The 121896-nt window shown below is 42.7% G+C and overlaps 2 protein-coding genes across 2 annotated transcripts; one reads left to right on the top strand and one right to left on the bottom strand.

The window, feature by feature from the left end:
• Window positions 1-40553: 40553 nt before the first annotated feature.
• On the bottom strand, window positions 40554-106840 carry mdn1 (midasin AAA ATPase 1). Its single transcript, XM_073492339.1, has 101 exons — window positions 106593-106840; window positions 106058-106284; window positions 104174-104398; window positions 103573-103680; window positions 103052-103244; window positions 102762-102971; window positions 100983-101114; window positions 100676-100779; window positions 100442-100556; window positions 100052-100236; window positions 98466-98547; window positions 97833-97928; window positions 96825-96937; window positions 93752-93900; window positions 93508-93568; window positions 93093-93304; window positions 92896-92999; window positions 92610-92754; window positions 92149-92245; window positions 91764-91877; window positions 91043-91190; window positions 90666-90773; window positions 89950-90101; window positions 88662-88840; window positions 88178-88386; window positions 85680-85826; window positions 85427-85568; window positions 85208-85342; window positions 84880-85018; window positions 83930-84062; window positions 83525-83655; window positions 82721-82859; window positions 82332-82446; window positions 80901-81161; window positions 80622-80819; window positions 79384-79592; window positions 79170-79292; window positions 78834-79031; window positions 78579-78686; window positions 78219-78407; window positions 77103-77192; window positions 76738-77001; window positions 76382-76646; window positions 76116-76275; window positions 75442-75558; window positions 75157-75365; window positions 74919-75067; window positions 74341-74540; window positions 73874-74097; window positions 73498-73611; window positions 72942-73071; window positions 71982-72088; window positions 71763-71896; window positions 71478-71644; window positions 71139-71259; window positions 70704-70917; window positions 70315-70555; window positions 70092-70215; window positions 69598-69762; window positions 69293-69507; window positions 68827-69214; window positions 68504-68616; window positions 67340-68015; window positions 67063-67224; window positions 65944-66229; window positions 65570-65808; window positions 63684-63779; window positions 63346-63440; window positions 63096-63220; window positions 61010-61162; window positions 59610-59719; window positions 59425-59498; window positions 59013-59341; window positions 57783-57929; window positions 57567-57693; window positions 56917-57022; window positions 56605-56720; window positions 55232-55639; window positions 54924-55150; window positions 54596-54733; window positions 53650-53846; window positions 53249-53410; window positions 53002-53139; window positions 52450-52585; window positions 51573-51748; window positions 51255-51386; window positions 50887-51037; window positions 50462-50775; window positions 50210-50368; window positions 48887-48988; window positions 48598-48796; window positions 48280-48453; window positions 47954-48111; window positions 47645-47734; window positions 46192-46307; window positions 45927-46101; window positions 45757-45830; window positions 45436-45550; window positions 44566-44632; window positions 41801-41943; window positions 40554-41719 (listed from the first exon to the last, which is right to left on the bottom strand). Exons 1-101 carry the CDS (start codon window positions 106686-106688, stop codon window positions 41534-41536), a joined length of 16620 nt encoding a protein of 5539 aa, XP_073348440.1. The 5' UTR covers window positions 106689-106840; the 3' UTR covers window positions 40554-41533.
• A 156-nt stretch (window positions 106841-106996) lies between these two features.
• Window positions 106997-121107, top strand: casp8ap2 (caspase 8 associated protein 2). Its single transcript, XM_073493464.1, has 10 exons — window positions 106997-107278; window positions 109211-109283; window positions 109609-109683; window positions 109863-109963; window positions 110319-110393; window positions 110960-111075; window positions 111665-114123; window positions 114733-117514; window positions 119760-119859; window positions 119959-121107. The coding sequence occupies exons 2-10, from the start codon at window positions 109250-109252 to the stop codon at window positions 120019-120021; spliced, it is 5805 nt and encodes a 1934-aa protein (XP_073349565.1). The 5' UTR covers window positions 106997-107278; window positions 109211-109249; the 3' UTR covers window positions 120022-121107.
• The last annotated feature ends 789 nt before the right edge of the window (window positions 121108-121896 follow it).

Below are 121896 nucleotides of genomic sequence, written 5' to 3' on the forward strand. Positions count from 1 at the left end.
AAAGAGGTATGTGGAGCAAGGCTCCTGTCCCCATGGCGCTGAACAGAGCGCACTCACCGCTGGCACTGTTAGACTGTTAAAACAATACAAGAGGCTCTGTGTCCATGAAGGAGTTCTGTGTCGCAGATTCATTGACCCTAATACCCATGAGCAAATGTTGCAGATTGTCTGCCCAGGTCCCAAGCGTCAAGAGGTGTGGAGACAACACCACGAGGCCGCAGCGCATGCTGGGGCAGGGAGGACGTTGACCACCGCGAGACGCCGCTTCTTCTGGGTCGACATGGAGAAAGAGGTGCGGGACTTCCAGTCTCGGTGCGTTGTTTGCAGCTTGCAGAAGGACAGAGCAGAACCAAGAGCTCCCTTAAAGCCATTCGCTGTTACGTACCCTCTAGAGGTAATAGCCCTCGACTTCCTCTCTCTCAGTAGACCCAACGACTTGTATCAAAATATTCTGGTCGTGACAGACATGTTCACTCGCGATGTCTGGGCTATGCCCACTCGTGATCATACAGCCAAGACCACAGTACGCGCCATCTGGTCCCAGATAATTCAGATTTTTGGCTGCCCTGCTCGATTTCATTCTGATCAGGGCCCCAATTTTGAGTCAGATTTAATGAAACAGCTCTGTGATCTGTATGGGGTTTCTAAAAGCAGGACTACTCCGTATCACCCCGCAGGTAATGGAAGAGTAGAGAGGATGAATCAAACCCTGCGATGGTCCTCTAGACCGAATCGGGGAGTGCCACCAGCACGCTACAGACTGTAAAACTGTTGCAGAGACTGCCAACGTTTAGTTATGGGGGGATGTGACGGGGTCAGTTTGTAGGATTTGCATGTTGTGTTCATTTGTTTATTTTACTGTGTTTGTTACATTTATGAAATGTTGCATGTGACCTTGTTTGCAGTATTTTGATTATTTAGGTTGGAGTTTATGTTGAACTGCATGCAGAGTTTTCATTTCCGAACTGCAATCAGCGCAACGAGCCACAGGTGGTGGCAAGCGCAGGGGATAGATTCCTTTTTGAGCAGCAGGAAAGCAGCTTGCAGCAGGGAGAAAGAAGGTAGGGGACCCCAGCGAAGAGCCGGACGGCGTGAGGAGACCACCACCACAGGAGAACAACCACACGCCTGAAGCACAGCAGCCTGTGTCCGTTTGGCCTCACAACTCCAGCCTGGGCGAACAGCGGGACGCTATTCCCCAGGAACAAAACATCCAGTGGTGGACCGCGGGACCGGAGGGTGGACAGCACGTGAAGGGAGGTCAGTTGAGGGGAAGTAAAGTGGAGAAGCAGAGGGGTGTAATCACGATGCACCCCTCTTGCAGCTAAATACCCTTTCTGCCTATTTTAAACCATTTTAATCAGGATTTTAACTAGCATTTTAGGTCTTAGGGATTTCCCTTTTTAATTGTTGAACAATTTTAGTTTGCCTACTTATCCCGGGATTTTCTTTCTCTTAAGTGTCTCCAACCGACAAATGACTGCTTGCCCGTCGTCACCTTTCAAGGCCTGGGGTCTGCCACCTTCAGGTTTTAGAGTGAGACCAGTACAAAGGACGATTGGACTGCCGGAAGAGACATTGGGCTGGGGTTTATATTTTATTTTATCACTTTTATTATAATAAATCTTGTATTTAACTTATTTGGATTTGTGGTTTTTAACTCTGCTCAACCCTGATTTTAAATAAGACCTGTGTTGCCTTTTTAAAATTGGAGTCCCAGGCTCTTTTAACCTAGGTGGCGTTGTCAGCCTTTTACTAATACATCTTATTTAAGAATTCATTTTCAATAGATTTTTCCAACCTCGCCACAGACTTTTTTCTGGCGTTGTTGGCAGGATCAGGCGCCTGAGCAGAGTTGAAACCTTTTTGTTTTCTATTTTATTTTCATCTGGTGTTCTTATTTTTTTTAATTGAGTTTTAAAAATGATGTATGATGATGCCTGTTTTTCCAGGGGCACCATGGGTGCCAAAGTTTGGGGGCCCAAATTCAGAACTCAAATATGGAGACTGGAAAGGACAATTACAAGGGCTGGTGCAATATGCTGGGCAGACAGAACAGCAGAGAGTGGGTGTTTTAATGGGGGCATTAACAGGCGAGGCTAAGAGGCAAATCAATGTGTTAGAGGAGGAGGAACGTAACACAACTGCAAAAATCTTTGCAGCACTTGATGGCCTTTTATTGGAGGCGAGCCTCGGTGTCAGTGGTCAGAGGACAGTATTATGGATGCCGGCAGAAGCCAGATGAACCTGTGCAATCTTATGTTCTCAGGTCAAGGGAGCTCCATTGCAGGCTGCAGCAACTCAGCCCGGACGGAGCCCCCACCCACGACCACCTGAAAGAACAGTTTCTGCTCGGGTTGGAGGAAGGACCTTTTAACCCAGACCTTGACAAGATATGCCCGACAGCATCCAGATAGGACTTTCGATGCCCTTCGACGTGAGGCTTTGCTACTAGAAGAGGATGGATGTGGACACAAATGGCCCGAGGTAACATGCACAGCTGTTTGGGGGGGAGGGGGGGAACAATCCTCATTCTCACCCACAAAAAGCAGATTGGAAAGCAGAGCTTAAACAGGAAATCATGACGGAGCTGAGAGACTGGACACAAGAACTTCTCAGACAGCGGCAAGAGCCAGAACGACAGCGTGGAGTACCTGCACCTTCAAACTTGTGGTCAGCAGATGGTAAAGCCTATTTGCAGATGCTGCCGCCAAGTAGGTCACATTGCTCACTTCTGCAGGGACCATAGCCAGCCAACATCACCTTTAAACTAACTTGCCCCACTACTGAGGCTCGGGCAGTGGGCTTAGGTCAGGAGGAGGGATTACGAGAGCCAGCTGAAGCATTGATTGGACAGTGCCCACATGTTGAGGTGGAGATGGGTGGAGTTGCAATGACAGGACTGTTAGACACAGGCTCACAGACCACCTTGCTACGACAGTGTTTTTACGCAGCACTTCCCTGAATATGTGGTTGAAGAACTTCCAGCCATGATTAAATTGATAGCTGCCAATGGTCTTCGTATCCCCCGTCTGGGCGATGTCACAATGGACTTTGTCACTGAGGGCCACAAAATAAACCAGCGAGGGATTTTTACTGTAGAAGACAAGTTCTCCTCTAACCCCCTCATTATAGGCATGAATGTGGTGTGAGCATGCTGGGATGCTGTGTTCAATAACCCAAATGGCCCAGTGTCCTTCTCCTGTCAGAACCCAAGATTTCAGAACACCTGGAGGTCAGCCTTCACTGTGTGCCGCAGGACTGTGGTGACCTCGGGGGATGGTTTCCTGGGCTACATCTGGCCAGCCCTTCACCGAGGAGTCACTGTACCAGCCAGAAGCGAAGTGGTAGTCTGGGGCCGTGCCAAAGCTGGGCCACAGGGGCGTGATTATCATGGGCTGGTAGAAGCACTCTGCGCGGACAATAGCTGTGGTAAGACAAGGCCAACTCCCCATCCGCAATTTGCATGATTTCCCTGCCTCCATAGGGCACTAACAGAAGCTGGGTAGGCTGTTTCAGGTAGATGAAGCTGACTTCCATGGAGCCTGTGATGTCAGCCTGACGCCTGGTGCTGATGGAGTGGTGGATGTCTGTGACGAGGCGGAGAAAGACCAAGTGTTCAAAGTGTTGATGTTGGCTGATCGGCCCGACCTGGCTCAGGAGGAGCAAGGTCAGTTAGCAGCGCTGCTGCAAAGGTGGGAGCAAGTTTTCTCCACACATGAGGAAGACTTTGGGAGGACAGACGCAGTGAAGCACTCCATCCCTACAGGCGGTGCAGCCCCTATAAGAGAACGCTTCCGACACTTGCCACCCCTGCTGTATATAGACATGAATTAGAGGCAGGTCGGCCATCTTTTGTTTCATTGCAGTACCATGCCATCGCCTGCAGAGTACACAATCACGGGTTATCTTTCTTGCAGCCGATTTGGCTTTGATGAGGTTCAAGAGTAGTGTTGAGAAGTGGTTGTCATTGGGCAGAATGGCTGGATGTTTGAGTAAGTTGGCAATGCCAGAGGAGACCAGTCTGCCTCCAACTCTCAGGGTTCCATTCTAGAGGATAGGGTCTAGTTTGTTTCACAGATCGACCCTTTTGTAAAGAAGTCACCTTGTCTTGGAAGGAATGCTGTTGGATGTAGGACATGAGCGATTTCTCAGCTTCTGCAAGATCCTCCACAGACAGTTTTTGTCCGACAAGGTCTGATTTAAAAGATGTGTCCAGAGAGTGACTTGCTTTCTTCTGTAGGCTCAAATGTCTCAGACTTTCTTTGAATTTCAAAGGGCATTGATTCTGTAGAGCAGTTGTAGCGAAAATCACAGCCGCTTTTTTGATCTCTGGGTCACTGTCGGGAGAGTATGTGGTACAACAGGAAGCATCGGCCAGTTGGTTTCAGGTTGCATCAGGAAGTCTGGACCTTTCAGCCAATGACCTTCTCTAAGGAAAGTCTCAGTTCTCATACCTCTTGATGCACTGTCTGCAGGGTTGAGTGCAGTCTTTGTGGCGCCATTGAGATTTGTGTGTCAGATCTCGAATAGTAGACACTCGATTGGCCACGTAGGTCTGAAATATCTGGGTGTCATTGAGCGCTTTCTTCAGCATTCTGTCGATCCTAGAAGCAAGGACAGCAGCTGCAACCTTCAGCCTTGGGATTGTCACTACCTTCAAAGGTGCAACTCTTGCTTTTCCCATCACAAAAGCGGTGTGAGGTTGTCCGCTGCTGCTTGTCAGTTTCAGGTAACTAGCTGTACAGTAACCTCGCTCACTAGCATCACAGAAGTGGTGCAATTGTGCACCAGAGACTTCAAATTTGGTGGCTTAAAGCATCTCTTGACTTTAAAATTGGAAATCAGGTCAAGATCTTTCAGCCACTCCTTCCATTTCTCTGCAAAAGCAGTTGGAATTTCTTCATCCCATCCACAGTTTAGCTTGTACAGTTCCTGAAGTATTCCTTTCCCTGTCAGCATGACTGGCGCTAGAAACCCAAGAGGATCATAAACTGAGTTCAGCACAGACAGGATACTCCTGCGGCTAACTGATGGTTGTTTCGGAGTGATCACGAAGAAGAATGTGTCAGACTCTATATCCCATTTCATATCCCGTCATTTGGAACTCAGCCCCTGTCTGTTCTGTCGACACCATAGCAATGGTGACAGGGTTGCTTTCGATGATTGTATCTTTCTTGGCTGTCATGGATACTCTGATGTTCCCTGCAGTACCCTCTGGAGTAAAGTTTTTAATATGCAAGACAGTGGGATGTTTCTTCTCGCAGAAATGACAGGTAAGACGCTTCACGCATGTCTTACTCATATGTCCTCTAACCAAGCAGGCAAAGCAGAGTCCATGTTTCTTTAGAAACTCAACTTTCTCCTTGTGGAGAATCTTCGACATTACTTGGCATGCTTCCATCGCATGATCTCCTTTACAGAAAGCACAAGGCTTGACATAAGCATCCCTGTTGACCGTACTGATGCCTTTAATTTGTCTCCCCTTTCATTTGCATTGGAGGTCACGTTGGCTTGTGTTGAAAACGACTGGTGTGACAGCAGTAACAAAACATTCTTGCTACTTGATTTCATATATGGAAAGTCTGTTTTAGGTTTTCTCACCTTTGTACCTCCAGCAAAATCTTGGATATCTCCGAAGACAGGGTCTTGATTGATTTTGGCTTGTTTTTCTATAAACTTGATCAGATCATGAAACCTAGGTCTTTGCTGTGTTCTTTCAGTGATGTCACATACAGCAGATCTCCATTTCTCTCGTAGATTAAACGGAAGCTTTGAAACGAGTTGCTTCATGTTAGATGGTAAGTCAAGCTCTGTCATGTATGGAAGGTCCTGGACTGCATTACCACAGCTTCTTAGATAAAGAGCGTAGCTGTGAAGTGCCTTTCCGTCATCCGTTCGTATTGAGTTTCAGTTTAAAGCCTTCTCAATGTATGCACTTGTTATTTTGAAGTCATCGCCAAAGTGGTGTTTAAGTAGGCGCTTTGCTTCAGCATAACCGGCTGTGGCATTCATATGAAAACGGCTTCGAACTAGTTCCTTTGGCTGTCCAACAGTATACTGTTCCAAGAAGTAAAGTTGATCTTCACACAGGCTTTCAAGCATAATATAGAGGATAAAACCAACAGTAATGAACAGTTGGAAGGTAAGAGGATGCCATTGTGGCCGGGTGAGCCATCTCCCTCCTGGTCACTGCATGGCGCTGCGCAAGCTTGTGCAGGTTAATTGTTGGCCGGGGCTGCGGGTGATTAAAACCAGGTTTTGGTCACCACTCTCCCTCTCTGCTTCTGCTGTGCGGTGTGTCTGGTGTGTTCAGTGTGCATGTCCATGTCTCCCCGTTGTGTCATTAAGGTAGGCATCCTTTATTATCTGCTGTTTCGTTGCAATTTTTACTCGGCTCTGGGGCTTCATCCTCCCGCTCCGTTGCAGTGCTGGGAGCGAGCGGTTCGGGTGGGCGTGTGTTGGGTGCAGTAGAGCTCAGAGGTATGCTGCTCGTATTTGTCAGCTGCTGCAGTTTTCCATCTATTGCGCTAGTTGTGACACTTTCTCTTTTGCTGTGCAGTGGGGCTGCCGCAAGCAGCGGCTCCATTCTCCTAGTTCTGTACCTATCCAGTGGCGTCCTGGTGTGTTCCGGTCAGCGGCCACCACGGCAAGGTTTGCTGCTGTCATGGCTCGGCTCTGGGTGGACTGAGAAGCGCCATACTGTCTCGGGTCGCTGCATGTGGCCACAGCTTCAGGTCCAGTGTGACGGCATCACGCCATTATCAGTGCCCACACTACGAAATCCAGTCTGAGTCAAGCTGAGTTTGGCTCACCTGTCTTTTCTTTTGATTTAAATCATTATTTTCCTTATTAATTTAAATATTAAGGATTGTTTTGTTGATTTAATTCAGGTCTCACTTAGTTTAGTATTCGTTTGTTAATAGTTTGGATTGTTTTGGTTATTGCATTGAGATGATTTTGGATTAAAATATTTTCTTTTTGTTTAATACTTGATTATTTTCTAGCCTAAGTTGGTTTATATTGTTTCTTTTGTTAATTTTCTTCAACTCTTTAGTTGTAGTTTGAATTTGTTATTTCTTTTTTTGTGATATATATTTCTATGCTGTTTTGATATTTTCTTTCGGGTGTCTTTGGTATTAATTGTGTATTTGGTCTCCTTTTGTTTCTTTTTAAACTGTACATGCCCCCAGATGTCCCCACACTGTGCCTTGTGTTAATTTCGTGTTTTTGTCTTGTTTTAAAACAGGTGCTGAGGCCCAAGCGAGCTGCAGCCCTCCCCTGGTGGTGGTGTTTGACACAGTTTTTGGTTGCAGTGCACTGGTGGTTTAGTTTGGATTTTGTCCCTTTTTGAGTTCCCTGCCACCGCAGTAAGCCCCAACTCTGGTTGGGTTCTTTTTGTTTGTTTCTTTTGCCAGTGTGGTGGCACACTGGCAGTTCCTTCAGCCATCATCTCAGTTTCGTTTTTATTCAGTTCTGATTTTTTGACAATAACTTAAACGAATTATTGAACTGAACCAGTTGGAGTATCTGTTTATATTTCTTTCAGTCGTCTGTGTCTTTTCCTTCTCAATGCGCACAGCCAGTGCTTTATTTCCATCCGTCTTATTAATCATTCAGTCATTTTGTTCCTGTGTGCACAATGGTTTTTATTTCTTATGATATTCCAGCACTTTATTTCCGTCAATATCTTATCTGTAGATTACTTTGATATAAGAGTGTCACATTTTAAAGTCTTCATTTTTTCCTCACAGCAAAAGTGATCAGCTGTTTTGAGCCCGTAGCCTGGTTTCAGTAATCTTCGTAATTATTGATCATGCAGTTGTATGGATTTCTTTGTCTGCTCATCAAAACATTTCCAATTATTTATTTAATGTTTGATCGTAGCCCAGGGTCAGAAAACAGCGCATTCGCTGGTTTACTCACGAAACCGTTGAGTTCCTGGCAATCCAAAGAGGTCCAACAGAGCAGCAATCCTGTGTGATCCAGGTTATTTCCGATTAATAAATTCCTTTCAACGTGGCTGGCGTTCCATTCCTGGTGTTCAGATGGGCAATTTTCAACTTTGTTAGGAGCAGTCAGTAAATCAACGCGCACTCGGCTCTGTCGTATTTGGGCTTTATTGAAGGACGATAACAGAATATAATCATAAATAAATTTGGCTTCAGACAAATGGGTTTCGTGTTGTGCGGTTGAAAATTGTTTGCCCTTCCGCTCCCGTGAACACCTGTGCACCTGTCCTAAATCAAGAGGCATAACACTATCCGACATCTGCTCATCATGATTATCACAATAACACCAGCAAACAAACCTCAACACAGTACATTCCAACACATGATCAGCATAATTCACATAAAAAAATGCATGATGTCTCAACATAATTGTGAATCAATAAGGTAAATCTGCAAAATGGCTTCGAGCCCTTCTAGCAGGTATGTTGCAAAATGACATAACCTAAAGTTCCAGCCCCTGGGCAGCCCCCATCGTTATGGTGAGGAAAAAGGATGGCAGCTGGAGATTTTGTGTTGACTATAGGAAGTTGAATTTTGTGACTCATAAGGATGCCTTCCCACTTCCTAGGTTTGAGGAGACCCTGACCTCGATGACCCAGGCCGAGTGGTTCTCCACCGGCTACTGGCAAGTAGAGGTGGACCTACAGGACCGTGGAAAAAAAACTTTCACAACCCCATTAGGTCTATTCGAGTTTCAGCGCATGCCCTTTGGCCCCTGCAATGCCCCAGCGACATTTCAGCGGCCAAATTACAGACTCCCTACTAGTCTATTTAGATGACATCATTGTCTATTTTGCCACACACCTCAAACAATTGGAGGAGGTATTTGAGCGCCTATGGAGGCACGGCCTGAAGCTTCGTCCCGACAAATGCAAACTCTTTCACAGGCAAGTGAAATTTCTGGGCCATGTAGTGGACCACAGAGGGGTCATGCCGGACCCAACGACAAGCGCCTAGGCTCCCACCCCTTAAGTTGGTCAGCCGCGGCCCAAGCTGCCTTTGACAACCTAAAACGAATACTAACTGAGGCTCCTGTGTTAGCCTGTGCTGATTTCTCCAAGCCATTTGTTCTCTACAGACGCCAGCCACCAAGGGTTGGGAGCAGTATTGGCTCAAGTCCAGGAAGGTAAGGAGCGAGTAATTGCTTATGCCAGTCGAAGCCTACATCCCACAGAGCGCAACGATGCTAACTACAGCTCGTTCAAGCTGGAACTGTTAGCTCCAGTCAGGTAATCTTTGAATTTCTCTGTAATTGCCCATTTTAAAGCTGAGTTCATTGTGTATACAGACAATAATCCTGTTGCTCATTTACAGTCTGTGAGGTTGGGTGCAGTGGAACAGCGCTAGGTAGCCCAGCTGGCATCCTTCAACTTTGAGGTAAAGTACCGTGCTGGGAGGGAGAACACAAACGCGGACACCCTCTCCCGGTTCCCTGCAGCTTGCCCCACACCAGCATCATCAGCAGCAGTGGAACAGGAAGAGGACTCCCTGGTGCAGAGTAACAGCTGGGTGGTAGAGCAACAGGCCGACTCCGACATTCAGGCCACAAAGAGGTATGTGGATCAAGGCTCTGTCCCCATGGTGCTGTGAACAGAGCGCACTCACCGCTGGCACTGTTGGACTGTTAAAACAATACAAGAGGCTCTGTGTCGCAGATTCATTGACCCTAACACCCATGAGCAAATGTTACAGATTGTCTGCCCCGGTCCCAAGCGTCAAGAGGTGTGGAGACAACACCACGAGGCCGCAGTGCAAGCTGGGGCAGGGAGGACGTTGACCACCCTGAGATGCCGCTTCTTCTGGGTCGACATGGAGAAAGAGGTGCGGGACTTCCAGTCTGGGTGCGTTGTTTGCAGCTTGCAGAAGGACAGAGCAGAACCAAGAGCTCCCTTAAAGCCAGTCGCTGTTACGTACCCTCTAAAGCAGGCCTATTCGACTTACGGCCCTTTTGAATTTTTTTATGGCCCGCAAGACTGCCAGTAAATCACAGTGTGTGATTCGTGTGATATAATAAAATTATGGTATACCAGTAGCTCTGAGCTACTTCAACAACGGTTCCGATCTGACTCGAAAATATCTGTCACGTAATACTACGCACCTACGTGCCAAACAGGAATGTGCTGTGATTGGTTGCTACACTCGCTCTGCACTTGCACTCAGCTCGCGGGTGAGAGGTGAAGAGGTCAGAGTCAGCTAAGCTAACACCGCTTTGCAACGTGTCGCTCTCAAAACCCAAAAAATGAACAATTGATTTGGAAAACCGCCAGTTCAAGAGTGACTGGGCGGACAAATATTTATTTGTTTTGCCTGCCGCGACGAGTAATAAACTGGTCTGTTTACTGTGCAACGAATGCATATGTCATGAAAGAATACAACGTGAAGAGGCACTACAAGTCAAATCACGGCTCGTTTTCTGCCAGTTTTCCAGAGGACTCGGAGGAACGGAGAGGCAAAGTACAGCGTCTGCTAGTGTCTTTTCAACAGTGTCAAGTCGCCCCGCTTTTGCACGGAACAAGAGAGGGCTATGATAGCATCCCTTCGTGTAGCCTGGACACTCGCCAGACAGAAGAGGCCTTTTACCGAGGCGGAGAAGGTGAAAGACCGTATGCTTGCTGTCATTGATGAAGTGGTTGTTGTTGAAAAAGTAAAGGAAAGCGTCACCTCATCCATTTAAAAAAAGTGCCTCTCTCAAACACATCAACTCTCCGCAGAGTGGAATTACTCGCAAAGGATGTCTCACCGTATGCTTGCTGTCATTGATGAAGTGGTTGTTGTTGAAAAAGGAAAGCGTCACCTCATCCATTAAAAAAGTGCCTCTCTCGGACACATCAACTCTCCGCAGAGTGGAATTACTTGCAAAGGATGTCTCAAGGAAGCTTTTGGAAAACCTCAAAAAAGCTGATGTTATGTCTATCGCTGTGGATGAATCAACCGACTGTACTGACATGGCTCAGCTATGCATCTGTCAGATTTCACGACGGAGTGCGCTTTAGAGAAGAACTTTCGGGGCTTATTCCGTTGGAGGGACACACCACAGGTGAGGTTTTGTTTCAAAAGATTGTCGCATTTTTTAACGAGCGTGAGCTGGATTTACAGAAAATTTGCCTTCTAGTTACCGATGGCGCTCCAGCCATGATCGGTAGATTACAAGGGCTGGTGGCGAGGCTATCAACCGTAGCCCCACATATGCAGTTTTTACACTGGATCATTCATTAGTTTGTGTTGTGTGCAAAGCTGAGCGGTGATCTGAAAAACACCGTGGACACCGTCATGAAAATTGTGAATTTCATCCGCTCAACCTCCAGCCTACAACACCGCCTTTTCCGTATGATGCTTGCTGACATGTTTGCGGAACACACGGACTTGCTTGTTCATAACAATGTCAGGTGGCTAAGCAAGGGAAATGTTCTGGACTGTTTCTGTGAGCTCCACCAGGAGATTGTGTCTTTCCTTCGTGTGTGTAAACACAAATGGGCAGCAAACCTCCTGGAGCGCATGCTGGATGAACAGTTCATGGCAGAAGTGTACTTTCTGTGTGACATTTTTAGACACTTGAACACTGAATCTTGAACTGCAAGGACGAGAAAAGTCTATTGCTGATTTGGTTGAGAAGCTTTGTGCTTTCAAGACAAAGCTAACAATATTCACAACAGACCTAACTGCAACAGGATTGCTGCACTATCCACGACTGTGTGCATTCATGAACACAGCACCCGAGGCACGTATAACACCCGTCATGACAGATTTCATGACAAAACTGACTGAGAACTTTACGGAGAGATTCCAAGGGTTCAACATTCCCATTGAAGTATTGCACTTTGCTCATGACCCCCTTTCTATCAAACCTGAAGCAGACTTCTGTGCAAAAGCAAAAGAGGTAATGTCTTCTATTGATGAGAGCATCTTTCAGATGGAAATGGTTGATATGCAATCCTCCTTTGCTTTAAAACAGCACTTGCAGTCTGAGGGTGCAGAGAACTTTTGGTCTAACAATGTTAACCAATATCGGTACCCCATAACAAGGAAAGTGGCCTTGCTAATACTGACAATGTTTGGGTCCACTTATATGTGTGAGTCTAGCTTTTCTCATATGAATGCCATCAAAACAAAGGCACGTTGCTCCATGACCAAAGAGAAGTTGCATGAGTGTCTTAGGATTGCCCTTACTACCTATGAGCCAAACTATGATGAAATAGCAAAGTCAAGGCAGTGTAATTTTTCCCATTAACTTGAACAGGCTCAAAATGACAGCAGTGTGATGTATACTACTTTAATATCACATGAGGCATGTGATGCTGTCTCTGTGACAACAATTATGTTTTATGTTAATTATTTTGTTTGTCTGTTTTAATGTTCAGCTCTAATACATTTGACTGTGGGTATGGACCTGCTATGTTTGGAATTGTTTGTCATGTTATGTTGTGAACAGTCCATTAATTTTTGGTCTGATGGCTTTGTTTTTTTCATCTTGAATGTAGCAGTATTAAAGTTAAAGAAAATGGATATGTCATTCGTTCATACTAATATATCTATTATCAAGTTATTTTTTAGCCATTAGTTGACAAATATTCTGTGTGGCCCACGAACCCCCAGTGATTTTCATATTCGGCCCACTTGCTATTGAAGTTGAATAGCCCTGCTCTAGAGGTAATAGCCCTCGACTTAGTGTGAGTGCAGCAACGCTGACTCACTAGCTTAGGACCTCAAAGTTCTTTGCACTCAACACCGAAGTCAGAAAATAAAAGTCATGAATCCAAAAGTCTTCGTTTATCCTGTTTTTATTGATGAACTTGCATCGTAAACAAAAAACTTATTATCTTGACTTTCTACAAAATTCACTAAGTGTAGGTCAAAAGACTGTGTTGCTCCAAGGTCCAGTGGCTTCTGACCGCTTCGTTAAGTTTCTAATTCAAACAGCCAATCAGATTTCGCCATTCCAAACATCACTGCTTCACTATTAATATTCATATGTTTTGTTTTATATGCAACACAGTATTTATCTGGTCTTGAAAATATAATCAAACTTAATTTTCTCAATATAAAATTAAGTGCTATGTAATAACAGAACAATCACGTCCATAGAAATGGCTACAACACATCAGGCCCCTAATTGACTAGGCCTTAGCATATCAATTACCAACTTAAACTCAAATCTCTCCTCCATCTTTATTCTTCTCCCTGCAACAAACAAAGTTTAGTTATGGGTCTTTGAATGATGTTGGTCTTCGTCCGGACTTCAGCACTTCGAACAACGCCCTTGGAGTCTGACATGACCTTCTTTATTCTGCCTAACATCCAGGAGTTTCTCGGCAGGGACGAATCCATGACGAGGATGACGTCTCCAACCTTGAAACTTTTTTTCAGTCCGAGCCATTTTTGTCGTTCTTGAAGAAGCGGTAGATATTCGTGAGTCCACCTTCGCCAGAATAGATCTGCCATATATTGTATTTGTCTCCAGCGCCGGCAGGCATAGACATCATCCTTAGTGAACACACCAGGTGGAAAGCTAGGCTGTGTCCACAACTGGAGCAGATGATTCAGCGTCAGCGGCTCGAGGTCATTGGGATGTCTCCCATTGATGATGCTCTCAACCTCGCATAGAGTCTGTAGTCCTTAATCATCTAACAGCTGTTGCTTCACCACAGAACTCAGCACTTTTCTCACTGTGCAGATCTGTCGCTCCCAGACTCCGCCATGGAGGCGGGTTGAAAATCCACTGCACACCTTTTTTCATCATGACTTCATTGATACGAGACTGGTCCATCCCTGCTAACACCTCATAAAGCTCTCGTTCAGCACTGACGAAATTTGTGCCATTATCCGAACGAATGATTGACACTTGTCCTCTTCTGGCTTGAAAACGCCGTAGGGCATTAATACATGAATCAGTGTCAAGGGAATGGGCTACCTCTATATGCACTGCTCTGATGGTTAGGCATGTGAAGAGCACTCCATAACGCTTGACCTTGGCACGTCCTCTTTTGACCTCAAAAGGTCCAAAATAATCCACACCCGTGTTGGTAAAGGGTGGCTTGTCCGGAAGTAGACAGTCTTGCGGCAGGTCCGTCATTTTTTGCTCTCCTGCCTTCGTATGCAGTCTCCTGCAAAGGTTACACTCTGAAATCACTTTTCTTGCCGCTGCGTTGGCTCTTGGTATCCAATACCGTTGTCGTAGTTTGGCTAAGACATGATTACTACCTCCATGTCCAATGTCTTGATGAGCGTGTTGGAGAATGAGGTGGGCTATTCTGTGCTGTTTATGCAAAATGGCAGGATGCTTGGCCTCCTCAGGCATCGCTGATCTGTTCAGACGTCCTCCTCTCAACACGCCATCTTGTAAGTACGGGTCCAGTTTGGAAAAAGGACTGTTCCTTTTCACATGGGAGAGTCCTGACTGCAAAGCTTGTATCTCTTCAGCATAAGTTTGTCTCTGACTGTATTTGATCTATCTTGATCTTCCACAGTAAGAATTCTTTTTTCCAGGTTCTTCTTACACATCACCATCTGTTGTTCAACCATGGATGCATTTCTCTCAATCATTTTCAGTCTGCTGTATGTTCAGCTTAAACTCCTTTCTCTTCTTGCTCAGGTGCTGCAATGTCTCTCTCAGGTGCAAAATCCAAGCTGTTGCCTTTTTTAACTTGTGCCAACTGGAGTAATACTCAACAAGCTGGTTCACTGGGTCTGTGCACTCGTCTGGTTTTGTGCATGACACTGCAGCAGATGTCTTCACCTCAATATCTTCTTCTGTAAGGTAAGTACACTGTTCAGGTTGTTTTGGCCACTCACTTTCGTTTGGCAGGAAACTAGGCCCCTGAAACCAGCTCTTACTTTTTGTGAGGTGTTGACATACTTCCACTGAGAAGGTGTTGTCGCTTCTCTGATGAAAGACACTTGGTTTGCCACGAACGTTTTGAAACGAAGGGCATCATTTTCAATGTACTTTAGTACTGTCGTATTATCCGTCCAGAAGACTGACTCCATCAGAGGAACTTCAAGTTCTTCTTTCAGCATCTGATCAATCTTGACCGCAACCATTGCTGCTGTCAACTCCATTCTTGGGGTTGTGATCTGTTTGAGTGGAGCGACTCTGGACTTTTCCATCAAGAACGATACATGTTTCTCACCCTGATCATTCGTCAACACGAGATATGACACAATGCCATATCCATCTTGGCTGGCGTCTGAGAAATTGTGTATTTGAGCAACCTTTGTGGGCCCAAATGTAGCAGGTTTAAAACTTCTGTCCAGACTGAGTTCTGAAAGTTTGTTTAGGTCTGTCAGCTACTTTATCCATATTTGACGTGGCCTCTCATGGATCTTCATCCCAACCTTTTTTCTTTGCAGAGATCTCTCAAAATGAGCTTGACAGGTAGGAGTGGTGCCAAAAAGACCATTGGGTCATACACTGAACTGACAACTGATAAGATGCCCCGTCTTGTGCACGGCTTGTCTGGCAAGTGTATCTTGAACATGAAGCTGTCGGAACTTGTGCACCACTGCACGCCTAATGCCCATTCCACTGGTAATTCATCATGCTCCAAATCTAGATCTTTGACTTCAACTGCTCGTTCGTGGTCAGGGATGGAACTCAACAGAACTCTACTGTTGCTGACCCACTTGGTCAAATGGAAACCACCACTGGCGCACAACGTCATCAGCTCCCTCGCAAGAGTGACAGCTTCATGTTCTGTGGCTACCGACTTCAAACAGTCATCCACGTAAAAGTTTTTGAGAACTGTCTGTATTGCTTCTGGGGTGCTACTTGGGGCTGCATCTTCCGCTGTTCTTCTCAGTGCATACGACGCACAACTAGGGGATGATGTAGCACCGAACAGATGCACACACATTCTGTACTCTTCTGCTTCCACATTCAGATTGCCCTCTGGCCACCAGAGAAAGCGTAACAGGTCAGCGTCCGTGTCTGGTACCCGCACCTGGTAGAACATGGACTCAATATCTGCCATCATGGCGACAGGCTCCTGTCTAAATCTCAGCAACACTCCAATAAGGCTGTTTGTTAGGTTGGGCCCCTGCAACAGCTGTTCGTTCAGCAACACCCCTTGATAAGTAGCTGCGCAGTCAAAGACAACTTTCTCTTTTTCGAATGATAAACCCCATGATGTGGGATGAACCATACTCTTCCATCACTGCGACTCAGTTGCTCTTCTGAAACCCTTGTTGCAAAGCCTTCCTTCAGTATGTTGTCCATAAAGGTCTTGTACTCTTGAAAGAAGTCTGTATTCCTACTGAACTTCCTCTTCAAAGAGTTAAGCCTCTGTTCAGCAATAACACGGTTGCATGGCATCTTCACCTTGTCATCCATCAAAGGCAGCTTGATGCAAAAATAACCATCCATGAGCCGTGCTGATGATGTCACCGTATGCATGAACTGCTTGTCATGTTGAGGCTGTTCTTGTCTGTCGTCACATCGTTTTTCTAGAAAATCTGCATTGTAGTGATTCATCAGCATGTCCTCATTGCTCATCACAGAAATCCGGTTGACAAGGAAACTTTGTCTTTCACCATCCTCTGATTCCTTCTCTTGGCCCCTGCTGATTGGCCTATTGACAACCCAACCAAGCGCTGTCCTTACAGCGTATGGTCCGTCATTCTGGCTACTGATGATCTCCCATGGCTCCATGGCTTTGTACGCATTGGAACCAATGAGAAGACCAACCTCTGCTTCTAATTTTGGGAGATGGACTCGACTCAGGTAAGACCACTTCACCAAATCTTGTTGCTGTGGTATGTTGGCTTTTGTCGCAGGTATGTCTGGCTGAGTATACACATTGGGCAGCTGGATGTACTCTTGCTCCTCTAAGCCATACACCTCCAGATCGTTGAGTACATAGCTACTCACTTTCTGTCCTTGCGCTATGGTGCGAAGCAGGAACTCTGTCTTCCTGCCTCTGATGTTCAACTTCTTGGCTAAGTCTTCAGTACAGAAGGTCGCTGTGCTTCCTTGATCCAGGAACGCATAGGTCTTGATTATCGTTGTGCCTTTCTTGTGTTTTATCTGCACAGGTACGATTGGCAGTATGCATTCGCTGTTTCCGGCCCCAGTATGGTCCCTTTTTCTACACCCTGCAGACACAAGAGCGCTTGTGACTTCACTTGTGCCTTGTGAGCTGTTATCTACACTGTTGCTCTCTGATGTAACATTTTCCTTCATGACATGCAAGATAGCTGGCTGCCTGAGAGAACGATCCGGACATGAAGCCCTTTTCTTACAGTCCCTGGACAGATGGCCTGCTGTCAGACACCGGAAACAAAGACCGTTCGTCTTTAAGAACTGAATTCTTTCTTTCAATGGCTGTTCTCGGATCTTGTTGCACACATTCAGTGCATGGTTCTTCTGACAGTAAAGACAAGGGCTTTGGAAAACACTCACTGACTTAACTGCAGACGTTTTCTTCTCAGGTTGGATTTTACTTAGGTCTTTTTCAGTAGCAGACACTGCCACAGCTGTAGATTCACTTTTTCTGATGCTGGGTTGCTTCTTTGAGCTTTTCTGACTGCCCAGGGGGGAATCCAGGATATCTCCAAACAGTGATGATGAATGGGCCCTCGCAGTCCACACGCGTTGGGGCGTGCTGCTGTCGAGGCTTGTTCATGCAACAACTTCCGTTGAGGAATCAATAGTGAAGGCAGTCAAGCTGTTCTTTCGTCATTAAGCAATAAAAGCGCCACCTATTGGCCGATTTGCACCAAATTTTGTAGAAATGCTCATCGTGCCATGGAACACAGTCTTGCCTATCTTGACAAAATACAGTCCATTAACACAAAACTTTTGCCAGTTGTCTGTTTGACCACAATGTGCAGGAAATTGTTGTTTCATATTTTGGGTGTTCTTTGGACTATCACAATTCTTTTAATACGTTTCTGTCAGGAGGGTCCACAGATGCAGTGTGCAAAGTTTAGTGCAAATCGGAGAAATTGCCTGGGAGGAGTTCGAAAAAGTAGGTTTGCGACATTTTGCGAATGGAATTCTAGCGTGAAAGTGGGCATGGCCTACATCACACAATTCAGCTGCATGCAGGGAACACGTAGATATAAGGACTAACAACGTGCTCCATTTTATGTAGGAGTTATTAACCAAAAATGGCTGTGTTGATAATAGCGCCACCTGCTGGTCACTTTTGGTGTGTGAGTTACAGGGGCCAGTCTATACCACCCCTAAGTGTTATGGTGTGGGCACAGTGCCAAATATAAAATTAGACTGGCACCAGAGCGCCTCCTAGTGCACACAGGGCCTTAGGGGCTCATGTGGAAGTAGTATGCTGAGTTTTATGTCAATCTGACAAACCAATGTGGAGATATGCAACACTTACTGTTTGGAACGAAATCTGCAGGAAGTTATTTAACCCTCTAGGCGCCAGAGTTTATTTAGGAAAATATTCCGTTTGGATTGTAAGATTTCAAAAGGCTGTAGCTTGGAAGTGGTGAGAGATAAATTAATAGTGTAAATGAGAAAAATATTCATAATGACCTAAAGTTTGTGATGGGAGTAAATTTAATCATCTAATTTGCATATTGTGACGTCACCAGGTGACTGAAAGTAACTTTCAGTAAAACTGATTTTTGAACATATTTACACAGAAAAAAAATATTTATATTGTCATCTCATCCTCAAAATAAAGGAACAGGAGTTTGATTGGAGTAAATTTACTAATCTAATTTGTATGTCACCAGGTAAAAGTCAGTAAAACGGAATTCTGAACATATTTACACAGTAGATTTTTTTTTTTCATCCTCTCATCCTCAGAGTAAATGAACAGGAATCTGATAGGAGTAAATGTCCTAATCTAACTTGTAAAAAGAAAGTAAAACTCTCGCCGTGATCAGCGTGTGTTGCTTGTGTGACAGTGTGCGCAGCTGCAGCATCGTCAGTCACTCGTCTCTGACGAGCGATCGTCATCAGAGGGCAAATCGTCTCCTTCTGAATCGCGATCAGCAAAGCTCTGTGCAAGCACCTCATCCACACTGTAAAGTCTTTTGGGCATTTTGTTTTTTATTACAAAAATCGCTATCTGTCTCTCGATCTGTCCAGCACACTTCCGCCACCGCTCCGCGGCTCTCTCCTCTCCCACTCTGCCCGCTTAGCCGCTGCCGCTCCGACAGCCGGTGTCGGGTTTCAAACTTTTTTTTCTCAGGTATTTTGCATAGAAACACGCCCCCACATGACGTCAGAATTGAAGCTGAATCTATTGGCTATCTAGTGGTAGCAAGCAGTAACAGCACAAGGCAGTAGATTTAAAGATATGGGCTGTTTTAATGAGCAATGTTGCCTGTCGCAATAATGCGACTTTGGCGCCTAGAGGGTTAATAACTTGAGTATTCTTTGGAATATCAAAATTCTTTTAATAACTTTTTGTCAGGAGGGTCCACAGATGTGGTGTGCAAAGTTTAATGCAAATTGGTGAAATTGCCTGGGAGGAGTTCGAAAAAGTAGGTTTGCGACATTTCTTGAATTTGCAAAATACAGTGCCTGACAAAAGTCTTGTCGCTTATCCAAGTTGTAGGAACAACAAATAATAACTTGACTTGTAGCTGATCAATTGGTATCAGAAATGGCTTATATGAAAGGCAAAGGCCTCTAGATTATGCTTATTATACCAAAATAAAGTCGTGTATCATTCATTGGGTTTTATCATTTAATTAGGACAGAAAGGTCAGATTTTGCTTGGGCAAAAGTCATGTCGCATACAAAAATAATGTACGGTAGAAATTATACTTTATTTTGAATACATAAACATGCTACAATAACATCAGAACATAAAGTCATGGTGCCTTGGGAAAAAGAATTAATATCGTGTATGATTCCCATGAGCTTGGAGGACTGCATCCATACGTCTCGGCAATGACTCAAATAACTTATTGATGAAGTCATCTGGAATGGCAAAGAAAGCAGTCTTGCAGGACTCCCAGAGTTCATCAAGATTCTTTGGTTTCATCTTCCAAGCCTCCTCCTTCATCTTACCCCAGACATGCTCAATAATGTTCATGTCTGGTGACTAGGCTGGCCAATCCTGGAGCACCTTGACCTTCTTCGCTTTCAGGAACTTTGATGTGGAGGCTGAAGTATGAGAAGGAGCGCCATCCTGCTGAAGAATTTGCCCTCTCTTGTGGTTTGGAATGTAATGGGTAGCAAGAATTTCTTGATACTTCAGGCTGTTGATGTTGCCATCCACTCTGCAGATCTCTCACACACCGACATACTGGATGTAACCCCAAACCATGATTATTCCTCGACCAAACTTGAGTGTTTTCTGGGTGAATCTTGGGTCCATGCGGGTTCCAACAGGTCTTCTGCAGTATTTGCGGCGATTGTGATGCAGTTCAATGGATGATTCATCAGAAAAACCAACCTTCTGCCACTTTTCCACTGTCCATCCTTTCCGCAAGCTGTGGGCCTTGGCAAATGCAACATGATTCTTTTGTTGTCTTCTGTTTAATGCTGGTTTGTGAGCAGTAATTCAGCCATGGAGACCACTGCGTGAGCGAATTCGACAAACCGTTCTTGTAGATACAGGGGTTTCTGGTGACCAGTTCTCATGTAGCTCTGCTGCAGTTGAAAAAGGGCTGGCCCTGGACTGCCAACGCAACAAACGGTCCTCTCGAAACAATTGTCTTACAGGGTCTGTCTGACCTGGGCTTGTCATGAACATCACCAGTTTCTTCAAATCTTTTTTTTTAATCTTCTCCACTTGATGTTTGGATACATTGAAGATGTCTGCCACATCAGCAGCAGACTTGATGATCAGCACTTTGGTCTGTGGTTGAATCTTTGGCATGTTGTCAGAGGTCAGTTTGCACTTAACATGAAGGTCTGGTGTGCTGGGGTTCTTTTTATACACACCTGGGAATGTGTTAATCACAGTATTTGTCACAGGTGGAGCTCTAATCTGTGATTGGTTGAATCGTTTAAAGACACAACAAGACTTTTGTCCAAGCAAAATCTGACCTTTCTGTCCTAATTAAATGATAAAACTCTATGAATGATACATGACTTTATTTTGGTATAATAAGCATAATCTAGAGGCCTTTGCCTTTCATGTAAGCCATTTCTGATTCCAATCGATCAACTACAAGTCAAGTTATTATTTGTTGTTCCTACAACTTGGATAAGCGACAAGAATTTTGTCAGGGACTGTAAAACGGTAGGCAGAAATGGGCGTGGCTATATCACGAGATTCAGCACAATTCACTGAATGTGTGGATATAAGGTTTTTGAATGTGCGACAAAGTATGTGGGAGTTATAAGCCAAAATGCACTTTCCTTGATTATAGCACCACCTAGTGGTTGAAATTCACAACAGATTATAAAATTGTGACATATATTCCAAGTTTGGTGAGTTTTGGGGTATGTTCAGGCAGTGAAAAATGCGATCATTTGCGACAAAGAAAAAAAAAAATCACTACAAAAACAATAGGGTCCTTGCAGGTTCCCTGCTCGGGCCCTAATAATAATTAAGAACAGCGCAAAGGTGTTCAATCCTTTTCTGTCCTCTGCTTTTATCTGAGGCCATTCCATTGCCTTCTTGATGTATGCTGTGGCGATAGTTCATCTCCATAATGACGATCAAGCAATGCTCTGGCTTCTTTGTAAGCTCTGTCAGGTCTCATGTGCTCACAGCTGCGAATGAGATCAAGTGGTTCTCCACTAGTGAACTGTTCGAGGTAATACAACTGATCTTGATGGCTGTCTGTTTTACTGTCAATAGCATGCTCGAAAGCTCTTATGAAAGATCTATAAGCCAGAGGATCTCCTTTTAACGTTGGTATGTCTCTGTGAGGCAGTTGAGACATACTGACATACTACCAGCATCAAACCTTTACGATGACCTCCTTCTGTCTGAGGCACCAACTTGAACAGCTGACTTTGGATTGAAGGCAAGAGAAGGCATACCAGCTCCATGATGCACATAATCGCCAACATCAACATGCTTTTCTTGTCTACGTGCCAGGAGTTCAGCTCTGGGTCTTGGAGGTGGCTCAAGAAAACCATTCGTAGACTCATGAGCATCTTCAAATTCTTCATACACCTTTTAATTTGGCATCTGAAGCGGCAAGTTCGGTATCAATCTCTAATTGCTCTTTCTTGAGTCGCAAGCGAGTTTCTTCCTGCTCTATTGCTTCTTTCTTTTTCATTGCTGCAGCTCTTGCCAACAATGCTTCTCATTCTGCTTTAATTCTCAGCATTGCAGAATTAGTGCTTGAAGTGTGACTTGCCACAGAACCAGCTTTGGATACACTATCGTGGCCTAACGTCATCCTCCTCATCTTCTAGGACATCAGCAATCCACTGGTTTGTTTCTTCTACAAAACATTTGAAAGCCGAATGTCTGTTCTTAAAAGCATCATGATCCACTTTTCATCTTCGTCCATCAACTCACACAATTCATTAATTCTTTCATACTCTAAGTATCTTTCAAACATCAGCAATGCTTCATCTTTTATGAAATTAACACTGTCTTCATTTTTCATTTTTTCTAAGTCATTCTTCTGTTTGGTTAACTGTCAACTTTCCCTTGCGTTCACCTTTCAGCCTTTGCGTCTTCTCCGCTATAACCTTTTCCGTGGGCTTTGGCGCCCTCTTTTGGTCATCACGCGTAGCTGCGCTTTTCTCTGACATGATGTTTCCTCGCAAATCTCCACACACAAACTGTCACAATTCCTAGAATTATCCACAGCTTCTTACTCTTCTTGTACGTTCACAGACACTTGTGAAAAGAGTTACTGGAAGTGTAGGATTTCTTGAGTTAAAGCTCAATGACTTTCAGGACCGGACATCCAGCGGAGGTTTACTTTCACTTTCATACGATGGTTAGCTTTAGCGCCGTCGTTAGCATTAGCATCGTCGGGAGGCTAATAGAGCAAAGAGAGAATATCAGACCTGAACCAGGGAAAGCCACTCATCCGCCTTAGTTTTCGGACGTCTTGGTTTTCTTTCTGCTACTAGCTGCTTAGCACAACACCGTTTATCCTTCAGCTCGCTGTCCTCTCAGCTCAGTGCGTCTTCACGAGCAGTCTTTTGACTACGAGTGTGAGTGCAGCAACTGACTCACTAGCTTAGGACCTCAAAGTTCTTTGCACTCAACACCGAAGTCAGAAAATAAGTCTTGAATCCAAAAGTCTTCATTTATCCTGTTTATTGATGAACTTGCACAAAAAACTTATGATCTTGACTTTCTACAAAATTCACTAAGTAAGTGTAGGTCAAAAGACTGTTGCTCCAAGGTCCAGTGGCTTCTGACCGCTTCTTAAGTTTCTAATTCAAACAGCCAATCAGATTTCGCCATTCCAAACGTCACTGCTTCACTATTAATATTCATAATTTTTTGTTTTATATGCAACACAGAATTTATCTGGTCTTGAAAATATAATCAAACTTATATTTCTCAATATAAAATTATTCTTAAGTGTAATATAATAACAGAACAATCACGTCCATAGAAATGGCTACAACATAGAGTTTAGATTCTCTGTCCGAGCCCAAACTTGACCCGAACCGGCCCACGGGCCGGGTCAGGTCGATATTTCCCACTACTATTGTCGGCTTGTTCGTTTGTTTGAGTGAAGACATACGACGTTCCGTTTAACTATTTATTTAGAATTGTATCATTAAGCAAGCATGATCATGGACCAGTGGCGGCTGGTGGAATTTTCTCCAGGGGGGGCTATAACTCCAAAATCGACATATACAGTACCAAAAAGCAAGCAAACATGTATTGAATTTATTTTCGAACGTGTGTGAAATGAAAAGTATATCTATATCTGTCTAATATAGATAGATATAGATAGATATAGAGAGATATAGATATATATATCTAGATATATCTAGATAAATCTATATATCTATATCTATCTATATCTATATATCTCTATCTCTATCTCTATATAGAGAGAGAGAGATACAACTCTCTAGTGTTCTACTTTTTGTACATAAATTTTGCCTTTCTATCCTTGAGAGGCAAATTTCTCAATGACTCTGTGGTTAAAGTCAGGGATGGTTTTGACAAGTTTCTTCTCCATAGAGAGCATGGCCAATGCATTGAGACGATCCTGTGACATTGTGTTCCTGAGGAAGGTCCTGATTCTCTTCAGTGTTGAGAAGCACCTCTCAGATTCAGCTGTGGTCATAGGAGTTGTGATGATGATCTTCAGCAGAGCCACAGTCTCTGAGAAGGTGTCCTGAAGACTGTTCCCCATGAAGAGATGGTACAGAGCCACAGAGCCACAGCACCACTGCAGCTCTTGAACTCTTCATTGCTGTAGATGAGAGCCAGTTCAGTTTTCAGCTTGTTCTTGTTCAGCAGTGGGTAAGCCTCCATGGTGGTGTTCAGTGCTGCTTCAGGGAACTGGCTGTGGAACTGCTGGAATCTGTCTGCCTGCAGCAGTGTAGCACTGATCAGATGCTTTGTGAAGGCAAATCTGTGTTCTGCATGGCCCAAGATGGTGTCACAAACCTAAAAAAATGAATGCAACAATTTAATACAATATGGAGATGGCTATAAGTCAGCTTTCTAATATGATTTAATATATAAAAATTTATTTTATGAATATATGTTCATTTAATAGCAACAATGCAAATTAACATTGCACCTCTGTAAAAGTAGACTATTATATAGGGCCTATTCTAAGGTGTGTTCCCCACTTTCTCACAATATAGCACTACTATGATTAAAAACACTGTAAAAGACCTACACCACACATTTAGTTTCTATCTCACCTCTGTAGCTACCCTCTGAAGATCACCTGGGCCCAGTATGTGGCGTTTCTTGGCCAGCTGAGATACACTGCCACTGTGTTCTCCACAGAGAGTAGGGAGGGAATCTCTGAACAGAACCAGAAGAGAAAAGTTCATCTTTAGTTGCCAGGTAAAATAACAAGAAATGTAAAAGCATAATAGAGATTAACACAATATCAGTAATATTAAACAGCACAAGATACACATTAATTTACCTGATCTTTTGTATGTTGTCTGTGAACTGCTGCATGATTCCCTGAACAAAGACTGAGTCGATGGTCGCTTCTGGAGCTGGCTGTAGAGAATGTCCACATGAGGCATGATGAGATGGAACAGTTTCAGGAAGAAGCTGAAATGATCATCCTCCAGCAGCCTCACAAACCCTCCAGCTCCTCTCACAGTGGTAGGATCAAACTCCCCTGAGTCCCTGATGGTTTCAAAACACTGGAGCAGGTCGTCTTTGTGCTCAAAAACAGTGTTCACAGCTCGGCTATGAAAGTTCCACCTCACTGTGCTTGCTCTTGGGAGTCTGTGGGCCACCACTCTATCGAGCACGCTGGTTCTCTTAGGAGATCTTGAAAAAAAGCCAGAGAATCCAGCCAGGTCTGAGAAGAAATTACTCACTTTTGGGATATGGGAAGTCACCTGCTGCATGATAAGGTTAAGTTGGTGAGCATAGCAGTGGACGTAGTGTGCATTCACATAGATGTCTTGGACCTTCTTCTGCACACCACCTGTGGCTCCTCTCATGACACTTGCACCATCGTATGCTTGGGAAATGAGCTTGCTCTTCTGGTCATCAGGGAGAATGGAGCTCAACCTATCCAGAAGTGCTGTGGCGATGGAATCAGCTGTGGCCCTTTGGAGAGGTATGAACTCAAAAAACCTCTCTTGGACATCATGGGCCTTGTCAATGTAGCGGGTCACAAGCACCAGCTGACACTGAGTGGAAATGTCCATTGTTTCATCAGCCTGGATGGAGACAAAGTCTGCACTCCTGATTTCTCCAACGATGCACTCTCTCAAAACTGACAGCATGCAGTCAAGGAGTTCATTCTGTACAGTCTTAGATGTCCCCTTAAACACAGTGGCAGTCTGCAGGTGCGCAGCTCATGTAGAACTGTATCCAGTGATGCTACAAAATCCACCAATCCTCTAAAAACACCAGGATTTTCTGAGCCTTCACTTTCATCATGGCCACGCAGGGCAAGTTCAAATGCACCACAGAACTTGACACAGTCTATTATTTTAGATAGGATGTGCCTGTTTTTGTCAACCTCCTCATTATGCTTACAGATCCCTATCCTGTAGCCTTCATCAAGCTGAGATGAAATGTTTATTTTGCCAAACATGGCTAGTCGCAGTGCATTTTCCATGTGGATCCCAGTTTGTTCATGCTTCTTTGCCTTTTCTGAAAAGTGCTTTAAATCAGTCATACCTGTCTTAATCCATGCTGGGTCAGATCCTGATGTTTGAAAAAGGAGGCAGGGAAAGCAGAATAAAGCATTAGCCTCGCCACATGCAGCTAGCCAAGCCTTGTTGCTAAACTAAATTATCTAGTCTCTCTTTCTCCATTTTGCTCTCTGTCCGATCGTCTCCAACTCCCGCGGCTCGACCTGTCAATCAGCCGCACTTTATGACAGACGGCTGTGACGTCGGCCCCATGGCGGGAGGGCGGTGGTATGTAAATCCAGCTGCATTCAGCTCTGAGCGCAGGTGAGGTGCGCCCCAACATGGTCCTATCTCTTGCATTGAAGAGGAGCTACTGCGCATGTACAACTTTTAACGAGAGTCTATGGGTAAAGATTTTTGCGCCCCAGGGCGGAAACACATCACCGATCAGACAGCACAGATGAACGAAACAACTTTACTTATCATATTAACTATATATTTATCTTTCTCATCAAAAAAAATATATAAGCTTCATGTATTTTGAAATATTTTTGTTATTATTTAATTTTTATTAAAAAAAATGATGTCTTATTCAAGGTAATGTGGTGAGTGGTGGGGCGGCGCCCTAGCGCCCTCTATTGGCCAGCCGCCACTGTCATGGACCTTTCTGTTAAACAAATCAGTCAGCGGATTGCTGTTACTCTGTAACCCGTCGCCCAGAAAAAGGATGCAGATATTCACATTACAGTTATATTACATTAACAGTTATATTTTTGCTGTTGAGGTGTTATAACTTCTCATTGGTCAAAAAAGGTGAGGAGGCCGTGGTTTAGACTTGGCTTCTCCTATCGTTGGTGCACAGGCTGGTCCCAGCCTCTTGGCAACACGATTTCTCCAATCCGTGAAGACATCGCCCTGTGGAAAGACCCTCCCTCTTCCTGTTCTCTTCCTGTCTCATCCTGCACTGCTCTGCACTACTTTTGAGTTCCTCTAAGTCCCACTTTGCTATCATTCCACAGACAGATACCGCTCACTACAAGGTCATCATGTGCAGGCAACTTTGTTACAGAGACCAAGGCAGCTGTGTTCTCTCTCTCTTATCCTGGCTTGTTCTCCAATGTCGTAACCCTTCATAACATGGGGTCAATGCTTCTGTCAACCTCGTCTATCAACAGGATAAGTACAGCTCTATATGGGGACATCATTAAGTGAACATGTGAAGTAGCATATGACTGGTGGAGAAAAAAAAACTATTGTATCTTAACACTATCCTCGGGCCGGGCCGGGCCCTTGATCAAGTATTCGTGTTTTTTTTAAAATCATTACTTTATTCATTTGCGATCCATTCCATTCTGAATAAACAAACAACACAGTTGACATGCTTCATCCTTGTTGCATTATTCATTAAGATAATTCTAAACAGATTTCTGTAGTTCAAACAACTCGGAATTGTAGTTGAGAACGTCAGTTATAACAGCCCAATGTAACATGGGCTGGTGAAGGGGAAGGTGATGGTCCACTTTAGTGCGGGTATCACCGGTTACTCAAGAGACGGCAGGCAACATGTGGGGGTTTCTGCACGGCACTTTTATTCATAATACTGACCATACCATGCCAGGTCTCTACGGCACTAATGTTACTGGCATACATGCAAACGAACACAGGCCGAGGTTCTTGCACCAACACTTTACAAAATAAAGACAAAATAAAAAGGGAAGTCTTCGCTCTGTTGGCAGTATCCTTTCTCATGGGGAGCGGAAGTACACCTGCTCTTCATCGTACAGGTTACATTACCCACTAAACAAGTTGAATTACATTGAATAACTCTGACTGTTACACCACGTATTAAAAAATTGTCGGGTTTAAATCAGGCTCGGGCTCAAAATTACAGTTAACGTGTCGGGCTGGGCCGGGCTCGGACACAACGAGCACGTAGGGTTGGGCTTGATTTTTTTATTTTTTTTTTTTTATTTATTTATTTTTTTTGGGCCTGATCTAAGCTCTACCTTGACTTCCTCTCTCTCAGTAGACATAGGCCGTGTCCAAATTCAGGGGCTGCAGCCCAGGAAGGGCGCATTTGAAGGCTAATTACGTCACAACGCTGCGCGAAGGCTGTCCAAATTCGAAGGCTGCGCCACATGCAGCCCACAAATGCAGCCTTCCCCACCCTCGTTTAGGAGGACGCACCGCTACTATCCTTCGCGGCCTCACATATCCCAAGATCCTTTGCGCACCGCTGCTCAGTCCCGAAACAGAAGAGGAAGCAAGAGAAAATGGCGACATCAAGTGGCGCAGACATGACATTTAAATTTAAGTAATGGGTTTATACTCGGTTTTTACTCATTTGAACATCCAACGCCAGATATGTTAAACTTCAAGAGACTATAAAACCTCCAAAGTTTAACTTTCAGTTAAAATACGTGAAGCTGGTAATGCTATGGTAAACATAGTTGTTATTCACCAATGGGTTCATGTTTATTTTGTAATGTTGATAATTCAATTCAGATTTGACACATTGTACACACACAAATAAATGTACACGTTTGATAGATTTGAACCAAAACAGACTTTAATGCATGAACACCTGGTGACGCAACCAGGAAATACTCCGAAGGCTAGACCGTCCCATTTAACAACGGTGGATGTGGCCTTCAAGGTCTGTCCGAAGGCCGCGGCCTTCGTGGACCGCTAAGGCCGCGGCCTTGAAGGCTGCAGCCCCTGAATTTGGACACAGCCCCAATGACTCGTATCAAAATATTCTGGTCGTGACAGACATGTTCACTCGCTATGTCTGGGCTATGCCCACTTGTGATCAGACAGCCAAGACCACAGTATGCGCCATCTGGTCCCAGATAATTCAGATTTTTGGCTGCCTTCCTCGATTTCATTCTGATCAGGGCCCCAATTTTGAGTCAGATTTAATGAAACAGCTCTGTGACCTGTATGGGGTTTCTAAAAGCAGGACTACTCCGTATCACCCTGCAGGTAATGGAAGAGTAGAGAGGATGAATCAAACCCTGCTTATCATGCTCCGTACTCTGGAGGCCGAGAAAGAGAGTAGCTGGCCAGAGTACTTACCTGAGTTGCTACAAGCGTACAACAACACGGTCCATACTGCCACAGGGTTTGCGCCTTCTTACCTGATGTTTGGCCGGCACCTCAGACTCCCAGTAGACGTCAGGTTAGGTGTTGCACAGGAGAACCCAAACAGTGGGCTTGGTGGCTGGGTTCGAGACCATCACCAAAAGTTGACATATGCTTATGATCTGGCACGCAAAAAGATGACCAGAACTGCTGAACAGACGAAACGGCGCTATGACCAGAAAGCTAATGCTACTCCCTTGTTGACAGGTGTGTGTGGGTGCGAAATCGGAACAGACAGGGCCAAGGGAAGCTGCATGGTGGATGGGACCCCGAACCTCACATTATACTAGAAACAGTGGGAGAATCGGGACTAGTGTACAGAGTGAGGCCAGAGAAGGGGGGGAGGGAGAAAGTCTTGCACAGGAACTCTCTTAAACTGTGTGCAGGTCCCCTGCCACAGCCAAAACCTCCAGCCCCACAGCTGACTGGAGACAGCCATGCAGAAATGCCACTGTTTTATTGTGTTCCTGCCCCATACATGCCTGCAGACACTGAGGGACCTGTGCGACGGTCCTCTAGACCGAATCAGGGAGTGCCACCAGCATGCTACAGACTGTAAAAGTGTAAAACAGACTGTTGCAGAGACTGCCAACGTTTAGTTATGGGGGGATGTGACAGTAAAATAAACAAATTAACACAACATGCAAATCCTACGAACTGACCCTGTGTTCATTACATTTATGAAATGTTGCATGTTACCTTGTTTGCAGTATTTTGATTATTTCAGTTGGAGTTTATGTTGAACTGCATGCAGAGTTTTCATTTCCAAACTGACATTGAACTGCACATGGACTCGTCCCCGGCAGCAATCAGCGCAATGAGCCACAGGTGGTAGCGCGCAGGGGATAGATTCCTCTTAAGCAGCAGGTAAGGGACCCCAGCGAAGAGCCGGACGGCGAGAGGAGACCACCACCACCACAGAAGAACAACCACACACCTGAAGTGCAGCAGCCTGTGTCCGTTTGGCCTTACAACTCCAGCCTGGGCGAACAGCGGGACGCTATTCCCCAGGAACAAAACATCCAGTGGTGGACTGCGGGACCGGAGGGTGGACAGCAGGCGAAGGGAGGTCATCGGCCGCAATTGGAAGGGGAAGTAACGTGGAGAAGCAGCGCCTTCGGTTTTGGAGTGAGACCAGTACAAAGGACAATTGGACTGCCGGAAGAGACTTTGGGCGGGGGTTTTTATTTTATTTTATCACTTTTATTATAATAAATCCATCAGCAAAGCTCTAATGGGAATTCTTTTTCTGGATTGACGAAGAAAACATTCTGTGGCCAACAAATTCTTGATGTCAGTCTACTAACATATTTTCTACAAAATTTATAGTAGTTTAAAACAAAGGGAAAAAGAACAATGCAGGGCGGGAAACAAATGGTGGTCAGTGATTAGTAGTTGTGTATGTCTGGCACGCATGCGCAGCTCATTTCTATGTCTGACACCCTGCAGTGTGGCTCATGGTCGTGCAGCTCTCTCGTTCAGATAGCCTACCGGTATGTGGGTGGTGGTAGATGGGAAATTTGGTGGTGGGGCAAAATGTAGGTTTCTTTGTAATCTGTGACAATGCAATTTTGTAAACGGTGCTATAAAAATAAATCTTGACTGATTGATTGATACTATATTATTGCGCTTCGGAAAGTCGTGTGTGCCTGCCTGGGTACCCCGTTTCTCCCTGCTTGATGCCAGCACCCTCAGATTAGCCACTGTCGGAGGCTCTGGCCCCAGGAAGCAGGTCCGGCTCTACCTAATTTAGTGCCCTAGGCGACTAGGTGCCCCCCCCACACACACACACATACACATAAGATTAAATTACACCAGCCAAATGAACAATCACAACAGTTTAATTTGAACAAGAACAGCAAACTTTCAGGTAACTCTTTCCAGCGTGTCTTTCAATTCAACTAAAATTGTACACGTCTTGACTTCCTTGCAGCAAAAGCATCAATGGTATCATCAAATGACACCTGCCTAGACACTTCACGGTTGATGATTATCAGTGCAAGTCCATTTAACCGCTCTTGAGCCATGGTGGATCTCAGGTAGGTTTTGATTAGCTTCAATTTGGAGAAGCTCCTCTCTGCAGCAGCCACTGCCACAGGAATGGTGACAGCAATCCTCAGGGCCACCCACATGTTAGGGTAAACTTCCTTAAGTTTCTTCTCCTGTAGGAAGCTGAGAAGTTCAAACGTTGTCGTTTTTCCTTTTTCCATGTCTGGGAAACTCTGCAACTCCTGTGCCAGTTCCTTCCAGTCCAGGTCTGACTGTCCATTACAGCTTAGGGTGTTGCTCAGTGTTTCACAATGTCTTCTTAGTTCCTCATTGGGCAGGTCAGGGAAGTTGACAAGAACACCAAATATCTTCTCAACTTTACCCAATGCCTGAAATCGTTTCTGCAGTGAGACAATGGAGACATCCACCACCACATTGAAAAAGGAAACTTCCATTTTCTTTAGTGTGTCTGTCATTTCCTGGTCAGGAACCTCATATGAGAACTGTCTCTTAGTTTTTTGTATTCTCTTCTGCTTAAGGACAGCCTCTACATTCATCTTGTCACACATCTCCTTGGCACACACTTGAGCTGAAGCAAATCCACTGTCTCTGTAGCCTACAAGGAAAGCTTCAGTTTTCCTTAGGTCAACTGCAACATCCATTTGCATGGTTTCTGACTGCAATAATTTGCTGACATGTTGAATGTTTGTCAGGATGTCATGCCAGACCACAGTACAGATTGAGAATCTGTAAGATCCAACCTCTTCAGCTAGAGATTGTGCCTCGATTTTTATAGTTGGGTCTGTGGTGTTGTCCCTCACCTCTATAAGTGCATCTCTGACTTCTGCAGCCTGGTATCTCACAGCGTCTACACTGTTGATTCGACTCTCCCATCTTGTATCTGACCAGGATTTCAGGGTTGTGGTCACATGTTTTTTTAAAATGGACCATCGCTGAGTGGAGGCAGAAAAAAGTGTGAACAGCTTCTGCAGGTAGCCAAAGTAGCAAGTGGCATCTGCAGAGCTTTTTGCTGCATCAGCTACCACCAGATTCACTGTGTGTGCTCCACATGGCACAAATAGAGCCCTTGGTTTTTTTTTTCAAGAAGCCTGGCCTAGACTCCTTTCTTCTTCCCTTTCATATTTGCTCCATTATCATAAGACTGCCCTCTACAGTCTTCAAATGGGATGCTGAGCTCTTCAAGTCTCTTGAGAATGAGGGTTGAAAGGCTTTCTCCTGTGGACTCTGCCTCAAGGAACCCCATAAAATGCTCTTTTATGTGTGGGGTGTCCTCAACTGCAACATGTCGAATGATGACAGATAGTTGCTCTTTATGGCTTAAATCAGGGGTGCAATCCAAAATTATTGAAAAGTATTTGTTCTGTCGAATTTCTTTGACCATTGCCTCCACTATCTTTCCACCAATGCAACCGATGAGCTCATTTTGAATATTTTTTCCTAAGTAGGATGTATGGCTAACTCGTGTTTCCACGTCAGCAACTTGCTGCTTCAGTACTGTGTCAAACTTGGCCATGAGCTCTACTTCTTTCAGGAAGTTTCCGTTGTCTGGTTCATGAAGTCTTTCTGTGGTTCCCCTGAGAGCAATATTTCGCTCTGCCAGTGACTGTATGATGGCCACCAACCTGGTCAGGACTTCACGCCACCGCCTCCTTTCAGCTTCTATTAGTGCCAACTCAACTCTGTCTATTGTTTGGTCCTTGTCAAGACGAGTTTCAAGCTCCTTCCATGAGGTCATGTGTTTCCAATGTTCTGGACTGTTCTCATGAGTTTTTAGTACGTCGCTGCAATTTTTCCAGTCATTTAGTCCATCACTGATTAGTTTGTATGTTTTCTGTGAGAAGAGCTTGCAACAGAAGCAGTATAAACTGTTGTTTTTAATGGAATATACCATCCAACTTCTCTTGATCTTTTCTCCATTGATTAACTGTCTATGGAAGTAGTGGTGATGGCAACTTCTCCCATCTTCTCTTTTTGGGAATTCAAAGTCAGATTTTAGCTGATATGGCCCTCTGTGGACTAACTCCACCCTCAATTTATCAGCCAGGGAAGGCCAGTCAGCAGGGTCTAAAGGTGCTGCCTTGATAGATTTTTCATGGACTTCAGGATGTGTTGACGGGCCTGGGGTGTCCTCAGGCTGTGGAACAGTGCACGCTGCGCTTGTCCCTTCACCTGCAAGAAAATCAAACACACATGCAAATATAGATATTAATCCTTCAGTATTAGTAAAGTCACACAATGATTTACAAATTACAGGACATCAAGCAATAAACACATCTGAAGCATAAATAAGGAATAACAGTTGTATTGTTCAGTAATGTGACTGCAACATTTAAATACAGAACTCACCTGCTTCATGCTGACTTGCAGAGGTGGGTGGTGTGGTTGACGTGGTAATCCTTTCGCTGCTGCATGACGCCTGACTTGTAGCTGTATTCAAACAGAGCACATCCATACTGTCACACCACTGCATTAAGTTTGTTGTGTCATTCTATTTCACTTAATAAATCACTTAATTTTAATTGACTAAAAATTACATTTACTGGCATTACTAACAAGGTTGTACCATTCAGTAACAACAACAATAACATAGTAGTGTGTCAGAGACCACAAACAATTGGATAAACTTACATGCTTCAGAGAGTGGTGTTTCTGTGGATGTGTGATCAGAAGGCCCCTCTCCAGAAGCTGTTTGAGGTGTCTGTAAAAATTTTCTGAGTGCATCTAGACAGAGTAAATGTATTACATTACAAGCAAAAACAAGTAATAAGAAAAATAAAAAATAATAATAACCTGCTGCAGCTTGCATCATCACTTGGCTACTGAATTTCAGCACAATATCAAACGTGATAAGACAGTAGGAGAACTAAGCACCAGCAGCAGCAACTGTGTCAGTGGGCACACAGTTGTTAATTAATTTTACCATAGTCATCACTAGTATATTTTCAACTCGACCAAACATAATGATGACGTGATGAAACTGAAATAAAATACCAAATCAGACCGGACATACAGGCAGAGATAACTGTGTAGAAAACTAATGAAAACTCATCACAAACATAAACGGCGCCGATGCAGTGCGCATTTCACATTAAACACGGTGTAGCTAGCAAGCAGAAATAAATGAAACGTCTTCACACAAAATGGCATGATTTAAAAAATGGTACAGCCTAATTTAACCTTTATATTGTAACTTCCTCTTCTCCTCCTCTTTTCTTCTCTTTTTGTTCTGCGCACCCGAGGGCTTGGACGGCCTTTTCATCGCGTAACAAAATCATCACCTGTCTGTGACCTGACCTTTGATTCCTCTGACCCGTCATGTGACTCAGCAGCACCACATTTTAGGAACATCATTGTTTATTTATTTGTTAATATTTTAATCATTTTCAAGAGAGAACACACAAAGGAGGGTGACTGAGCATAGAAAATTATTTTTATTTTTATTGTTTTTAATTTTTTTTTTTTTTCCTCAAGGCCAAGGGTGCCTGGCGGCGCCCCTCCAGCAGATGGCGCTCTAGGCGACCGCCTATATCGCCTATGCCAAGAGCTGGCCCTGCCAGGAAGTAAACAGTGGCTGGCGGCGCTAACCTGAATTTACGTGTAGGCCTAATGGAGTTCCCTATCACTAACATGTGTTGTTTAATCCTGTCGGCGGGGGTGGAGGAGGCTCGCGGGCCAACAGGACTAACAGCGGGGCTAGCAAGGGTTGAAAGTTGAAACCCGCTTCACAACCGGTACGTAGCCTGCCCTTGTGAGGCTTCCCATGCCGCGGAGCGGGACAGAGACAAACTCCGCAGCAGCTGCCGATGGGACTATCCTACTACTAGCAGTTGTTAGCAGGCATGCTAACAACTAAAGAACCTGTGGCTAAAACTATCTAGAGTGCCCGTGGTATCTAATGTGATGCTAACCAAGAGAAGCTGCTACTGACTGTATGCACGGCGCGCGAGAGAGAGACCCGGCTCTGTTGGCTGAAGAGCCGTGGACTGTGATATAATATATTTGAATATACTTTTTTTTTGATTTTCAGAATGAAGCGGGGTCGGTTTGGTGGTGGGGCAGTCGAGGCATTTGGGGGGGCATTGCCCCACTGTGCCCATGCCTATGCCTATACCTAGAACCGGGCCCACATACAGAACAGTTGTCTTCTAATTGAACCTGTTATTTTCAAAGTGGCTTCAATGCATGCCTTGTTCTAGGCTATTTGCCACTAAATTATGGTTCTTAATGTGTATTGTTCATGCCAATGTCAGTTTCTTAAACGTTACACATAACGAGTCATAACCTGAACGTAGTGTATACAATTATGAAACTAAATGCATATTTTTTATTTGATGGATTTCTAGTTGTACAATACATTAGCACCCTGCTCTGCAGGATCAGGTACTGTATAGGCTGCATTCTTGTATACACATCCCTCAAGGTTTAGGAAGTGAGCTGTCACTGTTACATCCATTTCTCCATTTCCACTAAATCCACATATTGTCAATAGCCCACTCTATTTTTTGACCTCTTGCATTATTATTTTACTTATACTAACCACAATCTGTTTTCTGTCTCAACGAAACTGGAAACATGTCAGGGTGTGAAGTGGGTGTGTAGTCTGTGTGTAATGCTGAAGGCTTGATGCACAGCAATATACTGTATAATCTTTGCGATAATCGATGCCAGTGGTTACAGATATCACTAAAAACTAGTGCTGTCAAACGATTAAAATATTTAATCGCAATTAATCGCACATTTGTATCTATTCTAAATGTCCCCCCATTATTTTTTTTTCTCATTTTAATGCTCTTATCAACATGGAAAAGTGTTTTTTTTTTTAATTGAAAAACAACATTGGCAAACAGGGTGATACAAAATAAAATTATAAAGTGCACATGTCAGGTAAACTAGGACTCAGCCTATAGTGCAGTTAAACCATGGCTTAATACTTTCTTTTTCTCAGGTTTGCTTTGAACATAGCAGTTCATTCACCAGAGACTCATCAACCCAGCCTCCTTTTTCAGAAAGAATGAACAGTAACGGTGGGGTTACCAATAAAAGGTAAGCCTACTACTTCTTTGCTTTTAGCCAGTTACTCAAACAGACAAGCCTGTTGACATTTTCACACAACAGGGAAGCTCACTTCTTTTGTACAACATGCCCAGACACTGAAAACAACCTTTCAGAAGGTACTGATGTTGCCGGTGCTGCTAAGTACTTGTGTGCAAGGTGGGTCATTTCACTGTGTGCCCCTTGATGTGTGGACCACCATTCCTGGGGACAGTCATCCATGCCCGTAAGAGGCTCTGCCTTGTAGCGCTCCAGACATTGTGCAATTCTGTCCTCCTCTTCATCAGACGAAGACTCGTGTGCCTACTACTCTTTGGCCAGCTCGCAAGCCCAAACGGCGTGCCTGTTGTTAACGCCGTTAATAACACGTTTAACTGACAGCACTACTAAAAACCCCTTTACTAATAGTGACTTTTGCTTGCATACCTTTTGGTATGGTGAAAGTGGACAATTCATTTTTGTCTTGATCACCAAATGAGCTACTACTCTTCTTAATCATTGTTTTATTTTTTACTCAAGGAAGCAGATGCTCTTCTAAGGGACACCCTAGAGGCTGCATGGTGGTGCAAACACCAAACATTAACAGGCACAGTGTCATTCCCAAAAGTAATTGGGATAGACAGGGAAGACCGCATAACGACACTTAAAGACTTGCCGATGGCCTGGATGAAGACAAAAATATTCTACTGAGGGAACCATTCATGTTCTCTTTCCAGTTACAGAGTAACTGAAATGTTTTGTGTGGAGGTACCTGATGACAGGCACATGTAAGTTTTTGCTTCTTTTGAGGAACAGGAGTGAAGCCATCTTTGAATGATGCACTGATTGTCTCACTTGTTAATCATGTCATGTCAGTTAAAAATGTAGTAGAAATCACTGGAGTCTCATCTGTTTAGTGGGGCTAGTAAAGGGAACAAAGCACATTTGGCTTCAGTCTGTTTATATGGTATAGTCAGGCTCCACTCTTATCAGGAAAATGTACTGATATAAAGATATGTTACATTATGAAAACAGGATATGGGGTAGACAGGGAAGAAAGCATATCAACAGGAAGAGTTGTATGATGGAGAGTACTGTAATGTATGACGGCCTTGATAAAAGTTAAATATTCTCATAAGTCATGTTATTGTTCAGTTTGATTATATGACTCTGTGTGTAGTAAAGCTATCTGTTTGCTGCTTCGATAGTCTTGTCACTTAAGTTAATCAAAATGACATAGAAATCACCCAAGTCTCTGATCTCTTTGCTGGAATTGGTATAAGTTAATGCACAGAGCACTTTCAACATGCCAGTATGTTTATATGTCACACTCTGTCACCATTCTCAAGGGGAAAATGCTGTTGCAAAGCAATATTGGCCACGGGCAGGGTTTAAAGGTGCCTATAGGCTCGTTCGAGATGAGCCAGGCCTGCGCAGAATCGATCACCGGCGACCACCGCACAATGCATGCCGGTTAGATTTGTGTCCGACTTGACCCCGACTTGCTCTGACGTCATGCACGCGCCTGCAACGATAACCTCACGAGATCAAGGCGGCCGCAGTTTTAGAGCCAGGTGCTGCAGTTGCTCTCCACCGACTGCAAGACCTCAGGGCATGATGGGAAACGCCTGGCTGTCGCCTGATCAAAGAGCTGATTGGCTCTTAGTTAGGACTACAAACACTCCTCATTTTCTGTGTAATTGTTACATTTAATGCTAGATTATGAATCTCACGCTGTGCAATGAAGGTTTAATCTGTTAACAAACATTTTGTGTGGTTGATGATGATAATAATGATGATGATAATGATGATGATAATAATAATAATAATAATAATAATGGTAAATAATAAACACTTATCAAAACGAGCAATCAGTGCTTTACAAGGCAGACAAAAAGAACAAAGGATAGAATACAATGCCAGATACACACATATTCCCACATATATACTGTATATAATTACAAATATATATATAGCTATCCGAACGTGTTCTGCAAACTACAGGTAGCCTACAGATGGCTCTAACTGGATGCAAATATTTCTGTGACTTCCTGTATTTTCTTTGACAGCGGCTGGAAACTGTCCGACTTGACTGCAGCTTTTTGTCACCGCCCCCTGCTGCTGCCGCCTGGTCTCATCCACCTTCCAGGCGAGGCGCAGTTCATCTCGAACGAGCCTATTATCACATCCAATAAACAACAGCAATTATGTATAATTTCATGTCTTGCCACTGACGTTGAAACTGAAAGGATATACACAAGGAGAGGTGGAAGGAAATGGGATTTTGGGATTTGTAGGTGCACTGCAATGTACAGTATTATATTAACTTCATCTCAACATTGTGTCAAAGAAGAGCCTGATGAAAATGTCATATTGATTTGACTGATCTGTGAAAAGGCAAATTTCACATATCACATTTGAAATGATTGGCTACTTTCATATGTGAACTAAACATTTTAAAAGAAAATGTCACATTAGACATTGTTTTTGTGAAGTGTGACATTAAAGTGTGTAAATTGCATCCATTCATATTATATATATGATATATATCATTATCATGATATGAGACTATATATCGTCTTGGATTTTGGATTGTTATATTGTGATGTGGCATACGTGTTGTCTTTTCCAGGTTTTAAAGGCTGCATTGCAGTCAAATGATGTTATTTTTTAACTTACCAGACTGTTCTACTTGTTCAAATACTTGTTTTTACCCACTTCATTTATTATATCCATATTACTGATGATTAGCCTACTGATCAGAAATCTCAGTATTTTGTGAAAGTACCAATGGTCATCCCTACAATAATATTGTGATATTTGACTTTGTTGCCCAGTCCTAATATTTCATGAGATGGTTTTGAGACGATTTCAAAATTACAAGGTATATGTCATTCATCATGAGATGACCTAAAAATATATTATTCTAAGGCCATACCCCCCCCCCCTTTTTTTCCCTCCTCAACAAGTCTATAATGTTGGCACAATACTGCTCTCACAGAGAACAGATTAGCTTGAAATGGGACATGAGCATTAAGTTACACTCAGAGACAGAAAACTGTTGTAACAGTAGACCTGGTTTGTTACATACGACTGACTCCTACGCCACTGTTAACCTGTCAGTGTCTAACTGTCTGTCATTCTGACATTATTTATGACGTGGCAGAATGAATGAATGTGTACGTTGACGCCACCTTCCATCCACTTCTTTGACATTGGTAAAGGGCTCTGTCAGATGTTAGCGGTGTGGTTCTCCAAATATTTTCAAGGTAAGACAACTGCTCTGGTATAAGTAAAATGTTGCATTAAATATATGTTGCAGTGACAAAATTATGGACTATTTACAGCCAGAGACCCAACATTTCCCCCATGAGCAAGCACTTGGCGACAGTGGTGAGAAAAAACTGTCTTTACATATATTATTCACAAAATTATATTCAGAATTCGAAGGTAGCTCCAAAACTATAGGAGCAGCATAACCATTTACTGCTTAGTTAGCCGTGGAGCTAAGAGGCCCTATTAGCTGACGGTCGTATGCTTGCACTGGAACCTGGGATGATGGAGGAGTCACTGTGGTCAACAGGGCTCAGCTGACTGGGCTCAGCTGACCGGGCTCAGCCATCTCCCAGTGAACAACACAGCTGGACACCAGGTGGGGACTGAACACAGCCTCGGAGTATAAATTCACATGAAATATGGTATTTTTCTGTTTAGAAAGGAAAATAGGTGTAAAAACGTATCCTTCCTTGACATTTTGTGAGTTTATTTGGTTCATCTGTTAAACTAAGAAGCGAACTGACAGCCTTCACATCTCCCAACTGAAACTACTGGGATTATCGGACTATCCCTCTTGAGGTACAAAGTAGTATTGTGGGACAGGACAGACCGAGGTTAGCTGGTTAGCATCATGGTTAGCTTCAGTAGACATCAACACATGCAACACATAGAAGTCTTTGAAATGTCAACACTCGTGTTTCTTTACACTTTAAAACAAAAAAAAAATGTAATTACCTTTTATCAACAAAGGTCCCATATTATACTGTTTTTTTCATCAATTTCACACGGCTGTCAGAGGTCCAACAACACTGTATTCGAAATGTATTGCCCCAAACCCATCTGTGGTCCTGAATTTCAGCTGTCTAAAAGTCGCTCAAGTGAGCTCTACTGAGAGCAGGCTGAAATAAAAAGATGAGCACAAGCACAGACAGAGCAACCTTGTAAACGGTTTATTGTCAGGATCATTCATTTCTTAGTTTAACACATGGATGCAATGAAGAAACAACCTCATAAATATGACCGCCTGCGTACATGAAAGTCCACGTTACAAAACACAGAGGTGATAAACATTTCAATGTACATTTCACCACCTACTCCTAACAATCTCAGTTCAGAGCTCTGATTTAGCAGTATGGATATAAGATGAACACAGCAGATATGTGTCTTTAAACCACTAAAATGGGTTTTACTGGGGCATTTATCAAATCTGCAGTCCCTGTGCTTCAAAGTGCATGAGAGCTGAATTTCTAAAAATCCTGACAGAGGTGTGAGTGAGCTTCTGATCCATCACCCCGACAGCTCCATCAGGTGTGAAGCGAGATGCAATACTGTTTTTCTCTCCAAGGCACATTATGAAGTTCTTCTGAATGTCAGTCATGACCACACTAACATGCTACTGTTAGGTCACAACGTCAGGAAGGGTTCTGTCACAACACGATCCAACAACTCAGCTCTGTCAGCTCTGAGCATCTGTTGTTGTGTTCACATTGAAGATAAATGATTTGATGACCTTGGTAACACTGACTAAAACATCCACACAAACATGATTTCGGGGCTATTGTACAACGGGGACAGAGGTATTTACTGACTCTTCACTGAGGTGTTTCACACGCAAGGGAATCACATTTTTGTTTCTATCGTTTCATCTCAGACGTGCAATTTAAAGCAATTCTTGTTACATTACAAAAGAAACAGAGAATTCCCCTGATAACAAGGACACAACAGCAAAGGTTTCTATCAAACTCTACTAAAATCTACAGTAAAAATAAGAAAAATAAAGGCACATGTACAGCGGCAATCCGTCTTTTTTTTTCTTAGTCCTTTTGTTGTGGCTGAGAGGCTAGCAGCAGAGCGGCATTGTGCAGTTGGTTGCTGCCCACTCCTCCCATCCTGTGAAAGATGGCTTCTCATTGGTCTACTGATCGGCTGCCGTGACGAGCTCAAACCACTGTCTGAGTGCGTCGCTCAGGGTCTCTGGCAAGGCGTTGACATCTCGCAGGATGACGTAGAAGGGGAAGGGGAACTCTTCCATGTAGGAGCGGATCTCTGGCAGTTCGCCCGGCCCTTTGAATATGGGCACCTTGATGTCCAGTATGGAGTCCTGCAGCACAGCACCATGGTTTACTTACACATTGTGTCTGGAGATTTAGAGAATAATAAGGTCAAGTTTTTCTTTACTTACCCGCGAGTTGGGGTTGTCAAGCACCACGAAGATGATGAACACATTTGCACTGCGTGCTGCACGCACAGCTGCCATCACCCGCTCCTTCCCCTCCAGGAACAACCCCCTGCCATCAGACACGATGACCAGCAGCTGGGCTGTTTCTGTGGAGAGAGGTCAGGTCAGACAAACAGTGGAGGGTAACATCATAAGATGCAGCTGGTCAACGCACTTAAAATTGGTTTGTCTGCATGAGCCAAGTCTTTCAACATCCAGCAGTGACAACATGTTGTACTGATACACTCTGGAGGAAACTTCTATTTCCAATATTAAAGTGAGAATTTAAACCACTGGAGGTCAGTGAATGTAGTGGTTTCAGACCAAAAAGTTCAGAATTCTGACTTTAAAAAATACTAATTTTGAGGGGGCGCACTTGAGCATGAGTAGTGAGTAGACGTGTCTTCCACAGCTCCCGCAGAAATTTTTCAAATTTATACATTTTGGACCTCGTAACCGTTCAAACTTCGTTGGAAACACACACTAAGTGACTTTACTACTTTATGAGTGGATGAATGCCTCCCAAATTGGCCAAACAACAGAGTGAGAGAGCCATAACACGGGGCGACTCGAACTCCTCGGCTAGCGTTAGCGCAGAAACAGGTGCTAATGCTAACAACATGGAAGCGCTGGCGAATGCAGTTACTGCTGTGCAAGCCTCTTTCAACTCTTTTCGGGAGGAGAACCGGGCGTCTATTGCTTCTCTACATTTGATTCTGAGTGTGTATGGCCAACGAATTACTGATAGGGAGGACGGGCTGAATGAGGTCGACAAGAGACTGAGCAGCGTGGAAGCTTCCCAAACTTCGCTGGCTAAAGAGAACGATGCTTTGAGGGAGAAGATGGCGTACTTGGAAAACTACACTAGACGGCAGAATATACGCATTGTGGGGATATCAGAAAATACGGAGGGCCCACAACCAACAGATTTCATCACCAAACTACTCATCGATGTGCTTGGGGAAGACAGTTTTGAGAAGCCGCCATCGGTGGATAGAGCCCACAGGAGTTTGGCCCCAAAACCAGCAGATGGTGACTATATACCACGGCCATTCATTGTCAAGCTCCATCACTTTCAAACCAAAGAGTTCATCCTACGCCTCGCCAGACAGAAGGGCCAGCTCTCCTACAACGGATCAAGATTTCAAATCTTTCCTGACTACAGCCCAGATGTCAACAAAAGATGCACAGCCTTCTCCGAGTCCAAAAAGAAGCTCCACGCCGCTAACATCCAGTTCGGCCTCTACTACCCAGCCACTCTACAGTTCACACACAACGGGAAACACATGAAGTTCACCGACCCTGCGGAGGCGCTGACCTACGTTAATAACAATGTTACTGTTGATGACGGACGCCCCGCTTTACACGCTACAGAAAATGGTGATTGAGGTAACGTTAATGAACGGGTCAGTGATGCCAGTAATCACTTAAAAGAGACGGTGATATCATTGGATATGGTTATTCTGTTGTATTTTCTGACAGTATTTTTTATTTTTATAGTAATATAATATTAGTATTTTTTATGTGGCAGTGAACATTTTGTATGTGAATGTGTGTATACACATCACACATAACGCTACATGTGTACGCCCTCCTAATTTTTTATTTTTTTTTATGATCACCACCAGTCTCGTTACATTGACTTTCTATGGCCTATGGGTATCATGGTTTCTATAATGTGAAATGATGTCCCAGGTCATTTAATACACTGTTGGAGAGGTTCATCAATGGTTGAAAAGGGTATCCATCATTGCGGGTAGCATGCAAATGCAGGTTTGCAGTAGTTTGAAGTTTTCTGGGGGGGATAGCCTTCTTAAGGCTTGTTTATGTGTTATATGTAGTAGTTTTGATGTGGTATTTGTTTTATATACAGTTTGTGCACCTATTTGGCTTTTTTATCATCTAATGGGGTAGACACTGGTATTTTTGAATTGAGTGGTTCTAATGACACAGAGTAACTCACATCTTGTCCCAGATAAAGGTGACAGGAAAATTATAAGCTGGAATGTGAAGGGTCTGAATCAGGCAATCAAGAGAAAAAGGGTTCTCTCTCACTTACAACATCTTGGGGTTGGTATTGCTTTCCTACAGGAAACCCACCTTCAAAATTGAGACTAGTCTAAAATTCATAAAGAATGGGTAGGAGTACTTATACTCATTCATAAAAAGATTCCTTTCATTGTATCAGACACTATCTTGGACCCAAATGAGAAAAAAAGTTAGGATTCGGACTTAAACTCACAAAGCCAGAAGTCAAATACATTTTTCACAGTGGCCCTACTCCTCCTTCATATTAATATTTTTTTGAGCATTGAAGAAAATGTTTTTACACCACCTGCTGGAAAATGTAAAGAAATTTGGTAATGAATGCTGAACTTAACTGACCTACAGGATGATAACAGGATGTTAACTGACAGTATGACACATAAACATAAACCATATGCTGTAGAAAAATGTGTTTATACTCAGCAAAGTAACGTATCTGAAGTGGTCTTGACCTTACTGAACAATCTCCCCAGTTATAGCAGAGATTTACTAGTTCTCGCTCTATTTCAGTGTCCTGTAAACTGTGCTGACCAGCTTGTCTTGCAGACAGCCCAATGTGAGAGTGAGAGGCAACAAATTTGACTTTTGCTACCCAGATTCGGTAACATGGTGTCCATAAACTGCACAGCACACAATTACTGCTCTGTGTTTTTTTTACTTAACTACACAGCTTGAATCATTACCTGAGTTTATAGATCCAGGAATCTGCTGTCGTGCCGCTAGAAACATTTTTGTGGAGGTCTCCAAAAACTACAGAGAGAGAGAGAGAAAGAGAGAAAGAGAGAGAGAGAGAGAGAGATCTTTCATTGCAAGCCAAACGGTAGATCGAGCATTATAACATATCAAATTCAGATCAAGAAATAAGAAAAGGAAAACAAAATTAATAAAAAGAAGAACCATTTTTAAATGCCACAAACTTTGTATACTGAAGTGTTGTTGACATAATGGACTGCCTTCCTGTCTGTTTACAGCATTAAATGTTTTTAATTCATTATTTGCAGCATCACTGTACTCTTTATTAAATGGTATTTGATGTTTTCTCTATGTAATTTGATGTATCCGTCTCATAAAGGACTTTATATTGTTGGTTTTGAGAAGTGCTATAAAAACAAACTGCATTATTGTTAACTGACTGTAAAACCTTCTGGAGAAACCACAGACAGATCCATTTACCGGTGGTTTTGAAGTGTCAACCTGCTGTATGCCACCCTTGATCCTTAAAGGAACAGTTCAACCAAAAATGCAAAATTTAGTCATTATCTCTTCACCCTAATGCTGATAGAAAGTCAGGTGAAGTTTTGTATTACACATAACATTTCTGCTCCACAGCAAAACAGCGTTGGATTGGCCAAACAAGACAAAAAAAAAACAAAACAAAACATAAAATGGCTCCATACGGCATAATCAAAGTCTACGGAAGCCCAGACATTGCAAATCGATTTCAAAATATGTTATTCACAAACCTTTTAAAGCCAAAATCTTCTAACTAAAACTAAATGTATTATTTTCAATACTTGTCAGGAACAAAAGGAGTAGTACAACGGAATCCCCACCTGTGCTATTCTGGTCTTCTTCTGTTGGAACTGACAGAGTCTGAGGATCCGAGCCCCCGACTCGTCATTGAACTGCTGCTGGAAGGGGTGGAGCAGCTGCACCTGCTCGCCAAAACTGCACACAAGCAGGCGTTAAAGGTTTGCTTCTAGTATACTAGCAAGTTTACGCAGTCACACCACAAACTGTATATTTCAGTGCATTTCATTTCCTACTTGTACTGTGTTTTTAGTTTTGTTCTGAGGTCTAGATGTTTGTTATCTGGCTGCACAATAAGTTCTTCTCTATCTTTACTGCATCACACTGAACATGTGTAACCTTACCTGCACACAGACACCTGTCCCACCTCCAGCAGTGTGAGAGCGTTGATTATCACTGCCAGGGATTCAAAAGCCAGCTGCACCACACACACAAACACAGCAGTAGTTTAGTTGGACACATTCAACCCTACTTTTTACTTCATGTAATCATTAGGATTAGCATGTCAGGTCACCTGTTTGGAGTGGTTGTCCACCATGCTGGAGGAGTCGTCCACAGCCAGACAGATCTGGTACTCCCTCTTGCTGGGCTTGGTCCTCCTCAGCCAGATCTTGTCTTTCCTGAACTGACTGGCAATGTAGGGGATCACCTTCCTCATGTTCAGACGCTTCCCTGTGCGGTAATCACCTCTGTGGAACATCACACACATCTTTAACAACATAACAATGATTTAACCTTTCCAATAGAACACATGATGTAGTGAGTGTGTTGGTGCTGACTTGAGTTTGGCGGCCTGCGTGGGCTCCAGGATGAGGCGAAGCTGCTCGCACAGCTGCTGGGAGAGAGCTGAGGTCAGACTCTGGTACTGGTGCCACATGGAGGCTGCTGCACTCTCCTGGAACACATCAGTCAAGAGTTACAACCTGGACTTCACACAGTCTGAACTACATAGTAAGACTCTTGATATGGTTCAAATTACGAGGACAACTATTTGACATATTTAGACCGTTTATGATTTATAAAAATACTCTTGTGTCATCATCACTGTCATCATCATTGGAGAAGAAAGTGGGTGTTTTGGATTAAGAGCAGCGGACTGTGAGACCATCACAGCCCATGGGGTCTTTTGACCATCCAATCTGACCGTTTGGACTGCCCCAGGTAGGAAGAGAGTCAGAACAGGAGCCATGCTAATCCAGCTTGGTTTAAGGCTGCTCCTGGCTAATGTCTGGTCACAGGAAAAGGAAATGGACAAAATGGGGCTCAGTCTGCAAAACAATGTGTAATCAGAGACAGTTGTGCCCACAGAGACCTGTCTCAATCACATCTTGGATCAAGCTGTTGCAGTGGAGACCAATCTCCACCACAACATCTCAGATCAAGCTGTTGCAGTGGAGACCTGTCTCCACCACAACATCTTGGATCAAGCTGTTGCAGTGGAGACCTGTCTCCACCACAACATCTCAGATCAAGCTGTTGCAGTGGAGACCTGTCTCCACCACAACATCTTGGATCAAGCTGTTGCAGTGGAGACCTGTCTCCACCACAACATCTCGGATCAAGCTGTTGTAGTCGACGGGTGGACCGTGCTGAGCACAGGACTGCAGCTGGACGAGGAGAGGTGGACTCTGTCCATTAACTTTGACTGTGTGTGAGCACCAAACATCGATGTTATAAACAGTGTTACCCAGATGTGGACCTTTTGATATGAAGATGCCGACCACATTATCATCACCATCTTGTTGCTGCTGCTTACATACATCCTGATGCAGCAGATTCAAAAGATGTACTACGTGTTTATGTATGTTTGTATATGAATAACTGATATGCATTCTGTAATTTGTGTAGCATGATTTCGTGATGCAACCCTGTGTTGTGTAATGACAAATAAATTACCTTGTACATTGTAAATTGTTCCGTTGTTTGTCTGTTTTAGTGTAATATTTAAGACTTTGTTGTGCTGTAGATCCAGTGTCTGCACAGTTTGTTTGAATTTGTAAATTGGCCGGATGTGCTATGCCCTTCCACTGTCTGATTTCCTGTCTGGCTCGATTTACTCTGTGCAGCCTACAGACAGCTACGGTCCGCTTCCATCAAAAATAGCCTTGGTGCTCAGGTTCTCGAAACAGCAATTACATGTATTATATATAAACCAGTATAATACAGTGTTTCACTCTCTTAGTAAACAGTGGAAGAAGAGTCATTTGGAAAGGAACTTGGGGTCAGACTCACCTCCTCCTGAGTTCCTGGAGGCAGTTTGTGCCAGGCCTCCAACTGCAGCTCCATCTCCCTCCTGATCTCCTCTGGATCTCTCTCTGCTTTCTGCAAACATACACACACACACACACAAATACAAACACACGCGCACACACAGCGTTGAGGTCTGACTTTGATAACTCAATGCAATTTAAGAATTCTCTGACAGAGTTCACAGCAGCAGCGAAACAAAAGTGTCTCAGTCCTTTGACCAGAGCATATTTGAGTAAGACAGAGTACTAAGTGCAAATAAGTAAGTAATGAGAACAGGAGGTTTGTCTCTACCTGCATGGTGTCCAGCAGCAGCTCAGGAACTGTGTGAATTGTGGATTCTGTGCTTCTCTCTGCTCGCTCCTCTTCTCTGAGATTTAGTCGGTCCTTCCACCTCTCCTCCTCCTCGCCCTCTCCCTGATTCTGCACCTCCATCTCTCCACTGTCAACACCTGCACAAGACGGGGAAGTCAGGGGATGTGCAGGTTTCACAAAACCACGACATGGACTTCTGTTTGCATCTTTAAATGTTATCTATTCTAAGTGCAATTCAAGAACACACACTGTCTGTTTAATGAAGTTACTGAGTCCTCAGAGCAGGATGAGAAGGAATGGGTCACCTTTCTGGGAGGCCTTGGTAGAGTCCAGCTGCTCAGGCTTCAGCTCCTGGACCTCAGCAGCCTGAAGGTCCTCTTCCTGGTTCTCCATTTCCATGGCTACATCCTCATCGTTCTGGTCTTCATCCTGGTCCTGCTGAGGCCCTGCTGCTTTCTGCTGGTCTGCACTGGCAACATCTGGAAATGGCAGGATGCAGCAAAGACCAGAAAATGTGACATTTTCTTGACTTCAACAACTGCTGTGATGGCTAAACACTCACATATCAAACTGTTACTGAATACCACTGGGAGTGTTATGCGTGTACGGGGGTAATTACTGACCATATGTCTGTGTGTCATAGGCTGTCTCTCCCTGTTTGATGTGCTCATACAGGTCTGACTCCTGCTGGGCGTCACTCTGCCTGCTGTCGTCAGCACAATCCTTGCTGCTCTCCACTGTACGCAGACGCTTGTTAACACGTTCATTGTAGTCACCGGTCGACCGCTCGTTGTCTGCTTGACCAGGTTTCCTTTTGAAGCTCTGGAACGGTACAGAAAGTTTAAACAAAGTGATAAGATGAACTGGGAAAAAAAGGGAGGAACGTGTAGATTTTCTGAGGCGCCGTCGTACCTGAGTCTTGTTCTGAGTCTGCATCTGTGAAGCCATTCTTGCTGTCAGCTTCGACTGGTGGCCCTCTGATTGGCTGGCATCAGCGGCTCCGCTCCCATGCTCCTAACAAACCAGAACAAAGGAAATGTTTGATATTTCATCTTCTTCTTATGGGGACAATTTGAGGGTGGATGATGAACATGATGAATACTTTGGTGCTCGTCATTTTAATTAAGAACGATCTTCAACTGAATGGCTTTCAGTGTGAAAAACAGTGTTCATAGGAGAGTGAAGTTGACATTCTACGTCAAAGAGTTGAAGCAAATCTGTTGAATAACTTGTTCTAAATCTAATCGAAACTTCATGGCTTATACAAAAACACCTTATTTTACTGGTGGACATGGCCAACACAATAACTGCACAGAAACAGGACCTTTCAATGTAATGAGTCACATCTTAAGAGGTACATGTACAGTATATACAGTGGTGGAACTGGCCCCAATTCACTGGGAGAAGCCTACTTTACGAATGCTAGCAAAGTGCTTTTCATGAATTGCACAACAGTATAGGGCCATTATCTTATTTTCACGGCCCTTGTCAATTTCATCTTTGCAATTTAAGCTTTAATTTTGAACATTTACATTTAAGCTTTTGTATTTTAAAATTTAACTTTTTCATTTAAATCATATTACATTTTCAAACTATCTTTTTACACTTGAAATGTACTGTATTGAAATGTACTAATGTAAATGTAAGTTCCTTTTTTTTTCAGCGGACTAATAGTTACTTTTAACCATTAGCCCAATGCATGGCTTAAAGAAGCATGGCAGCCTCTGCCATCAGTGTATGAATGTGTGAATGAATGGATGATTGAGACAAGTGTTGCTTAGTCTGTACAATACAAAAGCGCCATATAATTGCAAGTCCATTTAGCATCTCTTCAACCATCGTTTTATAGAGATAAAATTCAAGTCCAATTGTTCAGCATTTGTTTACCACACTGCCTCCAGCAGGGGTCTGGCTCCCTTTATAGAAATGTTGAAAACATTACAATATATTGTATATAATATAATATTAAAATTGATTACCTATCTTCACATTTCCTGTTGATGAGGATTGCTGAGTAATTTCCAGAGTTTTGTTCTCTTAGATTCGAAACAACCCCCAATTTGGGACAGTGGCAACAAACGACTGGGAAAGTTTTGGAATTCTCCAAAAACAACTGTTTGGAACATTCCACAGGTAAACAGGTTCATAGGTAACAGGTGAGAGTATCGTGACTGGGTATAAAAGGTGTGTCCCTCCTCGTAAAGAAGTACTGGGTCTAACTGATGAGTCGAGTACCTCTTTAGCTTGGTCTCTCTCTGACGCCTCTCCTGCCAGCTCCACAGCTGTATCACTCTGAACGTTCTGCTCTCCAGTCTGACCGTCTGTGTTGTGCTCCTTCCTCTCAGCAGACTCTGGCTGCTCCTCATTGTCACCAGCTCCTTCGTCCTCCTCCTCCTGTAAGCATTAAGTCCAAATAGTGACACAATAAAACTATGTGTGCGGACAGCTCCTGTGTTTAAAGGTATAGTAGTTCTTTGGCATCCATACCTTTGGTTTTTCTCCTTTGTCATTTGGAATAGCCAGATCTTCCTCTTTTCCTGCCTCCTGTCCTCTTTCCTCTTTTTCCTCCTCCTCCTCTTCATCCTTCACAGCAGATTCCTCGTCTGCTTCTGTGTTCTCTCCTCCTCCCTCACTCTCATCTTCTTCAGTCTTGGGCTCCTGACCGTTCTCCTCTCCTGGTTGGTCCGTCTGTTCCTGCTCCATCTCCTCTGCTCCCTTCTCCTCCTCATCTCCATCCTTCTGTCCGTCTTCCTTCTCATCCAGGGCTGTGGCTTTCTCGTCGATGTCAAATGGATTCTCCTCTGAGGAGGGAAAATGCCAGGGGAAGTGGAAGTGAGCACAGAGCTCATTTGAATGCCAAAACAAACCGACCCTCACTTTGAATATTCCAAAACATTAACAGCAGGTCTCACCATCACCCTCGCCCTCTCCGTCATCTCCATCATCTCCACCCTTATCATCCTGGTCCAGATTGAGATCCTCAGGCAGATCCATGGCCTCAGGCTCAGGCCGCTTGTCCTGCTGACCGTGGTAGGGGTCCACTTCATTCTCATCAAACTCCCTCTGGAGAACAGCAGGAACACAGATGAGAAAGAGGAAAGCCATAAAATTTAATGGAAATTAGTGACATGATGGAAATATGCATCAGTAATTCTGGATGAAATTTGAAAGGAGAAAAGTAAAAAGTGAAGGGAATATTAATAATTAATGGTTAATACAGTTGACTGTGTGCAGGAAAGACTATCTGTGACTTTCTTCACTTCTTTTAAAAAAAGATCACCTCATCTCCTTGTTCATTGACTTTCTCTTTCTCCTCGTCGTTGATCTGTTCATCTTTGTCCTGGTTTTTCTTGTCTTTGTTGGGGTCTGCAGCATCCAAATTGTCATCCTTAGCCACCAGCTCTGACTCACCCTGAGAGAATCCAGTGTTGACAGAAAATTAGGACACAACAAAGGCAACATCTGAGGGGTTAAAATCAGATTCACTAAGAAATATTTGATAGGTATGTTTCTCAATACATGGAAACAGCTGATCTTTACATTCTTTTTTTAAAATGTGTTTTGTTCATCAGCCCTGTGGTCACTCTGTGGTCTGTACCTGGTCCATGCCCTGGCCTGACTCTTCCTCCTTGTCACTTCCTTCCTCCTCCTCATCATCCTCATCATCCCCCCACATTCTCTCATCCAGAGTGTCCGTCTGTCCTTCACCCAGGTCGCCCATCTTTTTATCCAGCTCCTCCTCATCCTCTTTAGACGAGTCATCATTCTCGTCACCTGCAAACAATTCAAAGAATCCACTGAGCAGTAATTCCACTGAAATTCACATATTACATATCAAAAGCCACCTGCACTAAATCATTTTATAGAAGTTTAATTTGTGTTTGTCTTCTGATATGATAAAAAGCTACCTTCCCTGGCTAACTGCCCCTGTGCGTTTATGCTCCAATTCTATGATTTTGCCTTTTCAACACAAATGTAATTTTTTCTGCTCAGTGTCTCGCCATAAAAAAACAAAAACAAAAAGATGTTTGCCAGGTGTTGCGTGGGGAGAGCTGCTGCTCCGCTGATCAGAGCCGGCCAGCTCTGGAGGAGAGAGTTGGCTGCAGAGCCAGACATTCTGGAGGAATAAACACCTGGAGTCATTGGATTCTGCTATGAATTCTGTTAGTTTGTTCCTGAACATGACGAGAAGATAGGGTGGGCAGTGGCCAACTTTGAAGGCGAGCTGTAGGCTGCCCACCCAATCATAAGTTAGACACAGTACTGGTATATTCTGTGCTTTTTTCTATTGGCTGAACTTTTTTCCTAACTTCTGATTGGCTGGGCAAGATGCAGGTTTGGGTGGGGTGACCCAACCCCTGCCCACAGCCATTGGCGGCCTAGGCCAGCAATTGCGACCGGAAGTCGAGAGACAAACCTGGAAATGAGCGGGCTGCATACAGTTAGCTCACCAGGCTACAGACAGTTCAGGTTACCTGGTTCATTCTCATCCCCATCATGCATTTGACCATCAAAGTCCTCTGACATCTCGATAGCGTTATCTTCCTCCTTGATTTTTTCTTTATTCTCCTGTTCTTCCTTTTCCTGGCCCTCTTGGAAAGTGTCCTCCACCTGGAAGAGTATAGAGATAGCTTTATGAGAAATGTTCCTTATACTGTTTCAGGTTATCACTGGTTAAAGATTCACTTTAAAACTCTTTGAACATTACTTTTGGCTATATCTTTTTTGGCATAGTCAACACATGTCGTAGTTAGACATGCCGAAGATTGTTATTTTGAATTATGATATTCAGAAATACACTCAGTTGGCATGTCAGCTGTAATTTAAATGTGTTACTGCAGTTTTTGTGGAAATAAGTTCTCACCATGTTTACTACTGCCACTCACCAACTTTCCCCAGTGCCTTTAACTACATCCCACAGCCTTCAGCAGCCTCTTTCTGTTCTGAACAATCCCAGGTGATGAGGCCATGAAATGCAATTGAAAACTCCAGACAAAACAGCTAGTAAGTGGATGTAATTTCATCACCTGATCTTCATTCTCGATCTTGTCACTGACGTCTTTGGTGCCCTCGCCTTCTCCTATACCACCGCCCTCGTAGTCGTGAAACTCTGTGGCACCTTCTCCATCTCCACCGGCCATCAGCTCTTGAGGCAGGCAGAAGCCCTGGGGAGGAGACCACAGCAATCTTTTAGCTTTAAGTTCAACTTAATATCTTAATACCTGTATTAGTTTTGATCTAAATGAGACTGAGTAACATTTGTTGTGCGTGTACCTTCTGAGCGAGCTCAGTGAAGATGCTGGCCAGCACAGACAGCAGTTTGCCTGTGCTCCTGTGTGCTCCCAGTGACACAGACAGGTAGTAACGCACCAGGTCAGAGTAAATCCCCAACAGAGGCTCCAGACGCACCAGCATCCTGCACGCCGTGTTTACTTCCTACACACACACACAAATACAGTTGTTCAAATATGATATGTTGATAAAATTATGATTTAAGAATATGTATGTTTTGGTGAGTTTTGTTTAGTTTATGTCAAATTTGATTGGAGTGTGTTTAATGATGACTTAACAAGGCAAATGATCGTATTAGTTCTGTCAAAGAGAAGATGTACAGTTGTATTTTTCTGTTCAGTGTGTTGAAGGTGTCATACTGTATGCAAGGCTGCAGTTGGTACCTGCAGTTGTGGCGGCTGACAGGAGTCTCTGTGTGTCCTCAGGCGGCTCAGCAGCCTCTCCAGACCACCACCAACATCTGCCACACACAGAGCCTCCACCTCAGCTGCCAGCTTCTCCTCCAGGAGTCGAGTGAGGTGACCAGGCTTCAGCAGGTCCTCCACAGGTTCTTCATCCCCCTCCTCTTCTTCAGCACCCTCTGAAACATTAGACAACATCATGTACATAACCATAAATACTGTTGGAAAAAAATATTCTGCTTTTGAGGAGATTTTAAACATATTTTGTCAGTGTCTGTGCATTTTTCACCTTTCGCACATTCATGACAACTTAAATGTTCCCTGTGTAGTTTAGATCTCTAGTAGTGCTGTGGAGCTGGTTTAGTCTGACTGTGTTCATGTTTTGCACTTGCATGCCGGTGACGCCATACACAGTCCAGTCAGTAGTTTCACACTGTTCCACTGATATACAGGCGGCGGTTCAGTGACGCAAAACGCACTGTATGTATGATGCCCTCTCAGAATACAGCACTCGTCAAAGTTGCTCAAATACACTATGGCTCCTTTTGCATCATGCTGAATGAAGGATCAGATTTTGTTGCAAGGAAACTTTGGGTCATATAACGATCCTGTCCAGGTCGTGACTGGCAGTAAAATGATTTGGGAGCTGTTCGGCTGGCACACATTAGAGCCACTTCTGAAGAATGTGCAACTAGCTTTGATAACTGTTGCTAACACAGTTCACCTCCTTGTGGCTACAAAGAAGTTCTCAAGACCAAAGACTGTTACTAGACAGTTGTATTTGATAAAGCAGCAGCTGTAACAGTGTTATACTGCTGCCTTCAACATTCTACATTGGAATGAACCAACATTTGATACAGAATTTGAAGGGCTGGTTTACACAAAAGTGAACAGAGAGCACTGCTGGCTTTGAATGCATCATTCTCACCTCTCTTGACGTCTCCATGCTGCTCTCTCTGTTCATCTCTCTCACTTCTCTTTACAAGTGTCTGGACAGCACACAGCACTGTGTTGATGTTTGTCTCGAGCTCAGCAGAGAACTCAGTACAGAAGGCAGGCTGGTCAGCTACGGAGGAAATAAGGAGAGGATCTGTATAATAGAACCATGGTACTACATAGGATTTCATCTCATCATACAGTCTGAGTGCTGCTTTTTAACAGCAAAAGTTATTTTTTCAACCCCTTACTTTGTCTTCATGTCTATTAGTAATATCTGAAGGACTGACAGTATTGGGCTCAGTGATCAGTGTATTCACCTGAGTTCTGGTGTCCCAGGGAGAGCAGCTGTGTCTTCCAGGTGGTGAACTCAGTGATGCTAGCCTCCACCTGTCCTCTGACATACTGCAGGCTCTGGGTGATGGCTGGCTGGCTGTCTGCACTGCTGACACATGTGGCCGGGGTGAAGAGCTGCTCCACGCTGGGCATCTGAGCCACCACAGCTCCCAGCTGGTCGAAGGCTGAGCAGCATGTGGCAAAATGGTTCCTGTGGAAAAATACAGTGTTGCTGGGACTGCTTCTGTCTTTTGTTACTGCTACATCTGATTTCAAATTCAGCTCATTTTACCATGTGTGGAGTACTCTCTCAGAGGTCTGCCGTGCCACATTATCCAGTTCCACCTTCAGGCTCTGCGTCTGCTTCAACATTGCATTCATGTGCTGGTTTAGCTGGCACCAGGCGGCATCTCCTCTCCGCATCAGACAGCCTGGGGGCTGGCGATGTGCTGCCAGCGGGGACGGGCACCTCAGGGTGTGCTGCCTGCAGCTGCTGGTCTCCTCCTTCCGCTGGAGGTCCTCCGGGCAGCACTGATGCAGCCAGGCCAGCTGCTGTAGGAGGGTGGTGCACTGGGCAGCCAGTGCCTGGCCTCTACTGACCCAACCATGAAGAGATGCCTGGGGTGGGAGGGCACACCCTGGGTCCTCACTGTGGCTCTGCAGGTGGGCCTTGAGACCCTGGACGCTGTTTGTTAACCTCCTGAGAGTGGTGATGAGATATATTATAGTAGTATATTTATCATAACAGTAACAAAGTGTATACGATAAAAGTGTTTTGCCATTTTAACTAGATGCCAGCATTGAATTAGACTCATTTACATTATTATTCCATACCAAGGGTGTAAACTACAAAATCTGAAGATCTAATCAAGTTTAATAAGCTTAGATTAAAAATCTATTGCTCTTGTTTCAAGTATTAATGGATTACATGGTGATTTCAATGGAAGATATTTTGACTTAATTCAAGTAAATGTCACTTGTCTTGTATTGATAAGCAATTTTGTTTTTATTTGAATTCATTTTAACGAGATACGAGGGACATGTGTAAAAGAAAACCCACTTTGAGGCTAAAAGACTTAATTTAAGGACTAAAATAAGATTGTGCTAAATTTAAATTTAAGAGTGCAAAAATAATTAACCCTAACTAACCCTAATTATCTTAAAGGAGCACTATGTAGACTTGGAGAAGAAATTCAAACTCAAACAATATTTACAATATTGATGAGGTAATAATAAAAACTTGGAAATATACATTTTTTTCCATAACTGAAGAAACAAGCTGTTGTCAGAGGAAAATAAGGTCCCAGAACCCTGTTTGAAGCTAGAAAGGTGGCAGGGTCCGCCAACTATAAACAGTATGAAATTGTTTTGTCCTTTAAGATCAGTTTGTTTATTCAGTCTTGAAAATGAAGAGTTTGTTTATTTAGTTTGTTTAGGCAGAAAAAAAATCAGTCAATAAAGATCTCTCTCTTCTGATTAAACTTTCTTCCCCGAAACTATACAGTGCACCTTTAAGATTTGTTGTCATGTAAAATTATCTTATTGCACGGACAGATAATATGACCAGTGTTAAGTCATTTTGCATGTTACAATAACACAGCCAACTTCTGTCCCTTTGTTCCAGACTATATTGAGTAAACATAGTGACTGTCGCAGCAGACTGACCTGAGATGGACCCACTGCTCAGTGAGCTCGGCCAGTCGATCCCTTTGTTTGAGGAGCAGCTTGAAAAGGTGAGAGGAGAAACCTCTACAGCGTTCTATGTTCCCCAGGCCCAGCTCCTAAGACGCACACACACACATGCACTTTAGCCTACAGTGACAAAATACACAGGAAATACACAGCGGAACTGCAGGTGCTACATTTGATCCTAATCTGTAATCCCAGGGCTTCACTATCATAACATTTAGACAAAGAGCTTTAAGAGTAAAAAATGCTACCAGTAATAATATTTTGGAAAACCAGTGTCTGTGTCACCTTGGCAGCCTGCTGAAGAGCAGTCTGCAGGGCTGTTCTCCGAGCCCATGAACGATAGAAGTACTTCTGACATCCATCCCATGCTGTCAGCAACTCTGTAAACAACCTACAACATCAAGAAGACAGAGAAAAGGGATTTCAAAGAGCAGAGAAAATATATTCTAGTGTTGTCCTCTACTAAGGATTTACATCACATTGAACCTGGTTACTCAGTCAAATGAGCAATTACATAAATTCAATAAACTGCAAGTGAAAACAAGTGAGACTAAAAAGTGAGAATCTAAGTTTAGCTGAACGGTGACTGCTGAAGCAACATTATGGGATTGTGGTAAATGCTTAATTGTAGTGTAACAGTAGCACAACTGAATCACTAATGTCGCTTATACAACAGGAAGTAAACAGTGAGTGTATTTCCTTTCTTAACATTTTGTGAGTTCATTTTGTTCACTTATTAGACTTATTTGCAAACGTGCTGCTTTTACATCATCCAGCTGAAACGACGGGGGCCATCAGACTCTAGCTTTTTGCTGTATTAAGAGGCAGGGCGGGCTGGAGCTAACAGATTTAACTTCAGTAGACAACTCCGCAACACAACACATAGACATCTTGGACATCATAAATGTCACTCAGTTGTTGGTGCTTCTATTTACATGCTCTCAGCCTGCTCCTGGTTCCTGACAGCAGAAAGAGCGGTGTTCATCTCCAGAGGCTGCATACAGAGGCTTTTCACCGGGTCAGCTGTCCTGTTCCACATCAGGCCTTTACGATACGACAGACCTTAATGGGAGCATGATATATACAGAGAGGTTAGAAGACCGGGGCTTAAATTACTACGTGACACCTGTAAATCAACGAGGAATACTTACCTATTTCTGTGAGCATCTTGAACAGGTCTGACAGAGCTCTCTGCTTCTGTTGCAGGATGTGCTTCACCTCAGCCTTCTGCTTCTCTTTCTCTGCTGACGTGTCAATGGTGAGGCTCTGCAGGTCCCGCAAGTTGCTGATGACCTCACCTGAAAAGAAAAAAAAAAACACTATTATCACTGTATCACTGTATTATCACTGGGGGGTTTGCAGCTGTGCGACAAATAGGAAGCAGCTTTGTGACGTGTTTTGTTGGGGGTTTTAAGGCCTGATGTCCTTGGCTATATATAAACACAAACAGACAAACATATGCATCTCTTCTTTACAACAACTATCATAAAAGTGGTTCTGAAAAAAACACTTAATCACAGAATGCTGCAGTGACTGACCACATCCAGCACAGACAGGACCAGGTAACTTTTTTATCACATGATTTATGCCAGTTACAAACACTTATCTAGTTTTCAACTTATGTTAAGACACTGCTACATGAAAATGTTTCAATATTTATCTCATATTGTGTTTCCAATTTTTGTTAAAGGGTGGTTTACTCACTGCATTGGCTAAGGAAAACCAAATATGCATATTACACTGACTTAGCATTGCTAACACTTTGTATTGACCATCATTAATAAAATGGTAAATTTATAATCAATTAATTCACTGTTAACAAAATATGAAATGCTTTATGAAGATTTTATTAAGCAGCTGTAAAGGGTTATAAACATCAGTTCCAACTTTTCAGTGGTCATCCAAATAATGTTTATAGATGAACTACACAGAATCTTTTACCCATTTACAAAGTATTATAAATATCAGTTACAACTTTACAATAAACAATTGCTTTATAAATGGTTTATAAAGAATGTCATTGTTTGTTAACAATGAAATAACTATTAACTTAAGTTTAATAAGTATAAATATATCATTTATTAATGATGGTTATTATAAAGTAGTACCTGACAATTCACCCTGAGAGCACATAAATGTCTGAAGGCAATAGTTGTTGTAATATTTCAGTCTAGACTAAAGTGGTAGACTAACAGACCAATAGTTGTAAAATGCAAATTATCCTGAGGGTGGCGCCAAAGGAAAAGCCATGGGGTCATTCAAATCAAACATGACCTTTTGACAGCATGAAGTACATAATAATAATATGTCAGTACATAATATATATCATGTCAATCTGCCCATCAGACTTTGGTTTTATAGTGTTTGAGTGAGTTTCCTACCAGTGAAGCAGTCCAGGTCTTCAGCCAGCTCAGGCACTGGGTGTTTCTTCAGCAGCTGCATGCACATTTTCTTCATCTTCCTGGACAGAACAGGAAGACGTCCCTGCAGAGATGAAGCTTCAACTCCTTCATCTGGGCCCTCATTCTGCAGATCTCTACCCTTCCCAGGAAGAGCGATCTTCAGTGCCTGGTGAACCCGATGGATGGGAGTCTCCTCTGGGTTGGCATCCACACTGTCCAAGCTGGCGCTGCTTCCCTGTTCTACCAGAGCGGGAACACTTGGACCATTCAGAGCCTCCTCAAACTTCTTGACAAACTTGAAGAGAGTCCTGAGAGAAAAGAATAGAGGCAGAACATTGTTAGTCCATGGGCAGGACGGTACAGCCCAAATCAGATCAGGGTGATATCTTACCGATGGGTTTTCTCGACTGACTGTTTGATGGACCAGAAACTGACGTCGTTCCACTTGGAGATCTTGACAAAGTCCTGAGGACACAATTCATGTCACAGTGGAGATTAATAATGTGTGTATTACTCTGACATTGATGGACGGTTTCAGGTTAGTCATATGCAATAAAAAAGGACATGATGATAAACCTTGAGCTCCTTCTCGATGGGCTGTCTGAGCTGATTGATTCTGGTCTGGATGCAGTCAGAGAACTGACTGTAGTATTTGTGCAGGTTCCACAGAAGACTGGACAATGACTCTGTGAAAGAAGGAAAGCATTAACATGTTATCCCTCATCAATGGTTCAGTTTCTCACACCAAAAAAACAACAAATACTAAGTAGTGCCTTGTTGTCACCAACAGTTCACATGTCAAACGTAATTTGAAACAATAAACCTCAGTGATGAGATGGTAATTTCCATTACACTACTAAGTTTTAACATTTTTTTTTTTTTTGCCTTTAAGGCATTCAAAAAAGGTCACGGACTGGAATCGAACCAGTGATGATTGCATTGAGGGGTCACGTTATGCACTGTAAACACTCGATATCAAGGCGCTGCGGCACTATTGAGTTCAGCCGAAAACCAATCAGTGATGTCTGAGACAGTTAGATGCATGACATTGGGCAATAGACAGTGACCCTATCTGGCTAACTGATCAATAGATTTGTCAATATCCACACAACCATCATGATGTAATTAGTTGACCAATTGCCCTCTGTTTTGCTCCACAGAACTGTTACTACATGAGGTTTTTAGTTTGTGCTGATAGTAAAAAAAAAAACCTAAATCTTATAATGTTTGTCCTTGGGTTTGATTGTAAACAAAACATGAAGGTTCACTGACATTATGTAGTAATCAATTAGTCAATTGGTGAAAGGTTGTGTACCCTTTTAGCGGTTGCTTATAATGTAGGGGATATTGAAGTTAAAGGTTGGCCTTGATCAGAGCGCCACCGAATGAGGACAGAGTCCCGTAATCACAGGACTGTTTCCAGTATGGAGAGGAGGAATGGTGACAGTTCATAATAACTCTCTCAAAATACACGGGGCTTGTGAGAACTGTTTTTGCGATGGAACATAATTGAATTGACAAATACTTTTCTACCACAAAACATTCCCAAAGAAGACACATCTCCATGACAGGGCTGCTGCATCATGATCTATTTCAACTGCCAAAAGAATCAAGGTGAGTCATAAAACTGAGTGGAAGTTAGTGGTAATGGTAGCGTAGTTAAAATCACAAAGACATAGGTGTGCATTCCTGTTTGCATGACAAACTGTGTCAACTAAAATGTTTAGTGTGCATGTTTTATTCAAAATATCAAGTTGAATGTGTTTGTGGATATGAGATTGAGGGCATGTATTTGATTATTAAAAAAAAAAAAAGAAAAAAAAAGAGGCAGGTTTTATGGTTTTACAGCCAAAAGAAGTTGCTGTTAAATCAGGAATTTTAGGCCACAACAACCCTCTAAACAAAGCTTAAATCCTGGAGGGACTAATTAAGATAGACGTGTATGTCTTGTATAGGATAGAGGTGTGGTGGGTAACCTTGTCCAGTCTGGTTGGTGACCAGCAGGAGGTGGCAGTGGAAGCTGAGCAGCATGGCCAGGCGGGTGTGGAACTCTCCCAGGGTGGAGCCCTCCATGAAGGCCTGGAGGGTGGAGGACACTGAGGATAGAGAGAGGCACTCCACCTCCTCACCTGGAGAAGCAGAAACAGGAAGTCTTAGCAGTCATAGCATTTTGGTGTATCCACTTTTTTCTCTTCTAAACCTGTTTGACTGTGGGAGGGAGAGTGAATGTGTGCTGTATTTACTTTACTTTGTGTTTGGAAATACAGTACATGCTTATTAGTTGATTTAATAAGCAGATTTAATTCTCCAATGATATTGGCTCCCATTTTTCCATATAAACGCTAAAATAAAAAATGCTGTAAACTAAGAATGCTTTCAAAAATATAAATAATTGTTTATTTTTATCAATTTACAAAATGCAAAGTGAGCGAACAAAAGAAAAATCGAAATCAATATTTGGTGTTACTACCCTTTGCCTTCAAAACAGCATCAATTCTTATAGGTACACTTGCACAAAGTCAGGGATTTTGTGGGATTATAGTCAGGTGTATGATCAACCAGTTATACCAAACAGGTGCTAATGATCATCAATTTCACATGTAGGTTGAAACACAGTCATTAACTGAAACAGAAACAGCTGTGTAGGAGGCTTAAAACTGGGTGAGGAACAGCCAAACTCTGCTACCAAGGTGAGGTTCTGGAAGACAGTTTCATCTCACAGGTCATACACCATGGCAAGACTGAGCACAGCAACAAGACACAAGGTAGTTATACTGCATCAGCAAGGTCTCTCCCAGACTAAGATTTCAAAGCAGACTGGGGTTTCAAGATGTGCTGTTCAAGCAACGTTGAGGATCGTAGACGCAGTGGACTAAGTGCAGCAGGTGAAAAACACATCAAGCTTATTTCCCTTGGAAATCGGAAGATGTCCAGAAGTGCCATCAGCTCAGAACTGGCAGAAACCAGTGGGACCCAGGTACACCCATCTACTGTCCAGGGAAGTCTGGCCAGAAGTGGTCTTCATGGAAGAGTTGCAGCCAAAAGGCCATACCTCTGACATGGAAACAAGGCCAAGCGACTCAACTATGCATGAACACACAGGAACTGGGGTGCAGAAAAATGGCAGCAGGTGCTCTGGACTGATGAGTCAAAATTTGAAATATTTGGCTGTAGCAGGAGGCAGTTTGTTCGCCGAAGGGCTGGAAAGCGGTACAATAATGAGTGTCTGCAGGCAACAGTGAAGCATGGTGGAGGTTCCTTGCAAGTTTGGGGCTGCATTTCTGCAAATGGAGTTGGAGAATTGGTGGATTAATGGTCCTCAATGCTGAGAAATACAGGCAGACACTTATCCATCATGCAATACCATCAGGGAGGCGTATGATTGGCCCCAAATTTATTCTGCAGCAGGACAACGACCCCAGACATTCAGCCAATGTCATTAAGAACTATCTTAAGCGAAAAGAAGAACAAGAATTCCTGGAAGTGACGGTATGGCCCCCACAGAGCCCTGATCTCAACATCATCGAGTCTGTCTGGGATTACATGAAGAGACAGAAGGATGTGAGGAAGCCTACATCCACAGAAGATCTGAGGTTAGTTCTCCAAGGTGTTTGGAACAACCAACCAGCCGAGTTCCTTCAAAACCTGTGTGCAAGTGTACCTAGAAGAATTGATGCTGTTCACACCAAATATTGATTTGATTTAGATTTGTCTTCTGTTCATTCACTGCATTTTGTTAATTGATGAAAATAAACTATTAACACTTCCATTTTTGAAAGCATTCTTAGTTTACAGCATTTTTTCACACCTGCTAAAACTTTTGCACAGTACTGTATATATTTTCAAGCCTGTAAATAGTGCTAAGCTTTTTTATATCGAATATATAATTTCAATGTGATATATTTTCCACCATAAATACACATCGAGAAAGTTTCCCCTCAGCCAACTAAAAACATGAAAAATGATGAATTGCTTTATTAACTGTCAAAAATAAGATGTGGTACTATCATTTTGTTGTGCAGCTGAATCAGCACACACTCACACATTTTGTACAGTTGGTACCTGTATTAGCATCTATCCTCTGCTCCTCCAGATACCTCTCTACTAGTTGGTAGATAGAGAACCAGTGTTTGGTTGATTTCTCAGTGTGCCGCTTCATTGCGTTGTCCAGACTGCTCGACCAGCAACTACACGCGACAGGAGAGGACACATTTAACAACAGAAACAGGAAACAGCTTGTACACTGTGCTCATCATCATTTTATATCCTGGTTGAGAAAAACAGAGCATAAGTTAAGGGCTCTATGTCATACTTGAGCTCCAGTTTGCGCCACTGGATAATGAGCTGGGTGACTGGTTCCAGTTCCTTCCGCAGAGAGACTGAGCGGCTGGCGTTATTCTCCCAGTCCTGATGAGAAAAGCAGAGAACAGAGGTGATAAACGAGACAGAGCTCACCTTTGTTGTTTCTTAAACTGCCATTTGTGAAACTAGAACTGGCAGACTTTTGGTATTTTTACCTGATAAATGATGATGGATATTGAAAAAAACTTTTGGATTTATTTTCTAGTTAATTGTATCAACACAATGTGGAACTCTGATTTAAGCTAATGTAAAGCATGCTTCAGGAGGTATCTTGTTAACAGAGCTCACCTGTGCTTTGCTGAGCAGGATCTCCAGACCATTGAGGAACTTGGCCAGTGGGCTTGCCAGACTGAACGCCATGATCCTCTCCATCACCACAGTCAGCTGGAAAACAATACACACAGACAGCATTAAACATTGGAGCGACCGAAACCCACAACTGAGCAACCTAGACCTCACACTCATCTGAAGGGTCCATAAGGTACTAATAGGTACAGTATATTCAGAAGAAGAGCTGACCAACTAAGTCTACAGAACCAGCACTTTTACTACTTTTACCTACTTAAAGCAGGAGTCTAAAACTGCCGGGCCCCAAGCCATTCCCCTCCCCCCTTTCGCCAGCCTGTGACCTGATGTCAATAATATAATCTGGCCTGCAGAATTTTTAAAATTTTAACTTATTTTTTTGTTTCACACCAATTTAAACTACACCTTCATATGCAATTGAAATAAAAACAAAATTGTATTTTAAAAAATGAAGGCTGACTTTAATTTGAAGTAGACTTGTCATAAGAAATGCATTGTGTTCAGTTAGCACTGCTGTCGTTCATCAAAAATATGTCTTCAGAGCAAAACAGCAGGCGTTTGTAGACAGTGGATCCATTTTAAATCTGATTGGCAGTAGTTTCATTAATTCTGTGAGAGTATTGAAAAGGGATCTGTTAGATGAAGAGCTGCAGACAACAGGCTGCACACCTCCATCTTCGCAGAGAGCTAACAACTCCCTTTGCCTCATTAAAGTTATCAGGCTCCCTATTATGACTCAGTTTAAAACCGACATATTGCCAAATAGGCGCTTTTGCTTTTCACTTTGACAACAAATCCTCTGCCATCGTCATGTCAGTCAGCTCACCTAACTCTCTCCATGCTAAGAGTTAAATGTGACTCTGGTTACTCTGTGCTGTGACTCTGCTGCTGGCCCTGCTGCTACATGGAGTAGACGGCCTCCAGCAGTTTGTCATCGTAATGTCCGTTGTCGGACGATTTTGATTTTAAAAAGCAAAATGTCAGAGGGGCGGTGGGCAAGTACTGTAATCGGTGTAAGACTGACCACTGTGTAACACCAGGAACACTTACTACTGCGACAAGCCTAGTGCAAGGTTTAAATAGGTTATTTATAGGGAAAAAAGATTTGCACTGTTAAAAACAAATGTGCATACAGATGTATGCTTCTGTTTGCATTATTTTGTTAAATATGAATAAAATATGAGCAGAAGTGCTGCCAGATATAAAGCAAGAAGTATTGTATTTCATTTGTTTAGTGCAAGGTTAGTTAGGACTAACTGTTAAAAACTAATCATATTAAAATGTATAGAAAATGCTGTATTTGTATGGTATTATTATCATAATAATGGAAATAAAAAGAAACATTTTCAGAAATACTGCACTTTCTTGTAGTAGTTGAGTTAACTACTTCTCCCCTCTGTGTAAAGACTCTATGATTTAACTCTCCTGGACAGACACTGAGGGTTGTTTTTACTGATATAAGTTTTGAGTTTATCATAAGTAATCACACAACAGACACAACAAAAGTAAATTGATTTAGTCATTAGTTATAAAATATGGCCAGAATTCAAAAGTAGCTCCAAAAACACTGGGGGCAGCATATCACAAGAGTAACCAACATCTGCTACTCTTTGCTAGCTATCCTTGGCTATAGCTAGCAACCGTTAGCTAATTAGCCATGGAGCCAGTAGAGTTTGCCTTGACTGAGACCTCAGGTTACGGGGGGAGTCATTGTGGGCAATGGGGCTCAGCAGCCAGAGCATGAACACAGCTGGACATCTAGCTGAGATTAAACACAGCCTCCAAGACTGACGGAGGTCAGTTTGAAGACAGAGGATACAGTACGTTGTTACAGTACATCAGAACCTTAATGTGAAAAGGTCACTGACCTGTACGAGAGCTGGGTGCTCTGGCCAGTCCTCCAGTCTCTGCTTCACTGCGACACTCAGCTGCTCCAGGACAGGAAGACAGAGACGGGCCTCGCTCATGTTGGGCTGCTGGTAGAAGTCATAAGGTCCATCTGAGGTGACAGCTAGACCATCAGGACCCCCCGAGCCCTGCACTGTGTTCTGCAGGAGGGTGGAGAGCAGCAGTTCACTGCCAGTCAGCTGCTGGTCCAGTTCAGCATCTGAGGGGGAAAAAAAGAGGTCATCACCAATTTTCCTTTAAAAGCAAGGACCCATTTACAGGAGTAAAATTCTGCCTTGCTGCTAGAAAATGGTGAAAGTGACATACATAAGTGATAGAAAATAAGATCACTCACCAATCAGATGATAGAAGCGTGACATCATAGGGGAGGCAATCTGATAGGAGGAGATGAGGGCGCTGATGTGTTCTTTGCTGTGATTGGCTGGTGTTGTACCCTGGTACCACAGTGATTGTGCATATCCCAGACAGAGGCGCTGATGGACCTGGACCATGGTGTTCATGGCAGCTGGAGACAGGAAGCTGCTCTCACTGGACTCCTCCTGGACTGTCTCTGCCTCCTCCTTCAGTCCCAAGTCTGCTGGACCTTCCAGACTTGGCTGGGACATGATGTCTGCAAAGTCCTAATGAAGTATGGACATGCACAATGTGCTCGTATTTAAAAAACCCTGGAATGTTTTTTGTTTTTTTTGTCCTGCCTGAAGAATTGTTGTCTCCTCAGTGTCAGGGCCTCAAGCTGGTCATGTCTTAACTCTTTGGTCCATTGTAAGACATTTGGACCAAATTTAATCAGGTTATAGATCTGTCAGATAGCCCTAGTACTGCACAGTTAATTCATTTGTAAAATTGGAGGAATTAACCTCTAATGATCCTGTGATTATTCTTCTTGCACTGACCTGAGGATGAAATTTCTACCAGTAGAATCTTTAATTTTGACTGAGAGATGACTTGGTAAATTTGATTTCATTTGTTAAATACTTGGATACTTTACATTTTAGCCTCACCACTGTTAAACATTTAAAAGAATAAAATCATCACTATGTTTTTCAGATCATCCAACACTTAAGTATTATAGGCCTGCATTTAACAGTCCTGATGGGCAAATAGCTGACTTGGAAAATTTTTTGAATTTCTTTTTCTTTTTGTATATTTAAATTGAATTTACTTTGAATTTAACTGTTAAGACAACAGGCTGCGTTGCCTCTCGCTATCTAATGTAAAAACTGATAATCGGTGCTTCATTGCAAGAATGAAACTTTCAACTATCTTTTGTTAAACTTTACAGGCTGTTTCTGAATTATAACATTTCAGTTGAATATTATGGTTTGGGTTTGAATGATCACCAAGATTTGACCAGCTCCTCCTTACTTGAAATATCATGCTCATCACTATGAGGCAGATGGACTCATCCAGGTGTTATGTCATCTTATCTAACAGTTCCTTATTCTGTAAATACCTGTTTGAACTGAGGGAACTGCTGTCTGAAGTCCCTCTCATCCTGTTCTTCCTCAGTCAGTCCTGAGCCGTGCAGTCGACTGCGGCTGCGGTAGAGACTGGCCTCCAGCTGCTCTTGTTCTCTCTTTCGTCTCTCCTGCTCGTCCCACTCATTCACAAGGGCCTGAGGAGCATCATGTAACAGTCAGCACAGCAACAGCATCCATTAAACTTGGAAAATTTGACAAAAAAGTCAAACCCAGAACTCAGTGGATCTATGTGTAAACCCAAGTACTGACCTGACAAATGTGTCTGAAGAGGCTGTGTGTCTCTTGGCTGAACTCTCCGGTGGACAGGGTGTGGCACTGCAGGTACAGAAGAGCATTCAGGAGCAGCGTGGATGACTGAGGGACTACATGCTCCGGGTCCTGCTGCTGGGGCAGAAGCTTCACCAGGCAGCGCAGAACGTCCATGCAAGTCCTGGAGCAGAGGAAGTCTGCCCGGGCCAGGTAAGACGGCAGGCTGTGGGACAGGGAGGGGAAGGCCAGCAGACAGAACACCAACTTGGACAGACCAGGTACAGGCGTGAGCGAGGCGGCCACCTGCGAGGCCACCAGCCTCATGCCGTGTCGGAGCTGGAGGATGCCGGTCCGAACCGGCCCGACCACATCAGGGTACAAGGGATAATCCTCCAGCAGCTTCTGGCAGAAGCGCTGCTGGGAGTTCTGCCACACAGCCTCCTCCTTCAGCAGGCCCTGCACCGCTGACCTAGACTTGGAGGAAGATGAGCTCTGCAGGGCCTTAAGTAGGTGGGACAGGAGGTCTTCCACTGCAGATGCCTGGCCGATGCTACAGAGGTAGTGCTGCAGCTCCTGGAAGAGGCGACCATACTGTGGTTCATGAGGGCGACAGGCCTGCTTCCTGGAGAGCTCAGCTATCTGCTCCTTCACCTGCTGCATACGGATCCACAGGTACCTATAACAGCAAGTCAGATACAAACAATTAAAGGACAGGCTGAAAATCTCAAGGTTAATCTCATTACTCAAATATCATATGTACATTCAAGTAACGTTGAGTCACTGTCATCATTCATCTGTGATGATCTCTACACAAGCTGTAAACCTCCCTATTAAGAAAACTTTATGCTGGACAAGACTGCAGTCTCATGATAGTTTAAGCTGAACTTCAGAAATGTGTTCCCATTTTTTTTTTTTTTTACATTGGGAGATCTCAGTGCGAGGAAAGTCAACCATTCTCACACTGCTGTCGCAAATACACTAACTGTAGCTAATGCATGCCAGCCAGCAACTAATCACACTTACAAGTTAGCTTTGATTAAAGTTAGCTGGCGCTGGGTTGCTAGCTTAAAAGGCTGAGTAAGTAAGTCCAAAGTATCTGATACTAAATATACTTAAGTATCAAAACTACAGTAAAACTAATGAGAACTTGCAGCTGGTTCTGACCTTATTCGGGGATGCTGGAATCCATCAGTGGTGCTGCTCTCCTCCAGCTCTGCTCCAGTCATCAGCTGAGACGACAGGCTGCGTGCTCTCCACTCCTCCTGCAGCAGAGCCAGCTACAACAGACACAGAGGGACATGCCAACGCAATCATGAGGTCAAAGTATTTCTGGCTTTAACCACCTTCTAGAGACCACCTTCCTGCATCTATCACAAAGTATTAAAGAAATATCTAACAACTCCAGAGTTCACAGTTTCTGGGGGCAGGAAAGGATCATTTTTATGTGACAGAATGGGGTGAAAAAACAAAAACAGACGGTTGTTCACCTCCTGTTGAGCGTAGTTGAGTTTGTAGGCCCTCTTTACAGCTGGGTCAAAGATGGTCTGTGGTGTCCACACTTTGATCTGCAGCAGACCAATGTTGACCCAGAACACTCCCGAGCGGGCCAGCTGGTTGGAGCCTTGGACTTTGCTTTGGACATACTGCTGTAGGCAGGTGATGCAGGCCTCCACCAGTCCGTCGGGGAGCAGATTGGGAGGCAGGAAGTCTCTGAAGACGGTCTGGATCTCTTGGGCTGCTATCAGAGGGTCGGGGTCCTCAACCAGGCTCTCACAGCTCTCCATGTATCCCTCCTGCAGGCTGGGAGGCAGCAGGTCAGCCATGCTCTGAAGCTGCCGACGCAGAACAGCGCCCTGGAGCCTGAAGTCTGAGCCCCTGAGTAGGTACAGTGGTGATTAGATAACCCAAAAATGATAAATGCTTGTGGAGATTATTTTTAACTTTTGAATCTACCTGAACTCAGCCAGTGTGGGGATGGCCATATTGTCCCACAATACAGCAGACACATCCTGCAGCTGCTGGATCCTCTCCTTCCACTCCCCCAGGGTGACATGGGAGAGGGAGAGGAGGGCAGCACCTGATGGTTCCCATCGACCTCCAGTCTCACTGCTGCTGAGCACTCCCAGGATGCAACGCGACCACACTGCTTTACTCAGCAAGGCCGGTCCCTGAAAACAACATGGATGTATATTAACCCAGCAGGAAATCACTTTGATTTAAATACAGTGATGTTAACAAGAGTTGTTTAAGCCCAGTACCATGTTGTCTGCTCCATGGTGCAGCTTAGGAGCTGGCTGGCTCTCAAGTCTCAGTGGGTCCCATTTCAGCCAGAGGTCAGGGGCAGAGGTCACACTGCTGGTCCACAGGGCAGCGAGAGCTTCTGATAGCAGCTCACACCAAACAAACTGCAGCTCCTCAGCTGGCTGCAGGGGGACAAGAAGCATGAGTAGCATACTTAATATTTGTAGCTTGGAATAATGGTTTGTTTTTTGAAGTATTTTTCAGGTACTTGATACACAATGGAAAGCTGACACTACCCAAAGAGGGTGATGCAAACCAGGGACTCCTGGCCTCCAAATTCCCCAGATCCCAATCAGATCCAGCATCTGTGGGATGTGCTAGAACAAATCTGATCCATGGAGGCCCCACCCCCCAACATATAGGACTCAAAGAATCCACTACAAACATCCTGGAGCCAGACACCGCAGGATGACCTCTGGGGGTGTGTCTTATTAAACTTTATTGTACTGACCCTGTCACTGCTGAGCAGGAACCACAGCGGCTGGAGCTGACTGACATTCATCGGTGTGGACTGGAGGCAGAAACGCAGATGTCTGGAGAGTTCTCGACGTAAGCTGTCCTCAGCCTCCTGGTCACTGCAAACCAACAGTAAGGGTTCACTAAACAGTCAATCAACTGTGTTAAGATCAGTCCCCACAAATATTTTGCCTTTGTTGAGGAGGAAGTAGTTTTACCCAGGAGAGAGAGCCAGGAGCAGCAGGTCGGTGCTGAGTCGCAGCTGGTTGATAACAGCCAGTTCCTCCATGAGGGGCCAGAGCTGAGCCCTGCGGCTGAGCTGCTGCAGCTCTTCTCTGGCCAGGTGGACTCCGTCTCCTGACTCCTCACCCTCAGGCAGGGAGCAGACCTCCAGGAGCCCTCTGGAGGTCATCTGACGCTGTTGCTGCTCCACACTCAACACCAATCTCTCCAAAACTCCTGATGGGAAAATATAGGAAAACAATCACACACTGACCACCTGGGAGTTTTTCTCTTAGAGGTGAAACTAACCATCACCGTCCTAAGGGCCTATAAGCACTGCAGTCAGATGGAACACAGGTTAAAGCTCTCTCTGACAAAAGCTCACCAGACTTCTGAGGATCCAGCTGGTTGTTTGCCAACAGAACGAGGCCGCAGGCTTCAAGCAGACTCTCCTTGATGTCCAGCCCGAGCCCAGCACCCTGAAGTCTGACCAGCTCTTGCCTCCAGGGACCTGTGGTGCCATCCAGCCTTAGATCGCTCACATCCAGGGCTTTACTCAGGAGCCTGAGCCGAGACGCACACTCAGCCACTGACTCCAACTGATGAAGACGATGGATATGGTTTGTGAAGTGATTCAGATCATCATAGAATAGTTGTGAATGAAAGACATTATACTGGACTGGCTTTTAAAGACTTTCTTTTCTTCTATTATACAAGAGAGAAAAGAAGAAAAGACAGTAAAAACAACATCTGCTGATGAGTAAATGTCTTCAAAGACTATGTCAGAAAATGAAGTAAAGCTGGTGAGGTGTCTCCAGACCTTGAATGGCAAAGCTTTGCCGAGAGTTTTCTGGATGCCTTTCAGAGCTGTGGCCACAGACACCGGGGTGGATAGAACCGTCTGGATGGCTGCTGAGACCGCTTGCAGCTCCTGTTGACCTCTGCAGTACAACACGGCCATGAGTGTTAGGAAATGGAAATATATTAACTTTAGACATTGGAAAATAAAAGTATCTGCAATTGTAACAATTAAGTGAAATGTAAACAAAACCAAATAAATAAATAAACAAAAACAGATGGTCTATCATTATCTAATAGTCATACAATCTCTGCCATGTATGAATGAAAGTTGTAATATAATGTGGAGAAAAGTGTTTACTCAAATGTGGCGTCGTTGTCTCCCAGCAGCAGCTGGGGCAGTCGGAGGATTAGGTGTTTCTGCACCCACTGCCAGTGCAGAGACAGCACAGAGATGCCCTGAGAGTCAGCCGGCAGCGTGCTGCACACATCCCAGAAACGATCGAGCCACTGCAGCAGCTGGAGGATCTGAACACACAAGACAGGTAGAAAGCCATGAGTGAGGAGAGCATAGCAAGGTCAAGACAACCTGGGAAAAGAAAATTGGGTGCAAAGTGAAACATTGATAAAACGAGTGAGTTCTGACCTCAAACATGATGTGGTCTGAGATGTAGGGTTGTCCGTTCTGCACTGCCTGCAGGGTGACTGAGTCCCACAGGTCAAAGAAGGTCCGTAGATGCATCAGCACTGGGTGGGGCAGGTGACCGATATCCACAGTCCCTGTGAGGGGAGGAAAACACACCTCAGTGGGTGAGTTGAATTGTCACTCACAGGTACTGAGAATTGTGCTACTGAGAGTTCATACCTTTACTGAAGGCTGTGGCTATTCTCAGGGCACAGTTCTGAGCTGACAGGTTGATAGCACAGGTGCAGATAACAGAGCGTTCCTCTCTGTCCATCAGCAGAACAATCCTAACAAACACACAAACTAATTATTAGCACCTTTGAGAACATTTATACACGATCAACAGTTAAAAGAATTCTTTACTTCATGGTTCTTAAGGTGCGTTCACACCGGACTTTTTATTTTTGTCGCTGTCGCTCGTGTCGCTCCAAAAAAATCGCTCTGTCGCTCAGCTGCAGTCGCTCGTCGGCACAATTCAACAGATCACTCTGATGACGTCATTCAAGCGATTCCAGTGAATTTCACGTCGCTCGGAGGCGCTCATTTCTTCCCGTTTGTATTGGTCCAGCATGGCTGACAGTTTGACGAGCTGTTGGCGAGAATCGGAGGCAGGATTGCCCGGTTGGACACCAACTACAGGCGCTCCATCCCAGCTGAGGAGCGCCTGTAGTTGGTGTCCGGCGAGTGGCTGTGTGTGCGTGTGTGTGTGTCAACGTAAAGCCGGCTTCGCTCTTCCGGACCCGTGGAGTTGTATTACGTTTCCATGGTTTCAGTAGTTGTCATAGTTACACATAGATTACGGCAGCCTATCAGCGCTGAGCGACAAGCGACTGACGGCCAGAGACTTGGGATTTCTCATCTCGAGCGACAGAGCGATTGAGCGCTTTTTCGCTCCGTCGCTCGGTCGCTGTCGCTCGGAGCCCCAGCGATATTTCGCCTGAGCGATTAATCGCTCAGTCGCTTGTTTGCATTGACTTAATATGTAAACTTGTCGCCAGCGACAAAAATAAAAGGTCCGGTGTGAACGCACCTTTACATTTAATACAAGATTAGCCTTCTGCTTGCAATAGTACCTACGCTGACTGCTCTACTGCAGACATTTTCAGCTGGATACAGTTGACATACAACCTCCTACTGTACCTGTTGGCAACTGCATTCAGTGTCTCCAGAAACTCCATGTATCTTTCCTCGTCCTCAAAGTTGCACTTGTTTGCTAAAATGTCCAGGTATTGCTTGTTCCATCGCATGTCCACCAGAATCCTGTATTCATCTGGTAACATAACAAACAGTAGTTAATACTCCTTATAGATGGCAGCAGTAGGTGGTAACACAAGTCAAATGTCGAAAATATATTAAATATGGATATTTAAACTATGATGTGCAGCTGGTGCAACACTGGAAGTTTCCTTCCTAAGAATAAAGTTTGAAGTTAGTTTGAAAATATAATAAGAAATTTGACTTCCCTCAGATTCAGAATTTTGACTTTACCTGTAGAATTCTGCATTGAAGATAACCTTAAAACTAGCATTTTTATTAAAATACATTAACTTGATCACAAGTTGAATAAACTAATTCTAATCTAAAATGTTAGACCCTTCAATATTGTAAATATATTTATTTATATTGCTCAAATATTCTGGTCGGGGCTTTCATTGCAGTATTTTTAAAAGAAGAACAAGACAACCATAGAGCTTACCGATGTTGTGGGGCTGGAGCAACTCTGCGAGAGACTTGCCCTTGGCAGCAAGTTTGCTACCAAACACAGCCTTCAGAGCCCTGTTTCCTGCCTCCACCTGGACCAGAGCTGGATCTGAAAGAGTCAAGAAGTCCACTGTTTTAGGATCGAAAGTACTAGATATTGCTGGACGACCCTGAAATCCCCCATTTTCATTTCTGCAAGGTAGGCATATCATTCTGATCTCCATTATTTGAAGTGTGATAGAAACACAGAAGTTGAAATCTTGCATGCAAAATCTACTGTTACTGCAATTAAATATTATGTTTTAAAGCAATGTACTTTTAAGTCTAAAATGCTGTGGTGCTGTGTGTGTGTGTGTGTGTGAGCATCACACCAGGAATGTGTTTGTAGCTCTTCCCAAGGTGTGAGAGCCAGCTGCTGCGGAGGATCCAGTCTCCATGAGAGGCTCTCTCTGTGACCAGCCTCACCGCTGTGGGGATCAGCCTCAGAGCGTCTCCATCTGCAAGATCCACCACTCCTCCAGAAAACACGAGGCCTTCATGGACACCACTACTCTGAAGGGTCCTCTGCAGGTCGCTCAGACTTAGTGGACGATTCCTGTGCACATGCAACACAACTGGTGTAATTATTTCCGAAAATTATTTAACTTTAGGACTTTTTTTTTTACTTGGATTTCAAGTGTTTTCATTTATTTTACATGTCAACTAACAACTTAACTCCATTAAGTGCATGAACTGATAAAAGTGTGTTCCAACACTCGCACTTAAAACTGACACTTCAATTACAATCTTCAGTTACAATCACTTCAACCCCTTTTAGGAGTTACAGTCAAATCCTTACCGTTTGCCCTGTAGGCTGAGGGTGTTCAGGCAGAATGAGAGGACCTGTCCGTCTCGGAGGACAGCAGAGAAGCAGGAATCCTCAGTGGAGAGGAGGGCGGAAGGGAAGCCATCAGGCCAAACTCCAGCACACAGCAGCCCACTGCCCCAATCCTCTGTGTCCAGGATGGCCAAGCGCTGCTCAATCGCCTGCTGGGCTTGCTGCAAGGGATAACAATGCATTAATGTTTAGTCATCCTCCAGGGAGCAGGAGTGTGCTCATTTGATTTCTTTATGCTAGAGGAAAAGTCAAAAACATTCAAATTTAAATTGACAAGGCCTGAGAAGAGTCAAGAAGATTCATCATAACCCCTACCCCCAATTTTGTCTTGTACTACTTGTACTATTGACAGACTACCAAAAGCCAATAAAACATTTTTTTTAAAAGAGAGAAAAAACATGCACTTTGCATACACTGTTTTCAATGAATGATAGATGACTCAGTTATGAGTGGATAGGAAGAGTGATGGACAATGAGCCAAAAAGAAGAATCTCCCTTTTAGATGCATTCTTTTAGATCAATGGGGGGGGGGCTGATACCTTTTGGCTGGCAGTGGTGCGTTGGCACAGTGAGTAGGCCTCTCCACAGGCGTGCTGCAGGGCGCTGGGTAAATCTACACCTCTCTGCAGCTGGCAGGACAGCAGGGTGGCAGCATGGAGGAGGGAGGCCACTGATGAGGCAGGGGAATCTGAAAGATAAAGCCAGAATGTTTCTCATAAACTCTGTAGACTGACTGACTGACAGAAAATCAATTTGCTGTCATCATACAGTGCTTACCCCAGATGGCAGACTTGATGCTTTTATGTATTTCAATCAGCAGGTCACACACACAGTCCCCAGTCACCCCTGCCGTGTGAAGCAGGGTCTTCAGGTCCAGTGTGTCCCAGCAGACTCCCTCATGTTCCCCTGGGATGTAGACCTCCACCCCTCTGTTCCTCATGGCTCTGGAGAGCTCCCCATGCCCAGGGTCCATGGTCAGGAACAACCTACACGGCCACGCACACATCAGCTGAGCATGGACAGCTACACACAAAGTGAACAAACGGTTATTTTATGTACTACCTGAAGTTAGGATGAGGGGTGATTTTGGGGGTCTTCCCGTCTATGACACCACGTTCGTTGATGGTGAGAGATCCACCGGGCTCTAGCAGAGCATTGAGGCGATCTAGGACAGAGGCACTAAGCACAAAATAGATGATTAGCGCAAGTTCAGTGGGGTTTTTTTCAGGCTAGAAATTAGGTGTCTTTCAGGACAATCATTTCTAAACTCTCCAGACATACATAGCTTCTGTAAATATCTGTCTAACAATATTATACTTCAATCAGCTTTTGTTTGGATTGGTTGAAGCAAATTCCGAAATAATATTTTCCCATATATTGTACATCTATGCATAAGAAGCTTTTGTTATTGGTATTTTTTAAAAGAACAGGGTAGTTGATCTAGTTGCTATCTTTTTCATTTGTGTTTATTTTATTATTCAAAAATACTAATTCCTCTATATGAATATGAATACAATTTTATAATATTATGCACTAATTTCAGTGCTGCTCTAAGTGTTTCCAGCATTTCAAGAAAGTCTCTGCATAGCTCTCTGGCTCTCAGTTCTTGTGTGTGGTTTTTGATGTCTTTTAATTAATTATCCCTCTGTGAAATCCAGCCATGTGACGTGGCCTTTTTTCCCCAAATCCCATACCAGCTCACAAAATACACACAGAACAATGCACTTTTTCCTCACTTGCAGAAGTTGACATTGTCCATGAGCAGCCAGTCACCAGCCTGCAGGGCCTGGACCAGCATACCGTCCAACCACTCAAAGCCTCCGTTTGTCCAGCCATCCTCCAGCTGAGCCAGACGCTCCTTCAGCAGCGTGAAGTCCATCTGCAGTTTGGACATGTCTGGAGGACAAACACAAACATTCTTAGACTTACAAGACAAACTGAAATTAGAAAGATTGAAGCATTTTCATTTATATCAGGCAGTATTCAGTTATCAGACCATTACCAGTGAACACTTTGAGCTTGGTGTTCAGCTTCTGCAGGAGGAGGATGATGACCTCCAGCTTGTTCAGTGCCTCTGAGTTGATGGTTCCTTCAGTTCTCTGGAGTCCCTCCTCCTTCAGCCAGTGGCAGAAAAGACCCCATGTCTGCAGCAGGAACTCCGTGTCCTGGATGCCAACATCCAGCGACATCAGGCCACGCCTTATAACCATCGCAACTATGTAGTCCACGCTCTCCAGCACTTGTTGCCATGGCCGCATGATATCCACCTGAAATAAGAAAGAGAGTGCAGAATGATGTGGCCGGATGTTTTCAGTTAAAAAGAAGTTTAGCAAACTAGAAATCTGAGTTCCTGGTTACCTGTTCGAAGCCTCCCAGCAGCTCTGTGGTGTCCATGGCACTGTTCATGGCCATGACCCTGAGGCGGTGTCCTGTCAGCAGAGCTAGCAGTCTCACCAGACTGGTCTTCCCACTGGCCGTGGGCCCCACCAGTATTGTCATCCAGCCCTTCTCCACACATTTCATCAGGGATTCCAGGGGCCGCAGTGCCTGATGTGTGATGGACAGAGGGGGATCCAGGGCCACAGGGGCTCCGCCGCTGCGCTGCAGGACAGAAAAGCCAACCTACGGGGGCAATCCATGGAAGAAGAACTCCTTCACTTTGTCCATACAATTCAAAACATTTGCTGCAGAGAAATATAATTGAGTGGTTTTGTTTTACAAACCTGCAGGTTGAGTGGAGTAATGTGGAACTCTCTTGAGCCGCTGTAAGGCTCAAAGTCCTCCCCGAACACCTTCCTGAACACTGAAAGCACCTGTGAGGGACAAGACAGGGTTCATTTTTACAATAACAGTGGAAACAGGCTTTCTAAAAGCACCAGTAACAACTAAGAGAAAATGGGGGAAGGCCACTGAATGCAGAAAAGATATTCTCCAATTTTCTGATTATCTAAAGCAAGGTTTTGTTTAATTTTTACTGTATATATGACTGGCGATTGAATAAATGTATGTGGTGATGTAGCGTGCAAGCTGTAAAGTAACTAGAAACCCAACACAACCCTGACTAACTTGTTCAAAGAGACCCATGTTTTCCCTTTAAATGTCTTTCCCAGACCTTCAAACTGTGACCAGATGGATTAGTCAAAACAACTTAAAACAAGAGAAATGCCCCACAGTCTCAAACTTTCTTTATCGATTCAATTTGCTTTTCAAATTAAAAACCTTTTTCTGTTGTCCCCTTTTCCAGATCTTAAACGCCATAACCTCTGCATCCAGACTAGTGTCTAAAAACATCCTAAATAACTATCAGTGGGTTTCAGATCCTCTTCAATGTGTTCTAATTCTTATACAAAACCAAAATGCCTGAGTCATCGACATATGAAATATATTTTCAGCAGAAGCACATTTAAAGTCATTTACATATACTAACAACAGTAGTGGGCCGAATACACTCCACTGTGGGACACCACTAATTCAAGATTGCCATCCAAGCAGAGGACTCTGAAACTGAACTCTTTAAAATCTTTACATTAAATATGAGGCAAACTATTTCAATGCAAATGGACATTACACACTGCCGTGGTCCGTGGTGCAAAATACTTTCTTTTAAGTCAATTAGAATCATTCTACATTACTTCTCAGGAACCACTTTACCAACATATACACAAACATATGAACAAGTGTAAAAGGACACTATACAAAAAGTAACACAAAACAAAAATACATATTATATAGCCTATTCATTTTGATTGAACAGATTTATTTCATTGATATACAGATAACATTTCCTGTGGACCCTCAAGTGCTAGCAAAGTGATGTCTGATGTGCTGAAACAGCTTACCTGAGCCTTGTCAGTCTCCGTTCTCATCCTGTCAGCATACACCAATGCTACATGCTGGCCTGGGTTGAAAAATCCTGGCGACTGGTCAGCCTGCATCAGCTGACACCACCGGAACATGTCACGCAAGTTGAACTCCCAGGGGCTTCCTTTCTGACCCCACCGCCGCTCCACACACACCTCCTGGACAAGCTGTTGAAGGCACAGACCTTAACCTTTAACCTGTCTTTTGACTCAACAGCTTTAAACATGTGAAACACTGCCTGAAGACAGACTTCAGTTGGTACAGCAGAGTCAGGCTCAAGTTCAGCATATGAAGTCACAGACAGTCAGTCATACCACAGCAATGGAAGAAAAACCTACCTTGTTACTGAACTCCACCATTTTAGCAACAATTTCCTTATCAATGTTCGGGAAAATGGAGTCTCCTATGAACTCCATGTCTTTGCTTGTGAGCTGGTCCACAAAAACCTGAGAATGGAATTAGATTTCATGATTGGAAGCAAAAAAGAATTCAGACAGATCACGTGATTACTTTGCTCAGCAATAACATTCTGTCTGTTTCCCCCTTCAGTTCTCTATTCAGAGATATATATAATCATCTCGACTGTTCCTTACCTGAGTGAATCTGTTAAGGAAGGATTTGGGCAGTCCCTTACGTCCACCGCCCTGAGTGAAGGGGTTCTGGCAGCCAAAGATCTTGGTCTTCTCTTGCTGAACCTGGAAGCTCATTCCCAGTTCTGGAATGAAGATCTCTGCTCTGTGATCAAAGCAGGCATTAAGACCCTCCAACACCGACTGAGACGCCAGGTTCAGCTGGGAGAATGAGAAACAAGTCAGTGTAATATCGCAGATTTCATCAGCACCATCAGATAACAATTCTTCTGCAAACAAAGCAGGCTCTGAGCCACAAAAACTAGTGTACAAAACTGTTCAAATGCAAGTGGTCCTTACCTCGTCCAGGACAACCCAGTGGCCTGCCTTCAAAGCAGCCAAAAGGGGGCCGTCACGCCACGCAAACTCTCCTCCCTTCCCTCCCTCCACAGGGAGATCTGTCCCAAACAAATCCGTCACATCCTGCCAGAGAGTGCACATCATCAGCATTACAGCCATTTGAAATTCTTTCAGCAGACCAATAGAATAATCTGAATACTATATAAAGGCTTACCGTTTGCTCCGACAGGTTGATTCTGACCAGGTGGTTTCCAGATGCTTTCGCCAGCGCTGCCACCAGGCTGGTCTTTCCCACACCAGGTGAGCCCTCCAGCAGCACAGGCCTCTGCAGCTTCAGAGCACGAAGAAGCCTTTGGGCATTCACCGCAGTGGTACCCGCTGCGATGGCATAGTCTGACAGGTTACGGCTCTCGGTCTGAGGCCCTGGGGGGACATACAAAGGAAATGCCCATTTGATTGAAACACAAAAGAAGTATATGATAACCAGTGCTTATCATGCAGAATCTGAATTGGCAATTTAATACAGTAATATCACAGGAGTGGGATATGGAGAGGAAAAACTGGACAAAAAACTTTTTCAAAGCAGTCCATAAGTTACTTAATGCAAGAGACGTGAGATTGATATCAGTTTTAGCTGCTCAACTGCTCAGAGCCGGCCAGCTCTGGAAAAGAGTCAGGAACAGAGCCAGACCTTCTGGAGGAATAAACACCTGGAGTCATATCTAATTCTGCTCTGATGGGACGAGGAGAGCTCAGAGATTACTTTTTAACTTTAGGGATTCAAAAGTTGATTTATCTTCACTCCTGTTTATCAACCTGACTGCAGCAGCAATCTGCAGAGGTGATCCACATTGTCGGGAGTTTATGTTCTGTAATGATGGCTGCTGACTGGAGCTGAAGGGGAAATCAACTTTATGTCATGAACGTAATGTTACAGAGAGGAGAGTGCTGAGTTTAGTGAGAGGCTAAAGTGAATTCAACACCCTGAAACACCAAACCTTGGTGTGTGCCATTGTTTGCTATCATACGGCTTATGTTCAGTAATCTGGCTGTTTGGGGTGAATAAACACTCGCAGGAGTAACACAAAAAAAACAAAAATGTTCCAGCAGTCAAACCCAAGACCCAAATGCCTTGCTGGTGGTGAACACACCATTAAACAACCACCACTGTTGATTTAAATCTAACATGATGGTTCGGGTAATATACAACTCAAAAAAATATATAGAAAGGTCTAGTCGTTTCTAGACATTTTAATGAGGAAATCTTACATATTATATCCTAGTCTCAGGTTACAAACGTGGGCTGACACCAGTAGATGCAGCTCTGTGTAAGGAATGTGTTGATATAAAGCATTTGAATGTGTAATATACAGCTCAGAAGATATGACCAAAAAAAAAACAATCTGAACACAGCATCTTATAAATCTGTTAGGGATTAAATGAAGTTGATACCTAAGGCAATGTAGAAGGGGTCAATGCCGAAGAAATCTTCCCCCCACTGGGGTTCCCGCGGCACGTTGCTGTCATAGACTCTGAGGGCGTCCAGCATCTCCTGATCCAGGTTGGTCATCTTGCTCAGCCGCTGTTGCAGGAAGCCCAGGCACAGCCGGCGTGCCAGCAGGGCGCTGTCTGCACAGGACACCGTGGTTCCTGCAAGAAAAGGTAGTCTCAGATCACATGTCTTCAACAGTTCCCTTCAGAGACAAATTCTCAAAAATAAGCTGAGTTTACCGGAGCCGATGCCGTCTATGTAGACCAGACATGCTGCGTGAATGAAAGCGGTAACAGTGTCCAGTCTGAGGTCCCACTCTGCTTCTTCTTCATCTTCCATGGCTCCCATTGTCATGAAGCCATCTTCATCCCGCTCACACACAGTGTTAAGAAAGTAAACCCACGACAGGATGTCTCTTACACTCAGGATGCAGCGCCGGCCGAAGTCCTGTCTGGTGAGCCACTCGATGAAGTCCAGCATCAGCTCTGCGATATCACCGCCTGTGTTTAGACCAAGAAACCACATCAACAACACTTTTTACATCTGTATATATTCTCACTAGGCAAGGCAGTTTTTTTTATATAGCACAATTAATTGCAGTTAAACTCTGTTTCCATTATTTTCCAAGAGAGAGAGCGATGACCTTGAGCTGTATGGCAGTGCTACATTGGTGTTCACATCGCTTGCTGTAAGATTTGAAGTTCGATCACTTTCAGCTTTGACTTGTCAATGTTCAACCAATAAGATGATAACTGTTAGTGATGTTACTAGGTCTGGGCTTAAAAAATTTTTTTTTGCTCCAAATAGATCACCATTTGAATAATCTGATATTGTTATAAAAATGTTAAGCTCAATTTTGGAGCACGTCCAAAATTCTCACCCACCAAGACCCAAATGCAGGTAGATTTTCCATTTATCAAGTAAATCTCTGAAGGCCATCTGCCACACTGGCAGGTAAATCATTGTACCATGACAGTCATCGGAATCGAGACTCACTAACACGGCATAAGGGCTTGGACCACATGGTACATTCAGGTACATCTCATAAACTCTGAAATCTACATTGATTTACAGCAAAGCATGTGGGCGCGGACAAGGACTTCATGGAGCATTCAAGTGCAACTATTTTTTTTTTCTTTGATGAAATACATGGGACTATATCTGTCATTTCTTTCTTGTTCTTTCACTAAAGAATTTTTAATACTTAGATGCTAAAATCATAACAATTTCTTATCCATGTCTACATAAGACAATTTTAGCCACTTATCTCTGCAACTATTTTATTAAATTCTTAATATTTCATATTTCATATTAGGGTTTTTCACAATCTCTTCTATATCCAAGCAAACTTGGTATTGTAACTGATATCTCTAACTGAACTGATATTGAATCAAATCAAATAGAACGTGTTGATTATCTCATCAGTTACTTTTACAGGAAATGATTCAGACTATCGGCAACAATTATGATGCAGTGGTTGTGTAATAATGCTTATGTACAAGTTACAACGGGTCTCAATTGTCCAGAAACCAAAAAAGTTAAATAATTATGGTATAATATGAAATAAATCTTATTTAATGAGCTGTTTAACAAGTTGTTATCAGGACAAGTGAATGACTTTAACCAAAACTTGATTCAGTATTGATGTACTAGGCTCAAAGCTAGTTTACCATCAAGAGAGAGGCCTGAGCGCAGGTTGTGTTGGATGATCTGAACCAGGTCACTGCGGCTGTTGCTCTGAGGACACCAGATCTCTGTGAAACGGTTCCTGAGGGCAGGAGAGAGCTGTGCAAAAACAGACGAGCACAAGAGTTAGACTCTACCTACATACAGTTCTGGTCGATTCCTCTTAAAAACTAATTCATACATTTTTAAAAAGAATGTTAAATCAGTGGGACAAACATTCTTCTTCCAAACACAATAGAATCAGTCAAATACAAAACTGTCTCTGTAAACGGTCAGTAGGTAGGGCTGCAGTGACTTATTAGCACTGTATCAGCTGTATCACCTTTATCCAAAGCCCAACTGACAATGCTGGAACATTTTTTTTTTTATCTACCTCCTTCTTGCCAAAGTCTCCTCCGGGGTTCATGGTGGCAACCAGACGGAAGCCAGCAGCTGCTCTGATCAGCTCCACATCATCATTGTCTCCGCTGCCCTTCTCTGCCAGAACAAGGGACTTCTCTGTCTCTAGAACACTGACAAACACAACACACTGTCAGAGGCTCCTCTTAATCTGTCATTTAACTGTATGTGGATAAATATGTGGCAGTGTGTCATTGTGCATTCTGTTGCTCAAAATGCATGCAAGCACAAAATGCAGGAAAGTCACAAAGTTAAGTTCATTGCTCTAGATTACATCACATAATTGCCGTCAGTAAATAGCAGCCTGGCTCTCATTCTCAGAGAGGGATGCTGTTTTCTGGAGGGGGATGTTCACTGAAGACTCTGTCAGGAGGGCTGACCATCATGGTGACTTTTCCTCATTGAATTTGGTGATTTTTTTCTATATCATTATGCCAGAGACCAGTTTTTTCTCTAAATCGCGTCACATAATCACTGCCAGCGGAAGCTGTCTTGCTCGCTGTTGACTATCATTGTGGGTTGAAGTGTGGGACATTTCTCTTAAATGTGATGAAAGGATGTGTTTAGTTGTCAGACTGTGAACGTCATCAGAACATCACACCCCTTCCCCACGCTGCCAGCGTACCCTTACACACAGAGGTCGTCTTGCCTCTGTTATGGCTCTGATACTACCTCCGTTGGTGGATCGGAGGTGGACCAAAACTGTCCCTCTGTAACTTTCACACAGACAGCATGAAAAGGCATCATGAAAGAGGCTAAAAACAATGCATGTGTCTACCTGTTGAGTCTCTCCAGCACGGAGTCGTCTGCCAGGGAGATCTCATCCATGAGGAACACTCCTCCTTCCTTCATGGCCAGCACCAAGGGGCCGTCATGCCACTGAAACAGCCTGCCGTCCTCACCATCATTCTGCACACACACACACACACACACACACACACACACACACACACACACACACACACACACACACACACACACACACACACTAGTATTTGAGTATCAAATATGTCTGATTGGTTGTCATTTATTTTTTTCCACAAGCATGATGGTATGTTTCAGAATTATAAAAAAGTTAACAACAGCTTGTATTGTTATTTATCTTTTTCACTTCTGCCAGCTCAAAACAACCTTGGTGTAAGACTATTCTGACTTTTTTCCAAATCAAAAAAGAAGTCAGTACCTGATGTGTGTGTCTGACAGGTCGCAGACCTCCCAGGAAGTCAGACGTCTCCATATGTAGGTGACAGTTGACAGAGAAAAACTTCTGTCCAGCCAAAGCAGCAAACAGTTGGCAGATTGTAGTCTTTCCACATCTGGTGAGGGAACAGGACAAAGACCATGATAAAAATATATACACACATGCAGTGAGTTAACTGCGACTGATTGTATAGTATGTAATAATGATGTCAAATAAGATGCAGAACAAGTATATGCAGCCATGCCAGCAGCTTTGTGAGGCTGTATCCAGGTGTTTTAAGCTGAAAGTTAACATCAGCACGCGAACACTGACAATGTTAACATGCTGATGTCAGGCAGGTGTAATGTTAACAATGTTCACCATCTTAGTTTAGCATAAACTAATTAGCAGAAAACAGGGTAACACTTTATAATAACTATCATCAATAAATTGTGCATTTATAGTAAATTAAACTTTAGTTAATAGTCATTACACTGTTAAAAAACAATATGTTTTATAAACCCTTTATGAAGCGATTGTTTATTGTTAAGTTGCAAGTGATGTTTACAAACCTTTACAACTGCTTAATTAATGGTTGATGAAGATCAAGATTAAAGATTAAATTAACTATAATTAATTAATTATATTAATTATAATAATTATGGTTATTATAAAGTGCCACCTACAAATATTGACCTGATGGTGGCGCTAGAGGAAAGGTCAGTGGATCACCAAAGTTATTGGGATTCACTGTCCGGGAACTATGTATATCAGTACAAAATTTCCTCTCAGTCTGTCCAGTAGTTGGGATACTTCAGTATGTATCAAGGTGGTAGGCTGATTATTATTGCCCAGCTAGCAGGGGGAAAAATGATTATCTCCATTTTACTCCAATGACAAGGAGTAAAATAAGACAGAATGAATTGGGCCCAACAGTAACATTTGAATCTTACCCAGTGTCTCCTACAAGCAGCACGGACTCTCCGAATCTAAGCGCTCGTCCTACCAGCACAGCTAGCCTCCTCATGCCATGCGTCCACACCACATGACGAAACTCCTCTGGAACTCCAGCAATGCTGTCGATGAAGGGACCTGCCAATCAGAGCATCAAGGCAACAACTGAGCAAGGGAGCTTTTTATTTCTTTTGAATTTACCTTTTTGTTTGTAAGAGGAAGACTATGCTACTTGTAAGGCAAGAAGAGACACCAACATGCCATTTCAAATTTAAAAAAAAAGGTGTAAAGTGCTATAATTTTGAAAAAGCATTATGGTCCACTTACTGAACTGGCTGGTGACCTGCTTCTGAGAGAACAGATTTTCAGGGTTCACTGTTCTCTTGAAGTGCTTTTCCAACATGGACAGTATAATGGCCTCTTCCTCTGGCTTCCTAACACGTCCTGCCAGCAGCATGTACCCTGATGAAGATAACAACAGTTTTATCTAAAGTTTCAATGGAAAACAAGTGTCGGCTGGTGAATTTAATGTCAGACAATCATCACCATCATCAGCCAAATGCTGCAGCCAATCCTGAGAGACCTCTGTCTGCTCCTCTAGCCTGTAGCGGTCTGCCCAGCGGAACAGATCTCTGAGGGTGATGAAGCCATGTTTACCCGCAAACACAGATGATCCTCTGCGTAAGGACTGGACATGGAGAACATATTTCGCAAATGTAGTTAGGATCACCCAAGACAGGTAGGTCATACACAGGGTAGACAGACAGTTCTACAGCAACATACAAGAGTGTACAGTTACCTGAAGGTCTTGCATAACCTTGACCAGCTTGGTGCAGTAGGATGGAGGCAGGCTGCACCTCTGGTGGAGGATGGTCTCCAGCTCTCCACTGGGCAGCTCATCAAAGTGCAGCTCCACAAAGCGGTTCCTGAAAGCCCTGGAGAGCACCTGGAAACCAGTTAGTAAAGATTACTCTGTTAAACTGTTATTATGTTTTGATCACAGGTTTACCATATATACATATACACACACAAACACACACACACATATACACATATATATGTATATATATATATGTATATGTATATATGTGTGTATATACAGTCATGGAAAAAATTATTAGACCACCCTTGTTTTCTTCAATTTCTTGTTCATTTTAATGCCTGGTTCAACTAAAGGTACATTTGTTTGGACAAATATAATGATAACAACAAAAATAGCTCGTAAGAGTTTAATTTAAGAGCTGATATCTAGCCATTTTCCATGGTTTTCTTGATAGTAACCAAAATCACTTAAGTTCTTACATCAATAGCTATGGCACTGTACTGCCAAAAACACTGCTTTTAAGCATTCCATGTTTTCTTTTCTGTTTGCTTTAAACACATGATACACACAGGAGTTAGTACTTGATTGCGTAACCATTGTTTTTGATGACTGAAGCCATGCGTCTTGGCATGCTCTCCACCAGCTTCTGACATTGTTCTGCTGTCACAGCAGCCCATTCCTGTTGCACAAATTCAAACAAATTTGCTTTGTTTTTGGGCTTGTGGTTCTCCATTTTGAGTTTGATGATTTTCCATAGGTTTTCAACTGGATTCAGATCTGGTGATTGAGCAGGCCAAGGCATGGTGCGAATGTTGTGGTTCTCCATCCAGGCTTTAACTGACCTTGCTGTGTGGCAAGGGGCATTGTCTTGTTGGAAAATCCAGTCATTCGAGGCAGGAAAGAGTTTTCCAGCTGATGGAAGAAGACTGTTTTCAAGAGTAGCCCTGTACATGACCTGGTTCATTCGCCCTTCACACAATTGCATTTGCCCTGTTCCACTCATACTGAAACAACCCCAGATCATCACTGATCCACCCCCATGTTTTACTGTAGGGGCAAGACAGTCTGGTTTGTAGGCTTCTCCAGGCCTCCTCCTAACCAGTAAGTTAGCTGGAGTGGGCATCAACTCAAAATTGGATTCATCACTGAAGAGAACCTTAGCCCAATCATCAACAGTCCAATCCTTGTGATCCCTAGCAAAGAGTAACCGGGCCTTCCTGTGCCTTTCGTTGATGAAGGGCTTCTTCCGTGCTCTGTGTGACTTCAGACCAGCTTCAACAAGTCGGTTTCGAACTGTCCTTGCCGAACAAGTCACATTTCTCGACAGTGCCCACTCATTTTTAAGGTCCCTGGAGGTCTGACGACGATTCCTGACACAGGAACGGACGAGTGCACGGTCATCTCGTGGGGTAGAGAGACATTTCCTGCCGCGGCCAGGTAGCAATTTGGTAGTGCCGTGTTCGGCTTGTTTTTTCTTGTTGTAATGAACAGCTGTCTTGGAGATCTTTAGTTTTTTTGCTACCTGTCTCTCACTCATGCCAATTTCCAGCAGTGCCAAGATGGCTGCCTTTGTGGCTTCACATAATTCTTTTGTTTTAGGCATTATGTGAGAGCTGACAACTTCTGAGTTGTGCTATGGCTTGAATGTAAGCAGGAAACCACTCTAAGCCTTTGCATGTGCAGTGCTGCTTATGACATGAAATGGCCTCTTATATACCCTGGGAATACAATTAAGCTTAAGAATGTCAAATAGGACATAAAGTATTATGTGATCAGCTGCATTTTTTGTCGTGTTCATTGTATTATACCTTTAGTGGTACCAGGTATTAAAATGAACAAGAAATTGAAGAAAACAAGGGTGGTCTAATAATTTTTTCCATGACTGTATATATATATATATATATATATATATATATATATACATACATATATATATATATATATATATATATATATATATATATATATATATATATATATATATATATATATATATATATATATATATATATATATATACATATACATATACATATATATATATATATATATATATATAGTATATATATATACTATATATATATATATGCTGTAGCAATGCACCATATGAGAAAAATAATGTGTTTTTTGAAAATTCAAGTGTGTAAACCTTTTCTGCTAGGATGCCCAAAATAGTATAAAAGTGAAAGTATGAACCTGAAAAATAGCATAATATGACCTCTTTAAGACGGCTAAATTCCCACGCCAACTCCTTGTCAACCTTTACCGGGGAGCAAGAGAGAGGATCCTGACAGGAAACATCACACATTGACGGAAGGCTCTACAGCAAGTGATTAAAACCACCCAGAACATCATTGATACCGATCTACCAAGCATCAGTGATATCGGTCTGACGTGTTTGTGAAAGTGAATCTGATGGTAACCACACTGTAACCATGCCATCAGAAAAAACTCAGACTGAATGAATGGTATACCTTTCTACCACCATAGAGACCAGGGGGATTCTGGGTAGCAAACAGCATGAATCTTGGGTGAGCCTTGATGACTTCCTGTGTCTCAGCCACGAAGAGCTCCCTATTGTCGTCAAGTAGTCTGTTGAGAGCCTCAAGAACATCAGTGGGGGCAAGGTTCAGCTCATCCAGGATGATCCAGTAGCCTTTCCTCATGGCATCTATCAGAACACCTAGAGCAGATTGACACACAAATGACTGTCTGGGAGGATGCCAGAGTTCAATAGTGGAAAGGGGCTGACTGGGGAAATGCTACTACAGTCTGTAACAGTAGATGGTTGTCTCGAGAGGAATAGAATATACTTTGTATATTTGCAATCAGTATTACACTTCGCCAGGCTTCGATTGCAACAAAAAAGTCATTATTCAAAGTATGACATACTGTATAATGGCCTAATTAATGTGAAGCTGGTTCTTAATTAAAACAGATTAGCCTGAGAAATCGTACCCTCTTTGAACATCAGTTTGCCCCTGTCGTCTGATGAGTAGCAGCCTATGTATTCCTGGATGTCGGTGTGCTCGTGGTTGTTGATTCTCACACACTGGTTCCCTGTGGCTGCAGCCAGCCAGCGGATCAGACTGGTCTTCCCCACAGATGTCTCTCCCTGGATCAGCACCGGGTGAGTCCTGTGAGGCCAAATCATTTAGAGATACAGTGATGTGTGGAGGGTAGTCTATTGATGTGTAACCTGAGAGTACCTAACCCAAGGGCTAGTGAGTAGTGCGGGGATCACTTAGTCATACAGGTGATGGGAGTCAAAACTGAGTGCTAGCATCCTATGTAAATTTTTATATTTCTCCTATTATTGGTTGTGAATTAGTGAATTAGATTTAATGATTAAATAATTCATGCCTTAAAGCTGCACAATCAGTAGTTTTTTATATTAACAACTGATCAAAACAAAATTAAAGTAGAAGGGAATGGAAATAATTTGTGAATATTAAAAGCACTTCTGAAGTGCTGACTTTTTCTGCCTCTTTTTTCCTCTTATTTTGGTTTTCAGGCCTGCAAACTTTGCACTGATTGAAATGTGTTCCATCAGCAGCAGTTAGTGATTTTCAAAAAAACTTTCTGATAAATTCACTGTACAGTACCTACTCAGCACCTGCTCAGCACCATAAAAGCAGTTATGGACTAGCTGGTGAACAAGTATATTTAAGAGAGAATGATCATATGAATACTGACACTGATATGAACACCCATGTCAACATATTTTTGTGTATATTTGTCTGAGACTATTTTTCAGGATTTGGGCTCATGACTTTCATTCAAGGACAATATTAACGCTGCATCGTGCATTGATAATTTGCACAGAGCTAGCTTCATAAAAACTGTTTTGATGTGGGAAAACTTGACTGGCCAACACAGAGCCCTGACCTCAGCCCCATCAACACCTTTGGTAAACTCGACGATCGATGTGAGCCAGACATTATCACCCAGCATCAGCGTTGGACCTCACTAGTGCTTTATCTAAAAACTCTAATAATATCTATTTAGGAGCTCAGACTGTCCGTGACAGAAGCCATACACAGACATAAAAGCTAATCGATTCCTGCTTGGCAGGTCACTGACTCTGGGGAAATTCAGTCCAACCACATTTTTGTCCTGATGCACTTTGATCCATGTCTTCTGAAAGGGCCAGAATTAACTCTGACAAAATGAACATTTATAGATGAACCATTGATTTTGGGGGAAATCATGGACAAGAGGTCAGGCTGGGCAACAGTTTTCCTACCCTGCAGATACCACTCTGGCAAGGTCGCGGAGGTTGAGTTTGACTGAGGTGGTGAGGATGTAGCTTGGGTCCAGAGCTGTCTCCATCTCACCCTGGGCCACCCAGTAGCCCTCCACGTCCACACATGTCCGACCTGAGGGTGCCGGGATTGGCTGCAGGAAACATAACAAAATGCTTCAAATATCATTTTGTGCATAACATGTGACATTTAAAGTTTCAATATTCATTTTTCTTTTTGACATACCCTAAATATTAGCATGTTTTTCCTGAACTCTTTACTTTTACTGTTTTCACCCATGTTTGTTTGTAGTTTGGTTGGTTGGTTGAATAGACTTTTGGTGCAGATTTGGACAAAGACAGATCCAGGCAGTAATGAATGGATCCTGGTGAAATCTGGGGTATTTAGTCAGCTGGTATCTATAAGTGGGTGCAATTTGATGTGGATTCTAACAAAAATCTGGATCTAGCAGATTTAAATATGTTTTCATAGAGAGTAGTCTTTTTCTAGCTGCTGTACAGTAATAAATAAGATATTAGATTAGGCTTGATTGAATAAAATGGGGACTGTTGAGCTTGGGCGGAGGTATGTGCTCTACTGAGTGCCATTATAGTTGTTACTGTTTTGAAGGCAAGATATGTGTTACAGTGCTATGTTTGGCACAAAAATGTACAAAGTTAGTTTAAAAATCAGGTCTTAAAAGATCAGAAGGTCTTACTTGTTTGAGACACTTGATGTTCCCCATCAGGATGTGCTGACACACCAATTTCTGGACCAAAGGGTGGGAACTTCTGTCCAGCTGAGTCAGGAAGCTCAGGCAGAAACCCTGCAATCAAGAATAAGGGAGAGTGTCAACATGGAATACATGCAGGTGGTGGGGACAGAAACAGTTTTACAATGTCACAGCAAGTCAAAAATAACAGCAAAACACTAAAAAGATACAAACTTCTCTCAACAACAACCTTTACCAACCCATAAGCAAAAACTACTGGCATGTCTTAATATCACTAGTATTAGGAGTACATGAGATGTTTTTTTCTTTTGTATTTCAGTGAACTGACCCTTTATCGAGATTATACCTCTCTAGCAACCTACCTCATAGAGTGAGCGCTGCACACTGTGGCAGGGGTTTGCTGCCACGTACTTCAGTGCCCTGCACAGAGTACGCAGGCTGTAGTGGGGTCTGTGGCCTGTACCATCCACCAGATGTGAGCTGGCCTCCTTTCGTACTGCTAGGTAAAAACTGCACACCAACACACTTGTTAAAGGAGCATTAAGAAATAAATCAGCAGCCTGCTTGAGCCTGCTGTGAGATTCTGAAAAATGCAACAAAGCTGGCCTGAAGACTCAGGACTGAGAGGATTAGCCCAGAGCTATTTTTATAACATGAAGTATGTTAGTGTCACTAAAAATATCTGCCCTTGGCATCTTGATAGTATTACAATAAAGAATAGAGAAATGCTACATAAAACTCACTGTATTATTATAGCACTACCCCTAGTTTCCTGAATAAAAGCCTGCTACTTTATGACAGATTATGTTGTATTTTTTCATTACTTTACTGCCTTATAGTATCACTTCAGCATATACAAGGATATAAAAATACAGGATTTCCTTCTTTTTTATACCAAAAAACCATATAGAAGAGGTGGAACATTTTTCAGCCCTGAGCAGTGCTTCAGTCTGCATACAGATATGATGGATTTTTAGTATAACTGTCTGTAAATGAAATGTTCCCCTAGTACACTGCTCTGAAAAGACTTTTGGAGCCATGGTTGTTTTCAGCCAACTTGATTTTACTTGTGTAAATGCTAACCTTATGATACCACTGATGACATTCCTGGGTGGATTCAAGCCCTTGAGGTAGTCTGAAACCAGAATACGCAGGTCTCCCTCATTCTCCAGCTCCTCCACAAACAGCTCAGTAAACCTGGAAGACACACACATGCACAGAGCAGGTTAACACATGAAGCGTGCATATATAAACAGTATGTGATATCACATGATGAGTACATTTAATTATTTGTACCATTTTAGAACTCAGTTTTGTCTGGGATTTATCAAGTGAAGAGAAAAAAGTACCCTTATTTGAAATCATTAATGTGCTTTGTGCTGTTCCTAAGAAATAAAATAAATTAGCATCCTAGCTAGGCTGATGAGATAAAGACTTTCACTATGTCTTCACCTCTGCACACTCTCACCTGTTCCTGAGGCCCAGAGGCAGGTTTCTCTTCCCCACATCAGTAGCTGGATTCATGCAGGCAAAGAGCCGGAAGTCTGGGTTGCGTGTCAGAGGCTCTATGATAAAATAAAACACAACACAATTAACAACAATCCCAGGAATATTAAAATTAAAGTAACACAAATCTAGGTCAGTCAATGTGATCTGTTCAATGTCACATTGGGGAATGTCAGATCAAGCATCTGGTCAATTAACTTTATAACTCTAAATACTAAGAAGTTTAGCAGAAAAAGCTGACACCTCTTAATTTAGTCAAGAGAATAAATGCATTTTAGTTATTTTTCACTGAAACTAAACGTATCCAAAAAGGGATTCCAAAGGTTTTTTGATTTGATAATCAGACCAAGTTCTGCAACTACTTAGATTCAATGAAATGCTATCAAACCCTATCCCTGTTTTATGGGTGACAGCTGTCCTTACCAGTGTCTCCACGGTCCAGCAGCACCAGAGATCCAGCGCTGCCCTCCAGAAGTCCACTTAAGCACTCCAGGGTCTCTGCTGCTGCCAGGTTGATCTCATCGAGCAGGATCCAGTGGCCCTTCTTTACTGCCTGAGCTAAGGTTCCCTACAGTGGAGCACACAGAGGTCAGAGCTGAGGAATACAGTTCAGGGCATTAACTCCTGTACATGGATTGTGTTGGCATTTGGCCTTTATTTGTTGGTTGGTAATGTAGAGGCTGAGGGGGGATATTTCTTAGGTCTTTACCTCCACAAAGGCAAAGACCATGGCAGTCTCACAGGCTCGGATCTGTTGCTGGGTCTGGCTCAGCTTGGCAGCCAACACCTCCCACTGCTCCTGCAGCAAGGCAGCTGCACAACCACACAAGAAATATTAGTCTATCACTGTGCTACAGTTGCCAGTACACTCTCAGTTATTGTTGTTTACTCTTTCTAGTGCTCTACCATTTGATTTCTCCTGCAGCTCCTTAGTGAGAGCAGACTTGCAGACATGGTCCATGAGTTTGAGTAGATCCTGCCAGCGCTTCCCCCTGAAGCAGGTCTGCACATGACCCAGGAAGGTCAGGTTCTGCTTCCTCGAGTATGTCTGGGAGAACAGATCCTCAAAGGCTTCCCGCAGGGGGAGCAAGATCTGCTTGTGATCAACTGGCTTGTACCTGCATCAGACAGAAGATAATATGTGATGCCATCTTTATTAAGGATTATGCCCTTTTGCAAGAGAGTACAGCTGTTGCAGCGTAAACAGTTTTTATCTGACAAAATAACAGATGGTATTTGATATTGCCGGGGCATGAAATCTGTAAGTGATGGAAAAAGTTACTTGTCAATTTTATTTAGGTACACTTTGTATGTCACTCACCCTCCTAGCAGGTCGGCAGTGTCACTCTGCTGGTTCATGTTCACAACCCGCAACCTGTGTCCTGGATTGAACACGCAATAGGGAATATTTCAATCAGGAGTGGTATGGACTGCCTTTTTATAAAAAAACACTAAACTTATGAACATCAGGCACAATTTGGAATACAGGACAACATGTGGACTCGAAGATGCTGGGATCGAACCGCCAACCTCCAACCACAGCCCAGCTGGGTTCCTGAGCTCACCTGTGACTCTAGCCAGGTGTTGAACAGTGGAGGTCTTCCCAGTTCCTGTCTCTCCCACCAGAAGAACAGGCTCGCCTTTGGCTACACACACTGCCAGCTGTTCCAGCAGCACAGCAGAGGGACGAGTGGCAGCAAATGTCTGGTTCTCCCTGTTCATGGAAAAAAAAAAGAAAGAAAGACAAAAAAAGAAAAATGTAAGTTGATACTGGTGTAACAGTCAGGCCCCTCAACCATAAAATACAATATCTATCTAAAGTTAGCTACAATTTTCTAACATAAGCCACCAAAAGTCAATGAACAGTATTTACAGTCGCAGTCAAGAGTTTACATACACTTGTAAAGAACATATATATCATGGCAGTTTTCAGTTCCAATGATTTCTACAGCTCTCGTGTTTCTGTGATGAATGAGTGGAACACAAACTAGTTTGTCACAAAAACATTCATGATGTTAGGTCTGATGAAGTCCATTCCAAAACCTCAGTTCTAGCCTGATTGATCCATTCCTTTACCACTGTTGATGTGTGTTTGGATCATTGTCCTGTTGGAACACCCAACTGCACCCAAGAGCCAATCTAATCTTCTGCTGATGATTTTAGGTTTTCCTGAAGTATTTGGAGATAATCCTCCTTCTTCATTATTCCATTTACTTTCTTTAGAGCAGCAGATCCACTGGCAGCAGAGCCGCCCCACATCATAACACTACCAGCACCATGCTGGACAGTAGGTGTGGTGTTCTTGGGGTTGAAGGCCTCACCTTCTCTCCTCCAAACATATTGCTGCTCATTGTGGCCAAACAACTCAGTTTTAGTTTCATCTGACCACAGAGTTTTCCTCCAGGAGGTTTTTTCTTTGTCCATGTGATCAGCAGCAAACTTCAGTCCAGCTTTAAGGTGCAGCATCTGCAGCAAGAGCTTCTTTCTAACACAGCAGCCTCTCAGCTCATGGTGATGTAAAACACACCTGACTGTGGACACTGACACCTGTCTTCCAGGAGCTTATATTTAATTGCAGAGTTGCTTTTTGGTGGTTTTTGGTTGACTCTTGACCATCCTGGCCAGTTTTCTCTCAGCAGCAGGTGATAGTTTGTGTTTTCTGATCGTGGCAGTGACACAACTGTGCCATGCACTTTATACTTACAGTTGGTTGTACAGTTGATCTTTGGACCTGTAATTGCTTTGAAATGGCTCCAAGTGACTTTCCTGACTTGTTCAATAATGTGCTCTTTCAGATCAATGCTGAGCTCTTTAGACTTTCCCATTGTAGTGTTTGTGGCTGAGTGTAATGGGTGTATCAAACATGTCCTATTAAAAAGGGCCCAGAAAAGTCCCCAGCTGTTATTATCAGATTCACTCAGAAGAAGTTTAGAGGCCATGCTACAAAGACAATATGATCCACACAACTTTCTATAATCACCTAAACTGATTATTCAAGTTACTGTATGTATATTTATGATCCAGCAGATTTGGTCACATTTTCAAAAGACCTATAATAAATTAATTAATGAACCAAACTTTATGAATGTTTTTTGTGACAAAGTAGTTTGTGTTCCACTCATTCATCACAGAAACATGTTCTTTAGTTTATGTAAGCATTTGACTGCGACTGTATCTTAAACTAGCTAAAATGTGCTAACACTATCCAACAAATATTAGTGAGCAATATTTATTTCAATTTAGCTAAAATTACCAAACATCCCTCACTATGAGATACAGGTCAGGTTAGCAACTAATGCATTAAAAGTGTACAGTGTTCTCCAATCCTGGTCCTCTGGCCCTAGTCCTGGATGTTTCTCTACACCAACACACCTGATTCAAACGACTGGGTCGTTATCAGGCTCAGCAGAGCTGGATGACGAGCTGATCGTCTCACACAAGCAAACAAGCAAGCACGCACGCAGTTCAAAAATGGCTGCAGGTCTCCGTTTTGAAAGAAAGGTACACTCTCATTACTTTGAGACAATCAGAGAAAGGATAAAAACTTCATAGTCAAGTGCAATTTATGTATCGGGAGGCATGGGGAACACTGTACAGTCAGAAGTAGCGCAAGTAACCTGAAGAAACTGCTGGAGAGGGTTCACGCTAATTGCGAGAAGACATTGCTAGTAAGCAGAAGAGACAGACTGAGGAGGAGTGTGTGGGCAAGCTGAAGCAACAAGCGTTGGATTTCCAAGAGAAGTGAGGAAGCTTGTTGCAGAGTATGTTGTTGAAGATATGCAGCCTCTGTCTACAGTAGAATCACCAGCTTTATAGGGGACATATGATTCAGATTTTGGCCTGTTTCTTGTGTAAAGTTTAGGCTCATTTGAATATGATGATGTCAAGACACAGTGGATTAACTTTATTTTTGATGGAAATATGACAGAAATATCCCCATAACGACTGGAAAACTGTTGTATTGTGTGTGTATTTTAAGCAAGCCCGAGGATGTGTGGATTTTACTGTGGACTGTCAACATTAGACTTACTGTATGAACAGGGGACAGTAACTATACAAGCTGAAGAACAGATCACTACCCACAGTCTGTGGCCTGACTTCAGACTTGGAAGATGTGAGCTTTGCCATGTTTTATGTTGCTTTACTGTTTATTGTGTAGATTAGCCTGTTGAATCAGTTGTTAGCATGTTGCTCGGCTGTGGCTCCTACCAGTCTGGGGCAATGTTGGAGACTTAATTGAGACAGTAACAGTTTTTAGTATCGTATAACGGTAAATGTGTCTTATCATAACACAGTTGGATTACTTTTAACGGCGTTATCACTACATAGCATACTGCAGACACTAAACTCAGTTTTTGCATACTACTGCACCAAGTCACACTTTGTTTTCAATCCATGGTTTGATATTGGCTGTGCAACAGAATCAATGTGAATTTGGGCATGTCCTGATTTGCCTAACCATTAGATGGCTTTGTTTACCATAATGTAGTTTGAAATCAATTTGATGTTTACAGAGTAAAGCAGCAGGGGATCTATTTGGTTCTATCAGTAGGTGAATATTGGCACAGCAACTAGCTGATACATATATGGTGTAAACAGAGGTCAAAGGGGTCAGGATGGGCAGGATGTCCCACTTACACACTCAGCTGCACTGCTTCAGTCTGCTTTCGATCCAGAGTCACTCTGCCCACGGAGACCTCCAGCTCGGTCAGCATGATGCCAGGCTGGTACATCTGGCAGAAGTGCTGGGCCTATGGACAAACAGTAGCCAGAAATCAAAATCACAACATGTTTTTTGTATAGAATGTAGATTATGATCTAGAGGGAGGGAGGTTGTTTTTTTTCCATATTGTCTACAGCAATTCTCAAATTACAATAGGCAGAAATTGTCTTCATGTATGGCATTCTGTTAAAAGAACAGTCATTATGTACTCGCCCCCATACTGATGAGCTTCACAGCAAAACAGTGTTGCAGCATTCTCCTAAACAACTGAAGAAGCTGGAGACTTGTTATAAAATGTAAAAAAACAACCAAAAAAAAAAAGAAGCACACAAATGTCTCCATACAGCTGGTCTGCTGTAATCCAAGTCTCTAGAAGCCCCCAGATTCAAAAGTGATTTGAAAGGATGTTATTTACACCCTCGTAAATATGCACAGTCGAGCTCGTGCACACACTTCAGACAGGGTGCATGCCAACACTGACAGCTTAGCAGCTAGAGTGAAGATTTGGGCTTAAAAAGGATTTAAATAATGTCTTTTCTAATCAATTTGCAATCCCAAAGTCCAGAAACTTGGAGACTGATGGATGAGCTGTATCAGGCTATATTGAACCATTCTTTTTTTCTTTTTTGGCTGTTTTTTAGGTTGCAAAACAAGTCCCTATCTACTTCAGTTGTTTAGGAGAATGCTGCATCACTGTTTTACTGTGAAGCTCCAGAAATGTTTTCAGGACTATGAAACTTCACCTGACTTTCTTCCAGCGTGGGGGTGAGTAGATAATAACTGATTTTTTTTTTTTTATTGAGCTATTCCTTTAATGTAAAAAAACCCACAATTTTCTCACTTTTCAATCAATGTTGTCAAGGTGTGCTTTGAATTAATGCCCCCCTCCCCAAAATCTTTGTCAGAAAGAGCTCGTCAAATACCTTCTCTTTGGATATATTGAGCTTGCTTCCAATAATCTCGGCCATTCGCAGTCGACTTTCAGGATGAGACAGCATGGCTGTGAAGCAATCAAGAGCCTGAGGAGGAAAACACCACAAAAGGCATCAGTCATTAAAAATAGTACAGGCTAAATGACCACAAGTTTTAATTGGCAATTTAAATGCATTTATGTAGCGTTTAATAAGTCTTACCGACCACTCAAAGTGCTTTACAACACAAGTCACCATTCACCCATTCACACACACATTCACACACTGGTGGCAGAGGTTACCATGCAAGGTGCCAACCTGCTCATCAGAGCAATAACTATTCATACATACATTCTCACACCCATGTAAGAGCCACTGAGAGCAAGGGGGTTCAGCATCTTGCCAGAGGACACTTTGACATGCAGACTGTAGGGGTCCGGGCCTGAACCACTGAACTTTCGATTAGTGGATGACCAGAATCAAAAGCAGATTTTCACTTTCAAATTTAGGAGCGAGCATTTCAGTTGAATATGACTAAAGCAGTACTAAACCACATACAACTAAATACATTCACTCTGGCAGCCATGTGGTAAAGACATATATGCCTTCATTTGGTTACTTTTTAAAAAAATCAAATCCACAAACCTCTTGGAAGACATGTTGTGCTGTGGCTGATGAGGTGCTATCAAAGTTAACGCTGATCCGCTCACACCATTTCAGTAGGTCCCTGTGGAGTTATGATAAGGACACAACAACAGGGAAAGAGAATGAAATGGAAATGAATGTAACTTTTGGAAGACAAAAAGCTGGTATATCATTTCCGGATAAAAAGCTAGAGACACTAAAATCCTTTAACTAGCGTTGTTATAAATGTATTACATATTGTCTCAGGTGGTCAAGAGGAATGAAACAGGACATGATCGGAGGCTATTGAAACCATATGCCATCATGTAGGGGCACATAGAGAATGAACCAATCAGATGTGGAAGAGTTGGATTAAATAAACATTTAGAGAGAAAGTTGGTCTCACCAATAGCTGTGGTACAGGCTTATAGTATTATATAGTGACAGGTGAAACGATGAGTAAATGAAGAATGTTGACCTAAAGTGAATGTATCTTCTTCCATAGCATGAACCCTGATGAACTAGACCAACACATATGAGCATCACATGCCAAGCTATAAAGTTAATTACATTGATCCATGAAAAGCATATGTACTATTGAAGTGCGGAGCATGGAAACTAACAACACATTGATTTATGGCTGAATCTTCACCAACAAACCTTCTATTGATCACACTGAATGCAAGTGGAAACTACAAAAAGCACCAGGGCAGATGAGAACTGTCTCTGAGTGAACAGGTATTTATAAACCTGTTACCCAATGAGAATGCCCCTTTACGACCTGTAATGTCTGTGATTCCTGCCCCTCGTCCAGAGGACAGTCCAATCAATCATCTATCGAACACAGCAGAAGCTAGTGGAAAGCTAATTAAAGCCGCTGCAGACTGGCTGGTAGTTGTGATTGGGGGGATCTGACAGATGTAAATCCAAAGGGGGCTAAAGCTTTCTATGTTCGCCCCCCACTGTCAGGATACAGGGTGCAGAGAGGCCAGACACTGGGTAACAAAAGGTTGTTATATCATGGTCCTAGAAATGACATAGGGTTTCTGCGGCCCTGTATATCTCAACAGTGTGGTCAAATTCTTGTTGATTCTTGCCATAAATAACATGGTTTCAGTGGATTTTTATTTTTATCATGAAAACAAATTATAATGCACAAAATATGATCCATCTTAATTTGTAGTTAGTAGATTTCAGTGTTTATAAACCCCTGTGCAGTTCGATAACCGTATCAGATATAATGCAGGGTCCAAAAGTCTGATACCACATGGGTAAGAGTTAGGGTCTCCAATATTATCACGTAAACCCGGAATAATCAGGAGGATTCAGAAGGTTAGTCAATGTGTCAGAAGTCAACTTGTTATTCTAAGCAAAGAAACTGGATCAGTTGTATCCAAAGCAAGATCAGACCCAAGGTAACCACACCATCAACATCAATTCATCTAGCTTAGTTCAGACTTTTGGACCCCACAACATATTTCACAAAAGAATAACAGGACATAAGTAGTCCTAATCTGTAATCACCTTCTCAGAATAAAAGATGACATCATTTAATTTAAATACTTGACAAATAAAAGTAAAGGGAGCGTAGAGAACATGGGCCTCACCTCAGTGACAGCGCTCTCCCCTCCAGCGGTGTGCTTTTGTCTGCAGATGTGTGCTGCTGGCTGCATTCGGGGGTTTGGGTGCTACCTGTGTCAGGGTCAGAGTGTCTCTCTCCAGTCAGCTGGCAGTAGATATCCAGGAGACGCTCTGACACAACTGTCAGCTTTGGAAATCTGCTGATGAGCACCTACACACAGAGACAGAGGGTAAGCTAATAAGACATGAGGGAAATTCTGGAACATTCTGCAGATGCAGGAAATTACATGATGTCACCAACTTCTATGCACTAATAAGAATAAAAACAGGCCAATTCCACACTGTCCTGTTTAATTAGACAGCATCAGTGATAACACCTGTGTGGGAGGACTACAGGTCTGAGCAGGTACTCTCACCTTCTTCAGCTCCTCTCGTGTCATGTTGCCTATTTGCAGCTTGGTCCAGTATTTGTCCAGCAGTGCTGCATGAGAATTCTGTGGTTTGTGCCAAATGCCACCGCTGTAGTACGTCCTGCAATACCAAAAGCATACTCATGTCCAATAACTTTTATGTCTTTCCATTACAGACAATCTGACAGTCGTGCCCACATTAATCCAGTGATTGGCCAGGTATGCAGATGATATTTTTACCTTCTCGTTGCAAAGAACTGAAATCCAGGAGCAACATCGATGCAATCCTCCCGCCCTGGAATCATCAGTTTTTTGTTCTCCATCAGAGGCAGGAGCACAGATATCTAAAAAAACAAGTCCAGTTGTAGTTTGATGATATGGTATGTTCAGGTCTAACATTAACAGGGTTTAGTAATAAAAAGCATCTGTTTATTAAGGATCTATTCATGAAATGTAATGTAGCAAGACCAGGTAAAGGTACCATTTATATTGAGTAAGTGATGAAACTGAAAATATTATGGCCTCATTCTATACTGTTTTAACTCACCACATCCAGAGGTGCGTGGTCGATGTCTTCCAGGAGGATCCACTGGCCTTTAGATACAGCTTGTGTCAGTGTTCCTGGCTGCCACACAAACTTCCCTGGTATGTCAGTACAACGGTACATCCCTAGCAGCATCTGTGAAACAAAAAACACAGAAATTTAATCTCCATTAAATATTAAACGAGGAACTCCAGTGTATTGGTATTCCACTTCTATAAAGTTGAGGGACTCACAAGGGACATAAAAGAGCGGTCAAGATCGTAACAGCAGAGGCTAAGACATCCTAACTTTTAGTCCCTGGTATTTGCCACCTTCAAAAACATTGGATGTTACATTTCCCATAATGCAACTCCACAGCGTCTTTAATTAGATCCTCACTGCCTCGTAAATGCCTACATCTTTTACACTTTACAGCTCCAGTCTGTAATGCAGGCTTTGTGTTAAAAATGATAAACCTACAGCAGGAGCAGACCGTACCCTGATGGCAACACTGTGACATCAGCAGGGTTATTTTTTTTCCAACTTTGGAAAGCTCCCACCAGAGTCATAGAAGACAATATGTGACTGTTTTTCCGTGCCGAGTTGTACTCCTTGATGAGTATACTGAATGCCTCTTAAAATGCAGAGTATTTCATTTTTGCCACTAGGGGTCTCAAAACAGAAGACGTTTGCGAGTGTTGTGTGGGAGGGCTGGCGGAGGACGCTGGTCCGCTGCGCAGGGCCAACCATTTCTGGAGGAGAGTCAGGTGCAGAGCCAGACCTTCTGGAGGAATAAACACCCAGAGTCCATTGGATTCTGCTCTGATCCAGAGCTGTTTACCGGGGGGAGAGCTCAGAGATTCCTTTTAATTTTTGGGATTAAAAAGTGGATTTATTTACACTCCTGTTTATCAAACCTGTTTATCAAACCTGTTTAACAAACTCAAAGACTGCAGCAGCGATCTGCGGAGGTGACCACCATTGTCAGGTGTTTATGTAATGTAATGATACAGAACTGAAGGCTCTTGGATGAGAGGTGAAACGTCTTCAAGAAACTAAAACATAATCGGTTGACTATGACACAGCACTTAGAATTAGCATGACCTGGATGAGTGAGAACCTTCATCAACATACTGTAATGATATTGCTGACTGGAGCTGGATGGGAAATGTACTCTACTTTATGAACGTAACCTTACAGTGAGTAGAGGGGAGAAAGAAGAGAAAGAACCGGAGTCTCAGGTGAGTGCTGAGTTGAGTGACTGACCAAAATTAAAACACACAGACACACAGACACACACAGACACAGACACAGACACACACACACACACACACACACACACACACACACACACACACACACACACTGTACACCATTGCTTGATATCTTAAGGCTGATGTCTAATAAAGTTATCTGGCTGTTTGGGGCATATAAACACAATGATCCTGTAAACACACAATTAAACAACCACCATTGCTGATGAAAATCTATCTACATAACTCACAAATGTTCACTGACAAGGTAATGTTTGAAGTTTTAGTCACGTAACATTTAGTCTAATTGGCCAGCTTCCTTCCTCACTCTCTGACTCATCTTGGAAGTTACAGCGACCAAATGAAACACACTGTTACCTTGGGTAAACTTGGATTTCTGGAATTCTCTGGTTTGAACGTGAAATATTTGGGATAATCTAAGTACAGAGCTCAACAAGATATATAACAAAGGTTTAGTCATTTTAAGACCTTTTAATGCAGAGTTCTTCAATGTTATATCCAAGTTAAGATTGATGCTGTGCTCTCTCACCTTGCTGTCAGTTTGATCCCCGAGCTGGACCTTGAGGATCTCTGTAGTTTTTGTATGTCCTGTGACAGCAGCCATAAACTCTACCAGGGCGGTTTTACCGCATCCAATGGGGCCCTCAAGCAACACAGGCTTCTGGGAAGCCACGGCCAATGCCAGTCTTCTCAGATTCCGGCAGGTTGAGTCCACCAGCACCAGATCTTTTTTGTTCACCTGCAAAATAGAGATCAATATAAGGACTGAAAAGATCCTCAGCAGAGACTGTTGTATGTGACAAAACAAGAGCTGCGTACCTGCTCAGCCTGTCTCGGAACTATCCTGGGTAGGACAACACCACAGACTGCCACAACATTCTGGGACAGGTCCTCTGATACCACCTGGCCCCTGGTAAACTTATTAGCTCTCTCCTGGCGCCACATCACAGAGCCCTGATTGGTTAACACTAGGGCTTTTTCTACCTCAAGCTGCTGAGCTTCTTCCAAAGCTCTAAACAAGGAACGAAGAAAAAGACATGACATGCAAACAAATTATTTTCAATACTATACCAGTTTAGTCAAGATAACAAATTTGTTGAAATCATACACTAAGGATTTTTTTGTTTTGTTTTGTTAATGAACACATTAATCCTACAAACAGAAATAATAAACAAAATATGTATACAATCATATGTGTAATGAAATGTACTGAAAATGTGCTGTTTTGGTGCCACTGCATTACAACACTTTCATGAGTAGCATTGAAACTAAGAATTTTCCAGAACACTTGGTCCTAGATTTGACACTAGATAAAAGAAAGGAAAAACAAAGCTACATACTTAATTTTCATGTGCAGGATCTCATCACTTGTGAGCACCTTCCTCAGAAAGATGGTTTTCTGGTTATCAGTCATATGAGAGACCAGTGCTAAACAATGGGCAGTGTACCTGTTAGAGATAATTGGAAAGTACAGTATGTTTAATTGGGTGGGGAAACAAACAGAAAGCAAAGAAATGCAAAAAATTAAAATAAAAAACTTTGCTGCCATTACCATTAACAAATTAAGAAGAGCTACATGTTAACACCAACTTCACATTTATAAAACTATAAACAGTACAAAAAAAAAAAAGAAAAAAAAGGGAATACCTCCCACTTAAAGAATTTTAGTGAGACTGTCCAACAGTGTTATAGGAGTGCAATGCTAGACAAGTGGACTGCTTTTCCAAACCTGCAGCCTACATTACCCACAATGCAACTTAGCCACTCAGAGACATCACTGGAGGCAATTTATCAAATCACATACAGCTTCCTCTGGAGCCACAAAAGGCTTTATTATTACTTGTGCACATACAGTAAAAATGAAACCAGCTATGGTTAAGGATTTATTAGCCTATATGGCCTGCGACGCCTCACTGGGTCTAAAGAGGATCAGGTACATACCCTCGAACCATGATGTCACTGGTGAGCAGCTGTGATACACAAGGACTCCAGTCCCAAAGCATTCGAAACTTGGCACAATCACTCTGGAGGAAACGTAGGGTGGCACCCATGAGGTCACGCAGCTTCATCCTCCTGGGGCCATACTGAACAGCTGATGACTCTTCACTGGTGAAGAAGAGCCTCTGAAACACTGGGGGGGCATCATTGAAGTACCTCGCAGCAAACCTTATGGAGAGAGGTACAAAATTAGTCACTGTGGAATGTAGCCTGGAGAAATGCTGAGTGCGAGGCGATCCAGTATTTTTGGAGTTTACTAAGAAACTGACTGTTCCAAAACATACAACAACGGGAGAACATTTTACATCAGTCTTGCAAATAAACTGTTTTGAAAAACAAGACATCTGTTCTGAAGTTCCACGAGGGATCTGCCTTGGTCCATTATTATTCTTTGTATACATGCTACCACTTGATAACATCATTTGAAAGGACAATGATGCTGCAGCTTTAAACTCCATTGTCACCCATTTTTTGGCAAATAATAAATGGATGAGCAATGATGTCTTAAAGTTAAACATAATCTAAATCCCTGGTCGCCCCTGAAACCTAGAAGAAATGCAGTTTAATAATCTGAAGAAATGAGAATACTTATTAACAAGACTTTCTTTTGTCCTAGATTCAGATCTAAGCTTCAAGTCCCACATTAACAAGGTGTTGAAGACATCAATTTCCCACCTTAGAAAGAGACATGTGCCTTTATTTTTATCCAACTCAATAACTGTAATGCACTTTTTACTGATCGCCCAAAAAAACTCACTGAGAGACTTCAGCTCATTCATTATTCTGTAGCTCAGCTAATAACTAGAACCACATTAGTCCAGTTTTAGCTGCTCTTCACTGGCTTTCTGTAACTTTTAGAATTGATTTCAAAGGAACAGTTCAGTCATTATCTAGTTGCCCCATGCCAATTGGGAGTCAGGAGAAGTTTCATAGTCCACAAAATTTTTCTGAAGTTTCACAGCAAAGTAGAGATGGGGAGTGAAGTATTTGGGCACTTGTTTTAAATTGTATAAAAAACAACAAAAAAAGAAAACATAGAATGGCTCAATACAGCTCGATACAGCTCGTCCAGCGGCATAATCCAAGTCACCCCAGGCCCCAAGATCCCAAAGTGATCTGAAGTTATTTTCACCCTTTTTAAGCCTAAATCTTAACTGTAGCTGCGAAACTAAAAGCACATCCCATCTGTAGTGGGTGCACCAGCTCCACCACTTGTTGAGGGTTTAATTAACATCTTTTCAAATCAATTTGAGATCGTGGGGCTTCCGGAGACTTGGATAACACCAGATGAGTTGTTTGGAGCCATTTTATGTTTTGTTTTCTGTTCAAAAACAAGTCCCCAGCTACTTCAGTTATTTAGAAGGATGCTGCAATGCTCTTTTGCTGTGAAGCTCCAGAAATGTTTTGTGGACAACGAAAAATGACTTTCTATCTGCATGGGGTAAGCAGATAATGACTGAATCTTCATTTTTGGGTGAACTATTCTTTTAAGGGCTCCTCCTTGTACATAACCCTCACTTAGCTGTTGCTCACCAAAAAACAGGTTCAACAAACAACTTTCCTAAAACCTTTTCCATTTTTATGCTAAGCTTGTCCAACCGTGTCCTGACTCCACCTCTGTACATCGCACATAAAAATTAAATTATTACCAGTTTTCTCATCTCACTCTGGGAAACTAACTTGACCTTTAATCTTGAAGCTCAGTGCTAAAACCAATTTTTTGCTTAAGGGCCTCCAACCAAGTTAATCCAGCACCAGCATCCTTGCAGGTGAGACATATAGGGGACATTTCCCCTGCTCACTGTGAAGAGAAGAGATTCCACTTACGCCGGTGCATCAGGACTGGCGCCAAGGAGTTTGCTGAGGGCCACACACAGGCGCTCGTGGAGGTCATGGTTGATCCTGCCACCAGCTTTGACCCTCTCTGAATTCCGCTCCAACAGGTCCAGAACCAGCGGCCGCAGGTGTCGAGCAATCAACAAAGTGTAGTCCTTCTCCAACAGAAGCTGAGCCAAACACTCCAGAATACACTGCCTGTCCTGCTGGCTCCATATCTGACAAGAGATCATATGGCATTGAGGTCTCAATTGAAATATTGATTAGTTGACATAAAAGCATTCATAAATCAATATTTTTTTCAAAATATTTACATCCTATGGATTAATAAGGCACCAGAATAATAATAATAACTTTAATGAAACAAAATACACTAAAACTATGTCATTTGTACAGTGACTGCTGACATGTGATAGAAATAGTGCTGCATGCTGCACACAGAACACGTTTTGAGTCACAGTGTGAAAATAAAACACTCCAAACACATTATTTTATTCTATACAAGTCAGGAAACAACATATCTTACCTGTTTGGACAGATACTGGCTTAGTTCGTTGTGACTTTTGTCAACATGTCTGGATATGGTGCCCAGTGACGACAGGCTCAATTCTAAATTTTCCATCGTATCATTTGTCGCCTGTGGAGGAGCGATCTACAACGGAAACAAGCTCGCGCGGGCTCTGAAGAGGTATCCTGATTTACTGTTATTGACCCAAACTGTGAGGTTCATCACGCGATTGTCTGTCTGAGGTTGTATCACAACACATAAGCACGTTCCCGTCACTGGTGTTAAAATCCTGTCCACATGTGAGTGAAGCGCAAATCCTTCCGGGTCGAGCTGGATTCTCCCCCGACGTCTCGCAGTGATGACGTAAACGGACAGGGACGCCGGCTCAGTGCAACTATCTCCGCTAGTAGAGCAACTTTCGCCCTGGAGATCTGCCATATCTGCTGCGGTTTCATGCTTTCATTCACACCAGTTGGCTGTGGTGAGAGATGAAGCGCTGGAGAAGAACATAAGTCGCGGAACAGTTGCTCTCCTTCAGGCTTTGACTCCAGTTTTAAGGATATTTTTTTAAACTGAGGAGCTACTAGAACACTCCCTCAGCTCTGACAGACCGCGCGAAAATGTCGTTACTTCCTGTGCAGAGAAGTCTTGGCGCGACATTACAGTTGTAAACAACAGGAGGACACATAACAATACGCCGACAAGTAAGTCAACTAAATCACAGTTAGCCTACAGTAATATCCTTTTTCTGAATGTCTGCTCGATGTATAAGTTAGCGTTCATATTAGCATTCCGACTTACCGACTGAGCACTTCTGTCTCTATGGGTAAACTTAGCTCACTCTTGAGTTTGTAAAAGTACATTTAAATGTGCAGCCGTCGGTTATTTAACTGACTTCTTTATTAACAAAAATGATACATCAAATAAGGAAGGAAATTGCGAAATTTTCCGAAAGAAATAGTCATTAATGCGTTCTCAATAAAAATAAGTATGAATACCTCAGTGACGGGATGCAAGTTAGACTTGTTAGCATGAAATGATAGCTGAGGTAAAACGTCCATCAAATAATATAACGTTAAAGAAGGCTAAACAGAGACACGTTGACTTTGAACTTCCTTCTAGCTTTTGTATTACCTGATTTAAGTAGAAATTAGTGTGGGTTTGAAGCGTTTAGGAAAGCTTCAGTACTGTCAATGTTAGCATTACTACTGTGAGCTCAGTTTGTCAAATATGAGAATTGGCCGGGGCAGAAAATTATTGAAATTAAACAGTAATTAACTACAAGGGGTTATCATTAAGCTGAGACTCAACAGTTAGGCTACTAGCTCCTACTGAAGAAGTCTCTGTCTAGCTCTGTTGGTGGCTTTGTTCTATGCTGTCTTCTTTGTTTTCTTATGGACAGTGGTGAACAAAAGAGGTCTTGCTAGACCACTGTTACCATGCTAACAGCTAAGGCATCAGACTCCACTAGAGATAACCTTAGTGCATTTAGAGTTTTAGATAACTGTAGGTATGAGCAATAAATATACATTTTGTGTCACGTTGTATAATAATAATAATAATAAAAACATTTTAAACAACCATAAACCAGCAAATGAAAGCCCAACAAATCAAGGTACTTCATTACAGTGATATATATCCTATCGAAGTATACTGTGCATATTCTGTCAAATTGCCTAACCCTAACTATTGTTATTGTGGACGGCGAATATAACATGAAGTTGAACTATTCTGGACGATGTTCTCTGGTAAGGGCCGGGTGATATGGTCTTTGAATAATGTCACACTATTTTAAGGCTATACTGTGATACATGAAAAATATCACAATATTTCGAAATCTCCCCAAAAGCACTTAAGAAATGCTAGGACTGGGCAACGGAATCAGATATCACAACATTTTTGAGCAGATACCTCTATTGATATTGCAAGAATATTTTAGGGATGACTATTTGTACTTTGACAAAATATCAACTAAATGAGAATTTAAAAAAATAATCATAAGTAATGTGGATATATTGACTAAATGTGTGAAGGCAAGAATTAGTCAAGTAGAACAGCCTAGTAAGTTCAGAAAAGGACATCATTTTATTATGACAACACTTATGTCATATCTCCATATAATGATATCCAAAAGACGATATATCACATAACACAATAACAATAAAATATCCATATATTGCCCAGCCCTAACTCCAGTAAATGCACTTATATAAAGTTGAGCAACACAAGAGATGGATTTAAACAGCATGGTCAAAATTCAAGCAGCAGATCCAAAAAACACTGGATCATACCCTCACAATATGCAAACAAAAGCATTTTCTTCCTCTACCTGGCCTGCTAAAATCTTTCAGATGACATCATCAGGGTTATTTTCTCCAGAGCCACAGAAATAATTCTGCAACAGTTTTAAAAGGCTAGCAGACAAGTACACTGACATTGATATGTAAGATTGTTGGAATGCCTCTTTAGGGATTTGTTTATCAATTCTAAAAATGATTGTATCTGAGTAATCTTGTCTGGGCTTTCAGTGCATCCATCAGCTAGGTGTTAAAAGTTAATCTTCAGCCTCCCTGTGTCAAATGTGTTTTGGGTGATAGTTGTCGAAATTAAATATTTTCCTTTGGCATTGTTACCAGGAACTTACCAGGAACTGCATCACGGAGATACTGGGAATAATGGAGGACATTGACGTCAATGATGCCTCTGGTCGTAAGTATAAGGCTATTATAAATACATTCAATGATACGTTTAGATTTGTTTTATTTTTTTGTCTATAATGGGGAATTCTGTTTTTAGGGATGTAAGATAATATTGGAATGTTATGATATAGTGTAGATGTCTTAGTACACTGTACCATTAGAAAATGTTCAAACAGAATGAACATGTAGGATTAACCAAAGCATGTGGGAATGAATGTGAGAGTTATTTTGGATGCAGCCATACGTTTGGATTGAGACTTATGTGGAAAATGTGGTCAATTATAGCTGTACATAACTGATAACAAACATTTATAATACATATATAATATCCACAGTCTTGGTACCGGATGTCAGTGAAGATTCTGTGGATATCTATGATGGCCTGGATATCACTTCTAGCAGCAATGCAGGTAAAAGTCGTTTTTACAATAGTTTCACTTTGGTCTGCTACAGCACAATATCATTACCACATATAATATTATTATGTTTGACTGCTGGTAAAGTAGTCCAGCTCAGATTCCTTTGTGCAATATTTAGGCTTTATAATCATGATTCCTCTAAATTATTATCTTGTTTGGGTTTATTACAGAGAAATCACCTCCAAATGCTTCTCAGCTGAAAGAGTCGATGGATCTTTATGAAGAAATTGTCACAGAGGAACAGCAGAGCAGAGAGTCATCGTTCTCTGAGGTGAGTCAGGTTTCCTCACATGAAGTTTCACACTTAGGTCACAAGTGGTCGTATATGAGGGAGAGATTGTAACCCCTGCCGTGGGTTGGCATTCACATTGAAAGCGGCCCCAAGTTAACAAATAAAAGGGTGTAAATTTTGTTGGTAGAATGGTTTGGTTTAATAGTGATCTAGTAGTGACCCAGGGCTAAGGTGAAAAGCAGCTACAACAGATTTCCCTCTGACCAACAGTCTGGTTAATTCGGCGTCATACACAACATTTGCGTATTAAAGGATTATCTGATAAAATGCAGAGGGCTGCTTTCAGCTAGCCGAGTGTCTCATAATCCTATTCTTTTTCTTTGTTTGTTTGAAGTTGAAGTCCAGATTCCAAGCAGCCCAAAACCAAATCAAAGAGCTGCGCAGAAGACTGGAGCAGATGGAGTTGCAGGTTTGTTTTATTTTCCTTATTTTTCAATCAAGGGTGAGCTTTATTGCTTAAATATTATTAGGCTTCATACAGAAGTCCGGGGAAAAATTAAAATAAAATAATGTTTGTTTTTTATTTTTTATAACTGATATTCCATTTAGCAGTCAGATTGAATGCTCTGCCATTTACCTTAATACAGCAATACCTTTGCATACACAGAATTCATTATCAAATTTCTAGATTGCTTCTATCTTGTACTGTATATCCGCCTTGTCCCCACACTGCGCCCGTCCATACAGGCTATTTTTACACTAATCCAGATAAGTTTGAATATGTTGCTTATGTTTAAAAATTGGTCTTATAATTTACCCACTCAAATTGCTGTTTTCTCAAAAACTTGAGGGTTGAAATCATTGGTTTTGTGTACATAAAAAAAATAGTTTTAGTTATTTGACATATTGTCTTGAACAGCTTGATGAGCAAACCTGGGGACTCAAGTATTCCAGTGGTTGTCTAAGCCTACCTCCACTAAAAATTAAACAGCACTAACATGGTGTGCTCTCTCTGTCTCTCTTTTTCAAAAACAGAATACAGGGTTGAACACTGAGAACTGCCGCCTCAAAAAGAACATCTCTGTATTGTTAAGAACAGCTAGACAGGAGGTGTCCCGAAAAGATGCTGAGATTCAGAGATTGAACCAACGGTAGGTTTTGTTTTAAAATCAACTGGTGACTCATTATAACTAGCCCTATCCTGAATACCATTTTTGGGGCTACGAGGCTTTGAAGCAATCATGTCAGCCCTAATTCTAACTTTATTATCTGTTTCACAATAATCTATTGGGCTGTAGGTTAATGTAATGTATGAAATGCTCCATAATGCATTAATCTAACTAGAGCTGCAATAATTAATCAATTAATCACAATTTTTTTTATCATTAATAAATTGGTTTGAGTAATGTTTCCCTGATTCCAGCTTTTTAAAGAGTCATTATATTCAGAATCTGAAAAAACAACAGTGTTGACGTTATGTCAAATATATCTATGTACTGTGTTGAAGAGATGACTAATGAAGTTAGCCTGCTAACCAGCTTGCCCCAGCCCATTCTGTCTCACCATTTTGTAACTCAAGAGACAAAACAACTTAATGTAAGATATGTAAAATATCATGTTGGCAGCTCAATTAGAACAGATGGCTTGTTCATGAACTACCACTATGGACTGTAGAAGCTGCCTCTACTGACTGATCCATGTTTACCGACTAATCAGTTGTTAAATCATTGTTTTCCCAAGGTCAGAGAAAGGTCGCCATCATCATCAACCTCACAATAATTATCAGCGTGATCAAAATTCGTTCAGTCGGACCTCCACAGGCAGCTCCAAGAGTAAGCCACCTCCTCCACCACCTTCCAGTCCTCCACCTCCTCCTCCACCATCTAGTCCTCCTCCTCCTCTTCCACCTCTACCAGCTTCACGTACCAGGGATGATCATCCTCCACAGGAACCTCCTCAATCTTCCAGGAAGGACTGTGATAGTTCCACTTATCTGCCCACTGGATCTTGTAAGACAAGAGATTCAAAAGCATCTTCTCAAAGTCATTCAAAAAGTTCCTCAAGGGGAGATTGTGATGTAACTGACAAACAGACTGAGCACTCTATCATCAAGTCCACCAGCTCTTCATCGACCCGACATAGTGAGTCATACAAACACAAGTCCAAGCACAGAGAGGAAAAATGTCCAAATCAAAATCTATCTGGATCAATGGATAGGAGACATAGAACTGGTTCAGATCCCAATAAGGACGGATATGCCCCTGAGAAAAACAGGCCCCACAAAGCAGACAGAGACACAGGACGAAGATCAGACTCCAGGTCATGTAAAAACAGGGACACCCTAAATGTTGAGGCGCACCACAGATCAGAGCGGGCCAAAAGCCCTCCACCCGAGACTTTACATAGCGCAGCTTCCTCTGACGACAAAAATGGGAGAGGTCGAGAAATGAGACAAGATAGAGCCAAAATGTCCTCATCAGACTCTAAACATTGTGCAGCTCACAGCTCTAAAGAGGGCTACCACCGAGATCATAGAAAAATCAAGACTAGTGATGGACATATCAGAAGTTCAGATTCAAAGGAGCGGAAAAAGCCTTCTTCAAACCAACATGCTGACTACTACAAAGAGAGGGAAGGGGACAGATTGTCAAAGGATTCTCAAAAGAAAGATGATGTACAGCGTCAAGAGGAAAGCAGAAAGCACAAGAGGAGCAGTCTGTTAGAGACGAGCAGAGAACGTGAGAAACAGAGGTCAAAAGAATCAGTACATGTTAAAGTAGATGTCTGTAGTAAGGAAAGAAAAGAAAAAACACGAGAGGCCTTAAAAAGATCATCCGAAGAACCTAACGTTACAGAGAAGAGCTCTGTGGAAGAAAATAGTCCAAACAGGAAGCTGTGTTTCATGGAAACACTGAATCTAACCCTTTCACCAATTAAGAAACCAGTGTTGCCCATCGATGCCAGCCAGGATAACCTCACATCTGTGGACGAGGTCACTGAAAACAGAATGGATGATGATAGCACACAACCTAACATCGAAGACATGTGCGTGATCGATGAAGTAAACAGTAGTGAATTACAAGCAGAGTCGGATGATGTTGCAGAACAATCTGCAGATATTGCCAAAACTCCAGGATCTGAAAAGACAAATAATGGGTGTGATGAAGTGAAAGATGTCCTTGAAAAGGACAAAAAACAGAGTGAAACTCCTGCTGCTAACAAGCAACTTGAAGACCAAACTACCTCAGCTCTAGATACCCCAGAGAATGTACATCTAACAGAAAAATCACCAGAGAGTAGTTCTGTAAAATCAGTTTCAAAAAATTATGAGGACAAAACCAAGCTGGCCTTTGACAGCCAGGTGGATGAATGTGGAGCCATGGAGGCTACAGATGGTGTCACTGACAAATCTGGAAGCATTAACAAACAATGCACAAGCAATTCTTTACAAAAAGTAAACCCTGGAAATAAAACCGATCAATCAGGTGCAGTGTCCAAACCAGTTGTGCTTGATTCAAGTGTAGAACTGAAGCGTAGAACTTCTAAACCTGCAGTACAGAAATGCCTCCCAGCAGATTCAGTCAAAGAAAGTGCAGCTGCTTTACCCTCAAGGGGAAGTCCTGCAGCTGGAGGTGTTCCTGATGAGTCCAGTCAACAAAATCAGACACCCACTACCCTACCTCAGGACTGTCAGCAAGGACAGTGTCCATCTGCTTCTAGTTCCATTCGTGAGAAGGATGCTTGTGGAATGCAAGATGGTCCTAAAGATGCAGATGCTGTATCCAGTACAATAAGCCTGGAATCACTTCCACAAGAAGGGTTGAGTCTTCCTGAGGCTATTTACATTTTAACACAGACCAGTGAAGACGCAAACGACAGCATCACAACTGAGCCAAGTTCTTCCACTGGCTGTATTGCGGTGTCTAAAGTCAGCAGTACGACAGAGGAGTCGGCACTGCCAGAGAAGTATAGGGATCTCACACCAAAGAAGAGCTTCAGTCCTGGAAAAAGAGAGAATAACTTTGAGCCTTCCAGTTCTATGCCATTAGTCCATGATGAGGACTCAATGATGCGCACACTGAGCAATTTGAAGAGGATCCCTGATGCCATAAGCCCTCTGAGGAGCCCAATACGGATGGTGAAGAGAAGTCATCTCCATATTCATGGCAAGCCAGGTCATGTCAAGAGCCTTCAGAAAGGTACAGTTGGCCTGATAATAAAGTCAGGTTACATTAAATCTTTCATGCATATTGCACTCAAAGGATTAGAGTGGATTTGATTGCTTGTAATGTTTAAGGTCTGTTATCTTGTGATCACAACGTAAAAGACAAGTTCACCTAAAAATGAAAATTCAGTCCTTATCTACTCACTCCTGGTGCAAATAGAAAGTTGGGTGAAGTTTTGTAGTCCAGAAAATATTTCTGGAACTATAGTAGGTGAGGACTTGTTTTAAAGCGTAAAAAACAACTTAAAAAGCATAAAATGGCTCCATACTGTATGTCTGGCACAATCCAAGTCTCTGGAAGCCCCAAGATCCCATACTGATTTTGTAAAGTTGTGTAATGTGGCCAAGGCATTTCTTAGGGATAATCTTCTTAATAACAGGTGCAGGGTATTGTCATTGTAGCTTTGGCTTCTCAAATGGCACTGACAGTTATTTTTTTTACTGTATTGTATAAAGACAAGATACACATAATTTACAAGATAATAATACTTTGCAATAATTATGTTTTTTAATCATAATTATGAAATGCTGTCATAACAACTAGAACATATCTAAACTTTTTTTCTTTTTCTCTACTGTGCAGAATTTTCATGCAGCACAGCTGTTGATTGCAACTCAAAGAAGCTGGATGTAAACAAAGAAAACAAATATCCAGGTTCTCCAGCAAACCATGACGCACAAAACTTGGTGGACAAGGTATCTGACCTGCCTTCACATCTCTCTGACACTGAACTGGAGGAAGGGGAAATCTTAAGTGAAAGTGATGAGACGGCTGCAGATTCTCCCATTCCTGCAACCAAGAGGACGAAGTTGACACAACCAGTTGGAAATAAACCAAGTCCAAGGACTGTGTTAAAAAGGACATCTAAAGAAAGGTGTGTTGCATCAAAAGAAACAAATGAAATACCAAGTGTATCGACACGAAGTCCAAAGAGTCGTTTTAAGACAGTTTGTCCTGCAGCAACCAAAGCTGCTTTTTCCACCATAGAGGATATAATGGAGACATTCAAGTTGGTTCGTGCTGAGATCCGAAAGAAGTACATGAAGCTTCATAAAACCTTTCCCAAGAAGAGTTTCTATGGAGTGATGGAAAATTTCCAGGAGTCTTTTTTAGAATTTGTGGATGGTGCTCGTTTCGGTCAAATATGCAGTCAGGAAGGGGAGCTGAAATCCAAGCTGAAGAAATTGATTGCATCTGTGTTTAGCAAGGTATCAAATAATGGTATTGTGAAACGCATCTTTGAACAGCAAGCAGCTGATCTGAAGCAAAAGTTGTGGGACTTTGTAGATGATCAAGTTGATTACTTGTTCAGAGATGTTTATACAACGCTGAAGGGCCTTTGCAAACCAACAAGAGCTCAGGCTGAAGACAGTAGGCCCAGTGGAACTGAGAAAGTATCGAGACAGCCTCCTGCAAAGAAGCCTCAATGTCAACAAAAGGAAGCACATTCAGCTCCCACCAACCTGAATCAGATCAAGCCTTGCACTGTGGCGCCTTACAAAAAAGGCCTTGGGAGCAGAGGCAAAGATATCAGAATCACACATGTCAATAAGGACAGGAATGTTGACCCACACTCAACAAATTGCCCAAATACACACACTTTGGTGGACTTCCCTACTCCTAAAAATGTTCTTTCAACTCCAGAGAAAAATAACATATCTTCTCTGGTTGTCCCTCAAAATGGCTCTTTGCTTGACAAAACTGACTTTGAGCTGCTCACAGAACAGCAAGCCTCCAGTTTAACATTCAACCTGGTGAGAGACACACAAATGGGAGAAATCTTCAAGTGTCTCCTGCAAGGATCTGACTTACTGGAAAATAGCGGCATAACTGGAGACAACACAGCCTGGTCTCTTGGTACACCAAGGAAGGATGGAGAGAGACTCATCAGCATCACCACTCCAACTAAATTTGACTCACCATCTAAACTGCTTTCCCCGTCTAAATTTGAAACCCCCTCCAAACTTATTGCGACATGGTCAAGCATTTCACCTCGCAAAATGTCATCTCCACTATCCAAAGATCAGCTCCCACTGAATCCAGCTTTATTTGATGAAAGTTGCCTGTTGGAAGTGCCATCAGAGAACAGAGCAATGCTGCAGTCGAGTTTGGCTCCACAGAGGTCGTACTCCATCCTAGCTGAAGATTTGGCAGTCTCCCTCACCATTCCATCACCTCTCAAGTCAGACAGCCATCTCAGCTTCCTACAGCCATCGAGCATGCACATCATGTCCACTCCAGACAGTGTCATCAGCGCTCACATAAGTGAGGACGCTCTGCTGGATGAGGAAGATGCTTCAGAACAGGAAATTCACCTGGCCCTCGACACTGACAATTCCAGCTGCTGCTCCAGCAGCAGTGTGACCTCGGAAGAACTTGCCACACCCTTCATGTTCAAGCCTGACTTGCCTATGCAGGCACTAGTGATGGAGAAGTCCAACGATCATTTCATCGTAAAAATTCGTCAGGCAGCCACAGGCACAGACACCACGCTCACTGCTGATGACAGCTTAAGTCAAACACTAACCGATGAAGATCAACTTAGAGAAGATGGCGTTGTAACTCAAGAAAGTCAAGCAAAAGCTGTTTTGTCTGACAAATTACCGAACATTACTCCTTCAAAGGCAGTACCATCAGAGAACAACCTTGTTGAAAGCTCTGGGACCTGTCGGACTGCTACCGGTACAGATACCCATCTCACTAAAGATGCAAGCTCAAGATTAAATAAAGATTCACCCAACAAAATAAAAAAGTCAACTCAACAGAATACCTCAAAAGTTTGTTTTTCTGAGGATTCACAGAAAAAGTCTCTGCCTAAAACTACTCCTTTAGAAAACAGTTTGCACAACAGTGCTGAAAGCTCTGATCCATCCAGCAGAGAAGGTTTCACAATCACTGCTGATGACAGTGCAAGTCAAACACTGCACAGAGAAGAAGACATGACAGCTCAACAAAGTCCCTCAAAAGCTCTTTTCTCTGAGTCTGATAACAGTCCACATCACCCTGCTGAAAGCTCTCCAACAAATCAAAGGATCCAACTGTTGGCGTCACATGTTTCAGACTCAGAGAGAGGTGTAATGGAGGTATCAGACTCAGACACACCTTTCACCACTGCAAAGGGAGACATAAGCAGCACACCAGAGAAAAAACAAAGTGATCTTCTCAAACGTAAACGGAAGAAACACCCAGAGAAATCAAAAGCCAAGCGCTACAGAAAAGATGAAGAGGAGAGTACAGAAGGAATGATGTCAAATTGTAAGGATGATAGTGAATCCAAATCCTCTCCAGCATCTCTGTCCCCCAACAGTCTCTACGCCAAGAATGTCATCAGGAAGAAGGGCGAGGTGGTGATGTCATGGACCAGGTCAGTAGTAGGTTTTGTATTGTATTGCTCCCCCTCCCCCAGGAAAAAGTATATTTATTTGAGTACTGTACAATCCTGAAGTATTTCCATTTTGCTACTGAACATTTACCATTGCACCTTTTTAAATGCATTTTGCTGGTAACACTTCTGTACTTTTTACTGCTAGTTGAATATTTTTACTAAGATAATGCTACTTTTACTCTTTACTTTACTTTTAACCTCTTCTGCTGCTGCCATTACAAGCTCAGGTCAAATAAGAATAGACCTTGGCCTCTTTTTGCTCCTTGTGAGTACTGTATGTTAATGCCTGAGGGACTTTATTTTCCCAGAAATATCTCCACTGATTCAAATCTCAAAACCGAAATGGTTTACCTAACCCATATCCATCTATGACCTAATACCTAAAAAGCCTGATGTGGGAAAAATGTGTTGTTTTGCAATTTAAATGCCATCCTTGGCATTAGGCAAAAAAACATTATCTCTGCAAGTACGCAAATGCAAATGACAAAACCTGGCCCAGCTGACACAAATGTGTGTCACCCAGTGAACATTCCTAACGTGCATTCTTACACACAGTAGGAGGTAACAACCTTCAGTCCTCAAAGGGGCGATCTAGAGTTAACTAGAGCGTGTACATGACCGTAGTAGGAAACAAACATGGTGTCTGCGTTGGAATGTGTACTACTGTACCCACAGACATATACACTTAGATAACACATTGACTTCTTCGGCTTGTTGCTGCGATATGTGTTGCCACCATATTGGACAGGGGAAGACTGGCCTGTAAATAGATACAAGTAAAAGGGGGGGCTGGCATTTTGCAGAATAAAAAGCTCTGTAACATTTACATTTCTCAACTGATTTTAATGAGTGTTTTTTATATTCAAGGGTATGTGATGAAGCTACATGGAGTACAAAAAGGTTTTGTCTCCAGTTACTTAGAATCTCAATAGTTTGGCTGTAATCACTGCAGAGGAGTGTGTATTAACGTTGTATTAGCCTACTTAACTGACTGCGAGGAACTTTTAAGTGTTGATGAAACAGTCTCTGATTCCTCTGATCATTATAAATGACCTGAAACAGCAAACGAGACCATCAGCGAACAGACTGCTATTTTTATTTAGTTATTAATGCCTGTGCTCGGGTCCGATCACATATATCGCATATAAAATCACATATAAATACATTACCTCATCACGATCCATCCTGCGATCTCTCTGTCACTCACTTCCAAAACAAATGCACGCGCTGCCGGCACGGGCTAACAAAGATGTGTCCCAATCATTTTAGCCTTCTGGCTCTTCAGGTCCATAACATAGCTCATTTAAATTTCAAGAAACTGCATCTGTAACTACTGATAACAGCTCATTATTGCAAAAGATGAAAAAAAAAAAAAAATCAACAAATACAAAACAAATGGTGAGATACTGGCAGCCAGTCTGCATTCTATATTTTTACACCTTATTGATCCCTAGAGGAAAAATTCAGGGAAATTCAGGTATATACTTGCATGATATGGTAAAATATTGGCCAGTATAAAAATGGTGTTATTTAATAATAATAACAATAATAGTGTCTCAATATAAATGTATATATTATAATATCATAATACACTATAGTGCTATACTGTGTTTTTTGTTGTACTGATACTAGGACCTACTATTTTATTTTATACTGTATTAGCCTACACTTACAGTATATTCCAAGCAGTTCATTAAACTCCTTGGACATTTCATGTAGTAGATTGTTAGTGCACAATCTCAACACACGTCGCGGGTGTAAATTTCATCTTTTCAAATTAATGTAGCATTTCAGGGCTTTCAGAGAAGCCATTCAGTTTTCAAACAAGTTGTTTAGGCGAATGATGCAACACAGTTTTGTTGTGAACCTCCAGAAATTGTATCTTTATTTGTAATATGTTGAACTACGAAACTATACATACAACAAATACACAGGAGGACACCGGGGGGAAAAAAAAGTGGCGATAATGCACGTGTGTCAAAAGGGTTATTGACTGAATTTTAAAAAATTTGGTGAACATTTCCTTTAAGTTCAAGTAAAATAACTGATTTAAAAGAAATGTTGTCACAGTCAGGAAACTAATTATCATTTGTTACTCCCACCCCTGGATGTTACATGTAAGGAGTTGGGGATGATTGTAGTTCCAACACTATTGGACTGTCAAATGAAAAGCACTGTACCTGAAGAGGATTACTGCTCTTTACCTGTATTCTGCTTCTTCCAGAGAGGATGATCGAGCTATTCTGGTCGCCCTGCAGACAGAAGGTGCTTCACGTGAGACTTTCTCTGCCTTGTCTGAGAAACTGAATAAGCCATCTGGGCAGGTAAGTTCATCTTTTCCTTTCTTTTTGTAGTTTGTGATGTGACTGTACTGCTGTAATGAAGGAGCATGCATTAACTGGTAACTGCTTCTCTTTTCTCAGATCGCTCACAGATTCTACCAGCTCATGAAGATCTTTAAGAAGAGGGAGAAGATGGACACTTGATCGCTCTGACTGTGTGCTTTGTTTCATTAATAGTTCTTGAATTTGAACATTTCCACGCACATATCTGTGGCACCACCATACTTATGGCTACTGTTCATGTGACATGGTGCATGAAGATGTGACTGCAGGCTGGCTAAGTCAGTATAAGTCGCTGTGGGTCACGGTTTGATCTCCACACAGGCTACTCTTTTCATCAAGATCTGGAGCAGTTTTAGCCAAGGAATCCAAGAAATCCATTCACTGGCTGTGAAGGTATTAGTTCTGGATATTGAACTACCTGTTCATACTGTTCAAAAAGAATTCAAAGTGTGAAAAATAAGAATGTAACAATAATGACTTCCTCAGTGGCAAGATAGACACAACTGACAAGATAGACGGTGAAATGCTTAGTAAAAATACAGTTAATATCAGTGTTGATGTTTTTGATGCACTTTTTGGTTTTTAAGAATCCACACTGCAGTCACTACTTGGTTCTGGATATTTTCTGATGTCTGGTCCTTGCATATGAGGCATATTACATTGTCCTCAGTGCAGCATCTAAACATGCTTTCCTTTCTCGGCCTTTGCAGAAATGATTCTTTGTGAACGTGTTAGTCTCAGCAAGTCCTGAAGTTCTCAGAACTGTTGAAAACTGCCTTTGGAATAGGTAATTCAAGGTTCCAGTACGAGTATGCTCAAATTCTCCTAAATAAAGTGATTTTTGGTTTTAATGAGTGGACACTCACTGGAAATGACTTGAAGCATCATCCATCGTTAGATTTTGAGGTGTGAGACTAATTGGTTTGGCCATTTTATTCTAATTTTTGATGTGATATATTGCATCTTGTTTTAATGGATGTATTTGTGATTAGTGTGGTTGGGGAGTGCTTGATATGTTTGAAGGTTGATCAGATGTTTACATGTCCAAGTAATGTACAGGACAGTACATTTATCTCTGTTATTACAAATGAAACATTTTATCTATCTTTTCTTTTCACTCATCCTATTACTTAGAAAAAGCATGGACATATTGTAAATATTGTGCCTAATTCTTCACTGAAAATAAAGTTTTATTTATTTAAGCTGGTTAATTTCCTTGTTTTTTAATCATATTAACAAAGTTAGAAAAGCATTATAATTGTGGCAAATTGGAAAAAATATCTATGCCAGTTGGTTCTAGTGGGAGATAATCTGTGAGCCAGCACCAGCATGTCACCGTGACACAAAGATTCATATAGTGGGCCATAAAGTATGGAAATTGAGGCCAGTGCCTAGGGGTGCCATTTGTGACTCAGTAGCAGACCAGCCAGTGACAGGATGTGGAGGACAGAGGCAAACCAAGAGGATGCTAGACTTTTTATGCCAGAGTTTGGATAGATGTCTCATGCTAAATTTACTGTCTATACTCAATCATGCAGTTCTGTATGAATTACTGATAAAATGTCAGGCAGTAAAACCAAACTCATTCTAAATACAAGTTAAATTATAGTCATGTCTGACTAGTAGTATTAACATTCTTGAAGTATCAATACCACAATACAAAAAATACCCTGCAAAAGCCCTGCATTCATAATCCTACCTGAGCACCATGTACTGAAGTTGTCAATAGTAAAGTATATATTTTCACTGATATGTGATTCTATCTGACATTAAAAGATTGTTAATACTTATGCATCAGTGTATATATGCAGCATTTTACTTTTGTAGGTGCTCAAGATGGAGATAGTTTTACTTTATGTCCAGTATGGTACAAAAGTCTGAGACAACTAGTCAAGCTACTTCTATTTTCAGGTTTGTGTAAAACCTGATGACTCATGTTTTCCCAGCATGATTTGACACTTTTAATTTGACAAGCTTCTTGTGATGTCACAGCATGGCTTAAATGTTCGATGGGGT

The sequence above is a fragment of the Pagrus major genome, chromosome 22 (genome assembly GCF_040436345.1).
Source record: "Pagrus major chromosome 22, Pma_NU_1.0".
In the NCBI taxonomy this organism is placed as follows: Eukaryota; Metazoa; Chordata; class Actinopteri; order Spariformes; family Sparidae; genus Pagrus; species Pagrus major.

Bases quoted from the DNA above. Each gene is read 5' to 3' on its own strand.
- mdn1 (XM_073492339.1), bottom strand. From the start codon at position 106,688: ATGGAAAATTTAGAATTGAGCCTGTCGTCACTGGGCACCATATCCAGA. The intron at 74,098-74,340 runs GTAAGGATTTGA...GCATGTGCACAG, and splicing joins CTCAGCCTACAGGGCAAACG to GAATCGTCCACTAAGTCTGA. The intron at 72,089-72,941 runs GTACAGTAGGAG...TGTGTTTGTTAG, and splicing joins CTGAATGCAGTTGCCAACAG to GATTGTTCTGCTGATGGACA.
- casp8ap2 (XM_073493464.1), top strand. From the start codon at position 109,250: ATGGAGGACATTGACGTCAATGATGCCTCTGGTC. The intron at 109,964-110,318 runs GTGAGTCAGGTT...GTTTGTTTGAAG, and splicing joins GAGAGTCATCGTTCTCTGAG to TTGAAGTCCAGATTCCAAGC. The intron at 119,860-119,958 runs GTAAGTTCATCT...CTCTTTTCTCAG, and splicing joins TGAATAAGCCATCTGGGCAG to ATCGCTCACAGATTCTACCA.